This window comes from Oryctolagus cuniculus, chromosome 7, assembly GCF_051225735.1.
Source record: "Oryctolagus cuniculus isolate XC-2025 breed Fujian yellow rabbit chromosome 7, ASM5122573v1, whole genome shotgun sequence".
Lineage (NCBI taxonomy): Eukaryota > Metazoa > Chordata > Mammalia > Lagomorpha > Leporidae > Oryctolagus > Oryctolagus cuniculus.
Window position 1 is genome coordinate 39,580,692 of NC_142873.1, and position 135,956 is coordinate 39,716,647.

Below are 135,956 nucleotides of genomic sequence, written 5' to 3' on the forward strand. Positions count from 1 at the left end.
GGTGGTCTCGCCGGGGCCTGGACATTGCCCCAAGATCCCGCCTCTGAAAGGCTGTCTTGGCTCCAGAACTCCCCGCTGGGTTAGCTCAGGCTGTGGGATCTGCGTTCCACTCTGAGGCTCTCCTTCCTCAATCCTGCTTCCTTCCCCTTTTCTCTTCATGGGCTGTATTCCTGTTAACCCTCTGCATGTGCTTCTCAGGGAATCCGATATCCTCATTCTTTAAATTCTGAACGTTGCCCGCATGGCCTTGCTATCTTTTCCCCAATGCTTTAACTTTATTTATTTTAATATTAATTGACAAAACTTTGTGCCTATTTCTTGTGTGTAGCACATAGTTTTGAAATAATGTATACACTGTGGAATGACTCCAGAGCTAATTACGTGTTACCACATGTACTTCTCTCTTTTTTTTTTTTTTTTTGGTGGCAAGAACACTTAAAATTTATTCTCTTAGACATTTTCAAAGAATGGGTGTGGTACTTTTTTTTTTTTAAAGATTTATCTATTTATTTGAAAGTCAGAGTTACACAGAGATAAGAGAAAGAAAAGGATCTTCCATCCACTGGTTCATTCCCCAAATAGCAGCAATGGCTAGGGCTGGGCCAGGCCGAAGCTAGGAGTCTGGGGTTTCTTTCAGATCTTCCACATGGGTGACAGGTTCTCAAGGACTTGGGCCATGTTCCCCTGCTTTCCCAGGCGCATTAGCAGGGAGCTGGATTGGAAGTGGAGCAGCCAGGTCTTGAACCAACACCCATATGGGGTGCAGGTATCACAGACTGAGGCTTTACATTTTAATTAACTATTGTCATCCTGGTGTACAACAGACTTCTTCAACTTACTCTTCCTGTCTAGCTGAAATTTTGTTTCTTTTGACCAACATCTCTCCTGGCTGCACACTGATATCCACCATTCTACTCTCTACTTGCATTAGTTCATGTTTTTAGATTCCACATACAAAGAAGATCATGTGTTATTTGTCTTTCTGCACCTGCCCTATTTCACTTAACATAATGTCCCCTGAGTTCATCCCTGTTGTTACAAATCATGGAATTTCCTTCATGTTTAAAGCTGAATAATGTTTTATCATGTGTATATATCACATGTTCTTTTTCCATTCACCTAGCTTGACTGCATATTTTGGCTGTAATGATTAGTGCTGCAGTGAACCTGGGAGTGCAGGTATGTCTTTGACATAGATTTCATTTCCTTTAGAAATATACCCAAGAGCTGCATTGCTGGGTGTAATTTTATTTTTTAAAATAAATGAGAAGGGGCTAACCCCGTGGCATAGAAAGTTAAACCTCTACCTGCAGCACCAGCATTCCACATGGGGCCAGTTCGTGTCCTGGCTGCTCTTCTACCAATACAGCTCCCTGCTTATGGCCTGCAAAGGCAGTGGAAAATGGCCCAAGTGCTTGGACCCCTGCACCAATGTGGGAGACCCAGAAAATGCTCCTGGCTCTTGGCTTTGGATGGCACAGCTCCATCTGTTGCAGCCAGCTGGAGAGTGAACCAGTGGATGGAAGACCCCTCTTTCTGTCTCTCCCTCTCTGTAACTCTGCTCTCAAATAAATAATCTTTTTTTGTCTTTTATTATGTATGTTTTTATTTTTCTCCAATATTTCCTCAATCTGTATACACAGGCAAAAGTATGCTGTTTGACATTGGACTGCAAACTTTATCACTGCCTGGAAAAGGAACAATTGGCCCTAACACATGCTTAACCAGGAGGCCAGTTCATCTGCCGACCCCCAAGAACGTGGAGATGAACGTGATAGATGGACTGTCTGCCATCTGAGCCCTCGTTCACCACCATTCGGTAACCCTTCTTTAGGCCCAGGTCAGCAGCACATTTTTGCCAACAATCATTAAATGTCCAAGAAGACTTTCATCAGCATCCTCTGCTGCAGAAATCTGGGATATGTGTTTCTTAGGTATCACCAGAAAATGTGTTGGTGCTTGGGGGGAAATGTCATGGAAATCAAGACACTGGTCATCCTCGAAAATGATTTTGGCTGGGATTTCCTTGTGGATGATCTTCCCGAAGATCGTGTCGCCACCAGGCCGGGTGACCTGAGCCTTGGCGATCTCATCTGCCATCTCGGGCTGCCTCCGGAGCAACGGCCACCCACGGGAGAAGCGCAGAGGAGGGAGGAAGCCGCAGAGCTGGCAGAGGGCGGGAGCGCGCCTAAATAATCTTTTTTAAAAAATAAATTAATAAATAAGAAGAGTATATAAAAATTTAATAATTCAGACTGAAACCTGATTGTATCTTTTTAAAAAATCTTAATCCCAGAGGCTTTTAAAATTTAATTAATTAATTTATTTGAAAGAAAAATTACAGGGAGAGAAGGACAGACAGAAAGAAAGATTTTTTGGTTTACTTCCCAAATGGCCAGGGATAGTCCAGGTGGAAACCAGGAGCCAAGAGTTTCATCTGAGTCTCCCATGTGGTTGCAGGGGCTCAAGCACATGGGCCATCTCCCATTGCCTTCCCAGGTGCATTAGCAGGGAGCTGGATCAGAAGTAGAGCAGCCAGGACTTGAACCTGTACTCATATGGAATGCTGGCACTGCAGGCTGTGGCTTAACTCACTGCACCACAACACTATCCCCTCCCTGAGTCCTGATAAATAAATTAAATGTTCAGAGGTATCCATTTGAAAAAAGCAACAATACATAGGGAACTATTCATTTCATTCTCTTCTTCACTTAGCAGATTCTACTCATCCTTGGGAGTCTCAGCTTAAATATCATTTCTCTTTAACAGCTTTCCCCCAATGCTCCTGACTGTAACTTTGCTAAATCTCCTCACTATTATATGCTCCCTCATTTTTCCCTTTAGAAAGATTCATCACACTTGGAGTTACTTGTCCAAGGTCAGTTATTAGCCTGGGAGCCCCCATGAAGCCATAACCTAAAATTATTGACCACTGCTCATTGCCCAGCACTCAGGACAATAGGAGGGATCTTCAACAAGTTCATGGAAAGTGCATATTATGAAAAATGGGTTTCAGAATTTTTTGCAACAATTGGGTCGGTGTTGGCCACAGCTTGGGGATTTTATATCTCATAAAAGAGCTGGTTTGAGTCTTGGTTACTCTGCTTGCCATTCGATCATTCCTGTTAATGCACGCTGGGAGGAAGTAGATGATGGTTTAGACCCCTGCCATCCATGTGGAAGACCCAGATGAAGCTCTTGGCACCTGCCTTTGGCCTGGCCCAGCCCTGGCTAATGTGGGCACTTGGATTTTGAACCAGCAGGTGGAAGCCCTCTCTCTCTCTCTCTCCTTCTCTCACTCTCACTCTCTCTCTCTCTCTGTGTGTGTGTGTGTGGTATCCCACTTGATCTGTTGCTCTGCCTTTCAAATAGATGAAAATAAACTTTAATAAAAACATTTAACTTTTTAAAAAGAGTTATTTATTTGTTTGAAGAGTTAGGGAAAGATGGAGAGAAAGAGATCTTCCATCCATTAAGGACTTCCCAGATGGTCACAAGGGCCAGGACTAGGCCAGACTGAAGCTGGGAGCCAGGAGTTTATTCCAGGTCTCCCACATGAGTAGCAGAGAATCAAGTACTTAGGCCATCTTCCACTGCTTTTCCCAGGACATTTGCAGGGAGCTGGATCAGAAGTGGAGCATCCTTGAACCGGCACCCATATAAGATGGCAGCATTGCAGGCAGCAGCTTACCCACTATACCACAATGCAAGCTCTATTTAAAAATGTTTAAAAACATATATTTTCATTTCTTTTTTCCACAAATTTCTTGAAGTACCCTTCAATGTGGACCATAGAAGCTACTTCGTACTCATTTAATTGAGTGCTGGACTTGCTGACCCAAGGATAGTTAATGTTAGCACAGAGTCAGAGTTCACCACATCTGCCTCCATTGTGCACTTGACCCTGAGATGCACTATTTTAGACTCATTGGAATTGAATATTGGAATAAACTAAAGATTATCTAGGGGGCTGGTGTTGTGGTGCACTGAGTTAAGCTGCTGCCTATGACGCCAGCATCCTGTATGAGCACTGGTTTGAATCCTAACTGTTCCACTTTTGATCCAGTTCCACTCTAATGTGCCTGGGAAAGCAGCAGAAAATGGCCCCTGCCACCCATATGGGAGATGTGGATGGAGTTCCAGACTCCTGGCTTCTGCCTGGCCCAACCTGGGCCATTGCAGCCATTTGGGGAGTGAACCAGCAGATGGAAGATCAAGCCCTCTCTCCCCTCTCTCTCTGGCTAGCAAATAAATGAATAATAAAATATTTATTTAAATGAAAAGATTATCCAGCTAGGGGATCCATCTGGTACCAGAGCATCTCAGCAAATCGTTGTCCAGTCTATGCTTGAATATCAGGAACAGAAACTGCCTCCTGTGGTAGCCATGACAGAGCTCTGTCAGAAAGTCTTTTCTTACACTGATCTCCAGCAGTCTCCTCCTGAACCTGATTTCCTGTAGCTTTCACCAAATTGTATTTGCACAGAATGATTTCCATAATTTCAACAACCTACATCAACTCTCTTGTTCAAACTGCTTTTTAAGAGTATCACATTTCTCCCCTCTGGATTGTTTCTCAAATGGAACATAACTAGCTTTACATAGAAAGATTTCATTCATTCATCTATTCTAAAGTGATCAGTTGAGTGCTAACACATGTCCGGCATGGCGGCCAGCAATAGTGGGACCCACAGAAGAAACAAGAGAAGGAGCCCATCTGGGGAGATAAAAATACTCATCAGATTGGACGATGACAGCCACATAGGATCCGCAGAGAGAGAGCTGGAGCAGAGTATGCTGAGATCAAAATGATGGGTTGGGAGCATTCTAAGGGTTCCAAGCAGATGATACATCTGAGGGTCTGGGAATACAGAGAGTAGGGAGTCCAGGGAGGCTCCCCTAGGAAGTGAGATTTGAAATGAGCTTAGAGAATGGCAACATAAGCCCCTGGTCAAACCACCCTGATAAGCAGGCTCTGAGAGAGGACTCGACCAAGCCGCTAGGGAGGGGCTTAGTGAGGCTGGAGGAAGTTAGAGGGTGGCCACTTAGGGTGAGAATTATTTCCCTCTCCTCAGGACTGCCAGTCAGTCACTCTTGCCAGGAGCCTCCTCACAGCTTGTCCTAACCTCACTCTTGGGGACTGACCCGCTGACGCCTCCTGGGGCACGTGCTGCTGACATGGCGGTCCTTCTCTGGCTGCTCCCTCTCCTGCTGCTCCTTGAAGGTGAGTGACCCCCAGCTCCTTTCCAGGACTGGCTCCTCTCCTCCTGTTCTCCTGTCCTGCTAGATTCTGGGCTGGCAAGATCCTTTGGAGTTGAATGTGTAAGTTCTCCTGGAGCGACAAGGAATAGGATGTGGCTTCAGTATAGGACACGGTGATGTGGACAGCTGGGGATGTGGAAAGCAGAGAGCAGCCTCAGGGTGGCAAAGTGGATGGTGAAAGCTGGAGGCTGAATGACCAACTGGAAGGCAACACTGGTTCTCAAAATCAGGTGCAGTGGAAATCTAGGGCCAGAAGAGGCAGGTGGAGGAGGCAGTGTGTAGACCACAGAAACAAAAACTGAGATTGAACCACAGCTCCTGCTGCCAGGTTCAGCAGCCCAGACTCCAGCTGGGATGTTTCTCTCTCTTCTTTTCCTTGATCTGCAGCCAAAGGGGACTCTGGAGATGATGTGAATCCTGAGGAAGTAGCAGCGGTCCTCCAGGGACCTGCTAGCCTATCCCTGGAAATACCGTCTGATGAAGATGTTGAGCGCATCATCTGGTACTTTCACAAGCCACTTGCTACCGTGGTGCCAGGGAAAGACGGACATCCAGCTACCATCAGAGTGACCAACCCACAGTTTGAGAACCGACTGAGTTGGCTGGACACCAGCCACACCCTGCTCATCAGGAATCTGAGCTGGGAGGACTCCGGCCTTTACCAAGCTCAAGTCTACCTGGGAACATCACAGCTCTCTACCATGCAGTATTACGATCTACGTATCTACCGTGAGTTTAGGCTGGGAACTGTAAAACTTCTTTGTGCTAATCTCCTGAACTTCCCACCGGGGAGTAGGAGTCTCAGTACTTGGGATCATGGCTTGAGGGACTGGAACCAGAAGAAGACGGTCTCCAGAGTGCCCAGCCCCAGTATCTGAGCTGCAGCAAATGCAGCTGCAGTGACCTAGAGCAAGGAGGCGCTGGGCACTGAGGCTGATCCATGTGGGTGCCCAATGCAGAGCAAAGGCTTAGGGGCTTTGTTTATAGACCCTCTAGGGTTTCCTAAGGATGAACACCTGATCCATACTTGAGACTTTTACCCCTGTGGGATTTAAGGGCTACTAATCACTGTCTTCTCTCTACTTCTCAGTGTCTGTCATCACATTGAATCTACCCTGAATCTTGAAGGGAATTGATTAAAATATAAATGCCCCTCGGAGGGATGGTTATATCTTATGGGATCAAGGAGGCAGAGCAGATATTGGGGGAAGGCGGAGTACAAAAGTGAGAGGGAGGAGGCATTTAAGGCAGAAGATGCCAAAGGCAGCATTGCCTACCTTAGCAGTTGCCCGGAGACCCTGGAACCACAGGCTTGGTGGAGGCTGGGTTTTGTTTTTGCTTATTTGTTGTTTGGGTGAAGGAGCTCTCAGAGGACAGCACTAATTCCTCTGTGTTGGGGGGTGGTGGTGGTGGGGTCTTTGTGTCTCCTCTCATCCAGAATGGCTGTCGGAGCCCCAAATCACAGTGAACTTTGAGATCTCCAGGGAAGGTCCCTGTAACATGTCCCTGACATGCTTCGTAAAGGCGGACATGGACGTGACCTACAGCTGGTTTTCCTCGGGGGACAGCACCGATACAAACCATGAGGGCCCCGTCCTTAGAACATCCTGGAGGCCCGGGGACAGCGCCCTCTTGTACACCTGCAGGGCCAGCAACCCCATCAGCAGCATCAGGTCCCGTCCTATCTTTGCAGGACACTTCTGTGCAGGTACCAGAATCTGGAGACAACCCCTAAGCTCACGCGAAGCCCGTGCCCCAGAGCACCAATTCCTTCCCCAGTCCTTCTTTCTCAGGGAGCTGGAAGCCAGAGCCCAGCCCCGCTCCACAGAGGCTTGACACTGGCACTGGGGAGGGGCCCTTCCCCTTCTCTAGTGCTCCCAACTGCCGAAGGTCACTCAGCTTGGGAATGCCCCCCAGACCCCAGTCCCTGAGTCTCTGTGCATAAAATAGACACGTATAGTTCCCAAGGGGCATCCGCCGATCGTGAGCTTGAGACCCACCGTGGGATCTGGGGAGGTGTCCCCACTGATTCTCACCACTCCCTCTGATGGGGCCTCTCCCCGGCTTCTTCCATCGCAGATCCTGGCTATTCTGAGAAGCCCTCAACACCCTTCTGCCTCCTGGCCAAGGGACTTCTCCTCCTCTTGCTCTTGGTAATTCTGGCTGTGGGACTCTGGGTCGTCCGGGTCGTCCGAGTCCAGAAAAAAAAACAAATGCCCAAGATGAAGAAACTCAAGAGGAACAGAATGGAACTGAGGAAGAGGGAGAAGCCTGGCCTCAGCCTACCCTGACCGTCCCTCGGGGACTCCTGTCCTGAACTTTGCTTCTTTCCAGCTCTCAGGAAAGTGTGCCTCATCTCTCCTCCTCCCAGGGACTCAGTTAGGGGGTGGGGGGCCGGGTCGTCCACAGGGCCATACTCCGCGAGGGAAGACTGTCAGGAAATAAAGTCAAATTAAGCGACTGCTACTCTAGCAAAGCTGTGTCTGGACCTTCTGCCCTTGCTGGTCAGCTCTGAGAAAGCAGCTCCCTACCTTCTCACTCCTTTCTGGCTGCCTTTCTCCAAGCTCACCTGCTTTTCTTGGCCCACTGTGGAGGAAAGTCAGTATAAAAGACACCTTACTATCACCTATCCCGCTCCCAAGCAACGCACATGCTGTTTATGCTTTAAGTAAGGAGAAGGAGGGATTCCTTTCAACCTGACTATACCTGTGGGAGCATGTCAGACACTCAGGATCCTGCCCAAAGGGGCACCACTGCTGCCAGATTCCTCTGCTCTCCTGTCTCCTGACAGATCTCTCTCTCTCAGATTTATTTTATTTATTTGAAAGAGTTACAGAAAGAGAGAGGGAGAAAACACACAGAGAGAAAGAAAGTTCTTCCATTCGCTAGTTCACTCCCCAGATGGCTGCAACACCCAGGCTGTGCTAGACTGAAGTCAGGAGCCAGGAGCTTCTTCCAGGTCTCCCACATGGGTGCAGGGACCCAAAGACTTGGGCCATCTTCTGCTGCTTTCCCAGGGAGCTGGATAGGAAGTGGAGTAGACAGGTCTCTAACTGGCACCCATATGGGATGCTGGCATCTCAGGTGGCAGCTTGACCTGCTGTGCCACAGTGCTGGCCCCTGCCCTCACTCTCATCCTGCAGATAAATTTACTACACCAGCCCATCCAACCACACTGGCCTAGAAGCTGTTCCACACAGGAGAGGGAAGGACCCTCGTTCTGTTCTACTGGGTCCTGGTCAAGCCATCTGACTCTTAATCATCTTTCCAAAGCCATCGATCTGGCCATTGGTCCCCCAGAAGGATGACAACTTTGCTGTTTTAACAGCTGAGATCTTGAACCCTTAACTTGCGTCTGTTGGTATTACTGTCCTGTCACTTCCCTGTAGATTTCTTGTCTCAGTCCTCTCTGGAAACTTGTCTTGGGTTAACATGCACTCCTCACCACCTGACAAAGGCCCTTATGTTTGAGTTCTTGCTCTTTCATTAGCCTAACAACAGGTCTGAATTCCTTCCCCACGCCTCATGTGCCACTGTCCAAGTCTCCATCATTCTGCCAAAGTTGGACCTTGATGCTATGGGGTTGGGGAAGGGAGCTCCCCAGGGGAGAACTGGAAGCCACTCAGCCACAAGAGAGGAGTAGGAGGTGAGTGAAGGTGTTGTAGGCTATGGTGGGGACCCAGGTGGAGGTCTCAGAAGACCTGGACTTTGCTCTGCCACTTGCCTGTAGCCTGAGACACTGCTCATTGAGCTTCCATTGAGCCACATCCCTTTCCATAAGGAAGGCACATTGGGAAGGAGAGGCAGGCATATAGGTACAGCTGCTGGGAGTGCTTCCAAAGACACAGCAAAGCAAGCACCTTGACTCCTGAGGAGGGAGGATGGACTGAGAACCCTGGGGACTTTAGAGGAGGTGCCTGACAATACGGAGAGGGCCTGCGGCAGGAGTCGTGCTCAGTATGTCTTTGGATCTCACCTTCCCTTTCCCCTCTGCCTTTGAGTGAGTTTCAAGAAAAGGACTAAGAAAAAGGGAGCAGGACACTATGGGACTGTGAACTGGAAAAATAACTTGCTTTTAGGAAAACAGGACACATGGACCAGGCACTGAGTCAAGAAAGCTCTGAGAGCAGTAAGGGACAGGGCCAGAAGCCAAAAGGCAGGGTTCCCCTAGGATTTTGTGCAGGAGACACAGTCCCTTGGGACTTGGAAAGGAAGTGATGAAGTTGGAAAACCAGTCCCCAAAGAGCTACTAGGTCTGGCAAGTGGTTCCACCATGGCCTGAGCCCTCAGGCAGTCCCTGGCCTGAGGCTGATCTCCGTGCCCCATTTAGGCTTGAGCAATCCCACCTCCAGAAAGACTGAAGCCAAAGCTGCTCTAACTCCTTTCATACGTCTCCTAGGAAGCCCCACTCCAATGCTGGAGGTTGCTTGTTAAAGTCCACCTGGTGTAGCCGGCGCCGTGGCTCACTAGCCTAATCCTCTGCCTTGCGGCACCGGCACACCAGGTTCTAGTCCTGGTCGGGGCGCCGGATTCTGTCCCGGTTGCCCCTCTTCCAGGCCAGCTCTCTGCTGTGGCCTGGGAGTGCAGTGGAGGATGGCCCAAGTGCTTGGGCCCTGCACCCCATGGGAGACCAGGAAAAGCACCTGGCTCCTGGCTCCTGCCATCGGATCAGCGTGGTGCACCGGCTGCGGCAGCCATTGGAGGGTGAACCAACGGCAAAGGAAGACCTTTCTCTCTGTCTCTCTCTCATTGTCCACTCTGCCTGTCAAAAAATAAAAAATAAAAAGTCCACCTGAGCCTGTCTTGCATGCATAGGGGCAGCTGGTTACTCATATATTTCTGAGTCTGGTACACAGGAAGTGAATGATGGGATGAATGGGCTCTGTATGACTGGCCAGGGGATCTTCCTGGAAGTTGATCAAGTCCATTTTTCTCACACCCTGTCTCTGAAACAGAGAAAGACTGAGGCCCCCACACAGCCAGAGCACCTGGAAAAGGAAAACTGAGACCCTAAATCATATTGAGCATAAGCCCAGAGAGGCCCAGCCCTCTTCCTCTGCAGGAAATTAAGGGAACAATCAGCTGATGAACAGATTTCAAAAATTTTTGCACCCAAAGAAACCTATTTTGTAATTCCATTTTTTTCATGAAGTTTTTTAAGTACCTACATGCAATTACAAGATGTGGCAAGGGCTACAGGTGGAAATGAGAGTGTGTGGGAGGACCTAGGGAACGGTTCCTGGATAGGTGAACAGAGTTTTGACCTGCAACCAGCAGTGCATCCCTGGGATGCAGGATTGGGCGTTTCAACCAGACGGAAGGTGAGTGCTGAGACACTTATCTAAAGGGCAGCGTAGGTTCTAAGCCCTGCAAGGCCATACACACACTGTGATAAGGTTGGAGGTGAGAAACCAGGCTGGAGAGGTAGGCAAGGACCTTCCTAACAGACTCAGGACTGTGGGAGATTTCAAGGACGCCAAGATCCACTCCCTTAAATCTTAGTGTTCTGTGGGGATAGAAGATAGGCACAGGACAAGTGCAATGACAACATGTAAGAAACTATACTGGGCAGCACTTCAAGTCTCAGCTGCTCCACTTCTGATCCAGCTCCCTGCTAATATGCCTGAGAAAGCAGCAGCAGATGGGCCAAGTACTTGGGTCTCTGCCACCCATGCAGGGGACTCAAATGGAGTTCCAGGCTCCTGGCTTCAACTTGGCCCATCCCCAAGTATTGCAGCTATTTGGGGAGTGAGATCTCTCCCTCTCTGTAACCCTGCCTTTCAAATAAATAACTCTTTTTTAAAAAAAAGAAAGAAGGAAACAAAGAAAGAAAAAAGAAAGAAAGCATACCTCTTTTCTGATCCAAGGATGGCATGTAGTCAACAAGGTCCCTGGAGTTGAGAACATATTCTAATACCTGGGTTAGCAAGTTGAAAATATGTGGGCTGGCTGCTGGTACTTGGGCAAAATGGGATCCTTGTTCATTGCATAAATTTTCCCACAGAATAATGACTATGGACCAAGGACAACATATAGGAAAAGCTTTTTTTAAAAAATAAGTATTTTATTTATTTGAAAGTCAGAATTACAGAGAGATGTAGAGCCAGGGAGATAGAGAGAGGTCCTCCATTCTGTTGGTTCACTCTCCAAATGACTGCAACAGCCAGAGCTGAGCTGATCTGAAGTCAGGAGCCAGGAGTTTCTTCCGGGTCTCCCAAGTGGGTGCAGGAGCCTAAGGACTTGGGCCATCTTATACTGCTTTCTCAGGCCATAGCAGAGAGCTGGATTGGAAAAGGAGCAGCCAGGACTCGAACCAGGGCCCATATGGGATGCTGGCACTGCAGGCTGGGGCTTTAACCCGCTGTACCACAGTGCCAGCCTCAGAGAGGAAAATTTTTAGTCTTGAGTCTTGGGGATTATTTTTTTATCAACTTTCACTTCTGGCACAGTGAAGGGAAAAGTTACAGGGCTAAGTTCCTTTTCTTACCAAAACCCTGCAAGATACAGCTGAATTAAATGGAAATGACAATGATAAGATTCAGGGTAGATATCTGTTGCAGTGTTTGAGATGCCACTTGGAATGTCTGCATCCCATATTGGAGTGCCTGGATTTGCGTCCCATTCCACTCCCAATTCCAAATCCAGCTAGCGTATCCCCTGGGAGACAGCAGTCAATGGCTCAGGTGGATGGGCTTGCCACCCACGTGGGAGACCTATATTGAGTTCTCAGCTCCTGACTTTGGCCTCATCCTGTCCTGGCTGCTGAGGGCATTTGAGGAGTGAAGCAGGTGATGGGAGATCTATGTGTCTGTCTGCATCTCTTTCTCCCTCTCACATAAATAGAAATTTAAAAACCAATAAAACTCACAAAATAAGTTTCCAGGGGAAGGGGGGCCATATCATACACTTCTAAAAATTGGAAGCAGTAAAAATTTTTACAAAAAAAAAAGTTATTTTAACGTTCACATGAGATTAGCTTATCCTCAAGGAGCCACTGAAGGTAGCAGCAATGGAGCATTTGGATGTGTGGCTGATACTAACAGAAGGGATGGAGGGAGAGCTTTCCTGTTGGTTTAGTGAAGGGCTAAGAAGTCAAGAAGGGCTTCACTCTGTGGTCCTTTTTTCTAGCCTTGCTTTCATACTGTTCACTAACATGTTTTCATAACAGTCTGAACAACTGTTGGGTCAGTCGATCACACTGTAAAGTGGCGTTGAAACGCTGCTACTTTGGGAGCCTGTGCTGGAGAGATTTGGGAGAGACCATGCTCACTGCTCCAGCTACGCTTCCATCTCAGTCTGTGGCAACATGCTCCCAGGCATTTACACCCAAAAAAACTTCCCAGCAGTCAAAGCTCACTAAAGATGAAGTGCATGTCACAGGGTGTGGTCAGATAGGAGCTGGACAGGATGGATGTCATCCTGGAGGGAGGATACGGCAGGGATTCCGGGATTCTGAGACCTGGAGGGTCCCCCCTGACTTTGGGTGATTGTCCCAGGAAGCCAAAAGCTGATGGACTCAGTTTGATGCATCACAGCTCTGGTGTGGTGAGATCATAGCCCGGTTTTCAGGGAAGGCTCCTGGAAAAGCCAGCTGCATGGACAGGTGGGAAGGCCAGCAGCCACCCTGCACGGGCTCCGGCAGCACTAAGCTGAGGAAGCGGATCTGCAAGGCATCTTTGCTTCCGAGGCTGAGGGCTCCATGGAAGTGGGCTTCTTGAGGTCTTGATTGGGTCTAGAGGCAGCTCTGCATGTCCTAGACGGTAAGGCTTGGGCCAGCTACTTCATCTGGTTGAGTTTCAGCGATCTCATCAGTCAAGCGGAGTTCTTCGTGCTTCGCAGTGTTTATGCGCAGACTGTGCGCGCTACAAAGCATCTCTCCCGGGCCCGGGCTCGGGCCCCCCGCAGCCAAGGATTCGTCAGTGCACTCCTCCCCTTTCAGTCTCCGGTGTCAGGACGTCCCTCATGTCTACCCCCTGGGCCCGTTTTCTCCGGGTTGTTGGTGCTGGGAGCTGCCTCGGGAGCCGACTTGGCTCAGAGCGCAGTCTTCCCCAGTTGCACACCGTGGGAGGCACCCGGGCAGGATCTGGGAGCTTGCCAGTGTAGACAGGTATTTCCAGTCCGGCGAGGGAAAAAAATGGGTAGAGGTGGGGATGGCGCTGGGGGGAGGAGAGCGGATGGGCCGGAGCCCTGGGTGGATCCCCTGGGAGGAGGGCGGAGAGTCGCGCCTGGCTCCCGGGCCCCAGGCTCAGATTTCAGGCGTCGCGGCTCGTCAGTTAGGACAGAGAGGGTCGGAGGCAGGTTACTAACGAAGACGGGCGCGCTCGGAGTCTGCTCAGGGGCCGGCCCCCGCGACCCCCGGAGCACCGCCTGACCCGGCAGCCCCACTTGGCAGGCGGCGGGAAGCGGCCCTCTCGCCTTTGCCAGCTTGATTGGACAGAGCTCCACGAGGGGGCGACCAGGAACCACGTGCCGCCGAGTCCTCTCCCGAAACTACAACTCCCAGGCGGCGCAGGGTCCCGCCCGCCTCGCCTCGCCCTCTGTCGGCGCCCATTGGCCGCCGCGGGAGGGGGCTAGGCGGTCTCCAGGGCGACGGGAGGCGCTCGGGGCATCCGAGGCGGGGAGGCGGGTCCGCCCCCTATTGTGTGGCTGCGGGAGTGGAACCGAGCGGTGCAGAGCAGGTGAGGGCGGGGGCGTCCTGGGGGCATAGAAGTGGGGGTACTGGCGGGGGCGAGAAGAGCGGGGTAGAGTTGCGGGGGACCGCAGAAGGCGGGGAGCTCTGGAGAGAAGTGGGATTCTATGGGGAGTAGAACTAGGGGAGTTCCGGGGAGTGAGGTGGAATCGTTGGTGGGCGAGCGGGGGTCCTGGGGAACTGGAGGCCGTCTGGCGGTAATACGGAGCAGTTCCCGGTGGGCTCCGAAGGCGCGAGGAGTTCCAAGGGGCCAGAGGATGCGGGGGAGAGGCGATTGCTGAGGTGGGCATCAGAAGTGTATTGTGGGCTGAGGCAGGGATTCCGGGAGGGGAATTCCCGGGAGGAGAGGATGGGGAGAAGGGGGGGAGGGTGCATTTTCAGGAGGAGACCGGGAAGGGTCCTGCCGCAGTTGGAGATCGGGTGTGAGAGGGTTGAGAAGTGGGGATAACTGGGCAGGGAGTCCTGGGAGAATGGGGAGACTGGAAAGAGGAGGAGTGGGGTGGAAATGGTGGGGGTTCGGGTGTTGGAAAGATCTTAGGAAATGCATCCCATTCTGGGGATGCCTGGGTCTCACACAGTTGGCTCAGGAAAGAATTGGGGATTTCTACACTTGGAAAAAAGGGTTTTCAGGAAAGTATGGGATAGCCGGCTGAGGCAGCAGGAAGCAGGGGGAATGCCTGGGGGGGAATTGCCAGGAGTGAGTGAGATGTACCAGCCCTAAGTAGAGGCAGGGATCTGACTGGCATGTGGTGGATGTTTTATGGCCTGTGCTGAGCTGTGAGGTCAGGTGGAGGCCCCAGCACATTCCAGCCTGCCTTGCCTGGCCCAGGCTGCCCTAGGACCTGGTGGGTAAGACTTTCAGAAGTTCCTGCCTGCCATGCCCAGGGCTCATTGTGTGCAACTGAGCGCCCACGGGCACTTCAACCACTCATGAAGCATGCCCCCAGGGTTGTGGAGGGGAGGGCTGGGCAAACTCAGCACCCTGAGGATGTTGGAGGGAAGGAGTGGGTGGAGTTGGGCTCAGGCACCTGGGCCTGGTACCTGGTGGAGGGAGAGCTGCCTGGCGGCATGAGGGAGAGGGTGGGCCAGCTGCCAACCCTAGGACTTGCCCAGACCTGGGGGATGCTGCCTGGGCCCCAGACCAGCAGTTGAGGGAGGCAGCTCCTCCTCTCTGCTGTGACTGGCTCACTCACTGCCAAAGCAGAATTGGGGAGGCTGAGTGGAGAAAGAGGCCACAGGGTCCCCAGCTTCTAGCAGTCTTCATAGAGGATGGGAAATAGAGCAAATGGTTGTGGGGGGTGCCCTAGGGGCCATTTTGGGGGGCGAGAGCACTGAGGGGCCTGGATTCTAATGCCTTAGACTGGCCCCTGCTGCCTGAGCAGAGATCCTCAGGGTCTTGTTGGTCACAGTAGGGTGGAGATGAGAGGATGGGTTCCATCTTGCTGTCTGTGACCTTGCTAGCATCAGTAGTAAGGAAAGAGAAGGGACAGCCTGGGCCATGGGGGGTCTTAATTTTCCATGCTTCCCTGAAAAATCTTCTTCCAAGTGTGGAAGCAGCCCCAACTCTCTCCCAGCTGTTTTCCAAGGCTCTTAGAAAACCCTTAGCACCCCCAGAATCCCTCTGCTTTCCTTAAGATCTTCCCAACTCCCCTCTCCCCCTTACCTTGCTCCCAGTGCTGCCATGCTAGCTCTGACGTCTTTTGGTACATCTTCTGGGCTCCAGGATTGACCAGCCCTGTGTGTTGCCTTGCCCTTGCTTCTAGATCTGGTGGTTCTTCAGAGAACAGCGTCTGGAGGGGTTGCATGAGCCAAACCCTTAGAGTTTGGACGAGTGGGAGCGGAAAGCTGCTACTGAGGCCCATCAACAGAAGCGACCCCAGCGTGCTGGGCAGAAGACCTCACTCGGCCCCTCCAACTGAGCTCCTGTGGCTAGGAGGGGCCGGGTAAGCGGGAGAGCTGGGCTATGGTTTGGTGCCTCAGTCTGGCCATCCTCAGCCTGATCATCAGCCAGGGGGCTGACGGTGAGCTGCGTCCCTGTGGTTCAAGAACTCCCAACGGGTAGCTGGTGTCCCCCAAGAGGTTCTTTGTTAACACGGGACGGGAGGGGAGGACTGGGACTGGTCCTGGAGAAGTTGGGGGATCCTGCTGCCCCCCAGAGTCCTGGGAAGCCTACAGAGGTACGGATGGAGCCTCTTGTCCCAGCCCTGACTCCAGCCCCCCGCTGTGCCCTGCTGCCAACCCACCTTGCAGGTCGAGGGAAGCCTGAGGTGGTCTCTGTGGTGGGCCGGGCTGGGGAGAGTGTTGTGCTGGGCTGCGACCTGCTGCCCCCGGCCGGCCGGCCGCCCCTGCACGTCATCGAGTGGCTGCGCTTTGGATTCCTGCTTCCCATCTTCATCCAGTTTGGCCTCTACTCCCCGCGCATCGACCCTGATTACGTGGGTAAGCCTTCTGCTTAGGAGGGAGGTAGAGTGGGGCCGAGGCCGCATATCAACTGCTCTGTCGCTGCCCCACTCTCATCCCCAGCTCCACTGCCTTGACCCCGTTTAACAGGCCCAGTTCTGTCCCAGGCAGTGTTAATTCGCTTTAGGATCCTTTCATTTACACATGCTTGCGTGCATGCGCTTGCACAAGGTGATGGCTGTGCTGTTGGGAGCTCCAGGTAGTCTGTTCCAGAGGGGATCTGCAGCCCTGATCTGAGTAGCTAACCGCTCTTTCCAGGTCTCATCTTGAAACCTCCCAGATGGCAGGCCCCTCTTCCACTGTCTCCCCTACTTGGCCCTATCTGCTCACTCCGTGTCCTCTCCTATCCACTGTCTTCAGTCCTAGCTCAGTCTTCTAAGGGTGGGCGGATGGGCCACAGGGTGAATGGGGCTGCGGCCTCTCTGCTGCTCAGTGGAGGCTCAGCCTGATTCTTACTGCAGAAGGGCAGGTGCACATTGCGGGTGGGTGGGTGGCCTCACTCCCCGAAAGTCAGCGCCTGAATAGCACAGGGCTGGGGTGCTGCCTCGGGGTGGGGTGGGCTCCTGTGCAGACTTGGCCCCCCTGCAGCCTTCTGCTGTGCCCCAGCTGGCTCCCTCGAGTGGCTCAGCCTCTTTCCAATCCCAGATGGAGCCTTAATCTGAGCGGTTTAGCTCCACTGCTCAGAGGGCCTTGTGGGAGGTCCAAGGATGGGCCTGGGCTGCTGGGCCAGAGAGAGCCCTGTTGCCCCCTCCTTGGAGGGGAGGCCCAGGGAAGGCCACCTGGGTGTGGATGGTGGGCTCCCGCCTTTTGCCTCTTTGGTTTGAATCCTGAGGGAAGCCCTGGGATTGGCTGAGCTCTTGCCACGGGGTGGGCCGAGCAGAGAGGGGAGGAGGCGCGGGCAGGTGCATCGGAAGGGAAGAGTTTATTTTCGAGTGGGGGCAGTTATTGGCAAACAGCCTGGTGGGAGTGTGTGTGTGTGTGTCTACACAAGGCCTGTGGGAACGGGTGAGAGCCGACCCCAATTAGTGCAGTGGAGAAAATCGGCTTGTGCCCGCCAGCCCCCTCCCTCTCTGCCTCTGGCTGCACCAGCCTGGGAGGGGTTTGGGGCTACCCTGGGAGGGGCTGAGGCTGGACAGATTGACAGCGCCCCCAGCCTTGGGGAGAAGGAGGGGGCAAGGCAAGCGGGAGGTGCAGGAGAAGTGGGAGAAGGGCTTTTCCTGGGACCCCACCAGGGAGATGTGAAACTTTTCCTTTGCTCCAGCTTCTGTCTTGTCATGAAGTGCCTCAGGCCAACAAGCCACTGGGCGGCTGGCGACTTCATGACCAGTGGGTTTTCCTTTGGTCCCTGTGTCGTTCCTTGAGCCACAAGGGCTGTAAGCAGCAACCTGTGGGGCTTTCTTGCCGCCCCTACCCTCTGTTCCCACCCCTGCTGGCCTGGAGCTCCTGGTCAGGTCTGAACTGGTCTAGGGGAGTCAGGACCCCCGCAGGGAGGCCCCTGAGCCCATTAACCCTTTGACTGCCTCACAGTGTGGAAGGGGCCTCTCAGCCTTTGTGTAGGGGACTCCGGACTGCAGTTGCTAAGCAACAGGAGGTGGAGGTTGCTAAGGACAATGCCATTCTGTCATAAACTCTCTGGCCAGTGGAGGGGAGATGGGCTTGGGACTGTGCGTGAGACTGGTGGCCTAGAATGTGTGGGGAGCCACGGGAACGGGGACGGCTGTTGAGCACTGTGGGAAAGCTTCCAGTCTTTGAGGATTCTAGAAGGCATCCAGCAGAGGAGACTGGGTCGACAAACTAATGCAAAAGTAGCAAAAAGCAGCATAAAGCAAGCGAGAGCAAAAGGTTAGGATTCAGTTAGCTGCAGGGTGTCGTGTGCTCAGCTTGGTGTGAAACTGTCACTGGCACCCTGGTCCCAGTCTTCCCCATCTCTCCTGGGAGGGCTCTCCAACCAAGTCTTTGCATCCCTGGGACTGGCCTTAAACCTTGGCTTTGGTGCTCCATTTTGGGGGGTGTTATTAAGATGCCGCCTGCATTTTCTCAGTGGCCTGAGTTACTCGATAAAATCTGGTTATCTCATTCTCCATCAAGAACTCCCACAGTCACTCTACTGACTTCCCCTTATTCCCTTTTATCCTCCCAAATCCTCTCCTCTGCCTAATGCAAGTCTCCCAGAAGCCTTCCTTACTCCCCTGGCTGCATGGTGCAATGTCTAGGCACGGCTAGCACCACCGAATTTCTGAGAGTATAGAGGGTATACACCTGCTTGTGTACCTGAGTATGGGTTCCCTGGCTCCTGAAAGCTTGAGATAGAGACAAGACTCTGGTTTCCTACATATACCCCGGCACTGGGAAGATCCAAAGTCCACTGGGAAAGACAGACTTCTGGGAAGTGGGCGCAGGAATCAGGGGAACTTGGGAATGCTGCCCCTGGACACCTCCCTGCTCTTCTGCAACATCCAGGTCCAGCAGCCCACGTCTCACAGAGCAGTTGGGGCACAGAGTATGCTCCACTGCATATCCTGAGAAGTAGACATTTGAGACTGTTACCCGTGGGCTCCCAGCATCTCTGGAGTGAGAATACACAGATGATGCTTGGTGCCTTGAACGTCACTGGATCTTACCCGCAGAGCTGTGTGGAGAGAGCACACTGCATGTGGGAACTGGCCTGGTTTTGTTACTTACCACCCATGGACAGAAACTTAACATTAGTTCCTTCATCTATAATGGAATTCTTGAGAAGATTAGTAACAATGCCTAACACTTACTATGTGGCCTATACTCAGTCTCTTTCCTTCCTTCTCTGTAGTGCTAGGTCAACATAATGAAGTGCTACTATCCTGTGGGACATAGAAGAGGTGGCAGTCATATGGCTATGGGCATAGAAGAGATCCTCAGGGCTAAGTGGGCAGGCAGCTTGGGGTTCCTGAGGAATCCTATGGGGGGTGGGTGGTGGTGGAGGGTATGGTTATGTTAAATATTTACCTGCTGGGCCTAGTCTTATCTCAGGGAGGGAAGTTAAACATCCAGCCCTGTAAGCAGGTCCACCCATACCAGAGACTCCACACCCCTGGAACACATTCTTGGGGGGGGGGACAAAAAGACCCAAGTCAGCCTCAGCTTGGTCACTCTCTTCACTCAGTTCTCTTTCGGCAAAGTCACTCAGGAGGCAGAACAGAAGCAGATTGGAGGGGTGAATGTACCAGCAGCTCCAAGGAGGGCTGAGGTGGGTGCAGGGCTAAAGGACTTTTCCTACCCCACAGGCTGTAGCAAGTGTCATCTGTCCATCTCAGAGGCCAAGGTCAGGGTGGGCAACAAGGGAGGAGGTTGTGGGCAGGAAGACCTGTTAGTTATCTGTTGGAGTAGCCCAGGTGAGAGATCCTACAGGTGTCAAGGTGAATACATAAATAAGGAAATGAACATATTTAGGAGGTGGGATTGAGCAAGTATGTAGCTGTGGGGTAATAGAGGAATCCAGGTGATAGCAAGTTTCTGGTCAGCTGACTCGGGGTGGGTGGTGCGGTCCACTGATGCAGGGAGAGATGTGTTACCAGATAAGGGACAGGGCCAGTCTTGGGTGCAGCCCTCTGATCTCAAACCTTGAGCCCATTCATTTGTTCAACAGCCTCTATCCAAGCACTCACGGATGCCAGGCACTGTGCTGCCTTCCTTCCCTACCCTCTCTCTCCCCTCCACACCTCCCCAGGGGTTTTCTGTTCTCTCACTGTTCTAGACGAGGAAACTGAGTTAGATAGCTCACCCAGCGGGGTACACAGAAGATCTGGGCTTGTGCCTAGGTCCATCTGGCTCCCAAGGGGCGCCTTTCTCATCAGGCTGCACTGCCAGGGGCCTGAGAAGCTGTCTGGGATGTGGGCTCCCATCAGAGGAGGGTGCTGAGGGTGCCCTCAGCCTGAGCCTGGTGGCATGGTATGGGTGCTGAGGGTGGAGAGGAGCTGTCTGCCTGGGCTGTGGTTGTGTGGCTTTGTGGAGCTGTTCAGTCAGCTGGGACTGGAGTGCCCTGGGGCGCGGAGGGGCTGGGCAGAGAGGCTGCTGACTTTGCTGCCTGGCTGGGCTGGACTCTGGCCACCCTAAGGCGCTTAGGCTGCTGATAATAGCCCTAGGGGATTAGGGGCTTTGGCAGGCGGGGTCTGGGGCCCTGCTAGGGCCCCAGACACTGCTGAGGCTTCCGGAGACAGGGTCCTCTGGGAGTCCCTGTGTTGCTTTCCCAAAAACAGCCCCCTTTGTAGGTGGACTGAGTAAGATTCCCTGGGGGTGGGGGGTGGGGTAGGGGAGCAAGTGCTTGGCCCTCCCCTCCCCAGAACAGCTCAGGAAGCGTTCATCGGAGCAGTTCATCCACCTGCTGCCTCCTGGGTGTCTGTCTATTTGAAGTCAGACCTGACGTGGTCAGAGAGCTGAATGCAGGGCGCTGCCCTCAGTGATCCCAACCCCATCTGTGCCTCTGCAGACCCTGCTCTCAGCACACCTGGGCAGACTGAGACTGCTCTGAACATTGTGTCCAGGGGTTTGAGGCTCCCATGGGGTCCCTTCAGCACCTTTGATTCAGGGCCCCTTCCTCAGGACGAGTCCGGCTGCAAAGGGGGGCATCGCTGCAGATCGAGGGGCTGCGGGTGGAAGACCAGGGCTGGTACGAGTGCCGCGTGCTCTTCCTGGACCAGCACAGCCCCGAAGAGGACTTTGCCAACGGCTCCTGGGTCCACTTGACAGTCAACTGTATGAAGCTGGGGAGAAAGGGAGGGGAGGGCCACTGTGGGGACCCCTGGCTGGAGGGAGAAAGGGGAAGAGGGAGTTCTCTTTCTATCCCACAAGCAGTTCCAGGACCCCCTCCCTTCCGGACACACCCTGTTTGCTCAGTGGTTGTGTTTTCCCCCTCCCCCCAACTCCCACCCTTTTTCAGTTCTTCAAATCTGAATCAGAGCAGCCTTCTAGGTCTCTTTCGGGAATTTCCTCCTCCTCTCCCCTCCTGCCTCCCTGACCCAGGAGATAGGTTGGTGTGTGGGGAGCCCCTTGGTCTGTGAGTGAAATACAACACTGTGTTTTTAAAACACCTTGTTACATTAATTCTGTCTCACCCCTAAGGAGGGAGGGCACAGTCACTCTTCCTGTTCCACAGGTGGGAGGGAGTGGGGCTCCCAGGGGCTTGGTTGTTCCCCTCATTAGCAGCATCAGAGACCTGGCTTCCTGACTCCCAGAACAGTGCAGCCTGTGCTCACTGGCACAAGCCAGTGCATGGAAATGGGCTGCTGCCTGCCTTACGTGGCCCAGAGCTAGACAGTGATGGCTGCAGCCCTGAGTGGTCCCCTGGCCCTTGCACAATGCTCTTCCAGCTGCGAGCCCCTCTGGCAACCCCTGATGCCTCTCTCCCCCGCAGCACCCCCTCAATTCCAGGAGACGCCTCCCCTGGTGCTGGAAGTACAGGAACTGGAGCCTGTCACCCTGCGCTGTGTGGCCCGCGGCAGCCCCCAGCCTCACGTGACTTGGAAACTCCGAGGACAGGACCTTGGCCAGGGCCAGGGTCAAGTGCAAGTGAGTCTTGGGGCGTAGGCAGAGTGGGCCAGCTAGAGTGTGAAGGGAGTATGGGGGCCTGGGAGTAGAGCTGGAGGACTGAGTGGGTCGAGGCCTGGGAAGAGGTGGGATGGAGGAGGGGCTTGCATTAGCTGCCCAGAGCCTGGGGTGCTGCCTCCCTCTGCTGGCCAGCCTTGGAAGTACAGGATCTGAGGCTGTGACTAGAGGGACCTGCCTTACCCAACTCCTTCCCCAGGTGCAGAACGGGACGCTGTGGATCCGGCGGGTGCAGCGTGGCAGCTCTGGGGTCTACACCTGCCAGGCCTCCAGCACCGAGGGCAGCGCCACCCATGCCACCCAGCTGCTGGTGCTAGGTTCTCTGCGGGGAGGGCTGGAACCAGGGCTTCCTGTGTGGGAGGATTGGGACCTGTGGCTCGGGAGGCACACAGCAGGGTGGGCAAGACTTGTGCCATGGGAGGTGAGGGGGCTGTGGCATAAGCTGTTGCCTGAAACCAGCATCTTCACTTAGTTTTTTTTTTTTTAAGATTATTTATTTATTTGAAAGGCAATGTGACAGAAGACGGGGGTGGGGGGGGAAGGAGGGAGGAAAACAGATATCAAAGGGGAGAGAGAGAGTTTTCTCTTTGCTGGTTCACTCCCCAAATGGCCACAACAGCTGTGGCTGGGCCAGGCTGAAGCCAGGAGCCAGAAGCCTCTTCCAGGTCTCCTTCATGGGTGTGGGGGTCCACGCACATGGGCCACCTTGTGCTGCTTTCCCAGGTGCATTAGCAGGGAGCTGGATTGGAAGCAGAGAAAACAGGACTTGAATTAGCACCCCAATATGGGATGCCATGGTTGCAAGCTGTGGCTTAACCTGCACCACAATGCCAGCCCTGGCACATCTTAAAAGAAAGAATCAATAGTCAAATAACCACTTAGTACTCAACAATGTTACAATGAAAAGGGGGCATGCATGCTGGTGTGAGGCTGTGAACCTCCTGACACCACGGAGCCCTATTCTCATCTATATCAATGACTGTTACTGGAATTCAGTTGGGCTCAGCTGAGCACAGCTAACCTGGCTGAGACCTTCCCTTTAGAAGAGATGCGTTGGCCTCACTGTATCCCTGAGTTCCACATACATGCATTCCAGCAGGCATGGATTGAAAATATTTGGGGGGGCTGGCACTGCGGCTCAGCGGGTTAACGCCCTCGCCTAAAGCACTGGCATCCCATATGGGCACCGGTTCTAGTCCTGGCTGTTCCACTTCTGATACAGCTCTCTGCTATGGCCTGGGAAAGCAGTACAGGATGGCCCAAGTGCTTGGGTCTCTGCACACACATAGGAGACCCAGAGGAGGCTCCTGGCTCCTGGCTTCAGATCAGCACAGCTCCGGCTGTTGCGGCTAATTGGGAAGTGAACCAGTGGATGGAAGACCTCTCTCTCTCTCTCCTCTCCTCTCTCTGTGTAACCCTGACTTTCAAATAAATAAATAAATCTTAAAAAAAAATAGAAAATATTTGAGGGGGAAAAGCTTGCACTGATACTGAACATATACAGGCCTTTTTTCCTTGTCGTTATTTCCTAAACAGTGTAACAACTGTTTACGTGGCATTTATGGAGTCTTGGGTATTGTAAATAAGCAGGAGATGATTTAAAGCATCCGGGCGGCTGGTATAGGTTCTGTGCACATACAGTTGTGTGTAAGGGACTTGAGCACCCACAGATCTTTGTAGCCATGGGTGGGGGTGTGCTGGAACCAATTCCCAAGGGCACCAAGGGATGACTGTGTGAGGCCTGCACTCTACCTTCACTGGGGCCTGTCATCTATACAGCCACGTGTTGCTCTCCGTGGTGCTGTAAGGAGGGCAGTGCCCGGTCATTAAGGGCACAATGCCTGGTGTCAGGAGCAGCAAGCAGTCACAGGCATTTTGCAGGAGGTGTGTGGCTTGGCCAGGCCCTCAGGAAAGACATTCCAGACTGAGAGGTTTAGAGAGCAAAGGGCGTGAGCATGGCGGGAGGACAGCCAGCTGCCCTCTGAGAGGACTCCCAAGGCACAAGTGGACAGGTGGTCGTCCAGGCAGGGGGACTGGGTCACAGGGCTCCAGAAGACCGAGTAAAAAAAAAGTGTGAGCTTAATGTGGTAGGAGCCAGGGGCTGGCTGCAGGTTCTTGAGCAGACTTCTGTGACCAAAGGGGACAGTTCTGGCATAAGGGAGCCTGGAGTTGGGTTGCTGCAGCACCTGGGGGCAGCTGGGTGGGGGTGGAGGCACTGAGGTGATTTAGGGTGTGACAGGCAGGATAGGGGCTGATAGCAGGGAATTTCATCCCGTGGGTGGGAGAACTTGGGAAGGGGAATGAGTGTGGGGAGAGAAGGGATCTGTTCCATGGAGAGCAAGTTTCCCCCAGGCCCTGCGAGAGCCAGCCCTATGTTTCAGATGTAGAAGTGGCCTGAGGGTCTGGGGAGCCCTCCGGCTGAAGCCACCTCCCTCCTCTCGTGCTCCCCACAGGAGCCCCCATCATCGTGGTGCCCCCCAGGAACAGCACGGTCAATGCCTCCCAGGATGTGTCTCTGGCCTGTCAGGCTGAGGCGTACCCCACCAACCTCACCTACAGCTGGTTCCAGGATGGCACCAATGTCTTCCATATTAGGTATGGCTGCCCACATCGGGAGCACGGGAGGCAAGGACTTGGTGCACAGTCTTGGGGAGCCCCTTGACTGGGCCCAGCCTGGCCTCTCCTCACACATGCCACGTTGCAGCCGCCTGCAGTCCCGAGTGCGGATCCTGGTGGATGGGAGCCTGCGGCTACAGTCGGCCCAGCCTGATGACGCTGGGCGCTATACCTGTGTGCCCAGCAATGGCCTCCTGCACCCGCCCTCTGCCTCTGCCTACCTCACTGTGCTCTGTAAGCCTGACCGCGGCCCCTTCCCTGCCTGCCGCCCTCCCCTGGGCCAGTCCCCTCATTTGCCACTGTTTTCTCCAGACCCAGCCCAGGTGATAGCAATGCCTCCTGAGACACCCCTGCCCGTGGGCATGCCAGGGGTGATCCGGTGTCCGGTTCGTGCCAATCCCCCACTGCTCTTTGTCAGTTGGACCAAGGATGGACAGGCCCTGCAGCTGGACAAGGTATAGACTTGGGGTAGAGGGTAGGGAGGTCTTAGCTTGACGTTATGCTGGTCAGAAGGACAGCTGGGGTGGAGTTGGCTCAGTTTAATTCAGTTCACTGACATGGGAACATACACTTCTCACAAGATATTGTGCTGGGGCCAATAGGCATCCATCCTTAGGGTCAAGGGGAGGGAAAGCGATGTAGACATTTTGCTAGGTGACCACAGATGGACAAGTGCCCGCCTCTTCGGCCTGGCTGAGGATAGATCAGTGACAAGTTCTGGGACTTCTAGAGTAGACCTGGAATGCTGGATGTCAGTCCATGCAGAAAGCAGGCCCAGAGGCAGGACAAAGTGTAGTACATGTCTGGACGAAGGAATTGTACATTTGGTGGGAGCCACAGTGCTTGCAGGGACATGAATGGTACAGAGAAGGCTGGAAAGACAGGCTGGGGCCAAATGGAGGAGCTGTCGACACTGGGCTAATATTACCTCATTCCAAGGTGATTGGGATCTTTTGCTTGTCTGAAGAAGCTCTAAATTCCTTGAGGCCTGGCATTGCATCTCTTAATTGTAGTGTCCTCTGGGCTTCCACAGTTGTAGTACTCAATACATTTTTGTTGGATGTTTAGAAAAAAAAAAAAAGTCTAAAGACAGCCGGAGCCAGTGAAGCCTCTTTCAGCAATGGTAAGACAGCACCAGAGACATGATTAGAAGCTGAGTTTGGGGCTGTTTCTGGGGCTGTTGAAATGGCCCAGGAGAGAGGGCAGGAAGTCGGGGTTAGCAAGGAGACCGTGAGGACTTTCTGGGATGACTTGCTTGGGAAGGGAGAGTGAAGGAGTGGGAGGGGTCCTCTAGCAAGGGGGGCAGAGGAGATTTTCATATAGGAAAGGAGCTGGTTTAGGATGAAAATGGAGGATTTATCATGGATCACTGGCTGGACAGTCAGGCGAGGCCCCAGCAGGCAGGGAGCCCCCCCACACACACACACCATGTGTGCCATTCACACTGTCATTTTCTGAGTGACACCCCTGGAGCTGTGCAGTCACGGCCTCACCCGTGGGAAGTGGCCTCTCTGGAGGAATGGGATGCAGTGGGTGGTGCACCTGGACTAGAGGTGTGGGTTTCCAGCACCACCTCCTCCTGTTGCTTGGCCTGTCCCTGTCCCTGTCACGCCTTGCTGAGTTCCTGTCTCCAGTGCTCTTCTCCTCTGCTCTCCAGTTCCCAGGTTGGTCCCAGGGCACGGAAGGCTCGCTGCTCATTGCCCTGGGAAATGAGGATGCCCTGGGAGAGTACTCCTGCACCCCCTACAACAGTCTGGGTACTGCCGGGCCCTCCCCCGTGACCCGTGTACTGCTCAAGGTGAGGCCCCAGGGCGGAAGAGATGTGTTAAGTCTGGGCTGACGTGCGGGGGTAGTGTTGAGGGGAACAAGACACATCTAGGGAGGGGCTTCCTTCCAAGTCTGTGTTAACCATAGAGACCATAGCAATTGGTAGATGCCATTCCAGAGGATTCTGCAAGAATGGTGCTAGGGAGGCGAACCATCAATCACAACGCATCCGTGGAGTGGGCTGGCCTGTCCTCCCCAGCTCGCACTGACCAGGGCTGTGCTTCTTCCCTTGGGAACTCTAAGGAAGGGAGCAAAGGGGCGGGAGGAGGGGTATTGTGCAGAGGGGTGTGCGTCTCCTGAGAGTCCTGCCCTGGCCCATCACTGCTTTATCTGCCCCAGTATTTCCCTCCAGCCTATGTGCTGGGCAACAGAAACACAGAGCAGAGAGAAGTTGAGAGGTGGACAAAGCGAGGTTGAGACCAGGGATAGGATGTGACAGACAGAGCCCAGAGAGGGGGCGGCCTTTGAGAGGGATGGGAAACAGGACCCTCCCAATGCCACATCTGGCCCGCAGGCTCCCCCAGCGTTTGTAGAACGGCCCAAGGAAGAATATTTCCAAGAAGTAGGGCGGGAGCTACTCATTCCCTGCTCCGCCCAGGGAGACCCCCCTCCTACAGTCTCCTGGGCCAAGGTAAGGCTTCTGACCCTGCTCAGCTTCCATCCATGCCTGCTGCACCCCTGCCTCTTCATACCTCAGGGCATTTGTGGGAAGGAGGAGGATGGGGGGAGGAGAGGACTGCAGGGGCAGGGCGGGGAGGAAAGCAGAGTTGCCCGGAGAGATGCGTGGCACCCTTGGTGAGGGGTGGCCGCGTGTGTCCTCAGGCCTGACCAGTGGTTCTGTAGGTGGGCCGGGGGCTGCGGGGCCAGGCCCAGGTGGACAGCAACAGCAGCCTCGTCCTGCGACCACTGACCAAGGAGGCCCACGGGCGCTGGGAATGCAGTGCCAGCAATGCGGTGGCCCGAGTGGCCACCTCCACAAACATCTACGTGCTGGGTTAGTGCCTGGTGTGGCCCAGGGCTTGGGGGAGACTGTGTGGGACAGGACACAGGTCCTGATGATGAGTGGGGGCCAGGGGTATGTGACAAGCATCCCTCCTTCCACTCCCCCTACCCAGGCACCAGCCCCCATGTGGTCACCAATGTGTCCGTGGTGCCTTTGCCCAAGGGTGCCAACGTCTCCTGGGAGCCTGGCTTTGACGGTGGCTATCTGCAGAGATTCAGCGTCTGGTACACCCCACTGTGAGTGGCGTGCCCTGCCATCCCCCAGGCCAGCCTCACCTCTCCACCCTGAATCCCCCTGGCCCTCTGTCCTTCCTCCCTCCCCTCTATCTCTGCCTTGTTCAGATGTTCAGAGCCCAGGTCCTGAAACCTTTGATGGCTGAGTGGAAGGGAGAGGCCAGCTCCATGGACCCCACGCCTTCTCGGTCTTCCCAGTTCATGACGTGCTCTCCCCATTTCTCCATGCCCCCTCAGGGCCAAGCGTCCTGACCGAGCCCACCACGATTGGCTCTCCCTGGCAGTGCCTGTGGGCGCTGCTCACCTCCTGGTGCCAGGGCTGCAGCCCCACACCCAGTACCAGTTCAGCGTCCTGGCTCAGAACAAGCTGGGGAGTGGGCCCTTCAGCGAGATCGTCTTGTCTGCCCCTGAAGGTGAGCGCACCCTCTCGTCCCAGAGCTTCTGAGACAAGGTAGGGAAAGCCAGGATATGGGAAGCCCCGTGGGATGGGGCACAGGTGTGTGGAAGGACTGGGGTGGGGGAGCAGGATGAGGGGCACTGGGCGTCCCTGGTCTCACCTGCCTCTCTGTCCCATTCAGGGCTTCCTACTACACCACCTGCCCCCCGGCCACCCCCAACAGAGATGCCGCCTCCTTTGTCCCCTCCCCGAGGTCTGGTGGCAGTGAGGACACCCAAGGGTGTCCTCCTGCATTGGGATCCCCCGGAACTGGTCCCTCAGAGACTGGATGGCTATGTCCTAGAGGGACGACAAGGCTCCCAGGGCTGGGAGGTGCTGGACCGGGCTGTGGCGGGCACGGACGTACAGCTGCTGGTGCCAGGCCTCATCAAGGTATGCGCGGGAGGCTCGGCTCTGGTTCCCCAAATCCTACTTTCTCACCCTGCCACTCCCTCTCACGTCCTGCTCACTCTTACCTCCCAACTGCAATGACTGGGGCCCGGGTGGGCGGTACCAGGCGCTGACCCCATTCCTGGAAACCCATCCCCAGGATGTTCTCTACGAGTTCCGCCTCGTGGCCTTTGCGGGGAGCTATGTCAGCGATCCCAGCAACTCCGCCAACGTCTCCACCACCGGTGAGAACCTGGCGGGAGGGACCGGAGCGGGGCCGCAAGGGTCCGGAACCGGCCAAGCGCTCTGACCCCACAATGTTCCCGCACTGCCAGGCCTGGAGGTCTACCCATCGCGCACCCAGCTCCCGGGCCTCCTGCCCCAGCCAGTGCTGGCCGGCGTGGTGGGCGGGGTCTGCTTCCTGGGCGTGGCCGTCCTCGTGAGCATCCTGGCCGCTTGCCTCATGAACCGGCGCAGGGCCGCCCGCCGCCGCCGCAAGCGCCTGCGCCAAGGTAAGGCGGCGCCGCTGTGGACCCTGTCCTGAGCTCTTGTCCCCCAGAGGTTCAGCTCCGCTCCTGCGCGGTCCGCGTGCGCTCATACAGTCCTGCATCTGGGCTTGCCGAGCCGGTACCCCAGCGCTGTGGGGGTTGCACGCCTGGTATGCGGCAGGGGGTCTGCACCGCGGGCCTGGCGGTTCTGCCTGTGTCACCTTGTGTGTGCATGCTCTTGCAGATCCACCCCTCCTCTTCTCTCCACCGGGGAAGTCAGCTCCGCGGTAAGTTGCCCCATTCCTGTGGCTTGCTTCTGCTCTCACAGTGGCTGTCCCGGGATCCTCTGCTGCTTTTTGGGCACCTTTAGAAGAGAAGGGAGGGCCGAATGGAAGGCAGTGCAGGGGGCCCAGCTCAGGCCGTCCCGTGTTGCCTGTGCCCTCACCTCTCGCCGTGCCCTGTGCTGGTCCTGTCCACATCTGCTCTCCCTAGCCCTGTCCTGTGCTCCAGACCTGACCCTGGCTCCTGAGAGGCGGGCGAGCGCCCTCCTACAGACCTGGATCTCCTGTCCTCCCTAGCTCTGCTCCCGGCTCTGGCAGCCCCGACAGCGTGGCGAAGCTGAAGCTCCAGGGATCCCCAGTCCCCAGCCTGCGCCAGAGTCTACTCTGGGGAGAGCCCGCCCGCCCCGCCAGCCCCCACCCAGACCCGCCACCTAGCCGGGGACCCTTACCTCTGGAGCCCATTAGCCGGGGTCCAGATGGGCGCTTTGTGATGGGACCCACCGGGGTGCCCCCACAAGAAAAGCCGGGCGCAGAGCGGGCAGAACCTCGGACGCCAGCCCGGCGGCTGGTCCGGTCCTTTGACTGTAGCAGCAGCAGCCCCAGTGGGGCACCCCAGCCCCTCTGCATTGCAGACATCAGCCCCGTGGGGCCCCCTCCGGCAGCCCCGCCCAGTCCCCTGCCGGGTCCGGGACCCCTGCTCCAGTACCTGAGCCTGCCCTTCTTCCGAGAAATGAATGTGGATGGAGACTGGCCCCCCCTTGAGGAGCCCCGCCCTGCTCCGCCTCCGGATTACATGGATACCCGGCCCTGCCCCATGTCATCGTTCCTTCGCCCTCCAGATTCCCCCTCCAGAACAGGTCTTCCTGGGGCTCTAGTGGGGGCTGGGGTCGCCTCCGAACCCCCCTACACAGCCCTGGCTGACTGGACTCTCAGGGAGCGGTTGCTGCCAGGCCTTTTCCCCGCTGCCCCTCGGGGCAGCCTTACCAGCCAGAGCAGCGGGCGAGGCAGTGCCTCCTTCCTGCGGCCCCCATCCACAGCGCCCTCTGCTGGAGGCAGCTACCTCAGTCCTGCTCCAGGGGACACCAGCAGCTGGGCCAGCGGTCCTGAGAGGTGGACCCGAAGGGAACATGTGATGACAGTCAGCAAGAGGTGAGGGCGGTCCCTGCCCACCCCTGCCCTTACTGCAGCCCTGCTCCATGGTCCCAGACATCCCCAATACCCTGTGCCTCTGGCTCCAGTCCCACCCTGGACTTTTGCTGAGGTCCAGGGATTTTCATGGGGGAGCCCTTGGCCCAACCCGAGTGTGATGATCCCCTCTTCCTTCGCCCGCACTGTTAACAGGAGGAACACATCTGTGGATGAGAACTACGAATGGGACTCAGAATTCCCTGGGGACATGGAATTGCTGGAGACCCTGCACCTGGGCCTGGCACGGAGACCTGAACCAGAGCCCGAGCTAGGTGTGTGAGCCCTTCGGAAAGGCAGGCACTCCTGGCTGCGTGTCCCCCTGCAGGACCCGGCCATCCTATCTGTGCCTGTGCCCCAGTTCCTCTGCTCCGGACTGTCTTGTTCCTTGGCTCACGCAGGCTGGAAGGTCCCAGGGAGCTTCATGGCTGAGCACCCTGGGGGATCTTGAAGCTCCTTCCCTCACTGTCCTGCCTTCTTCTTGCAGGCATAAAAAGTCCAGAGGAGGGCTGCTTGCTGGATGCAGCCCGTGCATCTGGCCCCGAGGCCCGCTGTGCTGCCCTTCGGGAGGAATTCTTGGCTTTCCGCCGCCGCCGAGACGCCTCCAGGGCCCGGCTGCCAGTCTACCGGCAGCCAGCCCCCCACCCTGAACAGGCCACTCTGCTGTGAACACCCCTAACACGAGCCTGGACAAAGGCTTGTGGACCTGCAAAGGAGGGCCCCAGTAAGACTTCGCTCCCTCCTGCCCCAGTGGTGCACAACAGAACCTGACTGGGCTGGGGTGAGCTTGGTGTGAGATGTACACACTTCCGTGCTGGTGCCCTGGGTGACTGTGGGGATTGGAATAGGGATCCTAGATCTGCCCCTTGTGTGTGTGTGTTTGTGTGTGTGTGCGCACACACACGTGTGTGTGGTGCTGGTGGTGTGGGTGAAGTTTTTTACAGGTAAATAAAGAAAGTGAAAAATGTTTCTGTGTGTTACCTGGTTTTGAATCTGAGGGAGAGGTGGGAAAATCATTACAGAGGAGGAGAATCATCCTGAACAAGTACGGGTGCGTGCAGCGGCATTCCAGAAGCATTTACTGGGGCAGGCACCTGATAGAGCAGCTAAGGTGCCACAGGGGACTCCCGCAGCCTTTATCAAGCCTGGGTTCAAATCCTGGCCCTGCTTCCTGCTAATGTGCACAGTGGGAGGCAGTGCTAATGGCTCAGGTACTTGGGTCCCTGCCACCCACTGGGAGATCAGGGTTGAGTTTCAGGCTCCTGGTTACAGCCTGGCCCAGCCCTGGCTGATGTGGGCATTTGGGGAGTGAACAAGCAGTTAGAAATTCTCTCTGTCTCTCTACCTTTCAAATAAAGTAACAATAAATACATGAATATTTTTAAAAAGCATTTATTGAGTGCCTAATGAGGCCAGTTAATAAAGACCAGCCACTAAAACAAAGTTTAGCAAAAAGACAAAGTTCACTGAGACTTGCCTTAGCCCTTAGGGAGTTCTTGTCAGGCCAAAAATAAAGAAATAGTTACTGTGTGATACGATAAGTTCTGTGATAAAGCTGTGTGTTGGTTATTATCATAGCACAAAGGAAGGAGTTCAGCTCAAGTAAACATGCAGTGAATCGTGTGCTAAGGCACGTGCTACAAAGGAGGCTCCTCAAAGGGAGGTGGTGGTGATAATGACAGCATTCACCATGTGCCAGCCACCACTCTCAGCTCTTCCCCTGTGCAGGTGCACTCTCCCCAGCCGAGTTACGTGGTCCTATTAGCTCTGTTTTACAGGCTAGGGAACTGAAACCTAGCGTGCTTCGGGAATCTGCCCAAAAGTCACACAGCAGCTCAGGTTGAACAGGAAAAGCGAATCAAGAAAGGAAAACATCCCAGGCACAGGAAGAGCTCTTACGAAGGCACAGGGTGGGAGGGATACAGGACTAGGTGGGACTTGGGGAATGACAGAATGGGAAGGCTGGAGGGGACTGGTTGTTCACGTCCTTGAATATCACGTACAGTGCGGAGGCTCCTATACACCAGCTCCACTAATAGGCGTAAATGGGGACTCCACCCTGGGGACTGCTGAGGGAATATCACCCTAAACTCCGCTGCCCTCCCCCCACCTGCCACCCTTCTCCTGCTCTGAGCCCCCCTTGCTGATCCTCCTAGGACTTAAGACTGACTCCAGGTCACACAGGGGATGGCAGGGGAACAGGAGTCAGCTGTGAACCCTGGATACCAAGACCAACCACGCCCTTTGGACGGGGGTGGGGGGGGCAAGGAGTGACCTCACTGTTAGCACCTGTCCTAGCTTGAAGGAGGTGGAGGGCAAGACCACGTGGGGATGCTGTCCTGGCCTGCAAACCCCAATTCTGTCACACCCTAGTGGGGTGGGGGGAGGCTGCCTTCCTGTGGCTCCATTTACCTTGCTAACCTAGACACGCCCACAGTCTTGAGCTAACCTTGTAGGCAGAAAATTTCTTACTGGGGCACAAGTCTATGGATGGAGACCACTGCAGCTGCGGTTGTAGGCAGACTTCTCACATCCTTTAGCCTTCATTCCTACCCACCCTGCCCCTCTTAAGTTTATAGGCGCGGCGCCTTTAAACTTTCTCGGCCCTTGCCCCGCCCCTGGTCCGCCCTGTCTGAGGCGGGACCCTCCAGAAAACCCCTGGCCCCGGCTGGGCGCTACGCTTGTTGCTGAAGCCCCTGCCTGGAGTGAGCAACAGTCCAGCCCGCTTGAACGGTGAGCAGTAGCGTGGGTCCGGGCGGGAGACTGGGGGCAGGGGGATGTGCGTGGTCTTCAGAAAGCACGAAGCCAGAGCCTGAGACTTGCTCAGGGAGCTTGGGGGTCAAAGGGCTGGTTCCTGCAGGGATCCGATGACTGCTCCGCCCCAGCCCATGCTGTCAGCTCCTGTCCCCCAAAGCTGAACTTTGCCGGACAATGGGGTTCCACGAGGTTTGCGGGTGCATAGACGGACCGCCCGTCAGGAACAGAGGCTCCAGAGCCGGTCCCCATGGGGCCAAGGAAAGGAGGGCGTCGGACGTAGGTCCAGGGTCCCCGTGCGCGCCTTGGGCAGGCTCCACGCTCTCGGGGTTCTTGTGCGACCCTCCACTTCCTGGTCCTTGGAGCACGTGTGGGCACTGCCTGCGCTCTGAGTCTCCGAGGCCGCCTTTCCAGCTCGCTTTGATGTACCCGAGGTCACGGGCGGAGGCTAGGAGGTCTCCGTGCGCTGCGCCCAAGGCGGCCTCGCCGTCTCCAAGGCAGCGGTGGTCGCCAGGAGAGCCCCCGACCTCAGAAGTCTGAGGCTGCTGCCCGACCGCTCGCCAGGGTGCCCCTGTCTTCGAGGTGGGAGGGCGACTGCTCTCCAAGAACCCTTATCCCTGCCCGGGCCCCGCTGTCCCCCACGCGTGCCCCCTGCTGCTGGGAAAGCCCGTGGTGGCCGCGGGCGGGCGGGCTGCCCAAACCACTGCGTCACCCCAGCGGCGGGCCGTCGGGCGGGGGTGAGTCATCCGCAGTAACGGCCCAGGGCGTGGCGGTGGGGGTGGGGGGCGGAGGAGCGGCCTTGGGGCCAGACCTGCGGGCCGGAAGTGGACTGCAGCCTCCCCCCGCCCCGCAGGCTTCCTGGAGCCTCCTGGAGCCTGTATGGGGAGGCTCTGGGGGCGCCTGGTATCGGCGGCGCAGGAGGAAACCGGGTGGGACTGGGGATGGAATGTGGAGGTTCGGTGTGGGAGGAGACCTGTGGCCTGGACGGGCTCCCCAGCAGTTCTCTTTGACTCCAGAGCACCAGACGGGGCCAGCTCCCCCATCTCCAACCCCTCCCAATTTCTCTCTCCTGTTGCACGGGCAGACCTGACGGTAGAGCTGGCCAAGATGGGGCTGGACCCGCAGGGCCCTACCGCTCCTGAGCGACTAGTCTTTGTCCAGCTGCAGCACCAGCCCCGCCCCACCTCCAGCCCTCAGCCTCGTCCCTGCCCCTGCCCCCCCCCCCCCCCCCAGGCATTGGTCTCTAATCCTTTCCTCACTCAATTCCGTCACCCTCCAGGATTTCCAGGTATGAGCGCTTCAGTTTAGAACTCACCTTCCCCGCCCAGGGCGTTCCTTCTCCTGAATTACTTGAGTCTGCTTCTCTACACCCAGACTAACTTCCCACCTCCTCCAGTCGCTCTGCAAATCCACTGAGGCTGCCGCCTACAGAAATCCCATGCACCTGGCTCTTCCCGAGGGCGGCCCCTGGGCTCCCAGCCTCCCCTAACCAGGACTGTGTGCAGTGGGCGGTTCTGCCCGGTGCCCCCACCCTGTCTCTGTTCTTGTGTTTGGTACACAGAAGCCATGGCAACGGCCCCCACCTCGGCCCCTCCTGCTGCCCAAGCCTTGTGGCTTCCTGTTTGTGTAGCCTCTGCGTTCTTTTCTGCTCCCCACTCTTGGTGACCAGTGGGCTGCCCCTGGGGAGCTGCGCTGAGGTGGGCCCTTGGTGGGCTCCTAACCCAACGTCTTGCCTGCGTGCTGGCTTCTACCTGCTCCCTGTGGCAACTCACTTTGTGGGCTAGTGCCCTCATCATGCCCTTTTAAGATAGTTCCAACCCCAAGTCTTAGCTGGGAAGTTCCCAGGTGTTAATCTGCGCAGTGAATGGAGAGTCCCCTTGTTTTCCCAGTTAAAGCTCCGCCCTGGGTCAGCATTGGCCCCTGGATGGGGCAGATGGGGTGAGGTAAGCTTTCAGCCCAGGGTCTGGGTGGGGCCGAGGGCTGCCTTGTCTTTCCCTACTATTGCAGCCCTGTGAGCAGGGCTTGTTCCCACAGCTGTAGTCCGCTAGTCAGCTGTGCAGTTGAGGTCACTCCCTGCCAACTCACCCCCCCCCCCCAATCTTGTTCAGCTGTTGTCTTCCTTGGGCTCCATCTGTAGTGCTGGGCGTCTCCCATACCTGTCTTCCAACTGGGAAGGTCTCTGGCCTCAGCCCACAGGACTTGCAGTTCTCTCTTGTTTGAGGGGAGAGGGCAGGGTGTGTCCCCTGGGGATGGGAGGGTGGGTTGGGGGTCGGGGTGGGGGTGTGGAGCTCTCCAGATCCAGCAGCCTCAGCCCATCAGCTGCCGCCTGCACGTGGGGGTGGGACGGAGGAACAGCTGCTGGCCAGGCTGGGCCCAGCTGGGCCTGCCCCTTCCAAGAACTTCGCCCTGTGGCTCTGGCACCTCAGGGATCCAGGGCAGTGGCCCCAGAGTGGAACAGATACGCTGCAGCTGGAGGCCAGGGCCCTGCCAGCTGTGCCCACGCCTCTGGGGGAGGGAGGGTCACTCAGCAGCTACCCTCAGCCCAGAGGTGGGTCTGGCAGGTGAAATCTGTCCTGCCGGGGCAGTTCCGGTAGGGGACAGTGGAAGAGTCTGGCTTTGAGCTCTTCCTCCCCTGTGAGCCCTGGTGACTGGGTTAACCATTCCCCTGCCCGTCCTTTACTTGGGCCGTGGTGATCCCTAGGCATGGCACCTCTTGGGCCCTAGAAACAAAACCCTGAGACCCAGGTGGCCATAATGAAGCTGCTCCCAGGAGGGAGGGCTGGAAATCAGGCTGGGAAAAGGAGCTCATTGGGGCCGGCATGGTGGCACAGCAAGTAAAGCCACCGCCTGCAGCGCCGGCATCCCATATGGGTGCCAGTTCAAGGCTCGGCTGCTCCAACTCTGATCCAGCTCTCTGCTATGGCCTGGGAAAGCAGTAGAGGGTGGCCCAAGTCCTTGGCCCCCTGCACCCACGTAGGAGACCCAGAGGAGGCTCCTGGTTCCTAGCTTCGCCTTGGCACAGCTCCAGCCACTGTGGCCAACTGGGGAGTGAACCGGTGGATGGAAGATCTCTCTCTCTGCCTCTCCTTCTCTTTCTGTGTAACTCTGACTTTCAAGTAAAATAAATAAATCTTAGGAAAAGAAAAGAAAAGGGGCTCCCTGGGACAGCAGCAGCCGGTGCCCTTGCCTCCTCCTGCCTAGTCTTCCTGTCTTGAGGTTCCTGGACTGAGTGGCGGCTGGGCTGGGTTGGGCTGGGGAGGGAAGCTGTCTCCTTCCTCCCAGGCCTCAGTCACTGGATCCCGCCCGCCCTCCTGCTGATTGTGTGGGTCAGGACCCTGACTGACATTTATCTGGCCCAGCTTTCCAGGCTAGGGGAAGTGGAGGGAGTGGCTTGGTCTTAATGAGATTTAAAAATAACTTTTTAATGGGAGGATCTTTAGCGGAACTCTGCAGCTCCATAAGCCTGTGTAGAAAGGGGCGGCCATGTTCCAGGGTTGAGGGGGCTGGCCCAAGGCTCACAACCTCTGGGGGACTTTGAGGCAGCCTGGCTCCTGGTACCCCAGCAGAGCTACCTGAGGCTCATAGTGGGGCTGGTGGGATTGTGAGCCTGGGTGCATGGGAGAGAGGGAGCCAGAGTGAGTTCATTCCTGATGTCTGTCATGGCTCAGAGCCAGCTGCGGGGAGAAGAGGGGGCTCCTATTCTTGTCCTTAAAGGCAGCTACGTGTCCTGGAGATCGCCTTCTGTGGGTACCCAGACAGCTGGCTGTGTTTCATAGCAGGGAGAAGAGTCTCTGGGGAGGGGGCGGGGCATGGGGGGCTGCACCCCTCGGAGTGCCTGGCTCGCTGTGCTTAGCAGGCTCCTCTGTGTAATGTGGTGGGACCCAAGTGGTGAGGCGGTGGGTGGGGTCAGGGTGCCACAGGGAGGAGCTGCTGGCTCAGGCCAGCAGTCAGGAAACCACCCAGTTCTTAGTAACCAAGGTCTTCGAATTAAGAAAAACCCCTCCTGTGTATTTTCTCATCCTTCCCTTTCTTCCAGGTTTCCCTAAAATACCAGGCCCAGCTCCTGTATCAGCCTCCAGTCTCTGCTATCACATGCTGCTGCCAACTTAGTGACTTAGACCACACAAGTGCAGTGTCTCATAGCTCCAGAGGGCCCATCTCACTGGCTGAAGTCCAGGTGTCACAGAGCTGCCTTCCTGCCGGGGGCTTCGGGGACAGTGTCTTCTTGCCCCTCCCTGCTGCTGGAGATCACCTGCATTGCTTGGCTTGTGACCCTGTGTGATTTGATCTCTGCTTCCTCCCTCACTTCTCCCATTCTGACTCACCTGCCTCCACCTTCCCACTTAGCAAGGGCCCACTTGGATGATGAGGCTACCGTTCCCATCTCAAGAGCCTTAGCCAGGAAGTCCCTTTTTGCCATATAAGGTTAACATAGCCATGGGTTCTGGGAATTAGGACAGGGACACCTTTAGGGAGCCTTTATTCTGCCTACCACAGCTCCTAGAGGGGAAGCAGAATTTGTTTTATTATCTGTTTTCTCTTGAGAAATTCCTATTGCTTGCTGAAATCTGACAAGAGCCTGCTCGGGGACTGCCATTGTGGTGCAGCAGGTTAAGCCGCTGCCTAGAACACTGGCAACCCATAGGGCGCCAGTTCATGTCCTGACTGCTCCACTTCCGATCCAGTGCCCTGCTAATGTGCCTGGGAAAGTGGTGAATCATGGCCCTTACATGCCCGTGGGAGACTTGGATGAAGTTCCTGGAACCAGCCTGGTTGGTTGCAGCCATTTGGGAAGTGAACCAGAGGATAGATCTCCCTCTGTCTCTAACTACCTTTCAAATAGATAAATAAATCTCTTTTTTTATTTACTTATTGAAAGGCACAGTTAGAGAGAGACAGAGAGAGAAGTCTTCCATCTGCTGGTTCACTCCCCCACATGGCTGCAATGTGGGCCAGGGCCAGACTGAGGCCAGGAGTCAGGAGCTTCATCTGGATCTCCCACATGGGTGCAGGGGCACAGGCCCTTGGGCCATCTTCTGCTGCTCTCCCAGGCACATTAACTGGGGGCTGGATGGAAAGTGGAGCAGCCAAAACTTGAACTGGTGCTCACATGGGATGGCGGCTCTGCAGACAGCGGTTTAACCCACTACACCACAGCACTGGCCCCCGATAAACAAATCTAAAAAAAAAAAAAAAAAAGAGTTTATTCACCCTACTTCCAGGAAGCCTTCCCGGGCTGCTTGCGCCCATTGTGTGCAATCCTTACCCTTTCATATGCATTCATCTTGGCTCCCTGATGGCATTGTAGGCACTTTGGACTTCGTGACTTCATAACCTTTAGCAGAAATAACAAGTGCTCAACTACAACACAGTCGTTGACTGACAGGCCATCTAGCCTGTCCTCCAGCTCGCCATAGATTTCCCAGACTGCTTCCTCATCTTGTTCCTCTCCCTGCTTCACTCCCTTTCCCAGGGCTGTTAAGACTGGGGTTTGGTTGGAATGACCAGTTTGCCTTTGCTAAAGCCAGTGACCCCAAATGAAGAACTCATTTACCCAGGACCCTATTCCAGTGGGCTAATGCTTCACTCTCGTAGTGGAGCCGTTTGTTCATATGCAGTCTCTAATGAGGAACCTCTGTGTAAGGCACAAGCTACTTGTCGGGGTACAGGACCTGAGATAGCCTGTGGTCCCGCGTTGCCTCCCAGAGTCCAGAGCAGTACTGCCCGACTACTTCAGAAAGTTTCTGCAGGGGTGGGCATATGGCTCTTTGGTTAAGATGTCACTTGAGAAACACAAATATCAAATCAGGGTGCCCAGGTTTGGGTCCCAGGTCTGCTTCTGATTCCAGCTTCCTGCTAATGCACACCTAAGAAGACAGTAGGTGATGGCTCACGGACTTTGGTCCCTGCCACTCACGTGGGAGGCTCCAGTTGTGTTCTGGGCTCCTAGGTTCCCTGGCTGTTGTGGGTGTTTGTTGAGTGAACTAGCAGATGGAAGATTTCTGTCTTTGTCTCGCTGCATTTCAAATCAATGAAAACAAATTAAAAAAAAAAAAAAACTTTTGTGAAGTTTGTGGAACAAGGGATTAAAAGATAAGTTTGTTTTGATGCAAGTTTTTTGAAATCACTGTGCACAAGATGTTCAAAAAAGTTTACTAAGAACGTGTGTTATGAAAAAATTATGCGTGGGTTTCTAAACTGTGATGCGCCAAAATATACTTCTCTGAGTTTTGTCTTTCCATGAACTTTTTAGAAGTCCTCTGGTATTCTCCAAGTGAGATTTCCTTCACTTTGGGACCTGCCCTGGAGGATATGGTGTGTGTCCCCACAGGCAGAGTCCCTTGTCTCACGGGCTGCAGACTGCTGACCACAGGCGTGGGTGTGTCCTCTCCCCAGCTCCCCACAGCCGTCAGTCACCGTCCTTCAGAATGGCCAACCGCGGACCCGCCTACGGCCTGAGCCGGGAGGTGCAGCAGAAGATCGAGAAACAGTACGACGCAGACCTGGAGCAGATCCTGATCCAGTGGATCACCACCCAGTGCCGCAAGGACGTGGGCCGGCCTCAGCCCGGACGCGAGAACTTCCAGAACTGGCTCAAGGACGGCACGGTGAGAGCACCCCCCCCCCCCCCGCCGCCGAGAAGGGAAGACGGGGGGAACCCAGTTCTGACTTCTTCCTCAGCCTTGGTGTCTTTATTGAGGATATGAGAGGCCCTGTACTTTCTTTCCTCCTCATCAAGTGAACACGTGCCCCAGGCAGGAAAGAACTGTGGGAGAGCCTGCCCTAGACAGTGAACTGGAATAGCAAGGAAAGACTAAAACCTGGCTTTTCTCTCTGGGCCCAGAGGCAGGGATGGGGCGAGAGGAGCCCTGGGGCTCAGACCCGGTGAAGGATTCTGGGCTGTCTCTGTCTGGCAGGAGAGGAACCTCTCAGGTTCACTGCCTCTGGCGTTGTGGGTGCATGCCGATCTGCAGTATACACGTCCTCACCTCTGCACACCTGCTGTCCTTACCCAGGTGCTGTGTGAGCTCATTAATGGACTGTACCCCGAGGGGCAGGCCCCAGTAAAGAAGATCCAGGCTTCTGCCATGGCTTTCAAGCAGATGGAGCAAATCTCTCAGTTCCTGCAAGCAGCCGAACGCTATGGCATCAACACCACTGACATCTTCCAAACTGTGGACCTCTGGGAAGGTGGGCCAGGGCCAGGGGCTGTCCGGAAACCAGAGATTGAGCTGGGCCATCTTGAACAGGAAGGGACAGGTTTCTGGCTCCCTGAGGACTTAGAGTGTGTGTGTATGTGTGTGTGTGTGTGTGTGTGTGTGTTGTTTCATGCAGAAGTTAGCCCTGGGGGGTTGGGATGGAGAAAGGACAGGGATTAAAAGGAAGCCAGGCCTGCTATCTAGGCCATAGTGGAACCCTGACATCTAGGATCCCAGCCCTGCTGAGGCCAACGCCACCCCTCCTCTTCTCCTTCTCAGGAAAGAACATGGCCTGTGTGCAGCGGACGCTGATGAACCTGGGTGGGCTGGCAGTAGCCCGGAATGATGGGCTCTTCTCTGGGGACCCCAATTGGTTTCCTAAGTAAGTATTCCTGGAGCAGCCACTGGCCGGGCAGGTGCAACATTGCTGCACATTCCTGTCCCTGGGATATAGCAGCTGGTCCTTTGCAAAGTGCTTTCACACTCTGACTCAATCCTCACAGCTCTCCATGGGTGACAAGTGACTGTCCCTTCGGAGAGATGAGGAGGAGCTCAAGGCTTTCAAGGGAAGAGCTGGCACCAACACCCTTGAACCCATGGCAAAGCCTGTGCTGTGCCAGGAGGGGAATGTTTTGTCAGAGCCACCTCTGACTCCTCCTAACCAGAGCTCCCTTCCCTCCCAGGAAATCCAAGGAGAACCCCCGGAACTTCTCGGACAACCAGCTGCAGGAGGGCAAGAACGTGATTGGGCTACAGATGGGCACCAACCGCGGAGCGTCCCAGGCGGGCATGACTGGCTACGGGATGCCACGCCAGATCCTCTGATGCTGCCCCGCCCTGCCCCGCCCTCCCACGGATGGTTAATATATATGTGTGTATATATTTCAGCAGTGACATTCCCTGAGAGCCCTCCAGCTCTCCTCTGCCAGGGTGGGGCTCCAGCTTGCCCTGTCCCCTCTAGGGGTGCCTGATGGTGGCCTCTCTCCCTGTGCTTACTAATACATTCCTTTCCCTACACCCACCAGAAACTGGACCAACTGGCCTCTTCTTTTCCCTTGGGACCAAAATTTGGGGGCACCAACTCCTCTCCCCTTTCCCTCTGGTCTCTCCTGCCCCTGGGCTGGTACTCTTCTTCCATTCCTTGGCTAGGAGTCAGCTGCCTTCCGATGCTGGACTGGCCTCCCTTCCACAAGAATGCCCCTCCTCCAGCCCTGGCTGCAGGGACTTAATTTATAGGGAGGGGCTTGTGGCAGCTGCCACCCTGGCCACAGCTGGACTGCGCTCACCGCACATCTGGGGCTGCCTTCCCTGGCAGAAGGCCTCCTGGCTTCTCATTTTCCATTCCCCTCACTGTGGCTAAGGGGTGGGGGTGAGACAGAGGAGGGAGGGCTGCCCACCCTGGGGCTTGAGGAGGAAGGGTTTGCTGATTTAAATAAAGAATCCCAGTCTTTTTTGGATGGACTCTGCCTGTGTTTGTGTGCCCGGAGGGGAGGAGAAGAATACGGGGAGGAGTGTGGCGAGTGGCACGGGGAAGAGGGCAGAGGTGAGAGGTTGCAGTGCTAAGCCCCTTCTTCAGTTCCTTCCGCAGCCTCTCTCTCGCTTGGTTTGGGAGAGAGTAGGCTGGGATTGAGAAGGGACAGGGCCTCACTGTCGCCCTCAGATGAGGAATCACAATGAAGAATCTTTGGGCAGTGCCCGCAGGGAGGTCCCTCTGTACCCAGTGAACTGGGCAGTGCTGCCTGGTGCTCCTGGCTGGACCTGCCCCTCCAGCCAAGACAGCTTCTCAGGCCCCTGCGGGAGGTGGTGCTTGCTGCCCACACAGGGCCAAGTTGGGCAGGCTTGGAGCCAGGTGGCCTGTGTTGGTGTTGGAGAGACCTGCTTGAGGGCTGCAGTGGAGATGGGCTGGAAAGCTGGGGATACTGGGGGAGAGCCTGGCAGCAGCACTACCCTTTCATTGTATTATTATTTTTTTTAAGTTTATGTATTTTATTTGAAAAGCAGAATTAGGGACAGAAATCTTCCATCCACTGGTTCATTCCCCAGATGGCTACAATGGCCAAGGCTGGGCCAGAGCAGAGCCAGGAACCAGGAGCTTCTTACAGGTCTCCCGTGTGAGTGCAGGGGCCCAAGTGCTTGGGCCATCTCCCACGACTTTCCCAGGCATATCAGCAGGAAGCCGGATGGGAAGTGGAGCAGCCAGAACTCATATGGGATACCAGCATCACATGCAGTGGTTTCACGCACTTTGCCACAGCACCAGCCCCCACAACTTTTTTTTGGTGGGTGGACTTGGACCAAGATTGTGGGGTCAAGTTGTCTGCAACCCCTAGTGCTTAGCCCTGACCCAGGCGTGACTTAAATCCATGGTTTTTAACCCCTTGACATCATACGTACTCCAAGACTTTCAGACACCTCTGTCTTCCCAGGGAGAACTTGAGGGTGTCCAGTCTCACAAGTTAGGTCCTAGGTCCCATCAGCCAGCCCCCGAGTCCTGGCCTCCATTGCCTTTCTCCGTTGTTTTTATTTTTATTTTTTTAAAGATTTATTTATTTATTTGAAAGTCAGAGTTACAGAGAGAGGTAGAGGCAGAGAGAGAGAGGTCTTCCATCCACTGGTTCACTCCCCAGTTGGCCACCACAGCCAGAGCTGCATTGATATGAGCCAGGAGCTTCTTTCAGGTCTCCCAAGTGGGTGCAGGGGCCCAAGTCCTTGGGCCATCTTCTACTGCTTTCCCAGGCCATAGCAGAGAGCTGGATCAGAAGTGGATCAGCCGGGACTTGAACTGGCACCCAAATGGGATGCCAGCACTGGAGGTGGCGGCTTTACCTGCTACGCCACAGCGCTGGCCATTGTTTTTCTACTCGAGGAATTTGTTTCCTGAGAAGGAGGAAACCCCAACGTTGTGCTTGGAGTGAGAGATCCTGCAGCAGTTCATAAGCAGAGAGCTTGCCCTGCCCTCCCGCCCCCCCTGCCTCAATATGGCTCCCTCCTCCTGGAAGCACCTACTGTGTGCCAGGTGCCAGTCTCCATGCAGTGATAGCGCTCAGCTTATCCCAACAGCTAACCGTGGGAGACATGGGATTTGCTTGCCCGCTGCACTCCCCCGGGCTGTGGCACAGATAAGATAGGCTGTAGCCTATGTGCAAATTCCCAAGGCATTAGCTGTCACTCCACCCCTTTGTCTCCCATTCAGGAAGGCTTTGTGGAATGCCAGTGAGGGAGAGTGATGTCATTGCAGAGAAAACATTGAATGCACTGATACTGATACTAAAAAAACAAGCCTTTGCAACCTTCCCCGATTTAACCATTTATAGCCACAGATCAGATCACAGCCTTCTGGGGCAGCAGGAGGCCCCACAGCTTCCTCCGAGCAGATTCTCACAGATGTCCCTGGGGGCAGATGTCACTATTATTTTTCCCATTTTGTCCCCAGAGGAAGACACTGGTTATGAGGAATTTGCCCAGCACCACATAACCATTCAGTAGAGGGGCAGAGATTCGAGCGCTGGTCGATCTGGCCATAAGTCCAGCTGAGTGTTCCAGGCTCAAGCAGAAGTGAGGTTGAGGAGGACTTGGGCACAAAAGGTGCTGGTGGACGGTGGGGTGGTGCTGGTGGACGGCGGGGTGGTGTGGTGGACGGCGGGGTGGTGCTGGTGGACGGTGGGGTGGTGTGGTGGACGGCGGGGTGGTGCTGGTGGACGGCGGGGTGGTGCTGGTGGACGGTGGGGTGGTGCTGGTGGACGGCGGGGTGGTGCTGGTGGACGGTGGGGTGGTGTGGTGGACGGCGGGGTGGTGCTGGTGGACGGTGGGGTGGTGCTGGTGGACGGCGGGGTGGTGCTGGTGGACGGCGGGGTGGTGCTGGTGGACGGCGGGGTGGTGCTGGTGGACGGTGGGGTGGTGCTGGTCATGTGTCATCTGAGGTTGCTCTGAGGGACCCTTGTGGAAAGCATTTGCATAGTGAATGTGGGATCACACTAAATGCTTAAGACACAGACAGGTGGGGAATGAAAGGTGAGGTTTGTGTGGGCAGCAGCTCCACGACCCTTCACCACTGCCCTGCTGAACGTGGCCAGAGACACTTGGCATGGGCTCATCCCCCACACCCTGTGATAACTGGCTTTCAAGGCAGACACCGACAAGATTTGAGAGGTGCTCAGAGTCTGGCCGTCACCACCAGCCACCAAGCTCTGTGACGCACCTTGCTGCCCTGCCCCAGTCCAACGCAGGTTCAGCTCTTTCCTTTGGGCATTGGCCTTTGCTGGCATCTCAACTTTGGGTTTTCTGTTCATTGACTTTTTTGCATTTCGGCCCCCTGAGGTCACAGTTTCATCTCTAGAGTGGCTTCTCTCTTGGGCTCTGGAGCCCAGCGGGAAGAGCTCCTCCCCCCGTTGCCGTGTCGGAGTACCCATCCTCTGTGGCTCTCCAGCCTGGTGTCTGCAGCACTCTGTACTTGCAGAACTGCTCCTGCTGCCTGGAACAGTCTCCAGGTGTCTCCATGCCTCACTCCTTTATCTCTTTCAGTCTGTTCCAAAGTCACCTTCCCTGACTGTTTGATTTAAAACTGCACACTCCACCCCTCCTCCTCCTCTGCTTCATTTATCACCTCCTGACACCCAGTGTGTGTTCCTTATTTTCTGTCTCCACCCATAGAATGTACAATACATGGAGGTAAGTTTTTGTTGGTTTTGTCTGCATAAGGTAGTGATTGGCATGTTGTAGGCACTGGATAAATATTTGCAGAATGAATGAATGAATGTCATATTGCCATCAATGTCCTGAATATCCTGGCCTGATAACACAGTGACCAGCCAGCCCAGGGTCCAAATCATCCAGCCTGTCATGGATCCGAGATAGGACCAGCCCATCTGTCAGCTTCCAATGCTTCCCCAGCGTTCACTTCTAAGAGGTAAAAACCCAAGAACCTGTGCTCCCTCCAGCCAGAGGAGAGGAGGGCAGGGAGTGGGAGGAGGACACTGTGTTCTGGGCAGATGGAAAGTACGTTGAGCATTTGGGTAGGAAGCATGGGAGGAGGGCAGGAGGACCTGGTCAGAGCCGACTTTGGCCTTACCCCTCACCTTCCGCCTTGAAATGGAAAATCACTGTGGGGTGGAGGGAAAGTAAGTAGACGTGGCCTGTGCTGGCCAATGGAAGGAGAGCTGTGGAAGGGAGGCTGGGAGGAGGAGAAAGAGGACCTCAGACACCCCGCCCAGCTTGGCTCACCTGTGCAACCTACTCATACGTGTGTGAGCGAGGATCCAGGTGTGTGAGAAATCACGGGGCTGGGGGTGCAGGTGTGAGGGGCTGAAGCTGTGTGTGTGGAGTCTGCCTGTGAGTGTGTTTCCTGAGGACGGAGGACAATGGGTGCAGAGAGGTGTGCATTCCCTTGTGAAGGCATCTGTGTTTGTACATGGCTCCGCAGAGAACAATACGTCCCATTCCTGCCCTGACAGCTGAAGGAGGCCTTTGAGAGTTTGGCAAAAGGCCCAAGGAGCGGTGGAACAAGAAAAGGGCTGGACGATGGGACCCCAGGGAGGGGCCAGCCGTGGGCCTGGGATTAAGTCTGCAGAAGAACAGACTGAAACGGCCAATTAGTAACTGTCTCCTTGCAAACAAAGGGGTTTCAGTGCCAGCAGCCGGGGAGGCAGATTAGAGGAAAACGTACTGAAGTTGCATCTGGAGAAATTCAGGTTAGACAAGGACAAATGATCCTCTGGACTCTGAGGGCTCTGAGCCCCCGGAAGCTCCACGGCTCAGGAGGAGGGGCTTCTATAATGGGACAAATCACATGTTCTCACCGAGGAGGAAAACTGGCTTCTGCCTGGGAACGCTGTTACACACACCCAGGTTCCCATTCGCAGATTCACTCTTTTGCTCAACAGCAATTGGAGTTCACTCTGCTGGGCCTTGTGGGGTCACGGGTTATTGGAGCACGCTCTTCTTGTTCATGTGGGGGAGAGGACAGCCGGATAAGAGCCACAGTAATACAGGAAGCTCGTGTGCCTTTGGAAAAAGGCACAGGGAGCTGCGTGGGGGGAATCGGTGCCCACCTCTCAAGGCCCTGGATGGATTCCTGAATGGTGACTGGTAGGGGGACGTCATGTGGAACTGAGGCTCCGTGTCTCCGGGGTCACTTCCCCTGATGCACCCATGGGGGTGGGGGAGCCTGCTGGGGGGCTCCTCTGGAAGCCTGATAATCACTGGCTCTCTGGTCAGAGGTCAAGTACTAGTGGCGGGTAAGGGACTGTTCCTTTTCTGCTTGGGGTGGAGTGGGTCGAGAGGCCTGAGTCAGGGTGAGAACCAGGGATGGGGGCAGGGGCAGATGCACAACACTGGGCCTGAGGAGGACAGCAGGGGTTGTACCAACGCCTCCCAGAACTGGGGCTGTCACACCATTTCACTCCACTGTTGGCAGGACCTGAACCTTGAATTGGGTTTTTGTCAGATCCATGCCTCCATGTGGGATGAAACCGTAATGGCAATGATGCTGTCTACCAATTTTCTGTTAGTCATGGTGCCGGGAGGGTTACTTGTATTTCGAGATTATTCTTTCATAGTTCAAAGAATTGGTTTTTTTAAACTTAGTTATTTATTTGAAAGGCAGAGTGACTGAGAGAGAGAGAGAGAGAGTTCATACTCTGGTTCACTCCCCAAATGGTGAAGACAAAGCCAGGAACCTGGAACTTCATCTGAGTCTCTCACATGAGTGGCAGGAGTCCAAGCACTTGGGATATCTTTACTGCCTTCCCAGGTGCATTAGTAGAAAGCTGGATTGGAAGCAGAGCAGCTGGGACTTGAACCAGTGCTCCACTATGGGGTGCAGGTATTGGAAGTGGTGGCTTAACCCGTTGTACCACCAAGCCAGCTCCCAAAGAATATATATATTTATAATATATATATAATATAATACATACTATATATATATATTTAAGAATTGGAAAGTCAGAGTTACAGCAAGAGGGAGACACACAGAGAGATCTTCCATTAGCAAATCACTTCCCAGATGGCCTCAATGGCCAGCACTGGGCCAGGCCAAAGCCCGGAGCTTCTTCTAGGTCTCCCATGTGGGTGGCAGTGGCCCAAACACTTGGGCCATCTTCTGCTGCTTTTCTAGGCTATTAGCAGAGAGCTGGATCGGAAGTGGAGCAGCCGGGCCTAGAACTGGGCCCATATGAGATGCCAGCCCAAGGTGGCAGCTACACCTGCTATGCTATAGCACCGCCCCCCCCCCCCCATGGAATTTTTTTCAGCACCCATCCCGGGTGAGGCATGTGCTGCATGCTGGGAGATCCAGCAATTAGCAGGACAGTCTCTACTCTCCTGGGAGCAGCCAATTATAATGCAAAGTGATATTGTCAGGGTTAAGGGTTAAGGGTCTAGGGGTGCTGTGAGAACCCACTGGAGGGACACCCACCCAGCCTTGTGGGGAGGGGTGTCAGTGAGGGTTTCTGGAAGATGGTGATGTCCACGAACTGAAAACTTGAGGATAATCAGTACCACGAAAGGAGTACTGGAGGAGGAGAGTGACCTAGGCAGGGGTGTGGCATGGATGCCGGCCAGAGGTGAGCCGGTACAGAATGGGACTGTAGAGGTTTGTGTTTAGAGACACGGGGGTGGGGTGCTGAGAACTGCGACTGTGCAGGGAAGTCAGGGCCAGATCATCAAAAGAACTTCAAAGTCAAGTAAAAAGTTTTGGACATTTCTATTTTATTTTTTTAAGATTTTTATTTATTTAATTATTTGACAGGTAGAGTTATAGACAGTGAGAGAGAGAGAGACAGAGAGAAAGGTCCTCCCTCCATTGGTTCACTCCCCAAATGGCCACAACGGCTGGAATTGCGCCAATCCAAAGCCAGGAGCCAGCAGCTTCCTCCTGGTCTCCCACATGGGTGCAGGGCCCCAAGCACTTGGGCCATTTTCCACTGCTATCCCAGGCCACAGTAGAGAGCTGGACTGGAAGAGGAGCAACTGGGACTAGAACTGTGCCCACATGGGATGCCGGCGCTGCAGGCAGAGGATTAATCTAGTGTGCCACAGCACCAGCCTCTCTATTTTATTTTTAAACAGCATTACAGAGGGAGAGAGAGAGAGAGAGAGAAATCTTCCATCTACTGGTTCACTTCCCAGTGGCTTCAACAGCTAGGGCTGGGCCAGGCTGAAACCAAGGAGCCTGGAACTCCATCCAGGTCTCCGAAGTAGGATGCAGGAGCCCAGGTATTTGGAACATCTTCCCTTGCTTTCCTAGGTGCATTTGCAGGGAGCTGGATTGGAAGTGGAGCTTCCAGGACTCAAACTGGCACTCTGATACAAGATGCCAGCATTGTAGGTGGCGGCCTAACCCGCTGTGCCACAACATTGACCGCCAGGTTTTGGACATTTAGTTGAGGGCATGCGGAGCTGCTGAAAGATTTTTTTAACCAGGAGAAGAAAGAGTTGAGAATTGTGTTTTAATTTAGAAAATTCCCTGAGGCTGCAAGGGAGAGAATGGCCTAGGATTGGGGCAGTCTGAGGTGGGCAGATTTAGGAAGATATTGAGTAGTCCAGGCTGAACTGATGGTGGCCTGAGTTCAGGGAGGGGTGGTGGGAACCCAAAAGAAGACAATGACTATTTTTTAAAGATTTATTTATTTTACTTGAAAGTCAGTTACACAGAGAGAGGAGAGGCAAAGAGAGAGAGAGAGAGAGAGAGAGAGGTCTTCCATCCCATGGCTCACTCCCCAAATGGCCACCATGGCCGGAGCTGTGCCGATCCGAAGCCAGGAGCCAGGACTTCTTCCGGGTTTCCCACGTGGGTGCAGGGGTCCAAGCACTTGGGCCATCTTCCACTGCTTTCCCAGGCCACAGCAGAAAGCTGGATTGGAAGAGGAGCAGCCAGGACTGGAGCTGGCGCCCATATGGGATGCCAGCGTTTCAGGCCAGGGCCTTAACCCACTGCGCCACAGCACGGGCCCGAAGGGAATGAATTTCAACTTTGCTTAGTACCTTCAGAATGACTGGAGAGTGGGAAGGACCAAGACATCCTTCTGGCATCAGCAACTGAGTGGATGGTGGTATGGGCCGCTGGCGCAGGAAATTCAGGAGGAGGAGCTGGACACCACCACGAGGCCTTGTTCTCTCCGTTTGATGGGTGAGGAGACTGGGGCCGGAACAGTAACTCGCTGGACGAGGCCAGTGGCAGCACTGAGATTACAGGGGTGCAAGCTGCTTCTCGACCCAGCATGGGGCTCCCCTGCCACGGGGCTGACCTTGGGGCAGGGTTCAGCCTGCAGCTGGCTTGAGCTGTGGTTTGTCTGCAGAGCTCATGGCCACAGTGGAGGAAGGGAGAGGTCAGGCCTAGGAAGAGGTTCAGGAAGTTCAGCTCTGAAGCAGCCACCTCTCCTGGGCAAATGAGGATCTGGCAGCTTTAGATAGGAACCAGAGCAGCTGAGGCTCAGTCCCTGGCTCTCACAACTCTTCCTGGGGCTCTCTGGCCCATGGGACCACCTGGGGCAGCCCAGTGTTAACCTTCAGCAGTGAACACCACCACCTGGCCAGGACAGACTTAACAGTTAACTTCTTTCAAAACACTTGCTTGTCTACTAATTCGAGAGGCTTCTCAGCTCAGAGTAAAGCTTTAGCATTTGTGTGCCCTTTGGAGAGAAGAGAAAAGTGGATGTCTGATATGGCCATAAGTGATATGCCCATGGTCCCAGTGTTATTGGGAGTAGAAAGCATGCCTTGTGCTTGTTCACGTGGCTCCTGGTTCTCAGGATAGGTAGTGCTGGCCCAGGGCCCAGAAGGAGCTCAGTTCAAGTTCACGGTTTTTGAATTGGTTTTCATGTACTAGAATGCAGATCTCTGATTCCAGCTTGCTCATTTAAAGTTGAACATGCCTGAAGTCAAGCACCCCTAGAGCAGGGGCTGGCTGTGCACTCCAGGCGACACAGAGTGCTGGGGATACCCCAGGCCCCATCCTGCTACAAGGAGTCCCAACGTTTTGCAATATATTCTGTTCTCTAAGCAAAGTCCTCAGACTGCCAGCCTTGGAATCACTTGGGATGCTGATGAGAAATGCAGGTTCCAGTTAGACCATTAGACCCAGACAGAGAGTCTGGGATGGAGGCGGTGGGGGCGGTGTCTTGGGTTTTCATTTTAAGCCGGCTTCCCCCATAATTCTTAGGCAGCGCCGTCCACGGAGGTTTGGAGAGGTTTCTCCAACAAGAAAATTGAGGTCTGAGAGGGCCCTGGCTGGAGGCCTTGCTCAGGAGCTGTCCCTACCCCCAACCCTGCACTGTTTGGTAACTGTGGCTGGGTTGCCAGGGGAACCAGGCTATGCAACTTCCTGGCTTTGGCGGTTTTCCCCCTCCTTGGCCTTATCTCAGCATCCGCCACCCAGTCCAGGGACCGTGCTGGTCACGTAGGAGGGGAAGCTGGTGCCAGGCATGTGGAGGCGTGTCTCGGGCGCCAAGCAACATGGCCCAAGGCCCTGGGCAGGCAGGAGGGTGGAGATGTGGCTTTTAGGAAGGTGAGGAGGCCACAGGCTCATTAATGTCTTTCTCTGTGGCCTGGGCAAGATCTGCCCAGTGTGATGTGGGGAAGGGGGTGGTGACCAGCCCAGGGCTCTCTGTCATTACTCTGGCATGTCAGCTCCTCATTCATTACCCCGTTGCCCCCTGCCCAGGAGCGGGGACACCAGGATCCTTGTGTCCCCTCCTCTCTTCCTTCTGCCCTCCAGACCCGGGGCCTCCACCCATAAGCACCCCTACTTACAACTCCTGCACTAACGCCTCTCACCTGCTCATGCACCTCTCCACTTTCTCCTTGGCTCCTGATTTCTTCCTGTCCATCAGACTCTCTCCCTCCTCCCTGCCCGCATCAGACTCGCAGGCTGGAGCCGGAAGGCTCATGCTCTTTAAAGAATGGGAAGAGAGTTTTGAGGAAAGAGGGAGGGCAGCAAATAGTTTGAGTAAAATAATTCATGTGTTAGAGCGTCTGTATTTATGCTCCAGGCCCTGCTTTGACTCCGAGAGACTTTCAGGCAGCCTTCAGAGTTCCAGTGTTCCAGGAAGAAGGGGGATAGCGCAAAGTCTCCCAGGCCTCCTGCAACTTCCAGGATTTATGATCTGATTCCTGGTGGTGTTTATCCTTCTCTGAAGACAAAGATCCCCCCCCCCCACCCCCAACCCCTTCCCTTGCTCTTGGGGAAGGAAACAGCCAGGCCTTGTGCAAAGTGGTTTTCAGGCCTGGCCTGGTCTGTACAACATCTCTCTTTGGGGCCGTTACCCATCTTGCAGATGGGGCAAGTTGCCCAAGTTCTCTCAGCTCTGAGCAGCCGAGTGAGGGTTCAAATCCTGCTTCTGCTGCTTCCAGAATCCATTACTGCTGGCTTTCCTCTCTGTGCTCCCGAGGGAACAGAAGCCAGGGACCAGGCCCAGAAGCAATGGTGCTTTCCTGGGGGGCTAAATGGGCATCCCAGAATTCCTCTTATGGGCTGCCGGGCACCCCTCAAGTGGGAGCAGAGGCTGTGCAAGGCCATGGGGACAGTTCCACAGGAGGAAGGCGACCCTTATCCTGGGAAACCCCCAGAAGCTAGCTAAGGCATTCAGAGAGATAGACCATCACTAATGAAGAGAGACACACACTTAACACAAATCCTGCACGGGAGTGTGGAAATCTCATCTCCGTGGAACACCGTGCCACCCCAGCCTGTGCCCTCCACGCCCCCCCCCCCCACGCAGCCGTCAGCATCTCTACCCTCTCTGCTGCGGAAGGGCAGTTTTCTGAGTGCATTTCAGAGGCTGGGTGAAGGGGCGCGGGAGAGAGAAGCAGGGAGCCAGTCTCCCTTCTCCTTGCTCTTAGGCAGGAGACATGCTTAAGTGAGAGGCCAGACTTCACATTTGAACCAAATGGCTCTGCTGGACCCCCGCTCCCAGGCTCCTCCCATCCCAAAGTACTCATTCATCACGGAGTCAAGATTCCCAGGCCTCTTGCCTCAGCCGGGCCTGACTGACCCTGTACCCAGGAAGGCGCCCAGGCCCTGTGGGGGTGAGGAGCCAGGGCCAGGACCCAGTCCAGCCCAGGATTTCTGGGCTCTGCTCCCAGGTCCTCTTCCGGCTCACTCCTCTCCGGTCTCCAGCCCCTGGCCCCTGGCCCCTAGCCCCTGGCCCCTGGCCCCTGGCTCCTGGCCCCTGGCTCCTGGCTGGTGGTCTGGGCTTTCTTCTGAGAATGGTCTGGGAGTGGTCTGGCCTTGGAAGGAAGGGTCAGGCCTCCGGAGGTGCAGTTGGGGTAGGGAAGAAACTGTGGACCAGCCCTTTTCCTCAGTCTTCAGCCTCTTAAATCTCCCCCATTGTTCTTACCCTTGGCTTTCGGGGGCAGGGAGAAAGGAGCAACAAAGGGGACAGAGCACCCCCCCATGGGGGGGGTGAGGGGTAGGGGGGAGGGTGACATGACAGCCTGGGAATCAAGGCGAAGGCAAAGGACTTCACGGATGCACAAGCCAAAAGGAGCAGGAGAAAGGCAGGAGCAGAGGGCAGGGGAGGAGTGGGCAGAGCTTGGCTGAGGGTAGGAGGTGAGAGCAAGGGCACCCAGCCCTGCTCTGCCGGATGTGGCTGAGCACTGGAGCCAATTCTGCTGACAAGGGAGAGGCTGCCTCCCTCCTTATCAGGGGTGGAACCTGGCTTTGGGAGGCCTGAAGCAGACACAGTTTTGGAAGCCCGAGTTGAGAACAACGCTGAAAAATTATTAACACAAAATTAATGATAGGAGTCAGCAATTATTTAGCATAATGTCACAACAAATTCTAGATTGTAAAAAACTTGGCAAATACTAACAATATCATAACAGCTAGAGAGCAAGTAAGATTTGTATGAATTGATTGCCTAAGCAGCTCTAAAGAAGTCTACTTTTTTGGTTGCATATTCTTTGTATCTTCATGTGACAGTGATTTGATAATATCATTTTCTATGAAGGGAGTAGGAAGATAATTCAGTCTTTTCTCTGTCATGGATTGATCAAGGTTTTTATTATTCTTGATGGATTAAAATGTTTCTTCATCTCAGTTTTTATTGGTAAAATCATGTCATTTTTTGGGACTGTTGTCAAATTTGGTAAAATCTATGCTAAATTTCCTCTTATATGAAGTGTAGGATTTCAGAGCATTGTTCAGCAGTTCATCTTAACTGCTATGAATTGGCAGCACTCATCACCCGTTTTTCACAAGTTCTCATTGTAGTGCAGTAATAGTTTTATGCAGCCTCCATCAATGTCAAAGTTTGATGTTGAATCAATAAGGTAGTTAATATTTCCCTAATATGTTTATGGGAGTTTCTTCTCCTTGTTAATTAGACTATCAAACATATTCTATATATTCTATTAAAAACCAATCTCTTTCTCTTAGTGAATTATTGTTTTTGAATCTGAATCTGGAGATTTTGCTACAATTTGCTCTTCAATTTTAGAATAATTTCTACTGATCCTGTGGCTTTTTTTTAATCACTTTTGTTTCCTAAGCCACTAATTTAAGCCAATTGTCTGTTCTTTAACACAAAAATCTAAAGGTGACAAAACAAGAAACATTATTAAAATATGTTAATCAGCAATCTGTTAACTTTTACTTGTATTATTGAGACAGAGACTTTCCAAAATGCAATTTAGAATGGTATACCTCAGGGGCCAGCACTACGGTTTATCAGATGAAGCCTGAGATGCTGGCATCCCATATGCGTGCTGGTTTGAGTCTTGGCTGCTCCACTTCCGGTCCAGCTCCCTGCTAATGCCCCTAGGAAAGCAGCCGAGGACTGCCCAAGTGCTTGGGCCCCTGCACCCAGGTGGGAGACCCAGAGGAAGCTTCTGCCTACTGGCTTCGGGTGCATCCAGCTCTAGCCATTGTGACCATCTGGGGAGTGAATCAGCAGATGGAAGATTTCTCTTTCTGTCTCTGCCTCTCTCTCTCTCTGTCTCTGTTACTAACTCTGCCTTTCCATTCGGGGCGGGGAGGGGGGGGGACTATACTCCAGTTATGTCAACTTTTTGAATAAATTGTTTACAATTTGTTTCTCTCCCAAGTCTTTGGAAATATAGTCCTTAAAATATCATTGTTATGTTGCAAGGTGTGGACAGAAGAATAAAGTATCCCTTTACACACTTGACTGTTCAGTGTTTCTCCTCAGAACCTGTGAATACTTAGTTTACAAAGCAAAAAGGGCTTTGCAGATAGGATTAGACTGATGACCCTGAGATGGGGGGTTTATTCTGGGTTGTCTGTTTGAGCTCAAATTCATCACAAGGATTTTTTTTTAAACTTTTTTTAGATTATTTTTTAAAAATTGTATTTATTTATTTTCATTGTATTTGAAAGGCAAATGTGCAGACAACCTCCCCACCACCATCACCACCACCACTACCCGCCCCAACACACACAGAGGAACACACAGATAAAGAGATCTTCTATGTGTTGGTTTACTCCCCAAATGCCCACAACAATGAGGGCTAGGCCAGGCAGAAGCCAGGAGCCTGGAACTCAATCTTGGTCTCCCATATGGGTGGCAGGAACCTAAGTCCATGAGCCATTTACCTGCTTCCTCCCAGGATCTGCATGAGCAGGAAGCTGGATTCAGAAGTGGAGCTGAGACTTGAACCCAGTCACTCTGATGTGGGGTACGCACCAAATGCCCATCCTGTGTGGGTTCTCAAAGTCCCAGGAGCTTGCCCAGTAGAGACAGGCGCTATCAGTGGCTCTGAACATGGAAGAAGGATTTGTCTTAGAGCCTACTGACACCTTGATTTTAACCCAGTGAGACCTGTGTCAAACTTGAGACTGTAATGAATTTTCTGCGATTTATCACAACAGTAGTAGAAAACTAACATACGATGCCTGAATAGTTTTAAAACAGAATGACCGGGCTGGCGCCGCGGCTCACTAGGTAATCATCCGCCTTGCGGCACTGGCACACCGGGTTCTAGTCCCGGTTGGGGCGCCGGATTCTGTCCCGGTTGCCCCTCTTCCAGGCCAGCTCTCTGTTGTGGCCAGGGAGTGCAGTGGAGGATGGCCCAAGTACTTAGGCCCTGCACCCCAGGAGAGACCAGGATAAGTACCTGGCTCCTGCCTTCGGATCAGCGCGGTGCGCCGGCTGCAGCGCGCCGGCCACGGCGGCCATTGGAGGGTGAACCAACGGCAAAGGAAGACCTTTCTCTCTGTCTCTCTCTCTCACTGTCCACTCTGCCTGTAAAACAAACAAACAAACAAACAAAAAACATTTGAGGAGATATATGTGTTTAAAATACTCTAGAGAGGAGTGAAGAAGAAGAGGAAGAAGAAGAAGAAGAAGAAGAAGAAGAAGAAGAAGAAGAAGAAGAAGAAGAAGAAGAAGAAGAAGAAGAAGAAGAAGAAAGAAACCCATAATGCTGGAAAACTGGAAGTCGTCAAGAGTTCAGGCACTCTCGAGGCAGCTCTTCCCCTGGTGAGCTGTATAATATGTTTACAGTTCTGTTTGCCACATCACCATGTCTCTTCTCGGCTGGAGAGAACTTTCGTTTTGACTACGCATCAAAAAGAACAGAATACTCGCTTGCGATTTTACACACCAAATGGTAGAATTTCTTTGTGCTTTTCAAATCTTGTTTTCCTTCCATTTCATAGACCCTTTTGGTGCACGTGTTCATATAAAGAATACAGCCAGTACTTAGCTGCCCAGACATCAAGTGAGTTGACACAGGAGACTGGTGGAAACAGTGTCCAAGAAGTCATTCACACGGAGACAGCAAGCAGAGACTTAACTACACATGCAAGCGATGGAAGCCACATAAATGGGCTTCACCAATAAGAAAAAGAAAAAAACAAAAAACCAAACCTGGACATTGTAGTACTGCAGGTTAAGCTTCTGCTCGGGAACCCAGCAACCCTTATCAGTGCCCATTGCAGTCCCACCCCCTTTGTTGAAGATCCAGCTCCCTGCTACTGCATCCTGGATGGAGGGTGGACCAAGTGCTCCCAAGTTTTAATGTGGGAGACTAGGCTGCAGTTCTGGGCTCATGGTTTGACTTTGCCCAGCTTTGGCTGTTGCAAGCATTTATGAAGTGGACCTTCTCCTTCTCTCTCTCTGTCTCACTCTGCCTTCCAAGAAGATGAGAAATAAAGTTTCCCTAACTCAACTTACTTCTGCAAATTTACACAAGTGCATGACCAAATGGCTACACTGCCCAGGGCCCTACTATGAGCCTGGAGAGGTGCTCAAGCAAGTGGGATGACTGAAGCTTAGGCGTTGTGAACTTTGAGAGAAATTCAAACACCTCCCCCAGGAGGTGGTTCCCCTACTCTGGACACTGCCACCTGGTCCTTCCTGCTTCCGCATTTTTTTAAAAGATTTATTTATTGATTTGAAAGGCAGAGTTACAGAGAGGCAGAGGCAGAAAGAGAGAGAGAGAAGTCTTCCATCCGCTGGTTCACTCCCTAAATGTCTGCAATAGCCAGAGCTGTGCCAATTTCAAGCTAGGAGCCAGAAGCTTCTTACGGGTCTCCCACGCGGGTGCAGGGGCCCAAGGACTTGGGTCATCTTCCATTGCTGTCCTAGGCCATAGCAGAGAGCTGGATTGAAATTGGAGTAGTTGAGACTCGAACCGGCAGCTCTATGGGATGCTGGCACTGCAGGTGGCCTGTCCCAACTTTTCACCTTCCCTACACACAGTCACCTTGGCTTGAGAAAAGGACACATGCGACCTTTGAGTTTGGAGAATTATCTCTCCTGGCTCCAACTTCCTCTTTGGTTATGGGGATAACTGTCCCAGAGACTTGTGGCTGTGAAAACATCCTGGGAGGCATCTGATCCACACAGGACTGGTGGCTTCTTCTTCCCTATTCTCTAGGCTACAGGGTGGGCCGGGTAAGGAGGGGGCTGGGAACAGATAAGCCCCTCTCTTCCATCACTCCCAAGCCACCCAAGGACTGCACTGCCACTTGTGGGCTGCCCCCACCCCCGCCCCCCGCCCTCCCACATCCTGCTTCCAACACTGGAGCTGGGGGCTGGGGGTACATGCTTGTCCTCTTAAGGACCCCAACGGAGATCAGGACTGGCAAGTTTTGGGAGGGAAGAAAGGTGAAGCCTGCTGGAAGAAGTCCTTTTAGATTCAGCAGCAGGTGGCCCTGTCTCCTTTCCTGCATTCCTGAGCTTGTGAACAGCCTCAGTGCCCCAGTTGGAGCCAGCTGTGAGGACTCCAGAGAGGTTTCTGAGTGGGAAAGCAGCTCACAGAATCGTGGAGTCACCAAGCACTCAGCCAATCCACACAGGAGGCAGCAGGGGCACTTTGGGAGGCCTGCAGGCCAAGGGGCCAAACCAACCTGGAAAAATCCTAAATGCTGAAAAACTCTCTGGGGCCGGTGCTGTAGCACAGTGGGTGAAGCTGCCGCCTGCGGTGCCGGCATCCTGTATGGGCACCGGTTCAAGACCTGGCTGCTCCACTTCAGATCCAGCTCTCTGCTGTGGCCTGGGAAGGCAGTAGAAGATGGCCCAGGTCCTTGGGCTCCTGCACCCACGTGGAAGACCTGGAAGAAGCTCCTGGCTCCTGGCTTCGGATCAGCTCAGCTCCAGCTGTTGTAAGCAATTGAGGAGTGAACCAGTGGATGGAAGACTTCTCTCTCTGTGTAACTCTTTTAAATAAATCAATCACTTTTTTTCTAATAAATATTTTTTTAAAAGAAAAACTCTCCGGAAGCGGCCATACAAACTAGGAGGTGTAAAACACAGGTCCCCCCAAAGCCAGTCCCGTGGGTTTGGGTTTAGTTAGTCCAGTGTCGGACCTACAGTTTTTTACTGTAGCAAGCTCTCCCAGGTGTTTCTGAGCTGGGTTCTGGGGACCACAAGATTGCATACACACCTGGCTGCTATAAATTCTTTCTTTGGTCTACCCGGACATTCTCCTGTTGTGAAACTAGTTTGGTCTGATGCTGCTTGCTTTTCTGCAGACTAAAGTGGCATCAGGGTTTGGTTTGGCACCCATGGGCACTGGGGCAACGGTAACCATGGTTACCTAGGTAGAGTGTCGGGGAAAACCCTGGAACTGGCTCTTGGACCTCTCCTGGACCTATGATAGGGTCCTCTAGGGTTCAGGTTCCCTCCCAAAGCCGCCGCGAAGAGCAGGGTGGACCAGGGCGGGTCCATCTTTCGGTTCCCGCTCGGGCGAGCGCCAGGAGCCGCTGCCTAACGGGAGGGGTTCCGGTTCCCAAAGCACAAGCTGGCGGCAACCGCGCCCCCGAGCTGAGGGGCGGGGCCAGGGGCGGGGCCGCGGCCCGGTTCGCGGACTCCTGGTGGCCATGGTAACGCGTCAACACCCAGGGCCTGGGTGCCGGCGGCAGAGGCGGCGGCTGAGATGGTGAGGCGACGCTGCGCTTCGTGTGGGGGCCGCACGCGTTCTATGTTGGGTTGTGTCTCTGAGCGGGGAAACTGAAGGGCTGTGGCAGGGAAAAACCAGAGTCTGAGTTTGGGGGGGTCAGGAAGACCCGGAAGTGGAGAGAGCAACCCTAGGAGAAGAGCGGGAACTCGTGAGCCCCCAGTTTTTCAAAAAAAAAAAAGGTATTAGGAGTGGGATCGACAGCGGTTGGAAGCAGAGTGGTGCTGAGCTGGGAAGCTGGGGAGAAAGGCATGGCTCAACCCCCGCCCCTCCATCCCATCAGGCTGGGGTCCCCCTAGGCTGGGTTTGTGGGATGTGATGTGGAGAAAGACACGGGTGAGGACGACAGAGCAGGTTTCTGGACCCATTGTGCCACTGACTGGCAGGATGACCATGGCTGAGCCACCTAATGTCCCTGCGCTCCAGGTGCGTCTGTGGTTAGTAGGGCTTTGGGTACTCAACAGACATTTGAGACTGACAGACGAGGGTGCCAGGATCTCAAGGCCCGGGAGAGAGATTGGGATGGGTATGGTGAGGACCACGGGAGTCATGGAGACTGAAAAGTCAGCAGGGCCTGGGAGCAGCTTTGCAGGGCGTACCTGAGGGGAGGAGAGGCAGAGGATAGGTATCAGAGCCTTGGGTCATTGGAGCCAACCTTAGAATGTCTGGGCACAGAGGGGGCAGATGTGGCTGCTTGGATGTACTGGGGACACACTTCCGGCCCAGAGGCTGCACTCACAGATTCCAGGAGAACTTGGCTGATTATGAAATAAACGTGCCTCCAACTTTGAGGACTTGTACTGGGCTGCAATGGGAGTCCCCTTTGGCTTGTGCATTTTATTTGATCTGTGTCTCACCTCAGTGCTTTACAAATGGTGGATGTATGTGTGTGAGGGCCTAGCATCACATCTGGCATCAAAGGGCATAAGGCGAATGTTAATTTTCTGTTTCTCCCGTTTCAAACAGTTCCGATTTCCAGGCCTGCATTCATCAGACTTGTGAGCTATAGGGCACCTAGGTCAGGAATTTCCTACCCAAAGGCCACCACTCACAGCAGGGGTTTGGTCAGTGACTGAGCCCTTCTGACAGCACACCTTGGAGAGGCAGTGGGGCTGAGAGTGAGCTCTGGCAGGCCAGGGGTGTGTGTGTGTGTGTGTGCACGCGTGTGTGTGCTGAGATGCTACTCACTGGCTTTTGAGAGTGTTTGGAGGAGCGAGGAGAGTTGGTGGGGGTAGAGGGGCTCACGATTGGGCAGACTTCCAGGACTCTTACCAAAAAAATTCATTAATCCCGTCCACCAGAGGGAGGAACAGGGACATCGGTACCGGCTAGGACGTCATCATCAGCTAGCATCCCACAGATGGCCAGCCCGGTCTTATTTGAAGAAAGAGGATACTGGAGAAGATCCTTAGAGTAAAAGGCAGTGGTCCTGGTCTTTGGGAAACCTGCTCCCATCCCTTCTTAGGAACCAAAGTCTACAGAAAAGGAAGCAGGACATGGCCGATTTTTGAGGCTAGGATTTATCAGCCTGTGGTGACTCTATGCAAAAGAGGAAGCAGATCCCTGGGTGGGGAGGACATCTGGAAAGGATAAGTCTTTGTTCAGTTGACAGGTGTTGAGTGACGTCAGGGAAACTCTGCACCGATCATTCCAGCCCTGCTCCGGCTTTGTCTTTGCTGGATTTGACCCAAGGGCTGCTGATATAGATGGTGCTGAGGGTTTTTACTGGTTGCATTCTCCCGCCTTCAGAGTGGGGCACTAGGGCCCTTGTTATGGTTGGTTTTCAACTAAAAATAGTTTTATTATTTTTCCTGGTCATAAAAATAGTTACCTGCTCATTGCAGAAAATTATTCAGTCCAAGAAACATCTAAAGCACACCTGAAATTACTGTTAAACATTTTTGTTCACATTCTTTCAGTAAAGCATTCTCGGCATATACCCTTGCCACACAAACATTTTTACAGGAATACTTACATATTCCTTTTCTTTTTTAAAAAAAGATTTATTTATTCATTTGTAAGACAGAGTTACATAGAGAGAGGGAGAGACAGAGAGAGATTTTCCATCTACTAATTCGCTCCTAACATGGCTGCAATGGCCAGGGCTGAACCAGACCAAAGCCAAGATCTTGGAACTCCATCCAGGTCTCCCACATAGGTTGCAGGTGCCCAAGCACTTGGGTCATCTTCTGCTGCTTTCCCAGGTGTGTTAGCAGGGAGCTGGACTGGAAGTGGAGCAGCCGGGTGTCGAACCGGCACCCTTGTGGGATGCCATTGTCATAGGCTATAGATTAACCTGCTGTGCCACAAGGCCGGCCCGTAAATATTCCTTATGATTTTTTTTAAGATTTATATATTTATTTGAAAGACAGAGTTAAAGAGACACACAGAGAGAGATATTCCATCCACTGATTCACTTCTCAAATGGCTGCAATGGCTGAAGCTGGGCCGGTCTAAAGCCAGGAGCCAGGAGCCAGGAGCTTCCTCAAGGGCTCCCATGTGGGTACAGGGGCCCAAACACTTGGGCCATCCTCTGCTGCTTTCCCAGGCACATTATCAGGGAGCTGGACTGGAAGTGGAGCAGCTGGGACTCGAACCAGCGCTTACATGGGGTGCTCGTGCTGCAGGCAGCAGCTTTACCTGCTAGGCCACAGTGCCAGCATTTTGTGATCTGTTTTCTTTCTTTCTTTCTTTCTTTCTTTCTTTCTTTCTTTCTTTCTTTCTTTTTTTAAGATTTATTTATTTATTTGAAAGAGCTACAAAGGGAGAGGAGAGGCAGAGAGAGAGAGAGAGAGAGAGAGAGAGGTATTCCATCCGATGGTTCACTCCCCAATTGGCCGCGATGGCTGGAGCTGTGCCAATCCGAAGCCAGGAGCCAGGAGCCAGGAGCCAGGAGCCTCCTCCAGGTCTCCCACATGGATGCAGGGGCCCAAGGACTTGGGCCATCCTCCACTGCCCTCCCAGGCCACAGCAGAGAGCAGCCGGGTCTCGAACCGGCGCCCATATGGTATGCCGGCATTTCAGACCAGGGCGTTAACCCGCTGCGCCACAGCGCCGGCCCCCAGTGATCCTTTTTCTTTAAAACTCAATATGTTATGGAAATTATCCCCTGTCCATTATTGACATCATCACTCGGTTGTCCAGCTAAGCCTTCTGTAGCAGAGTCTCTCAGAAGGCCCCTGGCTGTGGCTGGATTCTCGTGCTCTTGGGGGCAGGATGGGTTTTAAGAACAGAAGGGGGAATAAAAAAAGAACAGAGGGAAATCAGCTGGGTCACCAAGATGAGAACCTCAAAGCAGGCCTGGCATCTTTGCTGTCCCTAATCCTCATCTTCCGCAGCCCTCTTAACTAGCAGGAGCTGAGAGCTGCTTTCCCTTGGAGACTGCCTGAGTGTGCTCCTCTCCAGGCAGTGTGCTTGACGTCTTGGGGTATTTATTTGGTCATGCAAGAAGTAAAACCAGCCCTTCATCTCCTCAAAGAACCTCTTGGCTGCTGCCTCTGCCCAGAGGGATGCAGCTTTCCATTTCTGCTTGCTTCTTCATATTTCTGGTGTGTTTACACAGTGACCTCCCTAATCCTTCTTGTTACTCTTGGCATAGCTGGTTACTCTAACCCTGGGGTAAGGCTTGTGGCTTCAAAGTCAGCATTTCCCAAGTGAGGCTTTCTCAGCTACCCAACCTCGGAGCTCAGAGCTTCCCTCTGTCCTGCCCGGTGGTCACTTTTCTGTGGTCATCTGCTTGCCTTCCTCTCTTCTGACTTTGAGGTTCAGGCAGTTGAGTATCTCGGTGGTGACTTCCCCTTGACCTGGGTACCAAGGGCACAGGAAAGAGGACACTCAATCTCAGCCCTGGGGGAACCTGCAGTTTGGAGGACACTCAAGCATAAGGGAAGCCTATAGGGGTCCTTGGAAAGAAACAGGAAGACAAATGCAAAACAATAATAATACTTTCCATCTGTATTCCAGAGCCCTTGCACATGCGTTATCATGCACAGTGCAGGCCACGTATGTGATCTGGAAAACGTGGAAGGGTGGAGTGACTGGGAGTCAGGCAGGCAGATTCCCGAAACACGGCCACATGACCACCTCCATCTGCTCTGCGGTTCTCTAGAGGTGCTCTTGCTCAGTTTCATTCACTCGTTATTCATCAAGGGCAGAATGAGCTCCTACTACGCTCCCTTTCCTTAGCTACATAGAGAACTCACACTACCCCTCAAGAGCCAAAGCCTTCCACCTTTTCCAGTTAGTCCCAATGCTTAGCCTTAATCCCACCTACTGCAGTTTCTGTTCGTTTGCTCCTGTTCTATTTTTGGAGCAGAAGGGATCCATTGCTCACCACCCACCATGTAATAACCCTTCAGAGGCTGTTATTAGGCATCCTTGGGGCTGCTATATTTACCTTTTAATAAATCTATGCTTTTCTGTTCTTCTATACTGGGGCTAACTGAGGATGTAAAGGGAGACTCCCTCTGTAAGCCCCTTGCTGGCTGTGCCAGGCACGAGGCAGAGGCACACGCAGCAGTGCTAACTGTACAGAACAGATCCAGCTGGAGAATAATTGCCCAATTTAGTGTGAAAACGTGATGCAGGTGGAACAGGTGCTGGGAGAGTCTGCTTGGTAATGGCAGATCAGAGAGAGCTTTAAAAAAAAGATTTATTTTATTTATTTGAAAGGCAGAGTTAAGAGAGACAGCTGCCCAGGCCCAGGGCTGGGCCAGGCCAAAGCCAGGAGCCAGGAGCCAGGAGCCAGGAGCTTCATCCAGATTTCTCACATGGGTGAGGGGCCAAAGGACTTGGGTCATCTACTGCTGCTTTCCTAGGCACAGTAGCAGGGAGTTGGATTGGAAGCAGAGCAGCTAGGACTTGAACCAGTGCCCATATGAGATGCCGCTAAACCCACTATGCCACAACCCTGGCTCCAGAGAAAGCTTTCAAAACACTGTCCACTATTTAGGACCTGGAGTGCATGGTGCATTTCTCTGTCTTTATAGCTGCTGATTACTAGGCTTGGGAAGACCCAATGAATCTAGCCCATTCTCCTAAGGTAGCCCTGCTTGGAGAGCTGTGGAGGGCAGGGTCTGGGCTCCTTCAAAGTGAAGTTTTAATCAGCTTTAGAGTAAGTCTGAAGTCACCCTACGTAGACTTTTTAAAAATCTCTTGGGGCTGAGCTGAAGCTGGACTGAGGTTTGGGATTGGAAATCATGTTAATCAGGCTTCTTGGTTATAACCAACAGAGCCGGAGCTCTAAGCAGAAGGGAATGCACTGCGCGTGTTTTGGAGACCTTACAGATTTCATCCGCAGACTGGGACACTAGGCTTGGAAAGTAGAACCAAAGGTACCCTGCAGCCAGAATCAAAACCACCAATTTGGGGCCGGTGCTGTGGCACAGTGGGTTAAAGCCCCTGCCTGAAGCGCTGGCATCCCATATGGGCACCAGTTCTAGTCCCGGCTGCTCCTCTTCCGATCTAGCTCTCTGCTGTGGCCTGGGATAGCAGTAGAAGATGGCCCAAGTCCTTGGGCCCCTGTACCCATGTGCGAGACCTAGAAGAAGCTCCTGGCTCCTGGCTTTGGATAGGCACAGCTCCAGCCATTGTAGCCATCTGGGGAGTGAGCCAGTGGATGGAAGACCTCTCGCTCTCTGTCTTTACCACACTCTGTAACTCTTTCAAATAAATAAAATAAATCTTTAAAAAAACACCAACTTGTCTAGCAAGGGCCCTTGATGCCCTGTTTCACCCCAAACATGGCCAGCTTTGGAGATGGGGTGCCCCTGCTGCTGTCCTTGTCATTGTCCTCCCGTCCCCACCTCGGGCATGGCTGCCACTGCTGCCTCTGTCAGAGTGACCTTCCTTGCTCTGCTTCTGCATCACGACATCCCTAGTCATTGTCAGGCTGGGGGATCTCATTGGCTAAGCCAAGGGCCCTTGTCCAAGCTGGGAAAGCAAATACTTGGTGTTTTCAGCCTACGTAGTTGGAGCTGAGCACTGTCTCCCACAACTCATTAGATGTGGAAGTGGACAAACTCAAGGAAGATACTGGAGAGAGAGCGGTTAAACAATGCTGCACACCAAAGGGTCCTGGGAGAGAAGGAGCCAAATAGTGGATTTTATGACAGCTGCTGGACTGTAATTGGTTATCATCCATCTTTCATCCATTGCCTAAGGTTCATTGGGCATCAGCCACATACTGAGCAATGGGCGAGGTGCTTTTCCACCCAGGGATGGCGAACATCCTTATAAGGCCAGCAGAATCATTTAGTCTGGCTGTGGCAAGGCAACTGCAGGCAGGACTCGAAATTCAATAAATCTACAGCAGGCTCATTTTTAAGTTGATCATTTTGTATGGCCCGCGGATGGTGTTATAAATATCCAACTGGCCCTTGACAGAACAAAAAAGCTTTGCTATCCCTGCACCCTGCAGTCCCTGCCCTAACTTTGAGGCCGTGGAGACAGGAAGGAGGTCCCACAGCAGTGTCATTTGTGGAGGGGGCATGGAGCACAGGCTCCAGGGTGGGGGCGGGGCAAGCCCAAGTTGCCTCCCAAGAGGTTGTCCCTGTGGGAAACCAGAAGCGGTAGGACAATGAGATGAAACTGTTGCTCCTCTCCTCCTGCCGAGCCTGCTTCCTTCTGTGCCATGTGACCCACGCGCCCTTCGGCGCCTTCAGGGACCACAGAAATGCTGGTGTGCTTCGTGCCTGCGTCTGTGGCGATGTCAGCCACCTGCTGTTCTTTTCCTCCTGCGTTTCAGGGTTTACGTAGGTGCCTCTGCCCTCCCCCCAGCATGGACTGGAGATGTATTTACTGTCCCGGATCTGCAGTGCCACTCGGAACCAATGACCTCAACTTTCTGCCTCTTCCTGCAGCCGTTAAGCACAGCTGGCCTCTTGAGCGCCTCTTCTGACACTTCGGAGCGGTCCAGGAATAGGGCTCGCTATCGGACCAAAGCTGTGAACTCTGAGGTGGACGAGAGCCTCTTCGGATGTATCAAGGTAACCGTCCAAAGCCTCAACAGGTAGCTGCCACCTGGAGGCAGTGGCCCAGACTGGTGTTGCTCAGAACACCGGGCAAGTCTCTGCTTACAGGTCGTCCTCAGCCCCAAGACAGAGGGGCGTTCTGAGACCCAAGTGGTAGAGCTGTGACCTCTAGGGAGGTCCGGGAGAACGCCTGCCACCCCTGAAATCCTCGCATGATCACGACACGTTTAACTTCTATTGTAGTGTGAAAAGGGAGGCTCCGCTGCAGAGAACTCAGTGCTAAAAGTGTTTGGGGGCCAATGGGCTGAGCCTGCAGACACAGAGCATCAGAGTGCAACCCCAAAACATGTTAGTTACAGGGGCTTAGCACACAGGTGTCATCCATATGAAGAGGTTGACAACTTCTTTAGTCAGAAAAGGCAGGCTAGAGAATTGCTTTGAGGAATTTTGATAGACATGAAGTTCTGTAGGTGAGAAGGAAGGAGAAAAAGAGAATGAGATATGGCGGGAAAGGGGACGAGAGACTAAGAGATAGGGAGAGAGAGGAGAATGATTGCCTGTGTACCTCTGCCAGCAGGGCGGATGGGGGCGATGGGAGCTGATGTCTGTCCCTGGTCCTTATCCTCCTCACTGTGAATGGAAGAGGACATTCTGGGGTTAAGGATGGGCACCTTTCCCATTGAGAAGCCCCCACCCCCCCACCCCGTCTGCAGCAGTGTTTCTGTTGCTAAGGGAAAGAACTGAAGGAACACATTTTCACTGACATTTGTTTTGGATCCACATGTAGTTTTCCAGTCAAAGCAAAGAGAGATGTGGCAACATGCAGGGGCTCCAAGGGGAGTCACTCTGGCCAGCAACAAAGGGCGATCAGAAGCTCACTGCCCTTGGCCTTGCTGGTGGGGGAGAGAGTCCCGGGTGTCTCCTAGCCAGCAGTAGGGGGCAGGAGTGGCCTGTGGCATGGCTGAGTTGTGCCCACTTGGAAGCAGGGATGGGCACCAGGTGGCAGCAGCACTCCGGGGACTGTGCACGCGAAGTTCTCAGGACAGGTAAGGCCATCCCCCTGCTTCCAGGCGGGTTCCCAGTTACTGCATTAAGGACAAACGAAATTTTCTCCTGTGTTTAGAAACTCCCTGAGATAAGTGACTTCATTTTCTTTTCATCTTAACTCCTTCTTGGTCAGAAAATTGTGAAGAAAATCGTACAGCTATTTTGTATTCTTCTTGCTGAATTCTAATTCACTGAGAGCCTCATCACATTAGATACATATTTTTAAAAGATTTATTTATGTATTTGAAAGACAGAGTTAGAGAGAGAGAGCGAGCTTCCATCGGCTGGTTTATTTCCCAAATGGCCGTGATAGCCAGGGCAGTGCCAGGAGCCAGGAGCTTTTTCTGGTTCCCCCATGTTGGTGGCAGGGACCCAAGCACCCAAAAATCCTCCGTCGCTTTCCCAGGAGCATTAGCAGGGATCTGGATGGGAAGTGGAGCAGCGGGGACTTGAACCTGTGCTCATATGGGATCCTGCTGTGCCATAACACTGGCCCCATAACGTTAGATTTGAAGGACAGGACTCTGTTGGGCTATTTATCTGTTTCTAACTCTCTCATTATGGCAGTTTTGGGAGGTTCAAGTAAGTTAATCATTAAAAATTAAAAATTACTAATATTGTAGATTGTGTGAGTCTATTACAAATTATATTGCTCCAAACTCAGTGTGGTCCGAGAGTCTCAGAGTATTCATTATTTCATGGAGAGAGGAGAACCTAGATACTCAAACTTTCCTTTGTACTCCTGGTGACTTAAGTGAGGATAGATACAGACAAGCACTGCCTCCCCTTTCCTCCCCTCCATCCCATAAAGAGTAGCTGCACAAGAACAAGAGGCCTTGCTCTTGGAAGAGCCCATCCAGAGTAGAGCCAGCCCTGCTCACATAAAGGGCACTGTGCTGCCTTCTCAGTCCCCGGCTCTTAGTGGTCCTGTAGTCTGGCCCCCAGCCAGCATGCCCTGCCAGTGGGGGGGGGTGGAGGCCCCGGGAGAAGGGAAGGTGACAGATGAAGTAGAGACTGGCCAGCAGGAAGTGGGATGACCAGCTACTTAAGCCCTCCTTTCTGACCTCGTAGCCTCTGACCCAGGCAGAGAATGACAGCCCCATCGTGCTGCTCCGAGATAAGCACACCCTCCGGAAAACTCTCACTGCCATGGGCTTGGACCACAAGCCAGAGACCATTCAGCTCATCACCCGGGACATGGTCCGAGAGCTCATGTGAGTGCCCTGGGGTCCCCCGCTCAGCCTGCACTGCTGAGGATCTCTGCAGTGGGAGGGGAAGCCTGCCTGGTCTCCTATCAGTCCAGTCCATCCTCACTGCCCTTTTCACAGTCTCCTTTTGTTTCCTGCCCTTTCTTTCTCCTCGGTAGCATCTGTTATCACCATTGCCCTCCATCCCCAGCTTCCTCCTCCCTCCTTTCTTCCGGCTGGCTGTGGAATCTAAGGAACTGGTGTGGGGGAAGAACTCAGTGGGTCCTCTCTGATCCCCCCAACCCCCCCAGCAAACTTGGTAAAGGGAAGTGTTCCCGATGAGTCACTTCCTTTAGGCTGCATTCAGAATCTGAAGCAAAGGGAAACTGACCAGATGCCTAATTAGCCCTCTGGCTTCTTCCCAGACTCTGAGGCCATCTGAGGAAATTCACTGGGGCTCCTTGGGTTCCTTTGGGATTAGCTCACCCTTGCTTCCTGGCTGGAGCTGCCCTCTTTGCTCCGGTGGAACTCAGCAATGTTCCATGGGCCTACACTGTGCTTAGCGGTTTAGCTCTTGCATTACTGCTTCTCCTCTGTTACTTTTCTTCCATCATCTGAATCCACCCACTAAAAACTTGAATTCTCAGAAAACACTGCCTGTGTCAGGAACTGGGGCATGGCTCATGAGCTGAGCTTCACAGTAGGTCCTGAGGTGGACATGGACCAGCCAGCCCCAGCATCAAATGGCCAGACGTGGTCAGTTCTGCCTAGGACCCGAGAAAGGGTTCCTTCTTGGAGTGGTCTTGATTGTAAACAAACTCACTGGCGGCCAAGTGGCTGGTTACTTTGCAGAGGTATTGAAAGCAGCCCTAGATTCAGATCCGTCCTTCCTGGTCACTGCAGACCCTCGGCTGTTTTGGGCCACATTGCTTTGTGAAGTACAAATCTTGGCTAAGCCCCAAATCCAGTCACTCATTGCATCTGCCCCATGGATCCCCGCCCCACCCCCACTGGTTTTATTAGGTGAGGTTCTGCTTCCTGTCTCAGACTGCGTTTACAGCCTTGTGCCTGTTAAATGGCCTCACCCAGAAGCAGCTTTATTCCAACCCCCCACTACCCCTCCCCCATCTTTTAATGTATGTCACTTGTTTGTAATCATCATAATTAGCTATTGGTTTGTTGCGTGCGTTGGGCAGCTGAAAAGGTCTATAGGCACAGCTCCTGCTGTTGTTGATCAGATATTTTAATTAATATTTAGGGTTCAAAGCTTCTCTCTAGGCTGGGTGAACAGGCATGTTTAGGTTTCTCGCTAGCATCCATTTCAACCTTGTATGGCACTCCCTTGCCCTTGCCCTTTTTATGTCATTGGGAATAATCTAATTTTAAAGTTCAGAACTCAAAACAGTTGAGTACTCGATGCCAAGCGCCGTGCAGCAACTAGGCTCCCAATGTCGTTAGGACAGAGTCTGCCTCCTGAAAGATCTGGTAAAGGAAACAGACCCTGCTATTGACTACAGTGTGGGCAGTCAGAACAGTGTGGTGGGGACTCGGGAGGAGGTGACCTGGGGCTTGGGCAGCGGGTGTGGGCAGATGTGAACACAGGGGAAGGTCTCGGACAGTTGCTTGGAGAAAGTAACACTAAACTGGACCTTGTATAGAATGACTTAAAATGTCTTTTTTTTTTAAAGATTTATTTATTTATTTGAAAGGCAGAGTTTATAGGGAGAAAGAGAGAGGCAAAGACAGAGAGAGAGAGAGAGAGAGAGAGAGAGAGAGATCCTCCATTGGCTGGTTCACTTCCCAAGTGGCTGTGATGGCCAGTGCTGGGCCAATTTGAAGCTAGGAGCCAGGAGTCTCCTCTAGGCGCCTATGTGGGTGCAGGGGCACAAGCACCGGCCCATCTTCTGCTGCTTTCCCAAGTACATTAGCAAGGAGCTGGATCAGAAGTGGAGCAGCTGGGACTTGAACCGGTGTCCATATGGGATGCTGGCATTGCAGGTGGCGGCTTTACTGGCTATGCCACAATGCTAGCCCCTAAAATGTCTTTTTAATATCTACAATACTACCTGATCCTTCTCTGGAACCCTTACTCCCCATGAATTTCCCAGTTGCATTGTCCCCTTCTGTTGGTTGAGTCTGGGCCCGAGGGTTGGGGCAGGGGAAGAGGGCAGGGGAAGAGGGCAGAGCATGGAGCCCGGGGCTTTCAGTCTCCCTCTCGCCTCCCTAAGTCTGCTCACTCCTGTGTCAGTGTTCCCACAGAGGATCCCTCAGGGCAGTCGCTAATCATCAGCCCAGAGGAGCTGGAGCGAATCAAATGGGCATCTCACGTCCTGACCAGGGAAGAGCTCGAGGCCAGGGAGCAGGCCTTCAGGAAGGAGAAGGAAGCCGTTTTGGTAGGTCCCCTCCCTAAGCTTCGACCTCTGCAGACGGGCGGCAGAAGAGAGCCGTGCTGGGCGAGAGACGAGCTTCTCAGGACGGTGGGGACTCAACTCTAGTTAGGAGGACTCCGAAGCCAGATGTGGATGCCTGCTTCACATTGCAGCGCCAAGACCAGCGAGAAATACTGGAGAAACAGGAGATCCTGGGGCCAAGAGGAGGATCGGGAACGAAGCCAGGCTGTGAAATGTCTTGGTTCTGACGGCGTGATGGGCTGAGGCCAAAACATACTGGGGATAGCTGTGGTGTCCAGGCTAGCCCTCAGGTGACAGAGCACGGGGACTATATCCCTCCTGACCCAGACTCGCCTCCCTTAGGATGCAGTGACCACGCGCAAGAAGATCATGAAGCAGAAGGAGATGGTGTGCAGGAACAACAAGAAGCTCAGTGACCTGGAGGAGGTGGCCAAGGAGCGGGCCCAGAACCTGCTGCAGAGAGCCAACAAGCTGCGGATGGAGCAGGAGGAGGAGCTCAAGCACATGAACAAGGTGGGTGTCCAGGTCTGTCCCTCCCCCTCGGGGACTCCCTGCTACCCCCCCTCCTCAGGTGAGGGCTGGGTGGAGATGAGGTGGGGGGGGCTGCACCTGCCGTGGTGGTGGCTGTGCTCAGAGGGAGGAGGAGCTTTGCCGCTTGCTTGCTGCGTGCTTTGAGCAGGCCCCTTGCCCGCCCTGAGCCTCCCCTCCTTCATTTATAAAATAAGGGTAGGTGGTACAACTACTTAGCAGCAATATTGGCAGGAGTATAACATAAGGCACGAGAGAGCCTTTGTGAAGTGTGGATTGGTAAATGAATGTGAGGATGTTATCTTATTTTTATCCTGCTATATCAGTTCTGGCCACATAAGGTGATGGAGGCAATTGATTCTTTCTGAAGTGCCCAAAGTGCTTTCTTTCTTTCTTTTCTTTTTCTTTTTTTTTTAAGATTTATTTACTTATTTGAAAGTCAGAGTTACACAGAGAGAGGTCTTCCATCCACTGGTTCACTCCCTAATTGGCCTCAATGGCTGGAGCTGCACTGATCTGAAGCCAGGAGCCAGGAGCTTCCTCCCGGTCTTTCCATGTGGATGCAGGGGCCTGAAGACTTGAGCCATCATCCATTGCTTTCCCAGGCCATAGCAGAGAGCTGGATTGGAAGTGGAGCAGCCAGGACTCGAACCTGTGCCCATATGGGATGCCGGCACTGCAGGGGACGGCTTTACCTTCTATGCCACAGTGCCCAGCCCCCAGAGTGCTTTCTCTAGCCAAGAGCATAAAGGCTCATTTGAATTCTTTTGTGCAACTCATTTGCATATGATTCACTTCTTGATCAATAGAACAATGCAGACCTCCTAACCCCCTTATCTCTAATTTCTGTGTCTCAGGTAAATCTTCCCAAATTCCATGTGCGTATATTTAAGTGGGTTTTATGGAGGAGAGGGCCCATAACTTTCATCATATTCCCAAATACTATGATGCAATACTTAGGAAGATGCCATGTAGGGCCTTTCCTTGCACAGACCCTGGCACCCAGTAGGAGCCTGGCAGATGTTTGAGCTGAAGGGTACATGTTGGAGGGGAAGGGTGAGTGCCAGATGCTCTTGCTGCTCTGGACTTGTGAGAAGCCACTCAGTCATATTCTGCTCCCCTCTCTCCTCCCAACGTCCTCCATGGACTTCCACACGCCCACAGTGCATCCCTCCCTATTTTTGCCCCCAGGCATAGTGCCACAATTTCATCTCCACTCCCCAGATCATCCTCAATGCCAAGTGCCACGCCATCCGGGATGCCCAGATCTTGGAGAAGCAGCAGATACAAAAAGAATTGGATGCAGAAGAGAAGCGATTGGATCAGATGATGGAAGTGGAGCGGCAGAAATCTATTCAAAGGCAGGAGGAACTGGACCGGAAGAGGAGAGAGGAGCGAATCCGGTAAAGAGGTGGTTTGGGCATCTCCTTCCCTAAGTTGTTAACATGGGTCTTTCTCTCTCTCTCTCTCTCTCTTCCAAAGAAACCTTTTATTTAAGGAATTCAGACTTCATGCATTTCATAAGTACAGCTTTAGGAATATAGTTATTCTTCCCACCATATCCGCCCTCCCACCAACTCTCCCACCCCTCCACCTCCTCCCTCTGCCATTTCCAGTCCCATTCTCCATTAAGATCCATTTTCGATTAACTTTATACACAGAAGACCAACTCTATACTAAGTAAAGAGTTCAACAATTTGCATGGTAAAACAAAACAAAACTATTCCTCAATAGTGGAGACAAGACTTGTTCAAAGCCATTGCATCTTGAAGTTAATTTCACTTTTTTTTTTTGAAACTTAATTAACAAAGCACCCAAGAATGATACATCTTTTGGGAGCCCTTAGACATAGTTATAATACAACTCTGAGGACAGAGGTCCTGCATGGGAAGTTAGTGCACAGTGACGCCTGTTGTTAATTTAATGATTAACACGCTTATGTATGACGTCAGTGGTTACCCGAGGCTCTTGACATGAACTGCCTAGGCAATGGAAGCCTTTTGAATCCACAAACTCCATCAATATTCAGACAAGGCCATAAGCAGAGTGGAAGTTCTCTCTTCCATGTATCTTGAGGTCCATGTAGCCTAGCAAAAGAATGTGGAGATGAGAAGTAGTCATCATCATGTGTTATTATCTCAAGGCCTTTGTGAAGCAGCACCCAGAATCCCAGAACTTTTTAAAGCTTCTTTTTCTTTATTTTTAATAAAGATTTATTTATTTTATTTGAAAGACAAAGTTACAGAGAGGCAGAGGCAGAGAGAGAGAGAAAGGGATCTTCCATCCACTGGTTCACGCCCCAGTTGGCTGTTAACAGCTGGAGCTGCACCGATCCGAAGCCAGGAGCCAGGAGCTTCTTCCTGGTCTCTCATGTGGGTGCAGGGGCCCAAGCACTTGGACCATCTTCCACTGCTTTCCCAGGCTGTGGCAGAGAGCTGGATCAGAAGTGGAGCATCTGGGACTCGAACCAGCGCCCATATGGGATGCTGGCACTGCAGGCAGTGGCTTTATCCACTATGCCACATGCTGGCCCTGAAGCCTATTTCTAAGATCATCACAGGTGCTTTATAATCTGGCCCTGGTTTGCCCTCGTTTCTCACCATTTCCTGCCATCCACTCTCTGCTTTTCTGCATTTCCTCAATGCACCAGACCTTGTCACAGTTCATGACTTTTGTTTTCCCCTCTTCATTGAATACCCTTTCACCTTCCTTCCCCCTGGGAAGTGTCTTCTCTTCCCTTAGCATGTGGCTTCGCTGTCACCTTCCCTGAGAAGCCTGCCTCAGTTCACAGGCAGACTTGGTGGTGCCTCCCTTGTGCCCTGTCACTCCTGACCCTCTCTAGACCCTGAGCTCACTGAGGACAGGTCCCTGGCTTCCTCATTGCTGTAGCTCCTGGGCTGGGCAGAGTGTGTGGCTTGTAGGGGGTGCTTAATTCAAGGTAGAATGAATAAATTCAGCTCTCTCTCTGCCTTTTGCAGAGAAGGACAAGTCCCAGAGCAGCTCAAGTATGTCCTAGAATCAGAACATCAACCACAGAGTACACGAGCTACCTCTATAGATAGTCCTTGTTCTGTAGTTCCTTTCTGAGTAGCAGTTTTGTCTCCACAACTGTATTCTGTTCTCTGGAACCATTCATCTCTGTACAGCTTGTAGGTGCCTGGTAGACTATAGTAGGCTCTCAGTAAAAGTTTATGTAGTGGCTGAGTGTCCGTTTTCTAAATAAACAGCTCTGATGAAGGAAGACTCTCTGCCTCATTAGGCAGCTCTAATGATTTGACCTGGTCCTTACATTGAGCTCAGTCCTGTTCCCATAGAACTCTTTTACTCAGTACTCCAGTTTATTTCACCAGGAGTCATGAAGTCATTCGTGAGCTCCGTCTGAATATGAATCTTGTGTTCCTTCCCCTTGATCCTTATCCTAATTTCTGTCTTCTCCATTCTTCCAGCCTTTACTCATACGCCATGGGCTCTAGATGCTTCCAAGTTTATTGATATCCCGGTTACATATAGGAGCTCCCTGGGAACACTGATTGTAGAACCCAGGTGCCCTGCTCTCTGCTGTGGAGGTAGGGCTTTACTGAGTGGAGAGACCTCCTCAGACTCAGCCCCAGGAAGCCCTGTGGAGCCAGCATGGGATGCTAGCTGCTCTACTCTGGGAAGACTTGGGAGCTGGTAGGACTTCAGAAACTCTGCACATACTGGAAGGGAGAAAGTGTACTATGGCGTGGGATGAACACCTGGGCAGACAAATGAAGAAGGAGAATCTTGAGAAGGCTCAGCCCCAGAACCAGGAGCTCAGATCTCCTAGGACTCCCCAAGAGAGGACTCAGGCTGGGTCCATGCAGCACACCCATGTGGAAGGGACCTTCCTGGACTTGGGGTTGTTTGGGTGGAGGCTGGACCAGAGGCACGTGAGCCGTTGGTTTCTAAGATGCCATGTCACTGTTCCCTCCCAGAGGAAGACGGCATATCGTGGAGCAGATGGAAAAGAACCAAGAGGAGCGGTCGCTGCTAGCCGAGCAGCGGGAGCAGGAGAAGGAGCAGATGCTGGAGTACATGGAACAGCTCCAAGAGGAGGATCTGAGGGTAACAGGGCTGGACGGACAATGCCAGGTTTCACCAGCAGCAGCAAGGAAGCCCTCCAAGATTGTGGGGTTTCAGGGTGTGTCGGGCACATGGTCATTTCACAGCATCAGCATCATCAGCTGTTTATTGCTGTGTTAAACATTTATTTGGCCTTGGTGTCATGCAGGTGCATGAGGTGAACAGTGCCTTGGATAGATACTGTCCCTGCCTCTCAGGAACTTGATGTTCAAGACTGACATATCAGTGTGAATGTATGGCCATACAAGGAAACACAGATGTGTTTTATAGTCTTTCCTCAATTACCTAGGAATATATAATATGCTTTGTAGATAAAAAGAGCAGTGCCTTATTTCTAGGCTCCCTGCTGTTAACCTCATTCAAAGTACATAGCATCCCATTGTCGTTAATTATAAGTCAAACTTTTTCTTCTTGTGAGCTCAAATAAAATTAGTAGGTGTATCTATTGGAAAAAAAATGACATACCTGTTCAAAATAAGGAGACTTAAAACACAGTCTTCAAAACACAGTCTTCTATATGTTCTACCTGGCCTATTGCAATGTAGAGGAGCCCCTACTTCAGTGCAGGATATAGCAGGTGTTATTCACGGTTATTCACTTAAATATTTTTATTTAGAAAAATTTCACACACTCACACACAACATAAATTGAACTAAACTCTTCACCTGTATTTAATGATTAGCAATTTGCCTTAGTTGCTTATTTCTAGGCTTATGGAAATGTTGTGATTATTGATAAACTATGTGAAAATTGATGATACCTTGACATTTTGCCACTAAATCCTTCAGCCTGCATCCCCGAAGAACAAGGACACTTTCTCCTATGTCAACGATACTGTTATATCTTCCATCAAAAACTATTACGCTAATGATTCTGTAATATCATCTGATGCTTAATATGTATTCCAATTTCCCCAACTGTACCAAAAATGTATTTTCAGCTGTTTCCTCTTTTCCAAACAAGGCTCCTGTCCAGGTTTACACATTGGATTTGGCTAAATCTCTGTAGTTTGTTCTGCTTTACAAGAATTCCCTCATTTATTCATTCATTTTTATAACACTGCTGTTGAAAGATTTATTTACTTGAAAGGTAGAGTTATATAGAGAGAAGGAGAGGCACAGAAGGAGAGATCTTCTATCCACTGGCTCACTCCCCAGATGGCTACAACAGTCAGCACTGGACCAGGCCAAAGTCAGGAGACAGGAGCTTCACCTGAGTCTCCCACATGAGTTGCAGGGCCCCAAGTACTTGGGTCATCTTCTGCTGCTTTCCCAGGTGTATTCGCAGGGAGCGAGATCAGAAATGGATTAGCCAGGACCTGAACCAGCACTCATAAGGGATACCAGCACTGCAGGTGGTTTCTTAACCCACTGTGCCACAGCGCTGGCCCCTATAACACTGCTCTTTTGTAGTATCCATGCCATTTGCCTTAAGGAATGTGCCACATTCTGGATTTGTCTGTGTCCTCCTGGTACTATTTAACTTGTGGGTGGTTGAGTTGTTGTCTGCCAGAGACAGGGCATCCCTGAGGGGTCCCACAGGTGGACAGACTTGTAATTCTGCAGGCTGACCGGAGCACCTGCTTGAGAAGAAGATGAGCTTGACGAGTGGATGCATACAACCTGGACAGTAGGAGCAGATGAAGGGGAATGTGGCCTTGTGAATGATTTGAGAAAGGGACAAGGCGGTCTGGAAGACAAGATACTTAGCCATTACTTCAGCTCCTGGCTTGGTAGTGAGAGAGTGAGGGAAAGGGACAGGAAGAGAAGTAAAGGGAGAGTATGCAGGGAAGGAGTGAGAAATGAAGACTAAAATACCCATTTCAGAGGCGGGAAGTGGAAATGGTGGGCTCACCGGGAAATTCCAGGATTAAATGAGTCAACCCCACCACGTCGATGTTGTGCCGTTGTGTCCTTCTAAGCACTTCCCGAGTCTCCAGGAAACGCTGGGTGATTTTAGGGTAGAAACCTGTGCCTCCCCAGCTTTGAACCTGCTCCAGGCCAGCGCCGCAGCTCACTAGGCTAATGCTCCACCTTGCGGCGCCGGCACACCGGGTTCTAGTCCCGGTTGGGGTGCCAGGTTCTGTCCCGGTTGCCCCTCTTCCAGGCCAGCTCTCTGCTGTGGCCAGGGAGTGCAGTGGAGGATGGCCCAAGTGCTTGGGCCCTGTACCCCATGGGAGACCTGGATAAGTACCTGGCTCCTGCCATCGGATCAGCGCGGTGTGCCGGCTGCGGCGGCCATTGGAGGGTGAACCAACGGCAAAGGAAGACCTTTCTCTCTGTCTCTCTCTCTCTCACTGTCCACTCTGCCTGTCAAAAAAAAAAAAAAAAAAAAAAAAAAACCTGTTCCATCGCCTCATGGGGTGCTTGGGAAGCTCCTCCCACCTTGCCAACAAGATGTGGAAGAGTGAAGGGGATTTCTCTGGTGTTGCTTTGGAAGGGCTTCAGAGATGAGAAATGTCTTTGGTTTCTCAGAAACACACTGCACCAAGAAAAACAACAAGCTCCACAGTCAGTAAACAAGTGCATGGTTATATATTTGTTGTACATCAGAGATCAGCAGCTTCTTTAGCTTTGTGTGTCAGTGGGATTGAGTGATGGCCAATGGCAGGCCTAAAACTGGTGGGAAGAAGTTAGAAAGGAATGGAAGAGAGGGAGAAGGGGGAAAGGAAGTGTGAGAATCGGAGGGGCTGAAGGGGAGGGGTAGGGTGAGCCAAGAAGTCCAGCGAGGGCGAGAGACAGCTCCTGGCTGTAACTCATGTGCAGGGGCAGTTGCTGTGCTGATGTGGTTCAGAAGGCTTCCTGGAGGAAGCAGCTCTGTACGGGGGAGTGACCCAAGCTGGTGGAGAGAGCCGGCCCTGGAGGAGGGCTCACAGGCACAGGTGGCTTGGCTGGGTGGACTAGGACAGAAGCCAGGCTGAGGAGGAGCTGGGAGGCCAGGAAGGGTGATTTAGAGTTTGAAGAAATGGAGGGAACTGGAAACAGTGTGAGAAGTGGTGGGGTTGATGGGTCAAAAAGTCCGAAGCAAGGAATCTGATGCTGATCAGAGGCTACAGGTGAGCTGTAGAAGATTCCACGTGCCCCTCAGTACTGTGACCTGAGCATGTGCCCAGGCTGAGTGCAGGGGCTCCCGTCACTCAGGGTAATACAGGTGCTGAGCCCTCCATGGCTCACACAGGCACATGTTTCTCCGTGTCTAAGATTTTTTTCTCCATTCTTTTCACCTGCTACTCCTTCGGCCCCATCCCACTTCTCTGCCTCATTTAGCGAGAGCTTATTGAGTGTGTGCTGTTTCCCTCCCATCGGGTTTCACGCTGTTAAGGAAGAGAGGAAGTGTGTCACGAGGACCCTGTCCTGTAGCTGAGATGGGGGGAACACTTAAGATATGAGTGGGTACCCACAGGCAGTGTGTGGTCAGCCCTCAGGAGGCGGTGTGGTGCCACCACAAGCGTGGAGGGAACTCAGAAACAGAGAAAGAGCTCAAAGTTGGGGCACTTCAGTGAGATTTCTGGAGAAGGCTGAAACTTGGATTTGGAGCAGGTTCCAAGAATCTGGCTCGGGAGTTTATTAGCTGTGTGGCCTTGGGGAAGTCACTTCAGTGCAGGGCTGCAGGTTCTTCATCTGCGCAAGAGAGATAACCAGGGCTTCCTTTCAGGGGCTCAGCAGCTATTAGAGTGTTAGAGATAGTAAAGTGCCCCGCAAATAGAAAGAACTCGCTTAGGGAATTATTATTTTTATTTTAATAATTGCTATTGAGTGGATATTGAAAATTTGACTTAAATTGGAGACGGCAGCATGAGCAGAGCCACGGGGATGAGACTTAGCATGGCACATGGGAGACACCGAGTAGAATTTTAAAAGCCGCCACTTCCTGGGGATGTGCAGAGATCCGCAGTGTCAGGGGCTGCCACCAACTCAAGCTGGATGAAGACTGTAAAGAGGCCATTTGGTAGAAGAGGTCATTGATGGCCCTCGAGAGAACAGCTTTAACAAAGGGCAGTAATGACTGCTAGATTGCAGGCAGCGCCTTGGCCTCCCTGCCCGCCTCCACGTCTCTCCATCCCTGCATGCCAGCAGCCTTTTGTCTCGCCTCCTTCTGCCCTGAGACTCTCTCTCTCCCTTTTGCCGGCAGGACCTGGAGCGGAGGCACCAGCAAAAACTGAAGATGCAAGCCGAGATTAAGCGCATCAACGATGAAAATCAGAAGCAGAAAGCAGAGCTGCTGGCTCAGGAGAGGCTGGCGGACCAGATGGTGATGGAGTTTACCAAGAAGAAGATGGTAAGGGGCTTGGTTTCAGGAACAGAATGTCTGTCACAGGAGAGCAGATCTGGGACCTGAGGGGACTCCAGGGGAAGGCGGCCACCTCTTCATTCTAGAACCCATGTCCCTTAGTTCAAGGGCCTGACTTCTTTCTTTCTTTGTCTTGGCTAGACTACTGTCTGGTAAAAGCCCAGGAAGGACATCCAAAGTAGTGTGTTGTTACTCTCATTAACACCTTTAATTAGAAAGAGGCTGGGAGAGGGTCAGGTGCAGGCCGGGAAGAAAATTAAACTATTGGCAAAACTGAAGTTTTTGTAGATTCCTCATGATCTCGATAATTATTCCCCCAGCAGTCATGAGTCACCTGCCCCACACATTCCTTGTGAAAACTCCTATATTGGGCACTAGACTCAGAAAATAGAGTCTTCTCCCGGCCCCCACTGTACAGCAAGTAGGAACAAATGCACGGTGGAGCAGAAAGCAATACCTGCAAGCGGTTACAGACGGCTGTAGCTCATGAAGGTCTGGGCTCATTCTGGGGCTAAATTGAGTGATGAGATGATTGGCGTCTCTAGGGAACAGAAGGTAAAAGAAGGCTTTTAAGCGTGGTTGAGATAACTTGAACACGGATTTATATAAGAGGAGAAAGTACTCACAGTGTCAGGGAAGTTATTAAATTTTTCCTGTGTTGATCTTGTTTCCCCTGATAGTTCTAAAGTTCTGTGATGACAGAAACCACATCATACTTCTCTATGTTCCTCTGTGATGGTGGTGAATGAAGGGCAGGGTGTGTGTGTGTGTGTGTGTGTGTGATTTGAAAAGGTGTATTTGGCAAGTCTTTATTCCAAATACAAACCACAGAAAATGAAGTGCAACAAAGCTTCTTTATTGGCTGCAGTTTTCTTATTGGATGCTGGGCTTATATAGGCAATAGAGTGAGAACGTACGATTAGGGACATGGTTGGTTCATACCTAGTAGCAATTATGGAACTACCATATATTGGGCAGATAGACTTTGTATCAGCTCTGTGCTAAGTCTTTTGCATGTGTTATCCTTCTAATATTTATAACAACCTTGTGACGTGATTATTGATTGATTCAAAATATACTGAGTGCTTCAGTGTGTCCCGGATCAGGCTGAAAGGACCCGGAGTGATGCTGTGCACTTTGTATGAAACTCATCAACTCTTTTCTCTGCGTGGGCGAAGGTGGTGATAATGAGCTAATTATGGGCAGGAGTTGGTGAGCAGGTTTGCTGGATGCCAGCAGGGAGTCGGTGGTAGCCATGGTGAGATGTGAGTTGATGGGAGGGCTGAGAGCAGTTGTTGGGGGTGCCTTGAGCAGAGCTGAGAAGGTGGAATGATGAGGAATTGCCACAGATTTCTGGATGGGGACTGAGGGAGGGTAATGCATTCATCCACGGAAAGAACAAAGGCAGGGTGAAGCCGGGAGAGGGCTCACGCACCTGGGCATGGCCACAGTCCACCCCAACCTCAGGGTGGTATCTTTTCTGGCATGTGGGACTGCCCCCTTCAGAGCTAAAGGCAAAGAATGGTTTTGGCAGGATCCAGAGTTCCCAGCCTTGCCGTCCAGGGCAAGGTGGAACGGGAAGAGCAGCTTGCTGCATAGCCACGAGCACCTCATAAGTGGGCAGCTTACCCGGCTTTATAGAGGCCTGGGCAGGAAGGACGAGAGCTCAGGAGGATTCCTTATGGGGCAATCACATTTCCACCCAGCCTGTGCCACTCATCTTAATGACGGCTCAAGACATGGCAGCTTGGGAATCTGGCTTTGGGAAGCCTTGAGGGATATGCCTGTTCTTTCAGAGATGGGGTAGAGGGAGCCAGTTTCGATGGTCTGCTCTCTAGGAATCTGCTAACCACGGTGGAACTGCCCAAAGCATGGGTAGCTGTTTGCCCCGGGACTAATGAGACAACCTCCACCTGTTGCCCTTTACAAGGGAGGCAGGGAGCCACAGTTGTCCCTTGGCCCAGGGGCTTTGAAACTGGAAGAACTGTGACGAAGCAACAGCAGTAGGAAAGCCGGGCTCAGGATCCCTGCATTCAAATCCTGTTGGTGTTTTCACTGGCAAGGCCCTGGAGCTCCATGGGCATCCGTTTCCTCATTATAATATGTGTCTCGTGAGCTGTTGTGGTGGTTCTCCAGGCTAATCCATGGGAACGCATCTTACCATCAATGAAGCATTTTACACACGCGAATTGTTCTGTGTTCACGCAGTGCCAGGTTCACCTTGCCCCATGTTAAAAGGAATCTGGAAGGGGTTAGGGGAGATCCTTGCGCAAGGCTGGGACACCAGAAACCATTTCACAGGGTCCTTCTTTTCCTGCAGGCACGAGAAGCAGAGTTTGAGGCCGAGCAGGAGAGAATCCGGAGGGAGAAAGAGAAGGAGATCACCCGTCTGAGGGCCATGCAGGAGAAGGCCCAGGATTACCAGGCGGAACAGGTGCCTCCCCTCTGCCGCACCCACTCCCTTCACCATTCCCTGGACAGCCTGCAGAATGGCCTCAGGAGGGGGCGATGTAGAGGAGAGGGTGCAGGTTATCCAGACTCCAGTAGTCTGAGAAGGCAGGAGTGAGCTCCCAGCGATGGCAGCAAGCGCTGAGCAGTGCCTTGTGTGCTTAAGGTTGAGAGAAAGTTTTCCACTGCTACGACCTCAAGCCACCAGTGAAATGTGTCACCAGAGGAAACTGTGGCATCTCCATCATTAGAGTTTTTAAAATTAGAAGCAATTGCGGGACTGCCTGCAGGTACAGGGAGAAAATTGGAATAAGCGTGGTGGAAGGACAAGATGACCCCTCGGGGTATCTTCTGACCTGGAAGTTCTGTGACAAGAACTGCATTTATTCTCTCCTAGAATAACTTGCTGCCGGGGACGTTGACGGTGCTGCTCGAAGCAGACTGTGTCAGGGTCTGTTAGCAGGTGTCTTCCTAAAGGCACCCGGTCTGTACCCGAGATGACTTTTGTGCCCTACCGGGTGCCCTACTCTGTCCTTTCCCAGGATGCCTTGCGGGCCAAGCGCAACCAGGAGGTTGCAGACCGAGAGTGGCGCAAAAAGGAAAAGGAAAATGCGCAGAAGAAGATAGAGACAGAGGCCACGCTGCGGAAAACTCGACTGGAGCAGGTGGCTTTCAAGGAGCACACCCTGGCGGTCCAGGTGCAGCGGGACCGAGACGAGTTCGAGAGGATTCTTCGGTAGGAGGCGCCTAGAGCCCCGGGTTCCTTTCCTTGTGTTGTAGCAGGGATGGTCTGTACAGGATAGAGGGAAGCTTTCTGGCACCTTATCCAATGGACACCTGTCCATCTTTGCTGGGTTGGCGTTGCTCTAACTACATGGTGGTTGAAATATTTCAAAGCTACCTGAACCAAGAATTTCATGAGAAGAGAATTGGAAAATATCCCTGGCAAGTGTCTAGGAATTGGAGATTATTGGGATTATTTACCTTAGAGCAGTGAAGGTATAAGTAAAGGTGTGTTCATTCCTTGGTACCTGAGGGGTATTGGTCCCAGGTCCCTGACCTAAGATGCCAAACTTGGCAGATGTTCTAGTGCTTTCTATGAAATGACATAGTATTGTCATCTGACCTATGTACATATTCCTGAACATTTGATTTTTTTTTTTTAAGATTTATGGGGCCGGTGCTGTGGCACAGCGGGTTAATGCCCTGGCCTGAGGCACCGGCGTCCCATATGGGTGCCAGTTAAAGACCCGGCTGCTCCACTTCCAATCCAGCTCTCTGCTATGGCTTGGGATAGCAGTGGAGGATGGCCCATGTGCTTGGGCCCTGCATCCACGTGGGAGACCCAGAAGAAACTCCTGGCTCCTGGCTTCAATCGGCGCAGTTCCAGCCATTGTGGCCAGTTGGGGAGTGAACATCAGATGGAAGACCTCTCTCTCTCTCTCTCTGCCTCTCTCTGGATAACTCTGACTTTCAAGTAAAAAATAAATAAATCTTTTGAAAAAGATTTATTTATTTGAAAGTCAGACTTACACAGAGAGAGGAAAGGCAGAGACAGAGAGAGAGAGAGAGAGAGGTCTTACATCTGCTGGTTTACTTCCCAACTGGCCACAACGGCTGGAGCTGTGCTGATCTGAAGCCAGGAGCCAGGAGTTTCTCCCGGGTCTCCCACATGGATGCAGGGGCCTAAGGACTTGGGCCATCTTCTACTGCTTTTCCAGGCCATAGCAGAGAGCTGGATTGGAAGTGGAGCAGCTGGGACTTGAACTGGCGCCCATATGGGATGCTGGCACTTCAGGCCAGGGCATTAACCTACTGTGCCACAGCATAGGCCCCAATGAGCACTTGCTTTTTTAAATTATATAATACTAAATTTTTACCCAATACATTAAAATTGTACATGGGGCACCATGGGTTGTCTAGAGACGTGTATACATTATAGAATGCTCAAATCAAGGTAAGTCCTGTATAGTTTAAATTATCTCTAAGATTACTTACAATCCATAAGCCAATGACAACTGCCATTGACATTGTACTTAGTATTGTAAATGGTTCTTTTACTGTGGCAAGAAAAAATAACAGTCTGTACATAATCAATACAGATGCAACTTTTTCCTGTTTTGATCTGCGGCCGGTTGAGTTCATGGATGTGGAATCACGGATATAGAGGGCCTACTGTCTGAATCTGGTTCCTTCTGACCCTTTCCTGCATGTCCCTCTGCAAGTCAGGGGCAAAGCTGCAGCAGAAGAGGCGTAGGGAATACAGAGAGAACTCCAGACGCTGCACGCTGAGTCACTGGAGGGGAACCTTAGAACAGGGCTTTGCCATCCATTCTCAGATGGGTGCTAAGCACAGGAACCCTAGGCTCTGCTGGATGCCATGGAGGACTTGAGAAATGAGCAAAGCCCTGCCCTCGCCCATTCCACAGGCAGGCTGTGAGAGATCCGAGTGTGGAGGGACCTCACCTGTGTGTCTCCACCTTTGCTGCTGCACAGTACTTCATCCTTTTGTTTTGTTCTCCCTTTTGTAAGTGGAAGCTGAGCATTCACGCTCTCACTGCTTTGTCCCTTCCCCAGCGCAGTCAGCATGCACAGCTGCCAGTGGTTTCCCTCCCTGCTCTGCTTTCTTCCAGTTAGATCTGGGACCACCAGGCCTGACCCCCGGGGGAGATCCTGGGGGTGTTCTTATGGCCTAACTGGGAACAACCAGATCAGAATGTTTCAAAAGACGAAGGAAATTTGAATTGATGGGGATACCAAATGATACCCAAGGAAGTAGGGACTGGATGGTGGAGCGACGGTGGAGCTCAGCTTTCTGGGTGTTCAGGCTCCAGGCCCTTCTTGGTACTGCCTCAGTTAGTTGCATGCCAGACCAGGCTACTCTGAGCCCTAGCAGAGGCAGAGCAGAGCAGCAGGAGCCCCCATCCTTGCCATAGCCAGACCCCCGGGCTGTGGGCGCCAGCCTGCCCCTCTGGCTGTGATGCCCCACCCCACCCCCTTTTTAAAAAATATATTTATTTATGTGAAAGGCAGAGTTACAGAGAGGCAGAGACAGAGGAAAAGAGAGAGAGAGGTCTTCCATCCGATAGTTCACTCTCCAGATGGCTGCAACGGCCAGAGCTGGGTCCATCCAAAGCCAGGAACCGGGAGCTTCTTCCGGGTCCCCCACACAGCTGCAGGAGCTCAAGGACTTGGGCCATCCTCTACTGCTTTCCCAGGCCAGGGCAGAGAGCTGGATTGGAAGTGGAGCAGCCGGGACTCAAACCGGCGCCCACATGGGATGCCAGCACTGCAAGTGACAGCTTTACCTGCTACACCACAGCGCCAGCCCCTGTGATGCCCTTTGGTTCTGTAGCTTCCTCTGCCCCCAGGGGTGTGCCGTGGTCACTGGACACCTAGTGAGGAAAGCAGCTTCCTAGATGCCCCCGGAGATTCTGCCCTTGGGCTCCAGACTGCCTTCCAGATGTCTCCCCTCTTCTCCCTGGCCTCCATGCCCTTGCACATCTGTGTGCCTTGAGTAGGCACTAATAAATATTAATGAGATGAAATTAAGGTCTTACTTTTGCAGCTGACCCATTTGTTTCTGCTTTGCTTGGTTTACCTGAAGCATACACACTAGCCCGTTATTAAAGCTATAGCAACCCTTTGGAGAAGTTCAACTTCACCCTCTGCTGCGGGTTACCATCTAGACCTAGTACCTCCAGGCCCATGTGGCCAACATTGCACGTGTCTGCACTCTGGGGGCATCTCTGCTACAGCCGGTGATCCAGCTGTTCCGACTTCCGAAGCATGGCCTCCTGCAAGGCCTATAAATGGGCTTAATGCTTCCGGACAGAGGGAGGCCCTGAACTCCTAGCATGTTGACTATGCAGAGCTAGCCAACCTACCCTACCCAGTGGTTCTTAGAAATACCTGCGAGCTTTTGAAAACTTCTGGTGCCCAGGCTCTGCCTCCACAGATTGTGGTTTAAATGGTCTAGGGTGAGGCCCAGGCAGCAGTATTTTTAGGAAGTTTCCAGGGGATTCTAAAACCTGCCAGTTTCCTCACCTGGGGGAGTAACCAGACTCTTCCCCATTCCTGTCCCTGGAGCTCTCTGATGACCCTGGGAACACCCTTCCCCCAAACCTTGCCACACTTGCCTCTCTTCTCAGGAGGAAATTTCTATAAAAAGGAAAACTATGGCAAAGCAAAGAGGGGGCCTTCCTGTTGCCACGGGTGGATAGTGGGCAGTGGGTTCTCAGTGTCTGAGAACAGAGGGGTGGAGAGGCCAGCAGTTCTCTTCTCCCAAACTGGGAGGTCTCTGTGGGAGGGGCAGATTTTAGGAAGTATTTACCTGGTGGAAGGAATTGCTGGGAGTGGGAAAACAACATAAGAATAGTGGATCACGGAGGATGGCTAAATAGAAATGAGCAGGTGTGGCGATGCTTTCTGTATCTTTGTTGGGGGGCAAGTGACCCTAGGGGAGCATAGCAGTTGAGACAGACCCGCCCAGGACGAGTTAATGTTTTGTTTTTGCTTTTGATTACACTGAGGGAGAAATCAGGTATTCGCTTAAGATGGCCTATGGCCGCATCTCCTCTGAGATGTGAATACATTCCACCTGAATTTTTTTTTCTGAGCCTATCTGGTTGCCGTTAGTGCTTTTCTCCCTGATGTCTGGGTCTGTGCAGTGTTCTTGTGGAAGAAGCTTCCAAGAGGAGTTTGGACAGGTGGATTAATAGGACAACCATGGGCCGGCGCTGTGCTGTAGAGGGTTAACGGCCTGGCCTGAAGCGCCAGCATCCCATATAGGTGCCGGTTCTAGTCCCGGCTGCTCCACTTCCAATCCAGCTCTCTGCTATGGCCTGGAAAAGCAGTAGAAGATGGCCCAAGTCCTTGGGCCCCTGCACCTATGTGGGAGACCTGAAAGAAGCTCCTGGCTCTGGCTTCGGATCAGCGCAGCTCCGGCTGTTGCGGCCAATTGGGGAGTGAACCATCGAATGGAAGACCTCTCTCTCTCTCTCTCTCTCTCTCTCTGCCTTTCTTCTCTCTGTGTATAACTTTGACTTTCAAATAAATAAATGAATCTTTAAAAAAAATAGGACAACCGGCCGGCGCCGTGGCTCACTAGGCTAATCCTCCACCTCGCGGCGCCGGCACACTGGGTTCTAGTCCCGGTCGGGGCGCCGGATTCTGTCCCGGTTGCCCCTCTTCCAGGCCAGCTCTCTGCTATGGCCAGGGAGTGCAGTGGAGGATGGCCCAGGTGCTTGGGCCCTGCACCCCATGGGAGACCAGGAAAAGCACCTGGATCCTGGTTCCTGCCATCGGATCAGCGCGGTGCGCCGGCTGCAGCGGCGGCCATTGGAGGGTGAACCAACGGCAAAGGAAGACCTTTCTCTCTCTGTCTCTCTCACTGTCCACTCTGCCTGTCAAAAAAAAAAAAAAAAATAGGACAACCAAGAGCAGGCTGAACTCCTTCCTTCTCTCAGCAACCAGGGAGAGCTAGTGCCACAGACTCAATCGCTTCTTTTAACCTTCTAAGCATCCCCTTGCAGGCTTGATTAAGGTTGTCACTTCTGTTAGAGAGGAAAGGAAAGAAGAGAGACGTCTTAGAACAGTCGGGAGAGGGGTTATGCATTGTTATGAAGGGAGAGTAGGACCAATGATTGCTTCCAGTGGATGAGATCCTGAGTACAGGACTAGCTACATGATTTTCAGGACCCAGCAAAGAATGAGAATGTGGAGCCCCTTGTTCAAAGACACAAACGTTAAGTCCCTTCTAAGCATGCCCCTGCCAGACAGTGGCCGGCCCTGGCTGCTGGGAGCAGGTGCATGCACATTGGGGCTCTGGGGGCTGATCTCTGAGCTGCAGAACAGGGCTGGAGCCTGGAGGGGCAGAGGTCTCTGCCCAGTGGAGAAGCCCATGCAGGAGGCTCCCTCAGCACCTTTCCTCTGTGGGGCCGGCTGGGCCGTGTCCATCCGTATCCTGCGTCCTCCCCCAGGGCTCAGAGAGAGCAGATCGAGAAGGAGCGTCTGGAGGAGGAGAAAAAGGCCACGGGGCGCTTACAGCATGCCAACGAGCTCCGGCGCCAGGTGCGCGAGAACCAGCAGAAGCAGGTGCAGAGCCGCATCGCCACCTTCGAGGAGGGCCGGCGCCTCAAAGAGGAGGCGCAGAAGCGGCGTGAGCGCATTGAGGACATCAAGAAGAAGAAACTGGAAGAGCTGAGGTGCGCTGGAATCACTTCTTACCCCAGCACCTCCCCCCCCCAGAGTTGGCTGGGCAGACGGATGAAGGGCCGCAGCCTAGGTGCCAGGGAGGGACCCTTCTCCCCACTTGGGACTCGCCCCTCTGAAGCCAAGCGCCTGGGACTTGGCCTTCCGGCTCTTCGGGAACTCCTTGGGGGAGGGCTGGGACCTTGATACAAATGGGGGTGGGTTGCTGGAGCCAGGTTGGGGCCGCAGATCTCTGTAAATCCTGCCCTGTGCCTGCCTGCTTCCTCCTGTCTCCTCTCCGGTCTGTCCGGCTCATCCCCTTACACCTGCCCTCCGTTCCTCCGGCAGAGCCACGGGCCTTCCTGAGAAGTACTGCATTGAAGCTGAACGCAAGGCTAACATCCTGCCGGCTACCTCTGTGAACTGAGTGGGAGCCTCCATCGCGGGGCAGATTCTGCCCTGTCTCTGGGTGTCCACAATTGCTGCTAACCTAGACATTTCACAGTTACAGATTAAATCTATTCTACTTCTCTAGGGAACGGCTCAGCTTTCTTGTTGTGGGGATGTGGCTACTCCGGGCATGAGGACACTCGGGGTGACACTCGGGGTCAGGGATGGGAGAATGCTCTCTCATGACTCTGTTGGCCCAGCGTCTCCTTTTGTGATCTCCTGGGATGTCCACTTAGAGGGCAGTTTGGCTCCCTGCCCCACGCCCAGTTCAGAGGCATTGCAGGGCCCTGATGCTGAGCTAGGTGATGCTCTCAGGGAGGGGCAGGGACTAGGGCTGAGCTGGGCAGGGCTGAGGAGGGAGGGACTAGGGCTGCCTGAGGCAGAGCTCTTGCCTGGCTCCCAGCCATGACTCAGACTACATCTGTGCAGGGGTGGCGTTTGAACCTAGGGCATCCTGCTGCTGTCTCCACCCTCTTGTGCCAGAGAGGCAGTGCTGCAGCACAGACACCTGCCTCAGCCCGTTCAGGGCACACCCAGGGCCCAGCACGCCTCAGTCCATCCACCCAGTCCTGAAATACAGCTGCCCCTTCCTCAGCTCACCTCACTGCTGTAAGTGGGGTTCCCCAAAGCCGTGTTCACCAGCTTTTACTTTCCTCACTCTTTTCCAAAGCCAGGAGCCAGGGGCTTCTTCCTGGTCTCCCACGCGGGTGCAGGGGCCCAAGGACTTGGGCCATCTTCTACTGCTTTTCCAGGCCATAGCAGAGAGCTGGATCAGAAGTGGAGCAGCCAAGACTCGAACAAGTGCCCATATGGGATGCAGGCACTGCAGGCAATGGCTTTACCCGCTGCACCACAGTGCTGGCCCTGACTTTCCTCACTTTTCAAAAGTTATTTAAAGATTTATTTATTTATTTGGAAGTCAGCATTAACAGAAAGAGAGAGGGATCTTCCATCTGCTGGTTCACTCCCCAAATGGCCACAACGGCCAGGGCTGGGCCAGGCTGAAATCAGGAGCCAGGAGTTTCATCCAGGTCTCCAATATGGGTGCAGGGGCCCAAGCACTCGGGCCATCTGCTGCTGCTTTCCAGGCATGTTGGCAGGGAGCTTGGATCGGAAGTGGGGCAGCCGGGACTTGAACAGGAACCCATAAGGGACTCTGGCAGTGCTGGTGGCGGCTTTACCCACTGCGCCATAACGCGGGCCCCTGCTTTCCTCACTTTGCCCCAGACTACTCTTTATTCCCTTTGCACTCGTGCAAGTAGGTGTTGAGTTCCTGCCACGTGCCAGCTGCGTTCTAGGCACTCAGGGAATACAGCACACCCGCTCCCACCCTCCTGAAAGCCTCCCATTTGGGCCAGTCTGCGCCTGCCTTGTCCCTGCAGGATGCTGCCCGTCAAATTTATTGTCCTTTTAAAGTGGTCTCAGCCTTTTCTGCAGGACTCTGGTTGTCTGGCTCCCATTTGGGGCTGGAGTGCCGGCTGCCAGCGATGGAGCCGCTTCCTTGTCTTGGAGGGGAAAGGTCTTTCTTGCAGCTGCCATCAGCCTGGCACTGTGCTATCCCTCCAGCCACCTCCCCTCTCCGGGTTTGCCCCTCTTCTCAGCTCCTCAGCCTGGTCTTGTCTTCCTGGACAGGTCCTGCACCACAGGGGGCAGAGGACAGCTGCTGGGCGCGTCCCGGGTGTTTACAACGCCAGGTTACAAGGGCCTCAGGCAAGAGTCCTCTTTTCATAGGGCCCAGGGAGAGTCAGCAAGCTGCTTCCTGTGCTTCCTCTCCCTCAGGACAGCTGCCCCAGGCACCTCCTTCCCCTTCCCCACTGGGGAAGACTGTTGCCTCACCCAACCAGGCAGGCAGCTCCGGCAGCTGTTTGGGGAAGGGGCTTTCTCACCTTCCCAACTCAGTCCTCCTAACTGCAACCTTCCTTCCCTGGGAAACCGATGCTTTCCTCCTTAGGGCCTTTGGGAAGACACGGCACCCAGCCTGGATGGGAGAGAAGGCATGGCAATGCTGTGGAAGTCTCGGTCATCTTTCTACAGCTGGTGCACTGGTGTGGGTTTTCCATGAATGTAACCTATTACTCAGGTGATATCTGCAGGAACCAAAGAAGAAGAAGCCCTTAGCTATTTTAAGGGGGTCTCCCAGGAGAAAAAAAAAAAAAAAAGAGCCTTGGATTCTTGGAATTTACCCAGTCATGCATCTCAGGGCTGGAAAGAGTGAGCCTCTGTGGCACGCTGGTCAAAGGGGGTGCATGTTCCATACAGATTGCTGACTTCTGAGTCCATGGAGAGAAAACCAGGCCGAGTTCACAGATTGAAAGCAAGGGAAGCATTCGACCAGAGATGCTCTGGTGAGAACGCAAGCGTGTGGGGCCTGGCAGATCTGGACAGGGCCTGGACACAGGGCAGTGATAGGTAACATGGATAAAGGTCTGGCTTCGGGAAGGGAGAACGTGGCTGCCTCCGAGCAGGTGCACATCGTTTGGGAGAGAATCTCAGAGTTCTGCCACCAGGGCGGGCCCCTCCGCTCTCATCAGGAACTCTATCCATCTTGGAAGCAGCTCACAATGTGAAAGATTTCTTCTTTCAGGATTCCTGAGAAGCCTTGCCCAGGCTTCTGCAGGCTCCAGGACCAGCTAGTCCCTTGAAGAGGGACCCTCCTGAGTGCCAGGTGGGCAGTTGGGATCTGCAGCCAGCCAGCTCTACCTGGGCTTCTTTATAAACCCTCTACCCCCTCATTCAGGAGTGGCCGTGGGGATAATTACAGAGAGAAGTGCCCTCGCTCTTGGCAGGGGCTGGCAGGGGCAGGTGATGTAAGAGTGGTGAGTGGTGGCAGAGGCCGCAGGGGGCTGTGTAAGCCCAGCTTGCAGAAGGGGTTGTGCCCAGAGACAGAGAGGAAGGTGTTCATTCTGTTGACTTGAGCAGGCCCCAGGCCAGGGAGGCAGCAGCAGCCAGCCTCCCTCTTGCTGTTCGAGGTTGGGGCTTTGGGAGCCATGCTTTCTGCCAAGGAAGCTTCAGCCTGCCCTCCCCGTGCTCAGAGGTGGAAATGAACTCTGTGCACCTCTCAAGCCACAGAAGCAGCCCGGGTATGTCTGGGAGGCTGCAAGAGGATTGCAGTGGTGCTGGGGAAATGGGAGATGCCATTTAATGCACTGTCTTTGTTCATGTGAAAATGCTTAAAAAAAAAAAAAAAAAAAAGCTCCCAAGATCCTGTTGACTTTGTTGTATGGGATCCTGATTCCTTTGTGTCTTCCGTTACTTATAAAGGTACATGTACATTTGTAAGCCCCCAAAGACTTCTGAGCCCCCAGTCTTCTGTGCTTGAGGTCTCCCAGTCATTTCAGAATCCGGCCTGGACAATCCACGGGTCGGGCTCCACCTTGCAGCTCTGACTCAGATCTCCATGGCACAGCCCCTGGCTCCTGGTTGGGCTCCAGGCCCTACCTGCCTGCCTGCATCAACTGCCCACACCATGTGCTGCTGTGGCGTGGAGGCAGCCTCAGAACCTTTGCACCTGCCGCAGAAGCAGCTCCAGTTGGGTGGTGACTCAGCAGCCTGCCTGAGTGGCAGCCAAGCCAGGCTGTCCCTGACTCAGTGAGGGGCTGGGATGTCCTCCATCGCCCCTGAAAGCCTCGGCACCCCCATCTGTGACTTGGGTTATGGCTGGCCATTAATTGGTCTCAGTAAAAGCACTCTTATTGGGCTCAGATGAAAGGAGTTCAAAGAGTTCAAAGCCAGATGGGGCTTTTGGGGTGAGGAAGGGTGGCAAGCTGTTCAGGTGACAGCACAGGGAGACGCTGCAGCCCCAGACAAGAAGTCTGGGTGCAGGGGCTGTGGGGCACAGGCAGAGTTCCTTACTCTGTTTTCTCACTCTCAGCCCTCCTAACTGCTCCTCTGCAGTGTGGGAGCCTGGGGGGCACCTATGGGTGCTTACTCCAGACCGACGGTCTCTTCCTATCCTAGGCTGCTGCTGCCCAAGGCACCCTGCCCTCCCTATGGGTCTGAGATATACTGGGAGAAATCGCACTTACCAAAAATCTTCATTTCCAGCGTCGGAGTCATCCTTGATCTAGCTGGCTTTTTTTTTTTGACAGGCAAAGTTAGACAGTGACAGAGAGACAGAGAGAAAGGTCTTCCTTCCGTTGCTTCACCCCCAAATGGCCACTACGGCCGGCGCTGCGCCGATCCGAAGCCAGGAGCCAGGTGCTTCCTCCTGGTCTCCCATGCGGGTGCAGGGCCCAAGCACGTGGGCCATCCTCCACTGCCTTCCCGGGCAGAGAGCTGGACCGGAAGAGGAGCAACCGGGACAGAATCCAGTGCCCCAACTGGGACTAGAACCCGGGGTGCCAGCGCCACAGGCAGAGGATTAGCCAAGTGAGCCGCGGCATGGCTGGCTTTAACTCACTCAGCCTCCCTCTGTCTCAGCTGCCCCAGCTCATGCCTCTCCCCAGGGTGAAAGCTCTGTGTCTCATTCTTCGTGTTCAGAGAGTCCCCTTGGGAAGAGGCGGCTGTCAGCTCAGTGCTTTTGGCAACTGTTGTCTTTAAAGATTTATTTGTTTACTTGAAAGGCTGAGTTACAGAGAGAGAGAGAGAGGAAGAGACAGAGGGAAATAGGGGCAGGGGAGAGAGATCGATCTTCCATCTGCTGGTTCACTCCCCAAATGGCTGCAACAGCTGGGCCTGGGCCAGGCTGAAGCCAGGAGCCAGGAGCTTCTTCTGGGTCCCCCAGATGGGCACAGAGGCCCAACGACTTGGGCCATCTTCTGCTGCTTTCCCAAATGCATTAGCAGGGATCTGGATGGAGCAGCTGGGTCTCAAACCGGTGCCCATATGGGATTCCGGCATCGCAGGCAGCGGCTTTACCCGTTATGCCATAACACCGGCCTCTGCTTTTAAAAACTGCAAGACTAGGACAGAATTATCATTAAGGTTTTGGGCAGAGAAAGGAGAGTTCAGGGAGTGGCAGTGGGGAGCAGAAGGGTCTGGGGCTTGAAAGAAACTGCTCAGGGCCAGGGAACTGACCTGCATGGATCCTGGAGGAAGCCTTGTCCCTGGGCTCTTGGGGGTGAGCACCAAATCACAGAATCTCAAGGTTGGATGGGACCTCAAAGACCTACTGATGCTTGCCTCTTCTCTGTGAATGCTACTCAAATGAATGGTCTCCGTTTGCATACCCCAAGAGACAGGGTGCTCACTACCTAATAAAGCAGCCCAAACCATCTCAGACCAGACCTGACGTTTGGGAAAATCTTGAGGGTGAGTCAGTGTGCTGTCCCAAGCAGCCAGTGCATGGCTCTGGTTCTGCTCTCCAGGGCCGCACAAAACAAGCCAAGGCTCCTTTCTAAGACGTCCCTTTTCAGAGGACCCCCACCCCAGCCACTGTGCAGCCTGACTCCACGTCGGGAGGCACCTGGTGCTCCGGAAAAGCAGGGCTCTGCTGAACACTGCAGGGAGAAGATGCCGAAGGCAGGAAACTGCGAGAAGCAGGGATTTTTTTTGAATTTTCCCCTTGAGCTGGGCCTGCTGACTCCTCCCTTTCTCCTGGCAGTGCTGCGTGGCCCTCTGAGCTCCGCCTACTCTGGCTACTCTGGCATCACCTTCCTCCCCTGGTGTCCAGGCAACAGGAAACAAACAGGGAGGACAGAGTGAAAACCAGTTTGGACGGGCTTAGAGGGGAAGGCTTTCAATGTGACGCACATCCGGCGTTCCCCTGGCGCCTCTGGCTCCCACACACCTTCCTGTGCAGCTGTGCGGCTTGGGGAGGGGGTGTAAGGCAGGCCTTCGGGGCGCCCGTGGAGGCGGAGCAGGATCACGGTTCCGTTCTGCAGGTATGGGTCAGTGACATTCAGGCAGCAAAATCAAAAGCAAATGTCACTTCTTCAAATTCAGAGATCCAAGTCCCATTAGGTATGTGGATTAATTCAGCACCAAGTGTCTCCTCTCTGTCTCTCCGGCCATCCAGGCAGATGCACGTTCAGGATGATTCGTCTTTGCTTACCTAATCCAGCCAGAGGGCTCCGAGCTCAGCGAGGTGCTCAGCTGCTCTGGACAGAGGTCCCAAGAACTTTCGTTCTCAAGGATCTTCCCTCTCCAGGCCTGAAAGAATTAGTCGCTGTTACTCTGGGATTCATCCTTTTTAACTGCGTCTGTCAGCGCCGTGGCCTATTTCGTGAGCCCTGAGCGTTTCTTCCAGCCACCTCTCTGTACCCAGTCCTCCCTCTGGCGCATGGTTGAGCTGCTTCACTTCACTGTTTCAACGTCATGTCCTGTGGGCTGGGCCTCGTGCCGCGTGCCCTGACCGCCCTGTGGGCCAGGTGCTCCTTCTTCTCTCATCTTCTTCCCCATGCAGGGGCCGCCCTGGAAGGACAGAGACCAAGTCCCCTCCATGACCGTTTCTCCAGGGCCTAGCACAAAGCCCTGTCACATGGGTGAGGGTTCTGCAGGATGTGGGTGATCTCAGCGAGGTGGGTGAAGACACCTTTTGCCTTCAAGATCTCTTAACTTGGTTTTGCTCAGCTCTTCCTCTTTGTCTCTGCTCACCCCCATGGTAACAGCTCAATTGATGACCCGCAGTCAACACCCTTTGCCATTGTTGTGCTTTGCTGGCATGGGGGAGGGGGAAATCCCTTTCAGGGATGGGGCCTGTGTTTCTGTTGTTTGCTCTTTTTGAGTTTGGGTCAGTCCTGAGACGCTGTTTCACGGGAGAGATCTGGGTATATTCAGACTCCCTCTCGGGCCCCTCTTTTGAATGGGCCTGTGGGAACCACTGAGGCTTAGAAAGCTGGAGCAAGGGCTTAGGGAGTCCCTGGGCCACTGTTGCCCAAAGCTCTTACCTGCCAGCCCTCATGTGGGCCTCAGCCCCTAACCCCAACCCACATCCTCAAACCTCCGCACACATGGCGTTCATCCCTCTCACTGTAACTAAGTAACCCTTCCTTGTCAGAGGGCAAACTGCTCCCACCACACCACTGGTGCCATCTCCAAGGCTCTGCCCTTCTTGTCCTACCCTGGCCCCACTGGGAAGTCCTCTATCCCCAATCCCTTTTGCTGAGAGCTGGGTGGAAAGAAAGCAGCTGTATGGGGCCAGTGCCATGGCACAGTAGGCTAATCCTCCACTTGAGGCACCAACATCCCATATGGGCGCCGGTTCTAGTCCTGGCTACTCCTCTTCCAATCCAGCTCTCTGCTGTGGCCTGGAAAAGCAGTAGAAGATGGACTGGGTGCTTGGGCCCCTGCACCCACATGAGAGACCAGGAGGAAGCACCTGGCTCCTGGCTAATGATCGGCACAGCTCTGGCCATTGCGGCCATTTGGGGAATGAACCAACAGAGGGAAGACTCTCCTTCTCACTGTCTGTAACTCTACCTCTCAAATAAATAAATCAAATCTTTTTTTACAAAAGAAAGCAGCGGTAGCACCTCGTGGCCTGTCCTGTACAACGCTGTCTAGCCACAACTGTTCAACACCACTGCCCCCAGACTCTGTTCTTGGAGGATTGCTCTCTCCAGGGGAGCTCCTCCCTGGGCAGCCAGGGGTGAGCCCAGGTCTCTGTGGGGACTTTGCACAGGGGGCTGAGGAGCCTGCTGGTTATTGGAAAGGGCCAAAGCTGAGAGCCTGGGAAGAGGGCTGGGGTGGGGAAGCCTGGGTAGGGGACGGCAGGGCTTACAGGGTTGGGTGGAGTTGCTCTGAAGGGGATTTTGGAGGAAGGGCAGGTGGGTGGCCTCTGCCTGTCCTTCCACAAGAGGTGCAGGCATTGGGCTGTACCCTACCTAAGGGGCAGCTGTTGGCTTCTCCTCTTCTGTGTCTCCGTTCATTCATTTCAAGGCCCCCGTCTTTGCTATTGTTTTAGAATAAAAGCAAATGTCACCTCCATCAGTGCTATGCTCCTCTGGACAATGCACAGAAGAGGAACACTTGTACTGGAGAGCTATGAATTCTTCAGGGGAAACAGGGGAAAGCAAGAGGCACTTGTAGAAATTCATGTGTTGGGTCCCGGACCATACCCTGGGCCTACCACTTCCTCTGTCTCTCTCTGAACCACTGGATGAACCACTTGCATTCTGCATGTGCCTCTGTCTCTACTCCTTAACTAATCTCTGTTTTTCCCAGTTTCTTCCTTTTCCCTCCTTGGGGACATTGAGGGAAGCCCCATAGTCTCCTGGATGTGTCTTGACCTTTATGGGGCCTGGAGGAGAATGGGGCATTCGGGTGAAGACGGTGGGGAGAACGCAGAGGGAGTAGGGAGGGGCCTCCCAGGAGTGGGCCCTCTCCTTTTGCTGAGGATATGCTCCAGAGACACACATGGGCTGTGGGCTGGCCCTAGGAAGGGGGCTGTGGGCTCTACCCATACCCAGCACCCTCACTCCCCCCAAGTTCTGCAGAGCTCCAGGCGCGGGTCAGGAAGGCTGGCAGCTGCTTTCATAGGCCCCAAACTGCAAGGAGGTGGCCACTAGCCCTTAGTAGGTCAGGGGGACCAATGAAGTACCCTGACTTCAGGTGCTGAGGGACCCCCGGGTGGTGCCTTCACAAGCAACTGTGCTTCTAGGGGCATCTAAGCCCTTGATAAACACCCCCCCCCCCCCGACTCCTATCTCCGAGGGTCAAAACCAGACTCTCCCGCCCCCTCATCCCAGTAAGTCTCCCACTGATGGACCCTGTCTTCCAGTTCACTTTGGTGTCAGAGCCCCCTTTATTGTCAATAACTTCCTCTCTCTTCTCCCCAAAAGCCTTTCTCAGAGCGTAACCAAGCTGTGAGCATTGGTGATGAAGCAGGACATCAGAGGTGACAATTATTATGGGATTAAGTCTCTCTATATACTCCTTAGGTAGGTTCAGGCACATCTGGATCCCTGTCCCAAGTCTTGGGGCACTAATCCCCATGTACCCTTGGGATTCTCCCAGAGTTAAGGGATGAACATCTCGTCAAACATATGAATACTCTTGGTCTCATACATCTTTTTTTTTTTTAAAGATCTATTTATTTATTTAAAAGGCAGAGGCAGAGAGAGAGAGAGAGAGAGAGAGAGAGAGAGAGAGAGATGTCTTCTATCTGCTTGTTCACTCCCCAAATGACTACAATGGCTGGAGATGAGCTGATCTGAAGCCAGGAGTTTCTTCCAGGTCTCCCACGTGGATGCAGCAGCTCAAGCTCTTGGGCCATCTTCTACTGCTTTTCCAGGCCATAGCAGAGAGCTGGATCAGAAGTGGAACAGCCGGGACTCGAACCCATGTCCATATGGGATGCTGGTGCTGCAGGCGGAGCTTAGTCCACTACGCCACAGCTCTGGCCCCTCTTGTAACCCATGTTTTAACCTTACCACATTAATTCAAATCCCAAACTCAATTCCAATCCAGTTGTAACCTCAATCCCAAATCAACCTCAACCTAGGCTTTGATATAGACCCAACTATAGGAGGTACTTCAAGAAAGTCTGTGGGCCAGCGCTGTGGTGCTGTAAGCTAAGTCTCCGCCTATGGTGCCAACATCCTATATGGCATCAGTTCAAGTCCTGGCTGTTCCTCTTCTGATCCAGCTCTCTGCTATGGCCTGAGAAAGCAGTGGAAGACAGCCTAAGTCCTTGGGCCCCTGAATCTGTGTGGGAGACCTGGATGAAGTTCCTGGTTCCTGGCTTTGTATCGGCTCAGCTCTGGCCATTAGGGACATTTGGGGAGTGAACCAGTAGGTGGAAAACCATTCTCTGTCTCTCTATCTCTCTCTCTGTTCGTAAATCTGCCTCTCAAATACATAAATAAATAAAATATTTAAATAAAATTTGTGGAAAATGGAATTAAGAGGTAAGCTTAATGTAGCTTTTTCACAATCCACATTTCCATGAACTTTTTGAAGACCCCTTGCATTCCCCAGTACAGCTGTAAATAAAACTAAAACCCAAATCGTCACCGTCACACAAATCCCAGCCGTAAACCCTAGCCCGTTCTAGGGCAATTCAAATGCTGACTGCAGTCTCAAAGCTGACTTCTATCTCATTCACAGTTTCAAGTAACCGGGGCCTGCACTGTGGTGCAGCGGGTTAAAGTCCTGGCCTGAAGTGCCGGCATCCCATACGGGCATCAGTTCTAGTCCCGGCTGCTCCTCTTCTGATCCAGCTCTCTGCTATGGCCTGGGAAAGCAGTAGAAGATGGCCCAAGTCCTTTGGCCCCTGCACCCGAGTGGGAGACCTGGAAGAAGCTCCTGCCTCCTGGCTTTGGATCGGTGCAGCTCTGGCCATCGCGGCCATCTGGGGAGTGAACCAACCAGAGGATGGAAGACCTCTCTGTCTCTACTTTGCTCTGTAACTCTTAATTTTTTTAAAGATTTATTTATTTATTTGAAAGGCAGATTTACAGAGAGGCAGAGGCAGAGAGAGAGGGAGGTCTTCCATCCACTTGTTCATTCCCAAGATGGCTGCAATGGCTGAAGAGCTGCACCGATTGGAAGCCAGGAGCCAGGAGCTTCCTCTGGGTCTCCCACGTGGATGCAAGGGCTCAAGCACTTGGGCCATCTTGCACTGCTTTCCTAGGCCATAGCAGAGAGCTGTATAGGAAGTGGAGCAGCTGGAACTCGAACTGGCACCCATATGGGATGCTGGCACTGCAGGTGATGGGTTTATCTGCTACACCACAGTGCCCGCCCCACTAACACCAATAACCTCAGTTCCAGCCTGCAGCCCAGCTCTAACATTAGCTCAAGTCCAGAACCCAGTGAAACCCCTGCTGTGCCTTGCAGTTTAAAGGAACTATGATCAGACCCCTTTCTTTCAGTCTCCCTCTTCCTAGTCCCACCTGGTTCCCCCTCTACCCACCTCTGAGCTGCTGTCCTTTCTCCCATGAGCAGGTCTAGTAACTCACACACCAAGTCCTTTTCTTGGACTACTTTGCCCTGGGAGCCAGCATGTGTGGGTGTCCCTCACCTCGGCCCCCGCGGCATCAGCTAGCTGAGCCTCCACGTTTCTCCAGGCTTCTGTTTCCCCATCTGTAAAAGAGGGGTAATGAGCCCTGCTCTCTGGAGGGTACAGGAAATCTCATAAACCTAAAAATAAATAAGGAAATAAGGATATTCACTGTGTACATCTCTTTGATCACAGAATGCTTTGTTATTGTTGGGAATTCAGGTAGAGGGATTTGGAACACCGATGCGTGGACTCCTTGTGCTTCCTTATTGTTGGGTCTTATTTTTCCCAGAGGGGTAGGTCCTGGCAGCATCCCCGAGCTCCATAACTCTTCCCAAGGCTCTTCCCCCAATGCCCTTCCCTTGCCCGCATCAGGGCTGGTGAAGAACCCTAGGGTCCCCTGATGGAGTCCAGCTGTACTGGTCCTTTGCTTTCTGCCTTTGCTTCAGCCTGCCGGGAGCTGTGCTGGCTTAGTCACCCCAAGACCAGTCTCAAGGACCCAGGGACGTGGTCTGCATGAACCCTTCAAGGCCTGGCCTCTCCTCCTGGACATGAAGCCAGGACACCAAGGGATTCCCCAAGGCAGCACACACAGCTGGCATTGCTTGACAGAGGCAGCCTGCCTCCCTCGCACCCCAACACTCCCTAGAAGGATGCAGACACCAGGCACACTGCTTCCTAGTCCTCTCCAACACCCACCCACTCGCCTCTCTCCCCTCCACACACACCCTGATCCTCTCCACTCAGGCCTCAGTGAACCGCATTTACACCTCCTGTGTGCCAGGTGAGGATCCAATTCCCCACAACACTCTGCCTCCCAGGGATGACCCCGAGTCAGGCATGGGTGGGGGCAGAGTTCCAGAGAGGACAGCCAAGGGGAGAGCCTGGTGCTGCATGTACCCCTCCCTCCCCTCCTTCAGCTCCCTTTGAAGAGCGCCCCTTTCATGTGCCCCAGGCCCCAGCGTGGAAAAGGGTCCATTCCCCTGGTGCACCTGCTCCCAGACCCCCATCTGAACAGGCTGGGGTGGGAGCTTCACTGGAGGATCAGGGATGCCTGCAGGGGCTGAACTTGGATGCAGGAGGCTGCTCTGGGGTCAGGGTTAACCCTTCAAGGCCTGGCCAACCTTCCTCCCCCAAGCCTGGCTTCTCCTTCCTCTTCCTCACTTCTCCTATGAAAGGAGGCAGTAAATAAGTGGTGAGGGGAGCTCTGTGGACGCTGAAAAATGGGGCAACTGTTGTCACTCCGAGGACGTGGCCAGGAGGAAGTGGAGGTTTAACAGGTGCCTAATTACACATCCCTCTAGCCACCCTGTGCCACTCTCGGGACCGGGAAGAGCTTGGGTGAGGGCTGGGTAATGCCTGGGTAGGCTATCCTGTCACCCCGCTAATTAGGGTTCCTGGGACTCCTCCCCAAGGCGGGGACCAGGCCCCCTCCCTCCCATTGAAATAACTCTGGCTGCTCCCCAGCTGGCCACTCATTGCACCTTCCTGCCACCCCGGGCAGTGTCTGGGCCCTCGGCTCCCCTCCCTCCACCCACCCCACACACCCACCACCACCGGCCCACGGGATACCCAGCCCCAGCGGAGGAAACACCGAGTCTAGAGCCATGGGAGTTCCAGGAGCCTTCCACCTTCTACTTGTGTGCCTGAGCCCAGGTATGGGGCTAGGCAGTGGTTAGAGATGCCCACCAGCATGAGGCCAGGTGGGCAGGGAAAGTACAGCCAGGGTGCACGGAGGTGCCTGCAGAGCTGTTTGAGAGGCCCTAGTGGGCACTGCTCAGCCAAATCTGGCTGCCCCCTGGGTTTGGATATTGCTAAGGGGGCTTCTCCCCAGGAGAGAGAGAGAGAGCCTGTGCCTGAAGGCTTGGCATAGCATGTGTGTGGCTCTGAGTGGATTTCCATGGTGCCACAGAGCCTGTGGGGCTTGCGCAGGGCGCAGGTGTCCTGAGTGCATGCACTGTGAGCAGGACAGAACTTGCTTGGGGTTACCTGTGGGAACTGGAGGTGGGGCAGGAGTCAGGTGAGCAGCAGCACTGGTGGGGGAGGGGGCTTGGGGAGCAGCCCGGTAAGAACTCTGTTGGCCTCTCAACTTTCATCAGCTGTGTGCTCTTGCCAGTGGGAGGGCCTCTCTCCTCTCTCTCCTCAGTGGGGGGGGGGGGGGGGGGGCGCTGCTTGCCTTGAAAGGGCCAGAGACAGGGCTGTTGTAAGTCTGAGTGGCCTGAGACCTGTGCCCTGGGCTTCCTACGCTGTGTGGGTTCCAGGATGATCACCCCCCTGGGGCACTCTGGCGGCAGTGCTCAGGTTTGGTATTATGGCTGCCTGCCCAGCTTGGGGCAAGTCCCAGCAAAGGCCATTCTGTGCGGGCATCGCTGGAAATGTCTTCTGAGCTCTTCCTGGGGTCTGGGTTTGGGAGAAAAGGGTGTGAGGGTGGTGTGCACGAGGGGGTAGCATTTCAGTCTGTGTGTGAACGATCGCATTTCCTGCAACACCTCTGGGGCTGAGCCCACTCAGGAAGCTGCCGCTGTGCTGTGGGCACCCAGACACCTCTATGTGGTGTGTGTCTAGGCATGAACCCTCCCACACGTCCAGAGGGAGGGTTAGGAGTTGTGGAAGCAACCTGAAAATTCAGAAAATTCAGCAATAAGGAAGCTGGGGTAGACATGACTACTGAGGTGACACCAGTAAAAGTGGCCAGTCCCTGGTGCGTCTGTGCTGGGACAATGAATCACCATTGTTCTCTTCCTTGCTGGGGCTACTGTGACTCCTCCTGTCCCTGTGTCCCCCACCTAGCTCTCTCTTCCACCCTGGCTTCTTTCCCACTCTCCAGTCTCTCTCTTCTCTCATGTCTCCTGGGTCGACCCCCTCTGTCCCACAGCAAGAGGAATCAAAGCAAGACACCAGGAACAACTTCTCAGAGAGAGGGAGGGGATGCAGAAAGGCTGGAACTGCTGGCAGGAGATTGAGAAAGCTAAAGAGACTGAAAAGCTGGGGTGAGGCTCCATGGCTGGGAACAGCAGGGTGGGGGTGCTTTTCTTCCAGCCGGTCCCTCCTTGCCAACCCCCTTCCCCAAATACTTACCCTCCTGCCCAGCTGGCCACATGCTGTGGGAAAAGAGAAACCTCCTCCGCGTGGGTTGCACCCGGCAGCTCTTCCCCAGGGTGGAGCCTCTGCTCTCAGCTGGGTTCTGGCACATCCCTAACCAGCTTTGTGCCGCCCCAGGATCTGGCAGGTGGCACTAGGATCCTTATCTCAGGAATGAGCTGGTGTTCTCTAGGCCTGGGGCTGGAGGAGGCAGCATCACCAGGTCCCGTTAGGGCCCCAGCAGCCAGCCTGCCTGCTCTGGGTGACCCTGGAGCCTAGCTGGGTTAGGGCATGGCCCGTGGCCCAGGCAGCATTTAGAGAGGGTGTTGGGAGAGCTGACAGTGACTCTGTTGGCCTCTCTACAGCCAGGTTAAGCTTGCCAGGCAGGGCTTCTGTAGATATGTCTGGTCTTGAATGAATGCAGACGAGACCATACGAGCCTGCAGGGGGGTGTGTCTCCTGGATTAGTGGGTAATGCTTGTGTGCGATTGTGTGCCTGAGTGTGTAGGAAGGGGGGACTGCATGGGTATTTACCTGCTGTAGTAACAGTGCGTCCAGGTGTTGATCTGTTTGCCTAGGACAGTGTAATTGTGTGTAAGGGGGTGGTCCCCAGCAAGAAGGACCGTGCAGAGTGATGGCTGAGACCTGGAACTGGGACTCCGAAGGATGTGGTTGACTCAGAACAGAACGCAGGTGGAAGGGGCGCAGGCTGGGTAGGGGTCTGAGGAGGGAGGGCTGCAGGAGGCTCGGAGGCAGAGAGCTGAGTGCCAGGGTGGGGCCCCGGGTCCATCCTCTCTCTTATCCCTCTCTAGGTCCAACCGGTTAGGGCCAGCACCAGCCTGGGGCTTCAGGGTAGGGAGGGAGAGGAGCTCAGTCCTGAGCGTCCGGATCCTGGCTCCTCACCCCAGCTGCTTGCCTCTGACTCAGGACAGGAGGGGCCCCAGCGGGAACACGCATGTGGGAGTGGCTACACCTGGGCTGCACAATCATACAAGGGGAGAGATGCATCGTCACAGCACGTTCACACTGTCCTGCACAGACAGACACGTGCCATACACCTCACTCACCATCATACATGAGCAGTCAGTCACATGTCATCACATACCACCTGGGGCACACCAGCCACGGTCACACGACCACACACACACACACACACACACACTCATTCATGTACAATAGCACACTCACATTATCATATAAATATATAAGCAGCACCCAACTTCGCCAAATGAATGATTTCCTTATAGTACATATACATGCACAATGTACACACGTGTACATATTCCACACATTATGTAGTCATGGATACATATAAGCCTACACACCAACACATATTTACATGCAGTATAAATACAGCTACACAAACAGCATTCAGATGCAAATCTAAACAGTCTTAGAATATATACATGTGTCCACACGCGAACACACACACTGCCATAGCATCAAACATGTGACGCAAGGATGCAAGACATGTCTCTATGACATCATGCACACACCCAGACATATACACTAAGCACAGCCCATGCTCCCTGTGGAAGCCGCACTGAGCTCTGGATGGCAGCTGATAGACAGTGATGGAGGGAGAGGCTGAAGCTGATGGCTCAGCCCTGGCCCTGCTCCCCTCTCCCTACCTGCCCTACCCTTCCCCTAGCACTGCTGTCCGCCGTGCGGATCAACGGGGATGGCCAGGAGGTCCTGTACCTAGCAGAAGGTGATAATGTGAGGCTGGGCTGCCCCTACATCTTGGACCCTGAAGACTACGGTCCCAACGGTCTGGACATCGAATGGATGCAAGTCAACTCAGACCCCTCACACCGGGAGAATGTGGTGAGTGCTGCATGCAGGGTTCTCCTTACTCTACACTTCAGGGTGTCCACCTCCTCCAGGAGAGGCAGAGACAATAAGGACAACAAGACCTGGAGCTTCCCTGAGGCCTCTCAGAGAAAGTGGCAACAGAGAGAAGAGCTCTGTAGTCATGAATGGAGCCAGCCAGTCTAGCCCCTCCCACCCCCTTCCAAAGGGAGGGTGAGGTAGGTCCCTGCCCTCAAGAAGTTCTCAGCTTGACCTTATCCTTCCCAAAGAGCCTGGTCTCACCATGCTACAAGGCCTGAGCGGACCAAGCACCAGCATTCTCCTTTTGCAGTTGAGAAAACAGTCTAAAGAAGAACAACTCAGCGAACTGTCCAAAGCAGCCCATCTACACAGCCCTCCTTGGCTCTGCCTGGCACTTCCCTCTCTTCTTCACAGTTCCTGAGTTACCAGGACAAGAGGATCAACCACGGAAACCTGCCCCACCTGCAGCAGAGGGTCCGCTTTGCAGCCTCAGACCCCAGCCAGTACGATGCCTCCATCAACCTCATGAACCTGCAGGTATCCGACACGGCTACCTATGAGTGCCGGGTGAAGAAGACCACCATGGCGACCCGGAAGGTCATTGTCACTGTCCAAGGTATGGCCAGACTCCCCTGGGCTCCACTTCCCCAGGCCCCCTGGGCAAGGGCAGCTTGGCCACTCTGAGCCCGGCTCTGCCTCTTGACGGAGCCCTGGCTCTTCACTGCCTGTTTCATTGTAGCACGTCCTGCAGTGCCCATGTGCTGGACTGAGGGCCACATGACAAAAGGCAACGATGTGGTTCTGAAGTGCTTTGCCAATGGAGGCTCCCAGCCCCTCTCCTACAAGTGGGCCAAGATCAGCGGACACACTCATCCCTACCGGGCTGGGTCCTACCACTCCCAGCACAGCTTCCACTCCGAGCTCTCCTACCAGGAATCCTTCCACAGCTCCATTAATCAAGGTGAGGGGTCTTGGAGAGGACACGGCAGGACTGAGCAGAATAACAGCAACTCTGGGGCCTCCTGGGTCTTCTCTGGGTTCTCACTGGCACCACTCAAACCTGGAAACCCCATGGGAGACTCCTCCTCTGGGCCCGTCCCAGGTGGAGCTGCTATGGAGGAAAGAAGAGAAGGCAAACGTGGAGAGTTAGTCAAAGACAGGATAGTTAATTTAGAAAGAGCAGGGTCTGAGATAGAACTGAGTCTGAACCCTGGCTGGGACACTGGCTGGCAGCAAGTCTCAGGCTCCTGGCTTACCCACTCTCTGTGTCTTGATTTCTTGATATGTGACTGGGGAACACTAACATGTACATTTCTAGGGTATGTGCAGGTTCAGTGAAAGGGGGTATAAGCTGAATAATATTCACGCCCAGAGAAAAACAGAGCTGGCAGAGACCTTGCGGTTCCTCTGGTCTAAACCTGTTCTCACCACGGTGCAAAGGAGATCCCAGCTCAGAGAAGGGACACCTGTCCTTAAGGTCACGGAGGGGACTACTGGTGACTGCCCTGGTGTTGGGAGAGGGGCCCTTCCTTGCCTCTGTGTCTCAGCAGGAGAGAGGTGACTCACCTGCAAAGAGGGGTGGGCCTGTGCATGTCCCCTCTCTTTCCAGAATGGGTGTCCCATTCTCCCCAACCCCACCAGGGGCTGAGGCTGGGGTAGGGGGCTCTGCACCTCACCATGTCCTGCTGATGCACCCTCAGTTTCAGGCCTGAACAACGGGGACCTGGTGTTGAAGGACATCTCCAGAGAAGACAACGGGCTGTATCAGTGCACAGTGGCCAACCATGTGGGCTACAGTGTCTGTGTGGTGGAGGTGAAGGTCTCAGGTAGGTGCATTGCCCGGGGGACCCGAGATTGCGAGGGTGGGACTGCAAGTGCCTGGGCTCTGTTTTAGAGTCTCTGCGTGAGCTCTGCCTCTGCCTGCAGCAGCTTCAAGCCCTAGGATAACGGTGCAGACCTACAGGGTTACCTCCTTACTCCCCAGATCTTCTCACAGGGCTCCCTCTTTCCCCAGACACTGATCCATCACCCTGATCGCCTCTCCTTCTTCCCACAGACTCCCAGCGCGTCGGCATGATCATCGGCGCAGTGCTGGGCTCTCTGCTCATGCTGGCCTGCCTGGCCGTGGGCATCTGGGGGCTCATCTGCTGCTGCTGCGGGGGCTCCGGGGCTGGAGGCGCCCGCGGTGCCTTCGGCTACGGCAACGGCGTCGGGGTCGGCGGAGGGGCCTGCGGCGACTTGGCTAGTGAGATCAGGTAACACCTGATGCATGCTGCATGCTGCGGAGCCGGCAGGGAGCCGGCGCCCTGCCCTCCTCACCCTGCCTGTCACCGGCGGCTGGGACCCTCACCCCAATCCCACGCCATCGCCACGGAGTGCTGGGACCTCAGCATGTCGACCTGCCACCCGCCGCATGGCTTTCTCTCTCTCCTGTCCCACCCCCACACCCGCCCTTATCTGCCTCTCTGCTCCACTGCCCTCCACTCCCCTCCTGTGTGTCTGTCTTGTCTAGACTGTAAGCTCTGGGAGAGCAGGGACTTTTTTTTTCCCCCATCTCTCCCCTGTATTGCGCCGGTGAGAATTCTGACATAAGTATTTAAGAAGTTAATACTAGTGCTAGAAACTGACATTAGAAGCAAACTAGAAATAAAAATAGAAAAAGACTAGCAGTGCTAACGATTGCAATGCCTTGGGGAATAGAAGGAAAGATGGAGAAGGCTGAGCGACAGGGGTGAGGAGGTGAGCGCGCTCCAGCTTGCGCAAGGTCAGGGTTGGTTAGGAAGGAAAGGAGGAAGCAGCTCTTTCTGCGCGTCTGAGGCTCGCTCCCTGCCGTTGCAGCGCTTCCACGAGAAGTCAGGAAGGGACGGACGGTGCGCCTGCCGCGGGCCGCCTGCTGTGGGCTGTCCCGACACGTGTGGACACGCCCCACCCGGAGGACCGGGTCGTCAGCGCAGGGAGGGGCAGAGGGCAGAGCAGGTCGAGGCCGAGGGAGAGAGGCGAGCGGCAGGTGGAGGGAGGCGCGGGAGACGAGAAGCTGCCACGAGCGCTCCGCCCAGGCCGTGCCCACGCCGCGCCGCGGAGCAGCCCGCTCACCCGCCCGCCTGTTGTTTTCCACAGAGAGGACGCCTTGGCGCCCGGGTGCAAGGTCAGTGGGCGCGGCAGCAGCGTCACCCACCTCCTGGGGTACCCGACGCAGAACGTCAGCCGCTCCCTGCGCCGCAAGTACGCGCCTACGCCCTGCGGCGGCCCCGAGGACGTGGCCCTGGCGCCCCGCACCGTCGCCGCCGCCGCCTGCGAAGCGGGCCCCTCCCCGATCTACGTCAAGGTCAAGAGCGCCGAGCCGGACGCCTGCGCCCAGGGGCCGCTGCCTTGCAAGGACGGTCTCGTGGTGTGAGCGCGCGCGCCGCACCGCTCCGGGCTGCGCCCCGGCCGGGAGGAGGGTGCGGGGCTCCCTGCCCGCAGCTGGGGACACGCTCGGGCCGGCGCCCACCTCGCTGGTTCCAGGCCGCCCGGTGGCTGGGGGCTGAAGACGTAGGAAGACAGGGTCTCCTCCCCCAAAGCGGGAGGAGCCGGGAGAGGGCGGAGGAAGGCTGTCCGGCACTCTCTTTGCACCCCGGGGCCCGACGCTTGGGGAGAGGGAGGGAGGAGGAAGAGGAGGCAAAGACCGAGAGCGGCTGAGGCCGGAGGCCCAGTGTCCCCAGCTGCGACAGGGGGCTCCGGGGGGCCAGGTGGGTTGGGGGTCTGGATTGAATTGTTGACTGTGCGAGATGTGAGGTCTGAGTTCCGAGGCAACCGTGTGAGCAAATAAAAAAGCTTTAAGACTGGAGACCGAGGTGGCCCTGCATTCCCCCGGAGGCTTGGGCAGGGGCGGAGCGCCTACCTGGGGATGGAGGAGGTAGCCCCTTGTTGCCCCCTACCTCCGGCCGCCTTCCCGTACTGTCTGCTTCCTCTTCGTAGATCCCTAGAGCTGTAGGGGGCTCTCTAATCCCACTCCTTCACCACACAGTTGGAAAAGCTGAGACCCTGCACGCCGGACTTTAAATCCAGAATCCCATTTTTCATTCTAGGTCAGAGGAGATGACTTCTGAATGTTCCTGGCTGTTCTCCGCAGCCTCCATTCCTCCCCTCATCTGCACAACCCTGTCTGCTTTGTCTCTCCTCAACAGCAAGGAAGGGTTTTGCAGTCAGACTTATACCTTAAAGGCTTCCTAACCCAGCCCTCCCTTCGGTGGAAAGGGAATTAGCATTTAATTGAGCATCCACTGAAGGCCAGGTGCTTGTTGATATTTTGTGCTATTTATTCCTTATTTTATTCCTGTGAGATTGCATATTATCCCCGTAATACAGATGAAGAAAGTGAGGTTCAGAGGAATTGGGTCTCTCGACCAAGGGAGAGAAGGTAGTAGTTCAGGATTTGCCATAGGCATGCCTGAATCCAGGACATCAGGCTGTGTCTCTGACATGTGGGTTCCTCGCACAGCATTCCTGACAAAGACTCTCCCACCCTCTTCTTGAGTGCCTCCTGTGGCAGCTCATGAGCTCCCAAAGCAGCCCATTCATTCAGCCTCTCACTGTCAACATTCAGGGGACCATTTCTTTCCTTGAACCGGGTTTTTATTCCCATGTAGCTTTCATCCCTGGGTCAGGTTCTCTTAAGAAGCTGAGAGCATCACACATGCAGGTCATCTAATCCTGGAGGACCATGGGGTTGTGTTCCTTCAGGGGGCTGTGGCAGGCACATGACTGGACATGGACTGGACATGTGTATCGTCTAGGAGAGAGGTCTTGAGCACAGTGTTCCAAGCTCTCTTCGTTCTACTGAGTTGCCCAAGCCACCTGCCGTGGAGAGCACAAACTCTTTCTTCTCTCTTTGTCCTTTTACTAATTCTTCCTGCTGCTATGCTAGGGCTGCATGAAGTGTGGGGTGTCCATGGATCTCAAAGTACACAGGTTTAGGAAGCCTCAGGAACTTGCATGGTTATATGTAATCATGATGTGAGATGATGGATTGGGTATTTGCAAAAGGGGGATGATGACATTGCTGGGTCTGGCTTGACAGAGCCTGGGAGAAGAAAAGAGAGAGAATGGTGAGACAAAGGGAGCCAGAGACACTTGACTTAGGGGGGTGAGGTTCTTGGGGATAGGCACAAGGAGGAAGGGGAACAAACATTTATAACCTTTATTTGGCCATATGTAAGGGCACGTGTCGGATGACTTCTTCATAGGTAAAGAGTTCGATCTTCAGCAGGGCACTGTGCCCGGCACACATCTGCCCTGATGAGGGTGACCTGAGGGGGCCACTCCCAGGCTAAGGAACCTGCTGTTTCATCCTCCTGCAAGATGGTGAGGGATGGAGGCAGCCAGATTGTGTCCAGTGACACCTGCTGTCTCCTTTTCTCCAGGAAGTAGGGAGCCATGCTCAGACTTAACCATCTGAGGGATGAGAACAGCTGGGCTCTGGTTCATTGCAAGAAAAGCTCATTATAAAGCAGCAAGAGAGATTTCAGAGAGACTCTGGAATCAAGTTCTGGTTAGAGTGAGTCAACAGGGAAGCTGGGAAAGTCCGTAAATCCAATGCCGAGCTCGAATTCATCATTGTACTCACCACCCTGGGGAGACGAGACAAGGGAGTTTCTGCTCCAGTGATTTTGTGCAAGAGACACGTTGGTCTTTTTTCCTTCCTCTCTCCTGCATGAAACCTTACTCAGTGTAGGAGGAGAATGCTTGAGGTGGTAGAAGTTTAACACTGGTGGTGGTGGTGGTGGGGGGGGGGGAGCAGGGAAGCCCTGATTGGTAGATTTGCCAATTTCCGTGACTTAGATACTCCCATGTCCGCTGACTTCAGTGCAGTTGGGTGGAGTGTTTGGTATACATCCCTGTGTAGGATTTTCATGCTATAGATATGTTAGGAGAACCACACACTTTCAAGAGCTTAGACAGTAGAGACCTGTAGTAAAGTCATTAGGAAGCGATGCGTTAGGAGTGCTTACCCCTTTGCAGTAGTATAACTCATTGAATTAAAAGTTAATAATGTCTGCGTTCAACAACTGGTTTGTAAAATTCAGGCAGACCACGTATGTCACCAGGCAAGCAGAGGTGGGCACACGAGTGGAGCCTCAGGCGTGGGACTCCTAAGGACAGGCCTGAGTTTTCTGCCTTTCCAGTGAGACATAGTACAAAGTCCGTTGTCTTCCTTCTCCTGCCCAGTTCTCCCTCTTGTTCTCTCCTCTGAAGCTGGATTGCAGTTCCTGTGGCCACTCAGCAGTTGTTTAGATAATTCATACCTCTCTGGTTCCAGGTCATTTTCTCGGTAGCTGTCAGAAACCAAACTTGGCTTCCCCAGGATGTCGGCCGAGCCACCACCACCCCCAACACCCGGTTCTTTCTCTGTCTTCCCCGGACTCTAGGAGGTCATCTCCTAGCCACCTTCTCTGATACCCTGGGTGCTCAAGGCCGTGAGTGGGCTGCAAGCCGTCCTCTTGGGCTAACCAGTGCCACGCCTGCTGCCTACCTCTCGGTCCCTCTTGGCCCTGCCAGACTGTGGCGACTCTGGGGAGGGACTGCTTTTTGTTTTGTTTTCTACTGGGAGGAAGGGAGCTTTGGGAATTACCCGGTTATGGTCATCCCAGAGTTCGTCAGGGAACGCTGCACTCCTATGGGTTTAGGTTGGGGTCTGCCATCAGATCTTTGTCCTTGGAGCTTCCCTGGGGCGCCCCCGTGGGGCTGGGAAGCCCTGCTCTGGAATTTACAGGCTCCACAGAGAGCCTTCCACTTGCTCCTGGTGTTGGGAAACACAACAGGTTCCATGCAGTTCCTCATTCAGGGTTGGAAGTACGTGCTGGGACACATGTGACCGTGTGGGCACCGTGGGGACAGTGGCTGCTTAGGGAATCTGGAGGGCCTGGGTGTGGTCACTGTGCCGACTGCTGGGGAGCGGACAGGATGACCTTCTGCCACCCCTCTGTGGTGATGGCAGAATGGGGGCACTGAGCACCAGGGGGGATGCTAAGCCCTGGACAAAGGCAGGATGTTGAACAGAGGAGGATGGAGCAAAACTGCTGAGCTCATTTTCCTGGGGGCGGGGTTTGGGGTGAAGCTGGGATTCCCATATGGGTTTCCTGATGGAGAAAGAAAAGAAGAAAAAGGAAGAAAACTTCTATTCAGCGTTTGTGAGCTGGCTGTGTTGACACATGCAGAGGAGCCTCTGTTTTGGAGTCAGACAGACCTGGATTTTCATAGTTATTTAAAAAGTTCCCAAGCCCCAAATGCTTGCTGGTTTGCTTGCTTTCCTTCTTTATTACCCCTTCCTTCTCTCTCCATTTCTTTTTAGATTTATTGTGTTTATGTGAAAGAGTTATACAAAGGGGGGGAGGGAAGAAGAGAGGGAGGAGAGGAGAGGAGGGGAGGGGAGATGCGAGGGGAGGGGAGGGGAAGGGACAAGAGGGGGAGGGGTGAGGAGAGGGGAGGAGGGTGGGAGGAGAAGGGAGGGAGATCTCTTTCCATCTTGTGGTTCACTCCCCAAATGACCATGACAGTTGGAGCTGTGTAACTCTGACTTTCAAATAAATAAGAAGTAAATCTTAAAAAAAAATATATGAGTTTCCTTTCCCGCGGGAGAGCAGACCTGGAGGCCCAGAGGAGGCGTGCAGGCCCTCAGGGAGGAGGATGATGACCCAAGGGAGGCTTTGGGACTGAACTCGGAGGCAGTTCACCATCAGAAGAGGCAAGGAGGGCAGGAGGCCACGAACAGGGAAGTGGGAGCAGCACCAGGACTTGCCTGAGACTCCTGAGTGCAGGTGCGGGTGTTAATAGTGACACAGTCCTCTCAGTAACAGCAACACCAAACACCACAGGAAGCACCCGAATCCCAGGCCGAGCAGGGTCCCAGCGTCAGTTCTCGGCCCGGCTCCTCCCAGAATCCTCAGAGCCCGCTTCCTGGCCCCGGCGAGTCCTTCTGGGCCCCTTCCCGTCCACCTGCTCACAGCTGCTGGCATGCAGACCCTGCAGGCTGCCCTCTGGACCCAGCACCTCTGTGGTGCACCGACAGTGACAGCCCTGCCCAGGGGGACCGCTCTCCTGAAGGGTCTCCACACAGCTTTCCCAGAGCAGGGGGCAGCCTGCCCGGCAGGGATGCATGTTCTTTAACTCCTCAGGGAGAATCAGCTCAATGTTGGCATCGGATTCCTTCAACCCACCCCAGGCCCCGCTTGCTGCCTGGCTGCAGCCTGCTGGGGGAGTGTCCTCCCAGCAGTCCCCTCAGCCACTCACTCCCTGGTGGGCTCCTGGCCTCTCCTCCTGCCCGGATGCCACCCTGCAGCCTTGTGGCCCTTCCTGGCTGTGACCCTCCCATGCCCTGCCCCAGCCCCAGACCCCTTTGCAGAGGCTGTTTAGCTTGCTTGTGAATCTCCCTGCCTCTCTCTGCCCTGCAGAGCCCTCTTCTCAGCCTGCCTCGGTTATTCAGAAAGGAACCATGGCCTTACTCTATCCTATTATCTGTGTCATTCCCCTGCTCCCAGACAAGGGGAATTATTGTTTATTATCTTGGGATTGTCCTGTCTCCTGTCTCCATCCTACTAGGCTTCCCTGCCTCATTGCCTCCTTCCTAAACATCCACTCCCCTGAGATACATGTGATGGATACAGTTTGAATTAGCGGTTTTCCCTCCAGTGTGGGATGGTGATAATGGCCAATACTTGAGGTTCCTGCAGGGAGATGGGATGGGAAGGCCACCATGGCACCCCCCCACCCCCAGTCCTTCTCCCAGGTGCACATGGAGACTGCCTTTGACTGACCTGGGAATGATTTTGCCATGCTCCCCCTCCCACCCCCACCCCGGGACCAGCACAGGCCACAGCGCCCCCTGTGCCCTTGGCTGAATGCCCTATGGGAAGCTCTTCCCTGCACAGCACACAGGTTTCTCATTCATAGTTTATTAAAGATCTAAGGAAATGCTGAGTCTGTGATTGCTGCTATTAAACAAGTCAGCAGCAGATCCTTGGTCAGGAGCCTGAGCTGCCTAACAACGCTGCTCCGGTGGGGAAATCTCATGGCTTCCTTCCGGCAGACATCAGCCTTTCCAGGTACGCGGCACCCAGTCTGAGAAAGTGAGGGTGCCGTCCAGCCGTGTCCCCCACCGTCCCCTGTCCTCCTAAACTCTGCACCAGTAACCATCAAGTTTAGGGACCAAGGCCAGCCTCTCACCTGTGGCCCACACTCTCTGTCTGCAAGATGCTTAGCAGATGTCTGACACTTAGGGTGCCCCAGGTACTACCTCCAAGAGCCCCTAAATCTGCCCTGCCCGCAGTTGACAGCAACTCTGTCCCTTCCTTCTCACCACTGCCCCCACCCTGTCCAGTGAATCGGTCAGTCCCGCTGCCTCTGCCTTCAGAGAGGATAGGGACCGTAGCCCTTCCATCCTGCTCCCTCCCAGCTCCCAACCTCCCTGTCGCTTGCTTGGTTACAGCGATAGTGCCCTGACTGGCCTCCCTCCTTCTTTCCTGGCGTTCTACAGCTTCTTAACAAAGTCAGAGTGACAGTTGAATCGTTTGCCTGTTCACCCCCACCCCGTCATCCACAACACACATCCCCTCTGACATGCAACATCATTAATTCATGGTGGTTAGTGCGATTTGACTAACTCCTCTTCCCCCCACACTAAGCTCCACAAGTAAGAGGCGTACGGGAAGGATCTTTGTGTTGTTCATTAATAGGTTTCAGCTTCTAAAAAATACCAGGTGTATAGGGCACTCAATGAGTAAGGCTTCAGAGAATGAAAGGGGTGGGGGCTCCAGCTGCTGCGGGAGCTCCCAGGGGTGAGAAGCTAGTGTGGGGCAGCCCATCTCCTCCTGGTCTGGGGGAGTTACTGAGCATTTCCTTGGAGGGTAGGAAGGCTGTGCGAATCCTACCAGCTGATTACGTTTCCTGAAGGAGGTGATCCAGCTATGCAACCTCCCTGCCAGAGACTTGAGGCTTCCCAGTGGAGGGGCTATCTAAAGATTGGTGTCCCCCTGAATGTCCCACAGTGTCCACCTAGTTAGCAAGTGTGCTTTGGCGACAGGTTCGTGTTTGAGTGGTGGGACTGGGCCATTAAGCGTGATCCTTCTAGGAGCAAGCAGCCTCCCGACGGACTCCACTGAACTCACTTGGAGAAATTGGAGAATGATGCAACCGCGTGTTGACTCAGCTTCCTGCACAGCCGGGAGAGTCGATGCTTTGGGAGCACTTGAGGGCAGGCTTCCGGGAGGAGGAGTGAGCACAGTGGAGAAAGGAATGTTCTCCAGGCTGGGAAGCAGGGGAAGAGCTGGGATAAAAGGCCAGAGTGCTCAAGCAAGTCAGGTTCCAGGGACAGAGCCACGCGTGTCTGGGATGGAGGGTGTGAGTTGGGGGCTGCTGATGGCTGTCATCTCTGTGCTAAGATCTCCCAGTGCTGGGGCAGGGAGAGCGTGCGTGCCCCATTGCTGGTGAAGTCGGGCTGCCCAGCTCTATGCTCTAGGCTGAAGCTCTTATCCTTTCTGCTGTTAGCCCTCTAATGAGGCCTCCTTTCCCTCTTCCGCAGATCTCCCCAGCCTGGAAAGGGAACAAGGGACCTGACGGACTCACTCCTTCAGGAATGAACCCTGCTCTGACGCAGCATCGAGCCGGTGCTGGTCCCCGGAGGCAAAGAGACAGCTTGGTAACAGGCTGTTTCTGTGTCTCTGAACTGGGTGGGCAGGAAGGCTTGGGGTCTGTCCCTCCTGACCCTGTCCTTGTCCCTGATGCTGAGAGAGGCCCCCCTCGGGAGCAACGCAGAATGCACCACGTGGGACCCTGCTGTAGGAGTGTACAGGGGCTGGGCTACATTCAGGGCCAGTCCTCTGCAGCTGTGGAGGCAACTCCAGCTCTCACTACTGTTGTGAACTCGGGCCTTGGGTGTTTCATGGGTGGGCACGATCCAGGTGGCAGAGAAGCCGGCCAGGACGCCCTGGGCTGAAAGACGTCTTGCAGCCCCTCCACTCCCAGGTTCATGTTGAACAGACCCCACCAGATCAGGAATGTAAAAACCTAACTCGTTACAGATGTGTTCCAGTTGTTCTGGGTGGGACTGGAGTTTCTACCTCAAGTCAATTTATATTTAAATTGTTAGGTTGAGGGGCCAGCACTGTGACATAGCAGGTAAAGCCACCGCCTGCAGTGCTGGCATCCCGTATGGGTGCTGGTTAGAGTCCTGGCAGCTCTGCTTCTGATCCAGCTCTCTGCTGTGGCCTGGGAAAGCAGTAGAAGATGGTCCAAGTGCTTGAGTCCCTACACTCTCCTGTGAGACCTGGAAGAAGCTCCTGGCTCCTGGCTTCATATCAGTTCAACTTCAGCTGTTGCAGCCATCTGGAGAGTGAACCAGTGGTTGGAAGATCTCTCTCTCTCTCTCTGCCTTTGCCTCTCTGTAATTCTGCCTTTCAAGTAAATAAATATTAAAAAATAAATTGTTGAACTGAATCACAATAAATCATCTGCATCTGACCATTTTTTAACTTTAAAAATGGCTATTCTCATAATGCAGCCCAATATGTTGTTCAGCCTGCAAATGTTTGTTTCTTTTCAAGCTCCTGGTCCCCGATAATTAAGTCGAGCATTTACTCTTGATTTCACCCTAAAACATGCTCCTATTTCTGTTATTTCCAGTTTGGTAAGTGGCACCCCATCTAGTTCCTGCTGACTTATGTCAGACACCCCAGTGTCAGCCTTTGCTCTTCTCTTGACCAAGGGAACCCAGACCTCTCTTCCAGCTCCTACATATTTGCTGAATCCACCTACATCTTCCTCCTCTGTCTCCACCTTCCTTCCAAGGTACCACCATTTCCTGCTAGGATTACCATGGTGGCTTCCTCTCCCTGCTTTCCCTCTGTAGCCCTTGTGTCCCTTCTCTGCACCCCTGTCAGAGCGGTCTTTTCAAAATGCAAGCTGCGTTACGTCATTGCCCTTCTGAAAGCTCTTCGGTGGCCTTTCGCATTTACAATTACATTTTTAAAATAATGACTTCTTTATTTGAAAGGTAAAGTCACATAGAAAAAGAAGAGAGAGAGAGAGAGAGAGAGAGAGAGAGAGAGAATCTGCCACTCCCCAAATGGTTGCAACAGCTGGGTCTGGGTCAATCCAAAGCTAGGAGCCAGGAGCCAGGAGCCAGGAGCCAGGAGCCAGGAGCCAGGAGCTTCTTCTGGGTCTTCCACGTGACTGCAGGGACCCAAGGACTTGGGCCATCTTCTGCTGCTTTCCCAAGAGCATTAGCAGAGAGCTGGATTGGAAGTGGAGCAGTCGGGACTTGAACCCTTGGTGGCTTAACCCATTGAGCCATGTCCTACCAGCCCCACATGACCCCTGCTTTGCTGTCTTCTCCTTGCAGGGTCCCTCTTGTCCACGATTCTCTGGTGTGAGGACCATCCCTCAGATGCTCACGTGCAGCAGGTTCACTCCATAGGGGCTTTCTTCCTCGCTGTGGCAGGACCCCGGGAGTCCGCTCTCCTGGCTCTGTCTCCCCTCTGTGGCTTCCTCAGAGAGGTTCTTCTGCTGCTGTCCCACAAGTTATATTTAGCTGCTGCGTGATTCTGCCTCATGGTTTTCAGTTATTTTCTCCTACGGAGCTTAGCACAATTTTAATCAAACATTTGAGTCTATTTGTTCTGTGTCTGTTTTCTTTTTTTTTTTTTTTTTTTTTTTTTTTTTTTTTGACAGGCAGAGTGGACAGTGAGAGAGAGAGACAGAGAGAGAAAGGTCTTCCTTTTGCCGTTGGTTCACCCTCCAATGGCCGCCGCTGCAGCCGGCGCACCGCGCTGATCCTGGCAGGAGCCAGGAGCCAGGTGCTTTTCCTGGTCTCCCATGGGGTGCAGGGCCCAAGCACCTGGGCCATCCTCCACTGCACTCCCTGGCCATAGCAGAGAGCTGGCCTGGAAGAGGGGCAACCGGGACAGAATCCGGCGCCCCAACCGGGACTAGAACCCGGTGTGCCGGCGCCGCAAGGTGGAGGATTAGCCTATTGAGCCACGGCGCCGGCCTGTTCTGTGTCTGTTTTCTCCCTCTGAGACTGCGAGCTTCCTGAGCACAGAGCACTGTCGGCACGGCTCGCAGCTGCATTCCCAGTGCCTGTGGCATGCAGTCGGTGCTTGTTAAAGATGTGGGAAGGGCAGGCACTTGGCACAGTGGCTAAGACGCGTCCAGAGCTGAGTGCCTGGGTTCCAGTCCTGGCTCCTCTTCTGATTCCAGCTTCCTGCTAATGTGCACCCTGGGAGGCAATAGGGATGGCTCAGGTACTTTGCCATACAGGTGGGTGAGCTGGATTGAATTTTGAGCTCCTGCCTTCTGCCTGGCCCAGCCATGGCTGTTGTGAGCATTTGGGAGAGTAAACCAACAGTTGAAATCTCTCTGTCTCTCTGTCTTTCAAATAAAATGAAAAGTAAAAATGAAAAAAAAAAAAAAGATATGCTGAGAGAACGAATGTTGGATGCAGACAGCACAGACTCCTAGGAAGTCAGAGTGTGTTGCCCAGGTTTGCTTCCAGAGCCCCTCCCTGTGTTGTGCTATTTCTGAGCTGACTGAGAGCCGAGGGTTCACTCCGAGTCATGGGGAGAGGTCTTGGGCTCATAAGCTGCATGGGAATTATGACAGATAAAAGTCCAGGGGAGGGAGCCCCAACAAGCTCACCAATTGTTATGCGAAATATGTGCTACCTCCTGTCTTGTCAAACGACCTTCAAGAGGACTCACAAGGCCAGATTTGGGTGCAGAAACTTTGGGCGCTTGGGGTTTCACAAAGAACTGTTGTGTGGGAAGGACTGGCTCCCTGCCCCAGGCCCAAGGCTGGACCCTGTCTCTTCTTACTCGTAGCCTGCCCTACACTGGGAAGGATCTTGTGCTCACACGTGTGAACATCCCAGGTCTCGTCTGGCCCCCCTTCTTAATCTGCCCTCTAGTTACCCTCAGATCTAAGGGTACACTTGTAGGTGATTAGGTCCACCTTTTGCAAAGAAGCCCTGGAATTCGCAATGGGGCAGCAAATTCCAGATCCTGGACTTTTAGAGTGTGGTCTGGAAGGGGGAGAGTGAGCTGCAGGTGGATGTCCCCTAGGCTCCTTGCCCAGTGAGGAGGAGGAGAGCCAGACAGGCCTTCTGCAGCACGGGATGGGGGCGGCTGCTTTGATGCCTTGGTGGAAGGCTGACTGTGTTCACAGCCTCCTGGGGGTGACTGGGCAGGGAATGGAACAGCACACAAGCTGCGTGCTTGTGCCTTCTGGACGTAATCTGCAGCAAATCAGCCCTCCATTAACAGCTGCCTGCATTTGGATGAGGCTCCTCTGGCCTTAGGTGTAGAATCCACTCTCAGTTGAGAATGTGGATGTCAGCTCTGCCTTCTCTGGGCTGTCAGGCCTCAGGACACCAGGTAACCTGGGAGCCCAGGCCTGCCTGGCACTTCTCCTCCTTCCTGGAATGACCAGGCCTGTGGTCAGTCCTTCCAATGTCTTTGGCTTTCATGTTTTTGTGCTGAGGCATCTCTGTGCGTGGCGATCCATGCTCAGTGCTCAGAAGGAGTCCAAGACCCAGGGCTTGTGTGGGGATTGTTAGGGATTTCCTGAGAATCCTAGATTGTTAGGATGCTGTTATTAGTGAGGGGCAGGAGGGGAAGAGAGTGGGCTAGATTACTAGTGGATTTTGTTGCTCTGTGGGGAAGGGGAATGTTGGGGCCTGGTGAGCATCACTCCAAAGAGTATACCACAGCCCTGAGCTCCTGCAGTTAATGACTGAAGGTGGGTGTATGGCCAGTGAGTCAGCCAGCAGACAGGCAGGGAACTGTGGGCAGAACTCAGACCTCTTTGTTTTCCTTCTAGTACACTCAGCCTGAGTGCTTTTCCATGACTTGGGAAGATTTCTGTACAGCCTCAGATAGGGGGTACAGGACTGAAGGCCCATAGGGTGGGCTAGAGGTAGGGCTAAGCATGTCAGTGTCTCAGGCTGGGCATCCCAGCCAGGACCCCTCGACCTAGGAGGGCGGCACCAGCCCAAGCACTTGTAGGTAGATTGCTGTCCCTGTTCTGCACCACCTAGGGAGGAAGCAGAGGACAAGATATCAACCTGCCGTGTCTTCATGTTCTAGGAACGCAGTCAGACTGAACCCTGGGGCAGCTCTGGGAAGACCTGCCCAGGAAGCCACATGGCATAATGTAGCCAATACCTGTCAGCTGCAGCTTTGCTCCCAGTCAGAGCCTCTGTCTCTCTAGCCATTTCCCTTGGGCATGTGATTGGCTCTTGTTGGGAACAGGGGTCTCACAAGGCTTTGAGCTCGGACTGGGGTTGTATCTCCGTGTACCCATTATAATTGCTTGTTAGCACATTGCCTCCCTGCTAGACCATGAGATCTTTGAGGGCAGGGCTCGTGCCTCTACTGTTTAGTAATCTCTGAACCCTGGTGATACTGAAACACAGCAGGTGCTCATATGTAGTAATCTCTGAACCCAGTGGTACTGAAACACAGTGGATGCTCAATGAATGCCTCCTGAATGAAGAGAGGGATGCATTTCCTGTTCAAGAGATTCCTTCTTGAACTTTTTTTAGGACTTTATTCTGTTGAAGCAACTACTCCTTCTTCTTCTTCTTCTTTTTTTTTTTTTTTTTGGACAGGCAGAGTGGACAGTGAGAGAGAGAGACAGAGAGAAAGGTCTTCCTTTTTGCCGTTGGTTCACCCTCCAATGGCCGCTGCGGCTGGCGCACCACGCTGATCCGATGGCAGGAGCCAGGTGCTTCTCCTGGTCTCCCATGGGGTGCAGGGCCCAAGCACTTGGGCCATCCTCCACTGCACTCCCTGGCCACAGCAGAGAGCTGGCCTGGAAGAGGGGCAACCGGGACAGAATCCGGCACCCCGACCGGGACTAGACCCCGGTGTGCCGGCCCTGCAAGGCGGAGGATTAGCCTAGTGAGCCGCGGCGCCGGCCCAGCTACTCCTTCTGACAAGATGTCTAACAGCTCCTCCCTTCCCCAAGAAAGGAGGGTGCTTGACCCCAGCGGGGCCAATCCAGCTATTGGTTGGGAATTGAGTCTTCAGGGAGCATCTGGGGAACAGGATGCTGAACAGAACGATCCATGACCTGCAGCCCCAAGGCCACGTGGCTGTGTCCTGCTGAGGCCTGGTTGTCAACGTTTGCTGCTGTGAGTTACCCACAACTTTCTAGTTCCTTCTTGCACTTCAGTTAAGACAAGGGTTGGTTCCCGTTACTCTCATCCAGAGAACCTTGACTAATACAAATGTTTTCCATCAATCATGATTTTTAAAGCAATGATATGTTGCATTCACTTGTTTGACTGATTTGCTTGGTTTTTGTGCATGTTTCCTGGTAATGGTGTTACGACTTCCCAACAGTTTCTCCTTCTTTTAGTTCTAATATTTTCCCCAAACAACATACTGAGAAAAATGTCAGAAAAAAGGAAGCTAGAAGTCTTTAGAGAAAGCACAACTTCTGCGTGATGCACTAACAGAATCCTTTCACTGGCCATTTTTGTTCACTGTTTATATATTCATTCTTTCTTTACAATTCATTCTTTTTTTATTTTAAGATTTTATTTATTTATTTGAGAGGCAGAGTTACAGAGAAGCAGAGGCAGAGAGAGAGAGAGAGAGAGGAGAGGTCTTCTATCCTCTGGTTCACTCCCCAAAAGGTCACAACGGCTGGAGCTGAGTTCTATCTGAAGCCAGGAGCCTGGAGCTTCTTCTAGGTCTCCCATGCGGGTGCAGGGGCCTAAGGACTTGGGTCATCTTCTACTGTTTCCCCAGGCCAAGCAGAGAGCTGGATCAGAAGAGGAGCAGCCATGATACAAACTGGTGCCCATATGGGATGTTGGCCCTGCAGACGGCGGCTTTACCTGCCTACACCCCGGCGCCAGCACCTCTTGCTTATAGTATTGCTCTGAGATGGCTGCTGCTTAAGCACATGCCCTGAAACAGCTCACTTCGTATTTGGGTGTCTCAAGTTTTTAGAAAGTTGTCTGTTCCCTGGTTGTATGCTGTAGGGTCAGGGGCTGGACCGATTTAGATAACCTGAAGCTAATTATGACTCTGCCACTGACTAATTATATAAACCTAGGGGAGCAACAACTTCTTTGGGCCTTGGTTTTCCACCTGAGAAATGAAAAACCTGAACTGAGTAACCGCAAAGTTTCCTTCCAGCTTTAAGATCCTATTATTCTTATGAGTCAACTTCTGTCTCTTTGTGAGTTGCTCCGGTGGCCCTGGTCACACAGTCTGGCCTCATGTAATAGCCTTGCAAGTATTTGAGAACGTGTGCCCCTCTGAGTTTTTGTTCCAGGCTAAACATGACCAATTTCTTTAATAGTTTCTCATAGGATAGAGTTTCTGTACATTTCACCATTCTGGTCAGCTTCTTTTGAATCCCTCCCAATTTTCTGGAAGTATTGATCCAAGAACTGGACCCAGGCTAGCTAGGCAGTGAGAGTATCCCCACTGTGTGCTTTGCCTGTCCCATTGGCATGAAACTCAGCTGAGGGGAGGCAGTCACTACCACTTGTCTGGGTCTTGGGATAGTTGTGTTTTGCAGTTTTACCGGCTCTTCCTTCAGGCTCTGTGCAGAATGGATGCAGGGAGACATGGAGTACAATCTGGAAGGGGACAGTGCTTCCTCCAAAGATCGGAAAGTCACCAGGAGCAGCCAATAGGTGCTACTTCTTACTAAATATGGAAGGAAGATTTGCCTGAGATGTCATTAATGTTTGGAGCAGTTTTCTTTTCTAATATTTTTGAAAGATAAGGATAGGGCAGGGTGGGGGGAGAAGAGAGAGAGAGAGAGAGAGAGAGAGAGAGAGAGGGAGAGAATATCTCCCATTCACTTGTTTACATCCCAAATGCCTACGGAAGCCAAAGCTGGTCCAGGAGTTAGGAACTACATCCAGATCTCCCATGTGGGTGGCAGGGGGCTAAGTCCTTGAGACATCACCTCCTGCCTCCCAGGGTGTACATTAGCAGGCAGCTGGAATGCATTGGATCCCAGGTGCTCTGATATGGGATGCAGGCATCCCATGTGGTAGCTTAACTACCCCTTGTTGTTCCTTTTAACAAGGCATTAGGTGTTCATATAGCCATTGATGAAAGAAAATCCTGTCTACCTTTCTCTTTTGCTATGCCCCCTGTCCCAGACATCATGTTACACGCCTCCTTTACCCTAGTAGCTCTTATATTTATCCTTTGTGTAGCAGGACAGTTCCAAAGACTGTTGATCAAGGAAAATAAACTGAAAACAAGGAAAAGTGACAGTAGATTTGGAGAAGGTTCTGGCTTGGCCACAAAGCTACTGTGCCCAATGACGTAATGGTTGTTCTGGGAGGAATCTGACCCCTGGACTGATGAGCAGCTTTCCCTGCTACCCTAACACCAAGGAAAGGGTCTTCTAAAGACCATGAGATCCCACATGATTGTGGACCTTGGCCATCTTTCTTGACGCTTCCCCGTTCTCCCTCCCCTGTTTGGATCCAGCCACTCTGGCCTCCATGCTATGCTTTGTGAATTCCAACCAGACTCTCACTTCTGGGCTTTTGCATTCTTCTGGGCCTTCTGTCTGGAACACTGTTCGGCACTGTGTGGCTCACCTTTCACTTCCCTGGGCCTCTGTCATCAGAAAGCATTCTCCAACTGCCTTCTCACAACACACAGTTCTCTTTCTTGATGGAACCTGTCAACATCCAATGTACACGGGTCGATCTCCATGATCTAAAACATAAACTCCATGAAGGCAAGGGTGTTCTTTGTTCAAAGTGAATTCCCAGTTCCTCAAAGTGTACACAGCTCATGCTGTGTCTTCAGTTCATATTTGCTCTGGCATGCTTTTCAAAGCATCTATCTAATGCTTATTAGCCGAAGAACTAATCTCACAAAGCTGTCTTGCGCTTTTCAGTGGATCCTGTCTGGTTAATTAGTCTCCTAGTTGACAAGTGAGTCATTTGGGATGGGAGCATTAGTTTATTTGAACACCATGGACCTGTTCAAAGAGGGACTGGTGTATCTCACTACAAAACCACCATCTAAAGGAGGTTGCTAAGAGTCACCTTGTGAAAAGAGAACTGTGGGCCCCACCCCACCCAGAGCTGCTCTGATCTGAGGTGGAGCCTTGAGGATGAAGGGCATGAAGGTGAGGTGTGGTGTGTGTTTTCTCCCACAGAACCACTATGGCTCATTGTTGGATGCTGGGCTTTCTTTTCCCCATTATTTTTAGGGACCGAGGCTAGGTTTTGGCATGATTCAGTGACCAGGCATGAGGTCTAGCTCTGGGTGGCAGGTGAGGGCAGCACAGGCTTCCAGGTGGAGTGACCATGTGCCCTGTTCAGGTAGACTGGGGGGAAGTGATAGGAGAGCAGTGGGTGCAGGGAAGGAACAAGGGCTAGGGAAGGCAGGTGACTAGCATGGCACCTCTGAGAAGAGCCAGGCCGGGAAAGGCCAGGGGCAGAGTGGAGGAGTAGCACTGTGGATTTGGACATCACCTGGGCTGATCATTCGTTCAAAGTGAAGTGACTGCCCAGGCTGGAGAGATTGAAGCCATCCCAGAAAAATAGGCGTATTTCAAAACCAACCCTGTTTCTTCAATGTCTCCTTCCTCTCCTGTCAAAACTTCAGTGAGGACCCAGAAGAAAAATCCAATTATACCACGATGGGAATGACCATGAACCTTACCAGCTGCTAATCCCTAAGGAAAGTTTAAGTCATCTCGATTTTTCCAAGGGCAACAGATCGGAGTTTTACTATGAATCAGTGACAGAATGTGTTTTTCCAAAGGCAGCTGCAACCAATAGCATTTGTTCTACATGTTGGAGTGACCTCAACAATCCCTCACTGAATGGTAGGGTCTTTGTCCCCTGCCCTTGTACTTGGGTCACCTTCTATTCTTGCATCTGAAATTGAAGGTGGCAGAATCTAGAACAGCCCAACTCTTTTCCCTGCATAATTTTCCTTCTGCATTTCACTCTCAGTGTCAGGTAGACTAACTCATCCTGAGCTGAGCTGCTTCTCTGAAGGTGTTCAAGAACACCCTATTGGCTAGGGCAAACGCAAGATTGTGTTTCCTCATCCTTGTGCTAGAGAGTAGGGAGAGAATTTCAAACACCACTCCCAGATCTTGCAGGAGGTACAATGATGGAGATGGTGACGATGTCTGTTAGTGGGGTGTTACCTGCAAAATGGCACCCATCTCAACTTGGGTGTCAACTATCCTTGGTCATCAATACCTGCATTTTACCTTCAAGTGGCTGTGAATTCAGATGACCCGAAAGGTCATCTGACAAATCCCAGTCCTCCACCTCTTCTAGACTTTTGCTCACGCTTATTAGAAAGCATCATGATTTCAAACTACAGGGCTGGGGCTGGGTCCAGTAGTGGATGATGCAGCGTCTCTTTGTTAGTTCAAACGTTTAATGTCTTTGACAGCCTAGGACTCAAGCTTTAATAACAGCTGGTTAATAATTTTTAAAAGATTTATTTATTTGAAAGTCATGGAGAAGGAGAGAGAGAAAAAGAGAGAAAGGGAGAGAGATAGTTTATCTGCTGGCTCACTCCCCAGATGGTTGCCATGGTCAGGGCTGGGCCAGGAGCCAGGAGCTTCATTTGGGTCTCCCATGGGGGTGGCAGGGGCCTTAAGCATTTGGGCCATCTTCTACTGCATTTCCCAGGCTGTTAGCAGGGAGCTGGATCAGAAGTGGAGCAGCCAGGACAAGAACCCGTGCCCACATAGGATGCCCATGTCACAGGTGCCAGCTTTACCCGCTATGACACTACAGCAGCTCCATGGTTAATAATTTATAAACAGCGGTGGAGAATGAGTGCATTAGACAGTCAGAGTCCCTGTGGGTCCTTGAGAACTTCCAGTGTCCTTTGGAGAACACTTCGTTAGTCCTATCTTGTCCAGAGTAGAGCCAGGACATGAAAAGTGAGGAGAAAGAAGGGGATGTATGGTGGGTTGTGGCAGTGATTTTATTTATTTTTAAAGATTTATTTGTTTGTTTGAAAGGTAGAATAGCAGAATCACACACACACACACCGAGAGAGAGAGAGAGAGAGAGAGAGAGAGAGAGAGAGAGAGAGAATCTTCCTTTTACTGGTTCACTTCCCAAAACGCCGCAACAGCTGGGGCTGAGCCAGGCTGAAGTCAGGAGCCTGGAACTCCATCTGCATTCCCCACATGGGAGGCAAGAGCTCAGGCACTTTAGTCATCATCTGCTGCTTCTCAGGTGCATTAGCAGAGAGCTGAATCAGAAGTGGAGTAGCTGGGCTTGAAACGGGCACGTGGATACAGAATATGAGTTTCCCAGGTAGCAGCTTAACCTGCTATGCCACAATACCCGTCCCATGCCAGTGCTTTTTGTCACCCGTCATGACAGCTCCCTGCACTGCTCCTGGGAGGCAGGGTGGAGTGACATGGGAGGTATGAGGTCCATGGTGGCTTCCAAGCACCTGCCCTGTCCTAGAGCGTCCTGTGCATGGGCAGCGGGGTTCCTGGTGGTCCAGGTGTCAGATTTCACCATTCTCCATGGCAGATCTTACACAAGAGGGCTCTCTGCTTCTGGAGTCGTTCCCTCAGCACAGACGTCCTTTTTCTTTTTCCCTGGTGAGGAGATCACAGAGAAAGTTACCCCTTTGGTGCTTGGAATCTTAGCATGCAGCCTGGCCCCACTGGCCCTAGAAGACCTGGGGCAAAGAAACATCTCTCCTTGACTTACATGACTCTGAGAAAGGAGACTTCTCAAGACCAGAAAGTTCTTCCTGATGTCCAACCTTGATGTGCACCTACAGCATACCTTTAACAATGGGAGGTCTGCAAAGTCAGGACTGGGGTAGACCTGGTTGAATGGCCAGAAGCCACAAGGCAGAGCTGGGTGCAGCCTCTTGGCTCCCTGTGTGGGGTCTTTCCTTTCCTTTCCTTTGGTGGTTGGGACCTCCATGTCCTTTTTCAGAGGCCAAAGCTGTTCTCTTCTGAACCTTGAAGACATTAGGCTAAGTGCAAGAACTGAGCCCCAAAGGACCACATGGTGTGTGATTCCATTTATGTGAAATGACCAGAGTAGACAAAGCATAGAGAGACTGAAAGGAGATTAGTAGTTGCCTAGGGCTGCAGGAGGATTGAGGGAATTGGGGTAATGACTAAGGGAACGTGGGGTTTCTTTTTGGGGTAATGAAATGTTCTAAAATTGGTTGTGGTGATGGATGCACAACTCCTTGAATATACTAAAGCCACTGAATTGTGTGCTATAAATAGGTGAATTGCCTGGTGTGTGAATTGTATCTTAATAAAGCTGTTAAAAATAATAATGTTTTCCTGGATTTCACCTGCTGATCCTGAATCCTGGGGACTCTCTGGGGGCAAAAGCCAGGGCCAGAGACCCTCATGCTGGCCTACCGGGCCTCCAGGTGGAGCCTCAGCTGCTCCCTCACCCCACCCCCACCCCCAGAAAGAATAAGCAGGAGTGGGCCACCTGCCCACTGCCATGCTTAGTGACTGGGCTAAGACTGTCAGAAGACACACACACCATAACAAAGACTGGTGCCTATTCTTAGCTGACCTTGGAGTCAGCAAGTTCAGGCAGGCTAGGTGGAAGTAGCCATAAAGCCCAGGTCATTCGGCTGGTTCCTTCAAGGACAGGGCTTCCTGGGGCAGAGGTGAGGGCGGAGCTGGCTGTAGAGCTCAGAATGTGGTCTGATTAGAGCTCCCCTTGCATTTGTCTTCTCAGGAAGGTGGCACTGGTCAGAGGGGATTCTCTGCGGGAGACATTACTGGGGAGGGGTGGGGAAGGGCAGGCAAGAAGGAGCCAGGATTCATCTCTATTTTCACTGAAAAAGTGTTTACTGCCACCACTTCTGTCCCAGGAACTGTGGTTCCAGGAATGACTGGGAATGCCCTGCGGCGACATAGCTTCTGCCCTTAGAGGGATTAGAAGGTAGCAGGGGGAGGAGTGTATTGGCTTCCGAGACCGGATAAGCAGTGGAGATAAAAGGGAGGACATTAGCCAGTCTGAAAGGGATAAGGGGAAGTCAGGAGAGCTTCTCTAGAGCACACGCAGTGTGAGGGTGACTGGGGAGCAGGCTGTGTAGTTGGTGCAGAGGTTAAGATGCTGCTTGAGATGCCCACATCACATATCACAGTGCCCCAGTTGGAGTCCCTGTTTCTCTCCGATTCTAACTTCCTGATAATGCTCACCCTGGGAGGGAGCAGGTGATGGTTCAAGTACCTGGCAATCAACTGGGAGACCTGGATTGAATTCTGGGTTCATGGCATTGGCCTGGCCCAGTCCTGGCTGTTGCAGGCATTTGGGGAAGGAACCAGTGGATGGAAGATCTCTCTCTGTCTTTCCCTGTCTGTCTCTCAAATATATATCTGATTGAGCAGAAGATGGCTAAATGAAGAGGGGAAGTTGACTAGAAAATAATGGAAAGTCTATTGCAGACAGAGGGAATAGAATGAATAAAAGGCCTGGTGATGTCTGTGAGAGTATAATTCATCTGGAGAACTACAAGTGAAACCTCGAGTTTGGAGACTGACTTCTCGTTGGAGACCAAAGTATAAGATGGAGAGGTGGGAGAGGAAAGGAGAGGCAGGTCACCTGAGCCTAGGTAAGAGGAGATCCCATTTCACTCTGAGCCCCGGTAAATCCAGCTCCTCCCCCCACCTCCTGCACCTGCACGACACCTACCTGAGCAGCGGCCACACTGCCAGGCAAAGAAGAGACCAACGAGGATCAGGAGCAGTGAGACTGGCACCACCACCAATAGCACATCTTTGTAGGAGGTGTTTCCTGGTGCTGGACATAAAGGGGTAGGGTCAGGGGTGGACTTGGTGTCTTGTAGTCCCCAACCATTGATCCCTGGCCCTTGGCCTACCTGCCTCATGATGGCAGCTCTCCCAGGGGGTGACTGTGGCCAAGTTCCAGCTGACAGGGTTGGAGACAATGCAGGAGTAGGCCACGTCCCTGTCTCCTGGTCCCAGGGAAATGCTCAGCACCTGTCCGTCCACGAACAGGCTGTGTGGTTCGACACCGGAGTCTGCTGTCCCATCCCGTCGCCAGCTGTAGGTTATGTCACTGATGTTGGAGGCCCAGCAGGACAGGAAGACCTGGCAGGCTTTGGGGAATTGAGCTTCCTCTGCTACCGCGGTGAACACTTGTATCACCGGCCTGGGCACTACATCTGGGCAAGAAGAGGTGTAGGTTAGAGGAGTACCCAGCAGGGCTGACAGCTGGGGCCCTGGGCTTTCTGCAGGGTTAGAGGCCACCTCTGACCAGGCATTGCTTGTTCCTGAACCCTTACATGGCTTCCACTGTCCATAGGACAGAAGCTGAATTCTTTTTTTTTTTTTTTTTAAGATTTATTTATTTATTTGAAAGTCGGAATTATACAGAGAGTAGAAGCAGAGGGAGGGGTCTTCCATCTGATGGTTCACCCCTCAATTGGTTGCAATGGCCGGAGCTGTGCCAATCCAGAGCCAGGAGCTTCGTCCGGGTCTCCCACTTGGGTACAGGGGCCCAAGGACTTCGGCCATCTTTTACTGCTTTCCCAGGCCATAGCAGAGAGCCGGATCGAAGAGGAACAGCCGGGACTAGAACCGGTGCCCATATGGGATGCCGGCACTTCAGGCCAAGGCGTTAACCCGCTGAGCCACAATGCTAGCCCCCAGAAGCTGAATTCTTGAGACTGGTATTCAAAACCCTTCAATGACCGTTCCATGTCAACCTCTCCAGCTGGTCCTGCTCGCCCATCCTAATTAGTCTGCAGTCCACCGAACGTTTCACGCTGTTTCATATCTGTCATGCTTTCAAAGGGCTCCTCTGTGCACACATAGGCGTTTCCCTTCTCGTCCCCCTAGAAAACTCCTACCCACTCCTCAAGGCCCAGCTTGGACCCATTGTGTAACACTTTCACGGTGAAGCTTTCCCCGATACCCCAGTCTAGCCTTTTTTGTAGCCCTACTCATGTGGTATCAGTCAGCGACAAGCATTTATTGTCAGGCCAGAAAAGGAACACATCCCTGGACTTTTGGGGCTTACAGATAGATGAGGAAGAAGGACACTTCCAAGTGATTATGAATAATAAAGAAAATAATGACAAGGATGCAAAACACTGTGAAGGGGGAACTCAGAGGTGGGGGCTCTGTCTCGTTATCTTGATAAACTTAGCTCCCCGGGCTGGCAAATAGCAGGTGTGCGATACCTGGGCCACTGAACACATCAGAGTTCTGCTGTCCGAAGCAGTGGCTCCCCTTTCCCGTATGGGTTGATGAGTAAATTGGGGGGCCAGCGGGAGAGCATTCTGGTGACAGCAGGAGGGCTCAGGCTGTGACAGCATTCCAAAGTCAAGCAGAGTAAAACCTCATTAATGCCAGCTCAATCTGGTGGGATTTGTGATATGAAAAAAGACATTATTTGCTGGGCACACTAATAGTATAAACAAGGATTACAGGGGGGATATTTACACCACTTAAGAGGACAAGTTGCTTCCAAACATGATCAGGCACAGTAGAAACACCCATTGACATTTCCAGTAACTGATCTGCTAATTCAAATCATTCTTATCTATTGTCAAAGCAGAGCTCCTAAGGACGGCTGCTTGGCAGCTCTGTGCAATTAGTTCTAATCACGCTATGTATTTGGAAGCAATAAAACAGCAATTTCCTTAAAATCTGTAATTCAGATGCTGGGAACAAGGCATTTTAGAGCTTAGTGGTGTGGGTGCTGCGTGTATTATTGCATTCAATGTCCTCATTTCACACATGTGGCAGCTGAGATCCGGAAGGGGAGAGGCGCCAGGGCTGCACAGGGGCACTGGGCAGAGGGGACTGCAGGGGTCTCAGGTGGGGCTGGGTGCTGAAATCCCGCTGGCCCTCTGCTTGTTGAGGGAGACCTGCAGCCTGGTTTGGGGCTGCATGCACCCAAAAGGGCACCCTGTAACTGCACATCTGTTCCCCAGGACAGCCGGTCAGCAGCCTCCCCGTTTGTGTACCATCTTTGTCCCCTTCACTGCCTCCCTTCCTTTCCATTCATGAATTTACCCTTTTCTCTCTCTCTCTCTTCAAAGTTTTTACTGAGGTAATGGTTTGGGGTCACTTGCATCTCTTTCCCAAGTCCTCAGACAAGCAGACAGGTGGTGGAGGTGGTGGAGATGGAGTTGTTGGAAAAGAAGGCCCACCCAGTACCCGCTGCTGGTTCCACCACCCCCACTGGGGTGGTGCTGCAGCTGCATGAATGAACTTGGGAGACCCACGCCACTGGGCCCTGCCATTCCACAGCATCGTGAGAAATAAAAATAGTTATTGTTTTTAGCCTGTAGGTTTTTTTTTTTTTAAATTTTTGACAGGCAGAGTGGACAGTGAGAGAGAGAGAGAGAGAGAGAGAGAGAAAGGTCTTCCTTTGCCGTTGGTTCACCCTCCAATGGCTGCTGCGGCCGGCACGCTGTGGCCGGCGCACCGCACTGATCTGATGGCAGGAGCCAGGTACTTATCCTGGTCTCCCATGGGGTGCAGGGCCCAAGCACTTGGGCCATCCTCCACTGCACTTCCCTGGCCACAGCAGAGAGCTGGCCTGGAAGAGGGGCAACCGGGACAGAATCCGGTGCCCCAACCAGGACTAGAACCCGGTGTGCTGGCACCGCAAGGCGGAGGATTAGCCTAGTGAGCCGCAGCGCCGGCTAGCCTGTAGGTTTTGAGATGGTTTGCTTTACATGGATGAATGACTGAGAGAACCCGAGAATGATATGTAGTTAAACTCTCTCTAAAAGAGCTCTTTTAAGACATATAAAAATTTTATCATTTAATTTAAATTTAATTTTTAAATAAAAAAACACATTGTGCCATACTTTGATTTGCAAGATTTTTCCCTTTTCCTTTTAGTGGCCCATAAAATAAAGACACATCTTGTGATCTATGTTGATACCTTAGAATCGAGGAAGCACAGGCCAGGCTCTGCCATTGTAATGGCCGGGGCCTGACATCCTCACAGGCACCAGACACAGTGCTGTTGTAGTGGCCACTGGACAGATGAGAGAGGTGAAGCATGTGTTCAAGGCTACTGAAAACGGGGAAGACCGAGCTGGAGGCCAGGTGGGTCTGTGGGATGCTGCTCCAGACAGGAGTGTCCCGGGAGTACTTGGGGGAGTATTCTTAGCTGTGACTGCTGGGAAGCAGCTGTCCCTGGAGTAGCAACAGAGGTTTCTGAAACCCAGCTCTCCCCAGTTCCTTTGCCTCAGGTTGCTTGTCTGGTGCTTTTGTGGGAGGGGAAAAGGGTTGGGGTGCATGGTCAGGTGCACTTACCGTATACCTTGAGCTGTAAGGTCTGGGTTAAGGTCCGACCTCCCATGTCTACCATCAGCACAGAGAAGTTGCCGCTGTCTCCAGATTCTAGTGGCCCAAGCTCCAGGCTGAGGTTGGTGTGCAGCTGGGCTCGGCCCAGGAAGCGGGAGTGGTACAGAGTCTCCAGGGAGCCTCGGAAGAATGTGGCCAGGAGCTCCTCTGAAGGCCAGAAACATCTCCAGATGGCCTCTCGGACTTGGAAGCCAGGGGGATGCTGGGCCGCCAGCAGCGCCGAGCTACCGACCATGCTCAACACCTGGGCGCCAGTAGCTGCTGTGGGCAGGAGTGCTGCAAGAACAGAGCCCCCAGTCACTGCTGGCCCCAGGCTGCTCCCCGCCCCTGTCCCGCATACAGCTGAACTGCTGTGGGGTGAATTAGAGTCCCGCCACCTACATTCCCACCGCTCAAGGTGAGCAGGCATTGTGCTAAGTGGCAAGGGTGAAACAGGAAGAGAATTCTATCCCTGCACCCATAGAGCTCCCAGAGGGATCTAGACACTCAAACAAACCATTAAAATAAATTGTGTTAAGTACCACAAGGGTGGACACTGGGGGTACACAGATGAATAGAAGGGACCCCACTGGGGCTCCCAGTCTATGGGAGATGCTGACTCACACACTGCCCATAATAATAGCAGGACATGGTCAGTCTTGGTGGTGATCCCAGGCCACCATGGGAACACAGAGCGTGTGCAACTTGTAGCAAGGGGTGGGAGAGGGGGAAAAAAAAATGGGATGCCCTGGGAAAACACAGGTAGGCTGATAGGAGGACCTCACCCAGCCTTGAGAGGCTCAGAGAAGAAATGGTTAAGCTGAGATCTGAAGGGGGAAGGGACAGGAGCCAGGCCAAGCCAGACTGCCGGGAGCAGGGATGGTGATGGGCAAGTGTGATAGGCGGAGGGAACAGCGTGCACAGAGGCCTGTGCACTGGGGAACTGAAAGTAGCTCTCTGCAGGGGAATAGGAAATTACACTGCAGAGTTGGCAGGAGCCGGATCACGCAGGGCCCTGAAAGCAGCAGTGAGGGCTGGGCTTTGTCCTAAGAGCGATGGGGAGTCGCAGACAGAGCGTAACATGATTAGCTGCACGGTTAGAAAGATCTCTCTAGCAGAGGTGTAGAGGAGGTGAGGCAGCATGGAGGCTGTGTTAATGCAAGGGACAGGTGATGGGGACTTGAACCGAGGAAGGGAAGATGGGGATGGGCAGGGATGGGAGAACCCGAGAGAGCGAAGCATGGTGAAATCAGCAGGGCTTGGCAATAGGTTAGATCTGGGGCGGGAAGGTGAAAAAGGAGCTGGGATGGCTCCCAGGTCCGTGGGACCCATTGGGTGCCATTCTCAGTGATGTGGAAGAGGACTCCTCCTGTTCATGCTTGGGGGAGGGTACTGAGACGGCTAGATACTGAACATCTTGGGGACTGTACTTGTGTTCACCATGAGCAGAAGGCACCTCTGCTTGGAGAGCTTTGCTGATGTTTTTGCTGGTTAATGTCTGCTTGTTCTCGAAGCATCACTGCCTGGGCTGACCTCTCCCACCCCTTGCTGCAAGTTGCACACGCTCTGTGTTCCCATGGTGGCCTGGGATCACCACCAAGACTGACCATGTCCTGCTATTATTATGGGCAGTGTGTGAGTCAGCATCTCCCATAGACTGGGAGCTCCAGGGGGGTCCCTTCTATTCATCTGCGTCCTCCCAGTGCCCACCCTGGTTTGTGACCACACTGTAGGAGCTCTGTACATTGAACTGAATGAGTGAATGGATTTTCTGAGGACTGACCCTATGCCTGGCACAGGGGTAGGCACTGGGAGGCAGAGCAGCTAAGACCTGAGTATAACACAAGCAAGTGCTGGGAGTTTGATGAAGGAGGCATGTTCTGTGTGGTCACCCAGCCAGCCACGGGAACTCCAGTCTCTCATCCCTCTCACTGCCTTCCCGGCCCCGCCATCTCTGTCCTGACTAGAGTTGGCTTCAGTGGGAACGCAGAGCAGAGAAGTAACATACAGAGAGAATTGCACAAGACACAGGTGAGACCTTGCTTGTATTCTGTCTGGGCTCTGCCACAAGGCAGCCACGTGACTGTCAGTGCATCACCCTCCCTCTCAAGGCTTCGGTGGGCTTGCCTGTAGAACAAGGCATCTACACCAGATCACTTGCATTGCTCTCTTGTACTGTAAGAGCCTTGTAAAATATTTAAGAAAATCACATGTCTAGTGTCCAGGACAATGTCCTCTGTATTAAAAGATTTCGTGAATCAGATTGAGTTTTTTTTTTTTTTTTTAGGACTAAACGTGTGATTTCCTGTAAATGTTTAGAAATGTTGAAGCAATCTAGAAGGCTTTTGTGCTCTCTGAGCCAGGAAACTTGGCAGGGACTCTGGACACAGTAGCCTCAAAGTCCCTCAGATTCTCTGTTGTAAACATTGATGTCCTGGCCTTTGCCAGCCCCCATGACTTCCATCCCTGGCCCTTCAGCGCTGACCCATGGCCACTTGCTGACCATTGAGGGGAACTGAGACACTGGACTTGTGGCAGGATCACCCAGTGTCGAAGCGATCTATGTGTCAACCACTCCAACATTGCAGCATTGTCTGCCACCCCAGGTTCACTTGGGGTCACCACCATGGCTGGCCGTTTTCTCTCATCCCTACTCAGTGTCCACCTCCTCTTACACAGGCCTGCAGGGGTGTGTGTTGGGGGAACCTCAGCTTCCCCCACAGGCTGCTGAAAACATACTTTTCTCAGATCTCAGGGAACCTCACTCTGCCTTCTCTTCCCCTACTAAATCTAAAATTTCTATGTGTTGACAGTGCCAAGTCCTCACCATTCTCACACTTAACTTTCTCCCCAAACTAGCTCAGTTCCAACTGCCTTGGGCCACCCACCAGCCTTTTTCTGCCCAACACTGATGCTCCTAGTGCTGCCATCTCCTCCTGCCGGACCTGCATCTCCTGTATCTGTCTAGCTTTCACCATTGCCCGCTCTTCCCTGCCTCCTCACCCCCAGTTCCTGAGTTTTCACTGGGATTAGGAGACCCCACTTACCTTCCCAGAGAAGAAGGCTCCACAGGGAACACATGGCCGTCCTTCTCCAGAGGAGCTGGCATGCTCCCCCGACAGCACAGATCCTGCACATCCCAGGCCGAGTGGAGGCACCGAAGGAGCTGTGATCCTCCTGGAAAGTCCCATGTTCAGGAGGAGGAATCTTGACTCAGAACGAGACGCCTCAGAAGTGAAAGCATCCGGAGGGAAGTGGAAGTTGGCCATGGACTTAGCTGGGCTTTGAGGAGCAGATTCTTGTAAGTCAGCCTCTTTCACATGCACGTGGTTGGCTAATGCGTGGTGACGAGCAGCCCACACCAGCCCACGTTCTCCTCATTGACTCTCGCCTGGCCTTCGGCAGCAGTCGCACCTGCTGCTCTCTGTCCTCACAGCCACAGACAGCCCTCCTAGTTGCAATTCCAATCAAGTCGCTTCTCTGCTCTCAATTCTTTTGTGATCTGTGGCCCCGGGGATGAAGACTTTCAGCTTAGCATGCAAGGTGCTTCTGCTTCTGCAGACGGGCCGCCCACGTCCATCCTGTTCTCCGGCCGTCCCGAGCCAGAACTACCTCTTCTCAGAACTGGCCTTTCACACTTCCATGCATTCTACTTGTTCCTCCACCAGGGTGCTGCCCCACTCTTCCCTCAGGGCTTCCTGACCTCAGGCAGAGTGAGAAGCCCCCCTTCTGTCCTCAGCATGCCCACTCTTCCCTCATCATCCTCAGCAGGTTTTCTGTAGGGCGTTCCTGGTCTTCACAGGCTGCCTAGCCAGCAAGACCTCGATGCATTTCTGCATTTCCCTCAGTGCTCGGCATGTTATAGGTGCTTATCAAGTATCTTTTTAAAAGAGTGAGTGAATGGATGCGCCTGTGGCCTACTGTTTAAGACATTAGTTATAACACCTGTGTCTCGTGTCAGACCGCCTGGGTTTGATTCTTGATTCTGGCTCCAGATTTCAGTTTCCTGCCGGCATAGACCATGGGAAGCATAGTGATGGTTCGTGTACTTAGATGCCTGCAACCCACATAGGAGACCTAGGTTGAGTCTTGGCTCCAGGCTTTGGTCTGGCCCAGTCCTGGCCATTGCAGGTATTTAAGGAGTGAATCAGCAGATAGGAAATGCTGTTTGTGTGTCTGTCTCTCTCTGCCTCTCAGATGATTCCAGACATGTTCATACATTTTGCTTTATGTAAGCACTTTTTTTAGAGATGGGGGAATTTATAAACCAGAATGAGGTTGGTTAAAACCGGAACAAACTTGCTGAGGTCTCACAGAGACAGAACTGGGACTTGAACCTCTACGGTGGGAACATGTATCATTTTGCCACAGACTCCCCCTTCTCACCCTGTTTCCTATGTGAGGGGAGGCTTTTGAGATGTTGCCCTGAGGGAAATTCCCAA

The 135,956-nt window shown here is 53.3% G+C and overlaps 6 protein-coding genes, 2 long non-coding RNA genes and 1 pseudogene across 39 annotated transcripts in view; 5 read left to right on the top strand and 4 right to left on the bottom strand.

Annotated features, from left to right (window-relative positions):
• Positions 1–1,578: 1,578 nt before the first annotated feature.
• LOC100344239 (adenosine 5'-monophosphoramidase HINT1 pseudogene) lies at positions 1,579–2,122 on the bottom strand (annotated as a pseudogene).
• Positions 2,123–5,075: 2,953 nt separating this feature from the next.
• SLAMF9 (SLAM family member 9) lies at positions 5,076–7,738 on the top strand. Its single transcript, XM_002715269.6, has 4 exons — positions 5,076–5,224; positions 5,650–5,991; positions 6,701–6,970; positions 7,342–7,738. The coding sequence occupies exons 1-4, from the start codon at positions 5,179–5,181 to the stop codon at positions 7,551–7,553; spliced, it is 870 nt and encodes a 289-aa protein (XP_002715315.3). The 5' UTR covers positions 5,076–5,178; the 3' UTR covers positions 7,554–7,738.
• A 5,750-nt stretch (positions 7,739–13,488) lies between these two features.
• On the top strand, positions 13,489–31,408 carry IGSF9 (immunoglobulin superfamily member 9). Of its 3 annotated transcripts, none has more exons than XM_051858480.3 (21): positions 13,490–13,940; positions 15,715–15,972; positions 16,202–16,390; positions 20,987–21,139; positions 21,798–21,952; positions 22,188–22,305; positions 24,442–24,583; positions 24,693–24,838; positions 24,917–25,059; positions 26,262–26,402; positions 26,946–27,062; positions 27,275–27,425; positions 27,547–27,670; positions 27,905–28,080; positions 28,246–28,496; positions 28,654–28,738; positions 28,829–29,005; positions 29,226–29,268; positions 29,560–30,411; positions 30,604–30,722; positions 30,935–31,408. In XM_051858480.3, exons 2-21 carry the CDS (start codon positions 15,915–15,917, stop codon positions 31,114–31,116), a joined length of 3,522 nt encoding a protein of 1,173 aa, XP_051714440.3. In that variant the 5' UTR covers positions 13,490–13,940; positions 15,715–15,914; the 3' UTR covers positions 31,117–31,408. The 3 variants fall into 3 exon arrangements, with proteins under 3 accessions (XP_051714442.3, XP_051714440.3, XP_051714441.3); XM_051858481.3 differs by lacking the exon at positions 13,490–13,940 and adding an exon at positions 14,028–14,233; XM_051858482.3 differs by lacking the exon at positions 16,202–16,390 and having other exon boundaries at positions 13,489–13,940.
• LOC138850517 (uncharacterized) lies at positions 22,461–35,441 on the bottom strand. Its single transcript, XR_016210498.1, has 3 exons — positions 34,517–35,441; positions 29,203–29,345; positions 22,461–22,727 (listed from the first exon to the last, which is right to left on the bottom strand). It is a non-coding gene; the product is annotated as an uncharacterized LOC138850517 (long non-coding RNA).
• TAGLN2 (transgelin 2) lies at positions 33,125–41,861 on the top strand. Of its 2 annotated transcripts, none has more exons than XM_070077489.2 (5): positions 33,125–33,180; positions 39,533–39,809; positions 40,218–40,392; positions 40,680–40,782; positions 41,084–41,861. In XM_070077489.2, exons 2-5 carry the CDS (start codon positions 39,630–39,632, stop codon positions 41,223–41,225), a joined length of 600 nt encoding a protein of 199 aa, XP_069933590.1. In that variant the 5' UTR covers positions 33,125–33,180; positions 39,533–39,629; the 3' UTR covers positions 41,226–41,861. The 2 variants fall into 2 exon arrangements, with proteins under 2 accessions (XP_069933590.1, XP_069933589.1); XM_070077488.2 differs by having other exon boundaries at positions 39,598–39,809.
• Positions 41,862–58,583: 16,722 nt separating this feature from the next.
• Positions 58,584–95,784, top strand: CFAP45 (cilia and flagella associated protein 45). Of its 8 annotated transcripts, none has more exons than XM_008264244.5 (12): positions 58,585–58,739; positions 65,618–65,743; positions 67,847–67,989; positions 70,211–70,355; positions 70,716–70,886; positions 72,126–72,304; positions 74,858–74,987; positions 79,137–79,283; positions 81,616–81,729; positions 82,286–82,479; positions 87,725–87,949; positions 88,284–88,471. In XM_008264244.5, exons 1-12 carry the CDS (start codon positions 58,737–58,739, stop codon positions 88,360–88,362), a joined length of 1,656 nt encoding a protein of 551 aa, XP_008262466.3. In that variant the 5' UTR covers positions 58,585–58,736; the 3' UTR covers positions 88,363–88,471. The 8 variants fall into 8 exon arrangements, 7 of the variants coding, with proteins under 7 accessions (XP_089155858.1, XP_008262466.3, XP_089155859.1 ...); XM_089299734.1 differs by having other exon boundaries at positions 58,671–58,739; positions 72,126–72,312; XM_070077490.2 differs by lacking the exon at positions 58,585–58,739 and adding an exon at positions 65,292–65,509.
• On the bottom strand, positions 72,368–107,494 carry LOC138850518 (uncharacterized). 14 transcript variants are annotated; one of them, XR_016210504.1, is made up of 5 exons: positions 107,357–107,494; positions 105,112–105,292; positions 99,289–99,350; positions 79,753–79,836; positions 72,368–72,988 (listed from the first exon to the last, which is right to left on the bottom strand). It is a non-coding gene; the product is annotated as an uncharacterized LOC138850518 (long non-coding RNA). The 14 variants fall into 14 exon arrangements; XR_016210511.1 differs by having other exon boundaries at positions 102,346–105,292; XR_016210513.1 differs by lacking the exon at positions 99,289–99,350.
• On the top strand, positions 99,357–115,660 carry VSIG8 (V-set and immunoglobulin domain containing 8). Of its 9 annotated transcripts, none has more exons than XM_089299739.1 (9): positions 99,358–100,923; positions 104,000–104,175; positions 104,596–104,797; positions 104,921–105,142; positions 105,882–106,007; positions 106,238–106,436; positions 107,299–107,326; positions 114,737–114,853; positions 115,409–115,660. In XM_089299739.1, exons 1-9 carry the CDS (start codon positions 100,875–100,877, stop codon positions 115,475–115,477), a joined length of 1,188 nt encoding a protein of 395 aa, XP_089155865.1. In that variant the 5' UTR covers positions 99,358–100,874; the 3' UTR covers positions 115,478–115,660. The 9 variants fall into 9 exon arrangements, 6 of the variants coding, with proteins under 6 accessions (XP_089155863.1, XP_089155864.1, XP_089155865.1 ...); XM_089299740.1 differs by having other exon boundaries at positions 99,359–100,923; positions 115,304–115,660; XR_016210502.1 differs by having other exon boundaries at positions 99,361–100,923; positions 105,888–106,007; positions 107,299–107,571; positions 115,304–115,660.
• Positions 115,661–124,652: 8,992 nt separating this feature from the next.
• The window catches only part of SLAMF8 (SLAM family member 8), a 12,661-nt gene continuing 1,357 nt past the window's right edge, over positions 124,653–135,956 (bottom strand). Inside the window, exons 1-5 of the mRNA XM_008264245.5 lie at positions 134,562–135,956; positions 131,485–131,811; positions 128,064–128,369; positions 127,877–127,984; positions 124,653–125,793 (exon numbers count right to left, since the gene is read on the bottom strand). The exon at positions 134,562–135,956 is cut by the window's right edge and continues 1,357 nt beyond it. Coding sequence (XP_008262467.3) covers positions 125,729–125,793; positions 127,877–127,984; positions 128,064–128,369; positions 131,485–131,811; positions 134,562–134,652 — 897 coding nt within the window. The 5' untranslated portion in view covers positions 134,653–135,956 and the 3' untranslated portion in view covers positions 124,653–125,728. The remainder of the gene's footprint in view (positions 125,794–127,876; positions 127,985–128,063; positions 128,370–131,484; positions 131,812–134,561) is intronic.

Excerpts from the sequence above, each read along its gene's own strand:
- SLAMF9 (XM_002715269.6), top strand. The coding sequence starts at position 5,179 with ATGGCGGTCCTTCTCTGGCTGCTCCCTCTCCTGCTGCTCCTTGAAG. Across the intron at positions 5,225-5,649 it reads TCTCCTGCTGCTCCTTGAAG|CCAAAGGGGACTCTGGAGAT; the intron begins GTGAGTGACCCC and ends CTTGATCTGCAG. Across the intron at positions 6,971-7,341 it reads TGCAGGACACTTCTGTGCAG|ATCCTGGCTATTCTGAGAAG; the intron begins GTACCAGAATCT and ends CTTCCATCGCAG.
- VSIG8 (XM_089299737.1), top strand. The coding sequence starts at position 100,875 with ATGGGAGTTCCAGGAGCCTTCCACCTTCTACTTGTGTGCCTGAGCCCA. Across the intron at positions 104,798-104,920 it reads GGTCATTGTCACTGTCCAAG|CACGTCCTGCAGTGCCCATG; the intron begins GTATGGCCAGAC and ends GTTTCATTGTAG. Across the intron at positions 107,327-114,736 it reads CCTTGGCGCCCGGGTGCAAG|ATCTCCCCAGCCTGGAAAGG; the intron begins GTCAGTGGGCGC and ends CCTCTTCCGCAG.
- IGSF9 (XM_051858480.3), top strand. The coding sequence starts at position 15,915 with ATGGTTTGGTGCCTCAGTCTGGCCATCCTCAGCCTGATCATCAGCCAG. Across the intron at positions 21,953-22,187 it reads AGGGCCAGGGTCAAGTGCAA|GTGCAGAACGGGACGCTGTG; the intron begins GTGAGTCTTGGG and ends CTCCTTCCCCAG. Across the intron at positions 30,412-30,603 it reads GTGATGACAGTCAGCAAGAG|GAGGAACACATCTGTGGATG; the intron begins GTGAGGGCGGTC and ends CACTGTTAACAG.
- TAGLN2 (XM_070077489.2), top strand. The coding sequence starts at position 39,630 with ATGGCCAACCGCGGACCCGCCTACGGCCTGAGCCGGGAGGTGCAGCAG. Across the intron at positions 40,393-40,679 it reads AACTGTGGACCTCTGGGAAG|GAAAGAACATGGCCTGTGTG; the intron begins GTGGGCCAGGGC and ends TCTCCTTCTCAG. Across the intron at positions 40,783-41,083 it reads GACCCCAATTGGTTTCCTAA|GAAATCCAAGGAGAACCCCC; the intron begins GTAAGTATTCCT and ends CTTCCCTCCCAG.
- CFAP45 (XM_008264244.5), top strand. Across the intron at positions 70,356-70,715 it reads AGGAGAAGGAAGCCGTTTTG|GATGCAGTGACCACGCGCAA; the intron begins GTAGGTCCCCTC and ends CGCCTCCCTTAG. Across the intron at positions 87,950-88,283 it reads AAGAAACTGGAAGAGCTGAG|AGCCACGGGCCTTCCTGAGA; the intron begins GTGCGCTGGAAT and ends TTCCTCCGGCAG.